This window comes from Phascolarctos cinereus, unplaced genomic scaffold (genome assembly GCF_003287225.1).
Source record: "Phascolarctos cinereus isolate Bilbo 61053 unplaced genomic scaffold, phaCin_HiC Scaffold_2;HRSCAF=192, whole genome shotgun sequence".
Classification (NCBI taxonomy): Eukaryota; Metazoa; Chordata; class Mammalia; order Diprotodontia; family Phascolarctidae; genus Phascolarctos; species Phascolarctos cinereus.
In genome coordinates, this window is record NW_027555625.1 from 240,446,464 (window position 1) to 240,590,642 (window position 144,179).

At 41.0% G+C, this 144,179-nt stretch overlaps 1 long non-coding RNA gene across 1 annotated transcript; it reads left to right on the forward strand.

Annotated features, from left to right (window-relative positions):
- The first annotated feature begins 5,827 nt into the window (after positions 1-5,827).
- LOC110205140 (uncharacterized) lies at positions 5,828-55,072 on the forward strand. The gene is made up of 3 exons (XR_002323512.2): positions 5,828-6,041; positions 31,120-31,210; positions 54,998-55,072. It is a non-coding gene; the product is annotated as an uncharacterized LOC110205140 (long non-coding RNA).
- Positions 55,073-144,179: the final 89,107 nt, after the last annotated feature.

The following is a 144,179-nucleotide window of genomic DNA, read 5'->3' on the forward strand; positions in this document are numbered from 1 at the left end:
CTCATAGGAGGCCAGAAGTGCTCTCGTCTTTCTTAAGGCCCAAAGTATGACCCATGGCTCATTTAGAACAGTAGGATTTAAAGCCACAAGGGACCTTAAAGACCACTTAGTACAAGCCCCTCATTTTACAGATGTGGAAATTGAGTCCCACTGAGGTAGTAAATAAGAGATGGGATTTGAATCCACATTTCTTAACGCCAAATTCCATTTACATGTCTCTGACACTTTATGGTTTACAAAGTACCTTCCTGGCAACAACCACAGGAGATAAGTTGTTAAAAAAAAACAAAACAACCTCTTATCCTGGGGAAATAGAAACTCAGAATGGTTGTCTATAGTTTTACAAAGCTGGTGAACATAGAGCCAGGATAGGAAATCATATCTCCACTCCAGGTTCACTGGTATATGGCACCATATTTCATAAATAGTAAGAGACCACTGAGGCCAACCTCCTTGTTTTATGGATGAAGAGACTGAGACCTAGAAAGGAGAGTGACTTGTCCAGAATCAGACAGGTAGTAATAAGAAAAGCTAGGAATGGAACCCTGGTCTTCTTACTCCCAGGCCTAGAGTTCTCTCCATCATACAAGGCTGCTTCTCAGAATGTTAGAGGTTGTAAGGGACCTGTGGTCCAACTCTTTCATTTTACAGCTGAAACTGGCTAAACTACTTCCATTTCTCGGACAGACAAGTCACTTAGTGGCAGAGTTTTAGAAACCAGATCCCCCACCTTGAAATCTGTTGCTTTTTCCTTGCTACTTTTAGAGGCATCCATGGACCATTGGGAGGGCAGGGGAGAATCACTACCATTCCACACCCACTCTGTGCAGCTCATTCTAAATATATAGGGGTCTCTGTACCTCAGGAGTTTACGATCTAATGGTATAGATAAGATACACAAACCCATAAAACGATCCATGCAATGGAACCATAGACACACATAACTGTTTGCAGTTACATTTCATTAATATACTTATATAATGTTTTAAAATAGCAAAGTACTTTCTATACACTATTTTATTTGATCTTCATGGTGACTCTATGAGGTTAAAAAAAAATCTAGTCATTTGATTTCATCAGTATTTGGAAGTCATGGTGAGGAATTCCTTTTTACCAAGGCAGATAGTAATTCATAAACCTTAAAGAGTTTTTGGAAACACTGAGATGATTTTTCATCTCAGATGACTAGATGATTTTTAGATTTAGATAATTTTTTTCCATGATCACATAGCTTCAGGTCATAGACTAGACTTAACTCAGGTCTTCCTGACTCTCCACCTACTACTCCCTGATTCTTCTCAAGATGTCTAGGGCAGTTATTATTATCTCCATTTTTACAAATGAGGAAACTGAGGCTCAGAGAAGTCAACTGGCTTGTCCAAGGTCACATAACAAATGTCAGGGGCAGTACTCAGGTCTTTTTGAGCTGTGTATTAGAGGGATGGGCAAGAATGATTCTGGCTGGGTTAGTTAATTTGGGAAGGCTCCCTGGAGGAAATGGAATTGGAACAGAAGACTCTTTGAATTTAATTCAACAAGTATCTACTGAGTGCCTAGTCTGTGCAAGGCTATATGTGTGCTAAGTATTATTTCTGAAATCACATCCAAGTCTCTTGACAACAACGTTAGCACCCCTGTTGCTGGTATAATGTCAAATTCAAACTCATTGTTCATGTTCTGAGCTTCAGAGCCAGAGGACAGTAGAGGGGTGGAGAATTGCAAGAAATAACCTAGAATTGTATGGCAAAGAAGTCCGGGGATAAATAGGTACACCCACTTGAGGCCTCCCTTCAGAAAAAACCTGGACATATATATTTGTTCCTTTTTTTTTTTTTAAGCAGAGAGTCAAGATGAAGTGAGGTAAGTGGGCTGGGACCGATGCTTGATACAGACCCTCAGGAGGATGGGTTGAGCAAGGAAACCACAGCTAAAATAGAAGTTGTGGCAACCTTTCTGAAAAGAAAAAAAAAATAATCCTTGTGTGGCTACAGGTTGAACAGACAGGCCTTCTCTGTCTCTCTGAGCTGCCTGGAGGAGGATGCTTGATTTCACAACTGAAGTTCCCTCTAGACTGACTTTCTCAGGCTGGATGGTCAAAGCCCTTAGGGGAGGTTAGGCAGCTCTGGGAGGGCCGTGGAGTCACCAGCTGCAGAGTTTGAGTTACTGTTTTGCATTGGCGACTCCAGGAAGATGAGCTGCCAGCTGATTTGTTTTTCCTTTGAGTGGAGGGGTGCTGTGGGGCATGAGGAGCAGGGGGGGATAAAACTGCTTCTCTGGTAACTTGATAACTCCCGAAGCTATTTTTCTCCATATTTTCTTCTCCTTCGGATCTCCTGCCTCCCCTAAGGTGAACTGCCCGCAGAGTCACAAGCTCAGAGATCAAAGGATTTAATGCTGGGAGTGGCTTTGGAGATCATCTGGCCAAGCGGCCTATGGAGGGTTAGTGACTGGCCCAAATTTACACAGCTAGGAAGAAGCAGCAAAGTCAGGAATCAAACCCAGGTCCTGGGACTCCAAATCCAGGGCCAAGACTTATTTCCATAATGCTACAGAGCCTCTAGTTCCAACTTCTTTACTTTACAGATGAGGAAACTGAGGACCTGAGAAGTTGAATGACTTGCATTCAAACCCAGGTCCTTTGATTTCAAGGCCAGAGTAGTTTTTCATTCCATCAGAGATCCACTAGTCCAGTGCTTTCGTTTTATAAGTGTGAAAGATGAGACCCATTAAGGCAAAGTGACTTACCTCACCTGGTAGGAGTACCCCCTGGCACAACTCTGCTCACTTCTCCTTAGGGGTTCCCTTTCTCCCCTGTCCCTCCCCACGTTGTGATTGTGAGGCTCTGAAAGGGAGCCCTGAGTTGGGCTTTTCTGCATCCGCCTTGGCTGTGGTCTCAAGCCACTCAGCCAATTCCCCTGAGACTGAACAAAGCACAGACTACCCGATCCAGGGGCAGGTGGAGACTGGAGAGGGGCCCTTAGCAGGCAGTAAGGGAGGGGGTTGGGTGCTGTGGAGGGGGTGGAAGGATTTTTTTTTTTGGAGAGGTAGGTAGCTTTTTATAGGTTTTTTTGAAGTGTTAGAAAAGCAGCGTCATTTTCAACCAAAGTGCATGGAGCCTTGCCCTCTCCCTTCTACCCTCCCCCCCACCCCCACATATAGAGGCTTCCTCAAGTGCTGAGCTGCCATTTGTCTGAGGGGAGGGTGCTCAAGGCCCAGATTGCTCCAAGCCTGAGAGTTAAGTGTCCAAGAAATGTGTTCAGGAGAATCCAGCCCCTGGGGAAAGCCAATCCCTCAAGAATGGGCTCTGGCATGTGTGTTTAAGTAAGCCCTTTTGTGCCCAGGCCACGGGCCAAGTCTGAGCCACCTCAAGTGCAGTAGTCAGGTGTGGGGGGAGGGATTATTAAAGAAGGCCCTTGGCAGGACCCAGGGAAAGGCAGGGAAGAAAAGAAAAGAAAGTGGGAGGGAAATATAGAAGAGGAAAGGAGCCAGGGAAAAGAATGGGGTAACACATTCAGCCTGGCATATTCTCCGGGTGGCATTGGAAAAATCACTTCCTCTCTCTGGACCTCAGTTTCCTTACTTGCAAAATGAAGAATTAAAAGAGCAATTAAACTAGAAACAGAAATTTAGAGCTAGAAGGGACCTTAGAGTACACTTGGTCCAAACTCCTTATTTTACAGATGAGGAAACTGAGGCCCAGAGAGGTTAACTTGCCCAAGGTCACACAGCTGGTCAGTAACAGAGGCAGAATTTAAACTCAAGTCCTCTGACTCCAAATCCAGCATTCTTCCTACTATAGCACACTACCAGGTCCCTTTTAGGTCTAACTCGTAATATCAGTCCTGTGGCTCGCCTTATAGAAATTCCCTCCTTTGATTCTAGGATTCCAAGATCCTATGTAATAAGAAGTGACAGGGGGAGACAGAAGTGAGCCAGGGGCCTCAGGGCCATAGACTGCTGTCTTTGCCTTAGATCATCTTGCCCAGGCCTGGATCTCCTCTGAACCACTTTACGGCCATCTTCCCTCCCCACCATGCCAGTCATCTCCACTGACACTCCCCCCCACCCTCCAGTTCCATTTTCTGTCCTCTCCTATTAGAATGTAAGGCCCCTGAGGGCAGGGACCATCTTGCTTGCTTGTGTCTGGATCCTGGGTACTTAGTACAGTGCCTGGCACATAGCATATGATTAATAAATAAATGCTCTGTGTGTTTGTCTGCCTGTTAATCTCCTAGGTGTTGTCATCAGAACAAGGTCTAGAAGGCCTACTTCTTTATTCAAAGACTGGGGGGGGGGTGTGGGTGTGGGTGTGTAAGGTGGATGGGGGAAGAACAGGCAAGTGTAGCTAGGTAGCACAGTGCACAGAGCACTGGGCTTGGAATCAGAAGACTCCCCTTCTGAGTTCAAATCCGGCCCCAGACACTCACTAGCTGTGTGACCCTGGGCAAGTCACTTAACCCTGTTTGCCTCAGTTTTCTCATCTGTAAAATGAACTGGAGGAAGAAATGGCAAAGCACTCCAGGATCTCTGTCAAGAAAACCCCCCATGGGGTCATGAAGAGCCAGACGTGACTGAACAACAATAACAACAATGAAAAGAGAATAAGGGAAGGCTTCCTGGAAGAGGTGGCACTTTAAATTTTAATATTGGAAGGACTCTGGTACGTGAGTCTGCTCTGCCAAATCAGTGGCAATTATTTGCTGAGCGCTCACTGTGCTCAGACCCCATTCTAGGTGCTGGAGTCCTATATGATTTTTCTCTTGCGCTTTAAAATGCTACTGGAAAAATCAATTTAAATGAACAAACATCTAGTAAATAGTCATGGAAGGTCCTCTTTTAGGCTCTGGGCACTGTACTAGACCAAATGCAAAGGTGGTTGGTCCCAGATTGGTAAATCAGGCGTTCCTTTCAGCCCAGAGGGGCAAAAATAGCTTCTTACAGGAAATAGATGCCGCCATTCTCAGGGTTACCCCTAGGGCCATGTACACTTGCGGTCTGAGCCTACAATAGGCACTTGGGACAAACTATCTCAATGAGTGAATCAGGAAGGGTTAAGGCACCCCCCCACACCCCGCCCCAACAGGGGCCCTCAGCAAAGGTGATTGTGACTTGGCTCCACCTTATCACTGCTGCTGATGTTGGAGAAGCTTGCTGTCAGCCTGCTGACCAAAATAGTCCTGGTTGCATCTGGTCTCCAATCTGCAGCACACTCTTAGAAGGACATTAACGGTATCTGGGCTGACATGTAACTGAGATTGTCGGTTCTGGCTGAGATACTTTCTGTCCCCTTCCCCAAATGCCTGCCCATCATTCTCCCCTTCAGCCAAAAGAGTCATGTTCTGTCCTCCCCTGAATACCGAACAGAGTATTGGCAGTAAGTCTCTGAGACAGGCCAACAAGCTTTCGTTAAGAACTTACTGTGTACCAGGCATCGAGCTAAGTGCTTGGGATACAAAACAGCCCCTATCCTCAAGGATCTTACATTTTACATGGGGGAGACAACTTGTAACTTGTAAATAAAAATGTAAATAAAAATGAACAAACAAGATACACACAGGATAAACTGGAGATTATCTCAAATAACCTTCCCTCCCTAATCCAGAATTATTCTTCTCCTTTTTCTTTTACTCTTTCTCTTCCTTCTCCCTTCTAACATTTATACGGGACTTTAAGGTTTACAAAGCACTTTATTCCCAACAACCCTGTGTCATGGGTGTCCTAAGCGTCGTTAAGCACATTAGACATATGAGGAAACGGAAGCTCAGAGAGCTAACATGACTTGCTTGTTGTCACACAGCCGGTATCAGTCCAGAACTCCTGACTCTGGACCTCTTTATAACAAAATCATGCCTTTGGGTTGGAGGTCCAACTTGCCTTCAGCATCCCCAGTGCCTCAATAAACTCTGGCTCTGCCCAGTAGAATCCAGCAAGAATCATGAAGTCTACCCAGCTTGCCATAGACCCTTTTTCTCTTTTTCGCCCTCCCATTTTCTTCAAACAACATTCCAGTCTGGTACTGCAGCCAATCCAAGTTCTATCAGGTAGGTGTGGATAAAATAATTCATAGCATTGGAGGACATCAGAATTGTCAGGGACCTCAGAGATCATGTAGGCCATCACCCTCATTTTGCAAATGCACAGACTGAGGCCCTGAGAAATGAAGTAACTTTCCCAAGTCACAGAGCCAGGACTTGAACCCAGGTCTCTTGTTTCCCAGTCTAAGCTCTTTCTATTCATAATAATGATAGCTAACATTTATCTAGCACCTACTCTCCGTCAGGCACTGTGCTAAATAGTTTACAAATATTATCTCACTTGATCCTCACAACAGCCTTGGGAGGTAGGCGCTATTATTATCCCCATTTTACAGATGGGGAAATTGAGGAAGACAGGGGTGAAATGACTTGCCAAGGGTCATGCAACCAGTATGTTTCTGAGACCGCATTTGAACTCAGGTCTTTCTGAGTCAAGGCCTGGTGGTCTGTCCTCTGCTCTATCTACAGTAAGGTGTAACATCTATGACAACCTGTTTCCTCTCAGTAGATCACTGTCCTCCCAAATAATCAGTGTTCAATACTGATCTGTTGACCGATTTGCATTTTAAATGCAAATTTCCCCTCCCTCAGACAACCAGTTCCTAACCAGGCCTCAAGGTGCATCTGGGTACCATACTTTTAGTCTCAGCTCCACACTGAGTCAGGTATCAGGAGGCCAATTTCCTGTCTGGGGGAGAGTATCTCAGAAGATGAAGGTAGATGGGTAGGGTGGGGATGGGGGGACATATTCCTTGATTTCAGGGGCTGCCTGTGACTATTCAGCGAAGGCCTTGTCCCCTTTGGAGATGACTGGCCAGCTGCTCAGCAGAGCCTGGGTACTTGTCTGCGGTTATTTCAGGAAGGCTGTATCATATTCACTCACCATCCCAAGGAACAGCATTGTAGGACAGAGCTGGGGAACAGAGCAAGGCACAGCTGCATCTGTGCCTTTCCTCGTGATCTCCCCTAACAACATAAACAGTGCCTCACAGAGCCTACCCCATGATCCTGCCAGCCCTGATGGTACATTCTGAGGAATGATTTGTGAGGAGCTCTGGGGTTTTCCCTCCCTAATCTTTTGAAGCTGCTGTTATCGATAGCCTCACCTTAACCCTGAGCATCCTCTTCTTTCCCTCATCAACCTGTCTCAGATCTGCCATCCTAGAAGCAGCCTGGAGACCTGGAATCATAGCCCTGCCCCTCAGTAGCCATGGGATCTGGGGCAATTCTGTTTCATAAAATTCAACAGTCATTTATTAAGTACCAACTATAGTCAAGGCATGGCCAGGCAGTGGAGAAACATAGATGGGTGTGATGCCAGCCCTGGTCTAGAAAGTGACTAGTTAATCGGGGGACAGTGAGTAAGGAAGGAAAAGTACACAAATATGACCTCCATAGACCTCAGTTTGCTCATCTGAGAAATGGGAAGGGGGGGAATCACATAATCTCTTGAGATGCCTTTCAGCTATATTTATGAATCTGTTAATTTAACCCCCTTTTGAAATGTTTACATTTTTGATGGGGCCCACTTAGGATATCAATTTACATGTTTATTTCCTCTTTATTTTTGCCTATTAAAAAAATCCCTTTCATTAGAATGACATCTTACAGCATTGAAACACTTGTGTATTCATATTTTCATCTGATTCTCACAAGAACCAGGGGAAGAAGGCAGGAGGGGTGTTACCTTCATTTTATGCAAGAAGAAACAGCATCAGAGAAGGGAAGGGACTGGCTTAACTGTGCACTTGGCAAGGGGGTGGCAGAGCCAGGACCAGAACCCCAATCTTCTGACATCTTCCTTTGAGGTTTAAAGGAGACTATTTCTGATACCTCAGGTCTAGGTCATCAGTCCGGTGGTTTCTCTCCTCCAACCCTTTCATGATTTTATAAACTCTAATGTCAGACACGCAGAGCAGAATTCAAAGCTTCTGAAGAATCCTAGGTTCCTGGGTATTCGTCCGAGGATGGCAGAGCTCCTCTCCTCCCACCCCTTCATTTTATAGGTGGTGAAAGATGAAGGTCCAAGGGGATTGAGGGATTTGCTCAAGGATTTGTCACTTAAGTATAAAAGCCAGGGTTCAAATCCACATCAACCAGCATTGGAGCAAGAGCTCTGAAACTATTTTTTGTGTTGTGGACCCCTTTGGAAGGATGAGGAATCTCATGGGCTTCTTCTCAGAATAGTGTTTTTAACTAATTGAAGGAAATGTTAAATTTCAATTAGAGGTTAGTGAAAACAAAGATGCCATTTCCCCCCTCATCCAAGCTGATGAATCCCCTTGAAATCTGTCCACTGACCCCCTCGGGAGTCCACAGATCCCAGCTTAAGACCCTCTGCTTTAGATGGCTCAGATTTACTCAGGAGCAGAACTGCTCTTTGTTCCTAAGTTGTCCCCCAACTCCTTTCATTTAACCCCTTTGTGGTAGTGCTGGAGCGGGGTGGGCTCAAGCTCTCCACTCAGTTGGCTGGGGAGCTCTATGGGTGAGTTAGCTTTGGGCTCTAGTGTTGATTTTCTGTGGAGGAGGGGGCAGTTGCCACAGCAACATGATCTCTTTTTCTGTCAGTAAATGCAGCCTCTGGCACTCCACATGGGGAAGTGGTCCTTCTCCTCCTCTTCCTCCTCAGGATCCCCTGCACTGGTCTAGGGCTCCTATGAAGAAGAAATCTGGGGCTTTTCACCCTGTTCCCCCCTCCTAGGAACTTAAATTCTGGCTCTCTTCCTCTAGGTCTGATGGGGCTCTGGGCTTTCACTCCTGCTTGTGAAAACCTCACCATGTGAACGCATTCCTGCCTTATAACTTCACCTTTAATCTGGGCTGGGGCAATGCTATTTTTATTATGTGCGACAAGAGCAGAAGTGGTGGTGGTGGTAGTGGTGGGGGTGCTCAGAGGGTGGGAGAAAGGAATGAGAGGAGAGAAGGGAAAGGAAGGTGTGGGGTGATCAACGCCTGCAGCTGTTGTGATAACCACTCCAAAATCCAGGAGACATTTCCCAGTGGAATGTGATTCTGTTTCCGGGAATAGCCCTCTAAGATAGGGAAAAGACCTGGAGACAAAGTCACTGGGTCCCTACCAACAGCGACTTATTGATTTGGTCTTAGAATGTACTTGGGGGAAGTATCATAGAAAAGATAGTCATTGCTCTGAGCCCCCCACCAGTATAATTACCCGCAAGCTAATCATTTCAGAGTGAGCTTGGTCCACTGATTATCAGAGGCAATGATAACCTTTCCAGATCCAATGCCTAGCACAGAGCCCTGCATAAAGTAGGCAATTAATAAGTGTGTGTTGAATTGAAACGATTAAAACACAGACAACAAATGAGGGGCAGAGAATAAGCAGAGATGTAAATGGAAATGCTGACGATATCAGAAGACATTCACCTCCCCTCCACCTCCCCACCTCTCTCTGTCCTCTCAATGAGAACATCTGTTCAACTTCTCACTGTCACTCAGACAGTGTTTTCTAGGGACAAGAGGTTAACGTAAATCCCTCACTATCAATAGTCTTGGAGATAAGCTTCGTGATGGATGGGTAAGGGGAGGTGGGGGGGGAGGTGTATTTAGACGAAGCCTCAATAGTACAAAATGACTGTAGTTCTGTAATCCCCCACCTGGAGGTTGGGGGGTGGAAATCCCTTGTATCTTTTCTCCTGCATATTTATGTATTTCACACCTCAATCAATCAACAAGTATCTATTATGAGGCAGCTTGGTGGAAAGTAGATAGATTTCTGAAACTGGAGTCAGGAAGATGGAGTTCAAAGTCAGCCTCAGACATCTAATAGCTGTGTGACTTTGGGCAATTTGGTTCATCGCGCCCTGCCTCAGTTTCCTAATCTGTAAAATGGGGATAATAATAGCACCTATCTCTTAGGATTGTTGTGAGAATTAAATATATTAACCTATGTAAAATACTTTTTAAACTTTAAGGTGCTATATAAATACTAGCTATTATTATAATTACTAGCTATTACTTTTTCCTAGGTGCAGTGGATAGAGTGCTGGGCCAGGAGTCAGGAAGACCTAAGTTCAAATCCAGCCTCAGAAACTTACTAGCTGTGTGACCTTGGGCAAGTCACTTAACCCTGTTTGCCTCAGTTTTCTCATCTGTAAAATGAGCTGCAGAAAGAAATGGTAAACCACGTCAGTATCTTTGCCAAGAAAACCCTGAATAGGGTCGCAAAGAGTTGCACATGACAGAACATCAACAAAATGACCGTTGTCAGGATGCCTTTCCTGGTGTCCCCTTCTGCCCCACCCTCTCCAGCTGCTAGGGCCTTCCTCCTGAGATTGCTTTCTATCTCCTTCATTAGAATATAAGCTTATTGAGGTCAATTACTGTTTTTGCCTTTCTTTGTATCCCCAGTGCTTAACACAGTGCCTGGTACATAGAAGGTGCTTAATAAATGCTTGATTCTACTGTGATTGGGCCTTAATTTCCCCATCTGTAAAATATCACATTAATAATAGCCCTACCTGTCTTGTTGTGAGGATCAAATGAGATCGTGAAAGTGCTTTGTAACCACAAAACAATTTATAAAAGTTAGTTATTATTATTATTATTTTCTCTCCTAAAGTCCTGTTCTGATGCATCCTTGGGGGATAGAGATGGTTTTTGGTTCTGGAAGTCTGTGGGATGCAAGCTCAGCCAGGTCCCCCTAAGATGGCAGGGCCTGAAGCTTAGCCTCCTAAGTTGAGAGGCAGCTCACCAGGCTGGATCTTGGGTGAGGAATTTTTCAAGCATAGAGGCTTCATAAGGATCATTAATTTGTAAGGCTCATTAACATCCCCAAAGAGGGGCTGTGATCTTCACTGGTGGGTGAAATACTGATGAAATCACAGACCTCAGAAAAATTGAAATATGTTCTGTTATGTAAGCCTGTGGAACAAACAACTCAGTTGTTTTGAGTGATAAATTGACACAGATAAAATGTGATAATATCAAACCTTTCACAGCCAAACTCCTAGAAAAAAATGTCTACCCTTTTCCCATCCACTTTCTCTTTCTTCCCTCACTTACATTTCAGTCCTTTTCAGTGTGGTTTCTGACCTCTGAAACTGCTCTCTCCAAAGTTAGCAATGACTTTTTAATAGCCGGAGAAGATGGCCTTTTCTCAATCCTCATCCTTTTTGATCTCTCTGCAGTATGTGGCGCTGTTAATTAATCACCTTCTCTCAGATACAGTGTCCAATCCAGGTTTTCATGACGTTGCTCTCCCTCTGTCTTCCTCCTACCTGACTGCTCCTGCTTATTCTCCTTTTCACCATATCCTACCCCCATCCTGACCTCCAGAGGGTGGGTATATTCCCAAGCTCAGTCATGGACTTTCTTCATTTTCCTCCCCCCCCTCCCCCTACCTTATTAGCTTCAGTGGTTTTTTCATCTCCATTCAGATCGTTTCCAAATCTTTTCCCTGAACCCCAATCTCTCATCCTACATCACTAACTGTTTGATGCACATTTTGAACCAGATTTCTTATAAACAGCTCCAACTCAATGTGTCTAAAGCCCAACTCCCTATCTTTCCCTTCTGATCCCCCTAATTGCTGTTGAGGGTACTTCTATGCTTGTAGTCACTCAAGTTCATAACCTTGGAGTCATTCTCATCTTCTCACCCCACATATCCAATCTTTTGTTAGGTTTAGTTGATTCCACCTCGACATCTCTCACCTTCCCCTCCCCATTCTCCCTACTCAGACTAGCCACTCCTCTGGTACAAACCTTCTATGACCTCTTTCCTGGACCATTGCAATAGTTTCTCTGAGCCATAGCCAGTTGTCTTGACTCACATTTTGCCACTGGACTCTGGAGAAGAGAGTGGGGCTGATGACTTTGCACGGCTCTGCCTCACTTAAATCCAAGTCACTCTCAAGTCAAGACTTCACCCTCCCAATGTCTTTGATCCTCTTTGAGAATGAAGGATGAATAACAATGGCCTCTACTCATCCTCCCTGACTCAAGTCTCTCCCTTCTCCAATTCATTCTTCACACCGCTGCCAAATTGATATGCCTAAAGCACTCGTCTAGACCATCACTCTGTTGCTTAGTAAACTCCAGTCTTCTAACCCCTCACACCCTTCCATGTACTCTTCAATCCAATGACATAGCTTCCTTGGTGTTCTAATAAGACACTGCATCTCTCAGCTCTGGCTGTCCCCCATGTCCAGAATGCCCTTCCTCCTGCTCCCTGCTTCCTTCGAGTACCATGTAAAATCTCACGTTATATGGGAAACCTTTCCTGATACTCCTTGATTCTAGTGTCTTTCCTCTGTTGATTATTTCCAATTTATCCTGTATACAGCTTATTTGTACATAGTTGCTGTTTCCCCTATTAGATTGTGAGCTCCTGAGGGCAGTGGCTGTCTTTTTAACCTTTCTTTGTATTCCTAGGGTTTAAAGCAGTGCCTGGCACAGTAATAGGGGCTTAATAAATGTTTATTGACCAACTGGCAGGCTCATCATCCTTTGACGCAGATTGTACTCCTTCCATATGTTAGCAGGCAGTTTCATAATTTGTTGTAGCCAAAAAAATTCATCTCATATGGTCAGCCTCCTGGGGATGAGCCTTGCTGCTTTTGGCTAGGGTGGTCCTCCTCAGATGACAGGCACATAGTCCATCAACAAGCCAGAGCTGTTAGCTTTGCTGTCTTTTAGCATCTGCCAGAGTCTGAGCTCTATTGGTAGAGAGTTAGGGAATTCAGGGTCACCTCTGAGCCATGAGGAGAATAGGAAGAGGACCTTAGTGCAGAGTATCTTTAACTTAAATTTTTAAAAAATCCAAATGATGCCACATTTCTTCAGAATTTTTCTCAAACTGGACTGTTTATAAATAGATGGTTACTAGAGAAGGCCATATGTACTGGGCATTGGGCAATACTGCATCATTTGAGGATTATAGATTTAGAGCTGGAAGGGACCCCAGAGGACATCTACTCAAACCCCCTCATTTTACAGAGAAGGAAACTGAGCCCCAGGGAGATTAAGAGATGTGCTCAAGGTCACGCATTTAGTAGCTTTCAAAGATGGGATATGAACCAAGATCCTTTGACCAGGGACCACCTAGAGGTTCCTTTCTCCCCCATTTTTGGAAGTACCCTTAACTATTTTTGAAACCCCATTTATATACAGTAGTTCCTTTATTTGACTGTGTTCTGTAGTCAAATGTGTGTCTTCTCATGTATCACTAACTTTGAGTGAGTCCAATCATGCTTTGTTATCTTTCTGCCTATAAAAATGTAGTCTCATCTAATCCCCCCACCACCACTTTCACTCTTCCTAATTAAGGGCTGCTGGCATTTATGCTAACATCCAGCACTCCTGTCCTAAAATAGTCAAGGCCATAGACAGGGAAATGCCGAATCCAAACAGACAGAATGAGCCTGTTTGTCCCAGGAGGCACCAAATTAAAATATAAGGAGAGGTCACTGTTTTGGGTTCCTAATCCTTCAAGCTGAATGCCCAAAGCTCTGGGGACTTGGGCTTAAACACTGGAGCCATCTGTGGCCAGCTGCCTTTACTCTTCCCTGAGTTTTACTTCAGGGAGATGAGCAAGTCAGGAAGAATGGGCAGAACCAGGAACCTTGCTGGAGAGCTGCATTTCCCAGGGCTCTGGAAAACAAGGGAGATGGAATCTTTCTAACCAGAGCACAGAAGGTGAGGAAACCAGAATCATCACCCCTTGCTTCAGTGGGGAAAGGGGTCTGTAGTCAGTATGGATAGGGCATGACCTAGCCCTCTGCCAAACTCCTAGTCAAGATTTTTTTGTCACCTCATTAAACGTTAGTAAGCATTTGTTAAAATCATAATCATATCCATTATAACTATATTATTACATATTATTAAACATTTATGCCTGTCATATCTGTGACACAATTTATCTTGGACAAGTAATTTCATTGGGGCGGGGGGGGGGGGTGGCTTCATTTTCCTCGTACCTAAAGTGGAGCCAATGATATTTAGTCTACCTACACCATAGGGTACTGTGAGTGTGGTGCCATGGCCTACAAGGAGCATCTGGTACCCTCTGACTTTACAATTTCCCCCCAGTAAAGCCAGATATCACTGGTGTCTCCTGGATTTAAGTTGCTACCACTTTCCTGTAGGAATTCCAAAACTCCTTTGCCCCTTGATCGCACCACATTGATCCCTTAGGCCAATTGAAGGGAATTACTGTGAAGCTCTCCAATGGGTTTGTCATGGGAATGCAGGTGAGCCCTTCCATATTCTTTCATGAGAGATGCTTGGCTTGCATGTGCAAGATGGAATCTGATTCTGTGTATAAAGGGAAATTTGCAAACTTCAACAGAAGAAAGGATGTAGATGCTGAGTAGCATTTGAGGCCTGGAGACATATCTTTGCATTCATTTAACCTCTACAGAAAGCCATGAATGTAGAGGATCTTGACCCAGAGATGCTGGGACAGTAACAAAGTCACAGTGGACTTCGCTCAAAGGGAGTAAACATTTGAACCTACCCTTTCTCAGAGCCTGAGAGTTTGGCACAATAGATAAAAACAAAACAACTGACATTTATAAAGTGTGGGGAGGGAGAGAATAAGCATTTACATAGCTCCTACTATGTGCTAGGAACTGTACTAAGTGCTTTACAAATATCATCTCATTTTATCTTCACGATAACCTGAGAAGTAGATACTATTATTATTCCTGTTTTACAGTTAAGGAAACTGAGGCAAACAAAGGTTAAGTGATTTGCCCAAGGACACATTGATGCTAAGTGTCTTAGGTCAAATTTGAACTCAGGACTTCCTGATCCCAGGCCCAGAGTTCTACCTATTGCCCCACTAACTGTCTTTTAAAGATCTTTAAGTTTTGCCAAGTATTTTGTAATTGTCATCTTATTTGATCAACACACCAAGCCTGTAAAATAAAGGCTGCAGATATCATTTGCCCCATTTTACAGATGAGGAAACTTAGGCTGAACTTAGTTTTATAGCTAGTAAGTTCCACATCTACTTAGGACCTTGATACTGTGAGTCTTTAGTGAGACTGTATGCTTTTCAACAGAATGTGGGATCCATGCAGGGGGAGGGTAGTTTGATACCCTCTGGGGAGGGGAAAGAGAGTTTTCCAGATGGTTGAAAGACTCAAGTATGGGCCCAGTCTGTGTGTATTTTGTCAAGGTAAGCAAAACTGTTCTATATTTAACATCTTATTAGCCTGAGTGCTTGCAGGGGAATTAAACACTTTTTTTCTGGAAGAATAAAAAAAAGTCAGATAATATCTTTCTTAAATTTTCCCTGGGGAAGGGAGGATAAGCCATAGAGATTGGTCTTATGTCATCCTTCTTGTTTGGGTCATTTGGGTTAGGGGGCCATAATTTAATATAGACAGGGGCTATATAGATCATTACAACAGTAAAGAAAACTCACAAAACGTAAAGTGCTATTTAGACATGACTCATCTTCAGCAGTAGTATAACTAGAGTTAAAGCATAACTTTCTGTTGCCAGCTTTCTACCGAATGGTGTCTCTGGAGGGTGACAGGAGACACAACAGTGAGAAGGAATAAGAAGGAAGACTTTCAGAGCAGAGAAGCGCAGAAATGCCTTTCATTGATTTATCCAGAGGGACAGATCTTTTAGGGATTTTTAATTCTCTTTTTTAATCTCTAATTTTAGCAATTAGAGATCCTCTGGGTGCAAAGACATGAGTGAGTAGGAAGTGACTCTCAACCTGTGGGCTCTGGAGGCCTTTAAAATGAACCAGGCCTCGAGCTCAGCTGAAACTGAGAGAAAGCCCCAAGAGATTGCTTACTTGCTCACTGTCAAGTAAAACCCTCTGCCAGAGAATTCTTTCCCAATTATCCTATTTTCTGTTGCAGTGTGTCTTCAAATACTGCAGAGCCCCTGCCAGGAAACCATCAAATGACTGGCACAGAACAAGGCCTGGGTATGTGTAGCAAGCTCCCAAGCCTTCTTTCTGTCCCTTCCCTTCTTGTACCCCAGGAAATGACCCATGGTGCTGACTAGGGAGGGCAGCCTATCTTTCTAAACCCATTTTTGCTTAAAATAATACAAGCTCTCCCCACAAGGCAAAATATACTATGGCTGGCTGCCAACTTCTAGGATACATTTGCATAACAAATAAGTCTCACCCCTCAATTTTAAGGGGGAGGCAGGAGGCACCAGAACCTGCTGCAGCTGCTTCTGTGGTAATGACTCAAGGACAAAGACTGGAAGCTGACCTGAGTCAGACTCCTCCATGGCAGCTTGCTGTCACCCCACTCCTGCTTCTTTGATCAAGTGGCTAATAGTCCGAACACGGGCCTTTGGAGGCCATCTACAAGGAGAAGATGGTGCTGCCAGCTTGGGGGGATTTCCTTTGCTCTTCCCTCAACAATCCATCCTTCTTGCTTGGTGAAGGCAGTTTTTGGCTTTTGAGATGACCGATGAGTGGTGGCCTGGATCACTGAGTAAGAACTAGTTTAATCCTAGCAAGTTTAAATGCTGATCATCCCACCTCTTCATTCCATCTCACTGCTTCCTGGTTTCAGAGGCTGCCTTCCTGTTCCCTACACAGGAAATTTTGTACGGAGTGTATGGCGTGTTCAGGGAGGACCAGCACCTCTGGTGTGAGGGCCTGCCTAGACCCTTTCAGGGCTGCTCATCCACATTTGATGTCCAACTGTTACCCAACTCTCACCTGGGGGCTCCAAGAAGCTATCGCATACACAGCAGCCACACTCTGATAAAACCATCTTGGTGGAAGAGCTAAGGTTGAGGGTAACCAATAGGCCTCTAGCCCGACACTGAGTTAGGGGGTGTCTACCCCATACATATGAAGACTTTCCGGGAAGAATGGGCAGATGAGAACAATCTGTTCCAATGACAATGAAGGCAGCTGAAGCAGGTGCCGTGGAGCCCTTAGAGCATGGCCAGACATCAAAGATGCCAAGGTCGTCCACTCATCCTGGACCACTGCCAATTGGTTGTCCTGCCTTTTGTCTTGCCACTGGCCTTGGATTACTCTGGAAGAGAGTGAGGCTGACAGTTTTGAGCAGCTCTGTCTTCCTTAAGTTCAATTCACCAGCAAGTCAAGATATCACTCTTGTGAGTATGAGGTAGTAGAACTGGAATCTGATTCGAAATGTTGTTCAAATCTTGTGCCTGCTATATATTAACCATGTTTGTTAATCTCTAGCTGCCTCAGTTTCTTCATCTGTAAAATGAGGTTAATTATAGTTGCAATGCTTATCTCCTACAATGAAACATTTCTTAAATATTTAAGTGCGATATAATTGTGAGTCATTACCAACTCTGCTTTTTTCCCAAAAGCCTGAGGACAATTCCAATTATCTCTAGAGTTATGACATTTTCTCAAAATACTCAGAACAAAATTCACTTTAATTTGAAAAGTTTTAGATCATCGTGCACTGTCAGGTTGGCTGATGCCATTCCATGTCCCAGCAGAGCTTCCCTTCCTCATCAGCACCGATGACTTTCTACTCCCTGCAGTGGCCTACTCTGTTTGAGTTTCAGCCCCAGCCTTAGACCCTCTGTAGTAGTTGTGCCTGGCCTTTCTCAACACAAGGAGAGGTAGGTCATGTTTCCCAGAAAGTACGTGGCTATTTGAGCTGAGGGTGCTCTTTACGGTAAACACAAAGTCTCTTACTGTGACCCAATATACAATTGGGTTAGAGTTTGTGGCTGGCTTTTTTGTTTGATTGTTTTCAATAATGACACTTAGCCAGTGTTGCATGATGGGAAAAGCACGGTCTTAGGGTCAGAAGGTCCAGGTTCAAATCCTGGTTCTGCCACTTGCTAGCTGGTTGACTCTAACCAAGTCACTGGATCCTTTGAGCCTCAGTTTCCTCATCTGTAAATAAGAGATAAAAAACTGCCTGTGCTACCAACCTCACAGGGTTGTAGTGAGTGAGAATCAAATGATATGAGATAAAAAAAAAAGAAAAACATTAAGGGCTATGCAAATGTTCCACTGATTATAACCATAAATTTAAAGAGGATCTGAATATACTATTTGCATGACTGTTAGCCACCTCTCTGGGCCTCAGTTTCCTTATCTATAAAATGAGGGTGCTGGACTGGAAGGGCTTTTAAAGATCTCTTCCATCTATAATCCTAGCACCCTCAGTCCAGGGATCCGCTGTTTTTCCTTCTCAGCAGTAGCACCCACTGTTCTGGATTTCAGTTTAAAATGGCAGTGTTTTACATAGTTATGTGATCTTGGGTGAGTCTCTTCATCCTTCTGGGCCTCAGCTGATCTCTAAGTTAATACATGGACCTCATAGTTTGGTCTTCTTGCTGTTCTTCAGGCGAGGCACTCATCTCAGCTCTGGCTGTCCTCCGTGCCTGGAACGCCTTGCCTTCCCTCATCCAGGCCTCCCAGCTGCCCTGAACCAAAGCCTTTCCCAGCCCGTCTTAATTGCAGCATCTTCCCTCTGCTAATTATGTCCTATTTATCCTGCACACCACTTGTTTGTACGTAGCTGTTTGCTTGTTGTCTCCCCTACTAGACTGTGAACTCCTTGAGGGCTTGGTCTTTCCTTGCCTTGTTTTTCTTTGTGTCCTTAGCTCTTAGCACAGTGCCAGACACATAGCTGGCACTTAATAAATGCTTATTGACTGGCTAACCACTGAACCTGCCCAAAAAGAGCTTGCTTGCACATATCACTGTGTAACTGGTGCACAGAGGGACTCAGAGATTGAGGCCACTGTCAGAAAATGGGGGACAGGGAGAGGAACGACAACAACAATAAGGGATGGCTTCTTTTTCTTCTTCTTCCTCTTCTTCCTCCTCTTCATCATTATCATCATCTTCATCATCATCACCAGCATCATCATCTGCTTCCTCCTCTTCATCATCATCTTCTTATTCCTCTTTTTTATCATCATCATCATCATCATCATCTTCTTCTTCTTCTTCTTCTTCTCCTCCTCCTCTTCCTCCTTCTTCTCTTCCTTCTTCCTTCTTCTTCTCTCTCATGGCTAACTTGGCAAAAAAAATAAAATAAAACTCCCAAGGACTCTGGCCCTGCCCCCAATTTTTACTCTGCCAGCCAAAGCCAGCTGGTAATAATTCTTGGGTTGGGGTGTATCTCCTACCCCCTGTGGAGGAGGACAAAAGCAGGCCCCTCATTAGTGATCCTGGATCAAGTCTTTGTTTCTAAGAATGAGGTCAGAATAAAATGCAAATGAAGGGCTGTGCGAAATCTCTATGGTTAGTCCTGTTGAACCCACCAGAGCTTTTCCTGGTAGGAATGAATGAAGCTCAAATGGAGGCACTGTCCCATCTGTCTTTCCCAGACAGTCTCCCAAGAGAACAGCATCTCTTGGAATCCCACATACACATGGTTGTGCAAACCCACAGCAATCTACTATTGATGCTGTGAACTGAACCAGGCCCATCCTAAACAACTGCTCATCCATACTCAAGGGTCCTGCTTTCCTTCCTTGCTTTCCTTCCTGGCTTAACAGTGAGTCACTGATCAGATAGATACTTATGGCTGGTTCTTGAATAGACTCCCTGACTAGGAGAGAATAGGGGAAAATAGATTCAAATGACACTGGGGAATTTTAGAGCAAATGCCAGACCTAGGGGCCTTCCCTAACGTCAGACATCACAGACCTGGTAATCATAAATAGACAGCAGGTTACATAGGCGGGCTCCCAGATATCTCTTGTTTCTATGTCAGACGCTTGGACATTTGGCCATGAGGAACTAGGTGAGATGTCCAGCATATAAGAAAGCCTTTGTATGGGTCTTTGAGTGCCATAATTCCTGCTGAGAGAGGGGAAAGAGGGAGAGGAAGAGGGGGAAGGAAAAAGAGAATGGAGGAGGGAGTGAGAGGGACAAAGAGAGAGGGAAGGAGAGGGAGAGAGAGAGATGGGGATATGGGGAGGGAGAAAAAGGAAGAGGGAGGGAGAGACAGAGAGAAAGAAGAGGGAGAGAAAGGAGGGAGAGGGATGGAAGGAGAGGGAAAAAGAAGGAAGGAATGAGAGAGAGAGAGAGAGAAAGAGTTTATTTTTTATTCTCAACTAAAAATATAAAGAAAACCATACAAATCACCCCCCTTAATCATCAGTATTTAGCACAAAGCGATGGAGAGTTTAGTTGTCAGTGGAAGGAAATACATTATTGGCTACTGGTTAATGTCTCTGATGACATCTGAGTGTGGAGAGGAGTTAAGGTTTATTATCAATCAGTGCCTGATATAATATACGTATAATATGATGTAACATACAACATAATATACAGCTGTACTCTTTTCTATGACCTTCACAAACACATGTAAATATTTAAGATTCTCTTCCTCTTACTTTTTTTTTCCATTTATAGCATGGTCCTACAAATAAGAGTTGAACTAGGACAGGGATTCCCTGTAGATTATAAAAATTGTTGGTATTTATACAGTGTTTTAAGCTTTTCAAAGTGCTTTATTTCTACCCATTTCATTTGAGCTCCACGACAATTTTGTGAGGTAGGTACTACAAATATTATCATCTCAATTTTACCGATAGAGAAACTGAGGCTTAGAGAGATGAACACAATTAGTGAGTGTCCAAGGCAGTATTAAAACTTGATATTCTGCTGATCCCAGGTCCAGCCCACCTTCCACAGCACTACACAGTTTCCAGATGAAGTTGTGATGATTGCATCAAGCCTGTTTATGACATAAGACCTCCCCAAGGAGGCTCATGGCTACTCAATATAGACTAGATATCTAGTCAATGCTGCAGGGAAAAATCCACACAGGGAAAAAAAAATAAGCGAATGTGTGGCCTAGTAAAAAAATAACTGGATTTGGAGTGAGAGAGGTCCTGAATTTGAGCTCCATTCTTGCCATGAACTAGTGTGACTTTGAGTAAGTCACATAAACTCTCAGGGCCTCAGTTTCCTCATCTGTAAAATAGTCAGGTTGGACAATACAATCTCCAAATTCCCTCTCAGCTATGATCCCAAGGACACAAGTTGCCCAGATTATGGCATGCAATTGCATAGACAATTATCAGAACATTTTTTTTTTGTCTAGGCAATGGGGTTCAGTGACTTGCCCAGGGTCACACAGTTAGTAAGCATTATGTGTCTGAGTCTGCATTTGAACTCAGGTCCTTCTGAATCCAGGGTTGGTGCTCTATCCACTGCGCCACCTAGCTGCCCCCAGAACATTTTTCTTAAATGGCACTGAAGGTGATTAATGAGATCAAATCAAATGAGCTAATGCACAGGAAAGCACTTTTTAAATCATAAGTTGTTATATGATTGCTGACCAGAACTGAATAGGACGAAGAGATTGTTGTGTTTCCTTTTGGAAGCCATCTGATGCCTTTGATGAGGCCTGGCTACCAGATGCTTAAAAAGCCCATTAAAACATCAACACTTCCCTAATCACTCTATACAGCTGAAAATCACGGAACACCATGATCATATAAGAATTGAAATCACAGATGATGGAAAGGGTAATGGAAAGATGCATGGTGGGTGTAAGTAGACTGCAGCATATTACTTATCACACCTTGTGTTAGAAATGCTATAAAAGACATAATTGGGACATAGAAGATTTCAAAAGCAGGTGGGCTGGTCATGCATTGAGAATTAGGGATAATAGATCATTGGAATGCTGCGCTGGTGTCCACAAAGGCTGTCACTGTGATGGTTGGCTCCTCATTGAAGGACATTGAAAGACAAATAGGAATCCCACAAGATGAAAAGACATGAATGTGCCACCATTTACACTAAGGAAGGAAACACATACAGTGACAAGATCATGGCTCTATCCCAGTATAAAAGTTAATTAAGTCTAGCTTCAGAACCTTCTGGCTATTCTTTCTTAGAGTTCCTTCCAGATAAGAGAATTCTGTGATTCCAGCATCCATTTGGCCTTGAACTTCAAGACATTCTAAACCAAACTGACCCCCCTGCTATGTCTAAACACTTCCTTTCTTTTCAAACATATCTTTCATGGTGGATCTCAGCACCAGTAGGTTTGGGGCTGCATCTTCTCTTCTTATAGAATGGCAAAGCTGTGAAAACAGAGCAAAATCAGGACTTTTGTTGGGGTTCACTCCTTGAACTTCAGTTGTATTCAGTGGTCTCTTCCTAATGGGGCCGTATCTGTGGCACCCTCAGTAAACTGTACAGGTAATGAGCCTTCTTTTTGGCTGGATCTCAGTGCCTTATCAATTTCTAGGCTCTCAGGAGGCCATCTCATTACTCTGTGTGTAATACTGAATAAAGTTCCTGGTTTAATCTTTCCTCCCCCACAGAGGTAGGAATCTCCTCCTTAGAAATGCAAGTTGGCCAGAGGTTGAAAAATAATCCAGAAAGGTGAGATATAGGGAGCTTACTTCAAGTATTTGCCACCTTCAATCCAAGCTCTCCCCTCCCCACCTCTGGCCCCCTAATCTATTAAGAAACCAGTCCACTATCTAGAGAGAAGGCATTTATATGTGTTTACTGGTGGACCTAGCCCCCTGGAAGGACTATGGAAGTTTTTTGTGTGACCTTGCTTTTTTTTTTTTTAATGTTTATTTATTTCATTTTTAATTTATGGACTAAAACATTTCCACATAACATAATATATGAAACAAAAGATGATTGCATATGATTGTATGTGAATACAAATCTATTATGTACAACTTGCTCTTCCTTTTAAATATATAATAATTATGTATTTTTTTCTTTTTGTTACCCTGCTCTTACTTGAGTACTTAGAATTTGGGAGGCAGAAGGGCATGTTTTATTTGCCGCAATACTTCCCTGGAAGAATAAAGAAATCAAGACCTTCTGTTCCTGTTTCTAGTAATCAGAGATAAGGGATGATGCTTGTTTTCTTCTTTTAGCCTGGTGCTGGCTGTTCTTGTAGAGGGATCATGTCATGGGGGAAAAAGGAGTGCTGGACTTGAAGTCCAAAACTTTAGGCTTAAAAAGTCCCTTCTTCACCATTTACCAGTTGTGTAATTTTGGGCAAATCTTTCGCCTCTTTAAGCCTCAGTTTCCTTATCTGTAAAATGGGAATGATAATACCTCTACTTGGTCGAGTAAAGATGTGTTTTGTAATCATACAGCCCTCTACGAATGTAAACCGCTCTCCTAAGAGCCTCACAGCAATCCAGTTTAGAGATAATTTATTCTCCAGTTTAGGAGAATAATTCATGATTTGCACTGTTATCATCTTTAAGGTTTGCAAAACAATTTATATGTATTAGCTCACAAGATCCTCAAAACAACCCTATGAGGTAAGTACTACAAGTCCTATTATCCTCATTTTACAGATAAGGAAACTGAGGCCCAGAGAAATGAAATGACTGGCCTCATGATCACATAGTCAAGAGGCTGAGAAACATTTCCTAACCTCTTACCAGGTGCTGCGTACTGTTCACTCTAAACTGCCTCACACACATCTCCCCTTCTCTTGCTCCTGCTCCTCCTCCTTTTGCTCCTCTTTCTTCTCTTCTTCTTCTTCCTCTTCCTCCTCCTATTGGATAGAGAGCCAGGTCTGGAGTCAGGTCAGGAAGACCTAAGTTCAAATCCAGCCTCAGACACTTACTAGCCATATAACCCAGGGCAAATCACTTAACTCTGTTTGGCTCAGTTTCCTTATCTGTAAAATAAACTAGAGAAAGAGATGGCAAAACACTCCAGTATCTCTGCCAAGAAAACCCCAAATGGGGACGTAGAGTCAGACAGGACAGAAACAACTCAACAACAACATCTACTATGAGAGGAAGTTGGGTGGCTCAGTAGAGAGTGCTGGTCCCAGAGTCAGGAAGACCTGACTGAAGAAGGAAATGACAAATCATTCCAGTATCTTTGCCAAGAAAACCCTAATGGACAGTGTGGTCCATGGGGTCAAGAAGAGTCAGACACAACTGAATGACTGAACATCTACTGTATGTTGGGCACCGTACTAGAAACTAAAGCAATATGGATCTTCAAGGATCAAGGAGCTTACATTCCAATGGGAGACAATGTGCCATAGAGCTATATACAAAGCACATGCTGAACAGATACCAAGGTAATGAGGAGGAGTGGAGGTACTAATGGCTGGAGGAACCAGGTAGCACTTGGGCTGTAGGAAACCAGGAATTCCACAAGGTTGAGGAGAAATGAAAAGGGAGAGCATTTGAAGTGCGGGATGGAGAGAGTACGACAACACGGAGATGAGAGATGGAATGGGTGTTAAGTAATGGTAAGAAGGCCACTTTGGCCACCGTTAGAATGGGTGAAGGGGAGCAATCTATAATAATGCTAGGAAAGAAGGCTAAGCCAGGTTGTGAAAAACTTCAGATGCCCATTAGAGTTCCTATTGGATCTGAGAGGCAATAAGGGTGGTCAAAACCCTTCATCACCCAGCCCCCTTTGACCTTCACAATCTTCTCACACCTTACTCCCCATCGAGTACTCTTCTATCTGGTGTTGTTCCATGTACAAGACATTCCTTGTTGTTCCATGTACGAGACATTCCACCTCTCAGCTCTGGGCATTTTCACTGGCTGTCCCCCATAATCAGAATGGTCTCCTTCCTCAGCCCCTTCCCTTAGCTTCCCCGGTTTCCTTCAATTCCCTGCTAAAATCCCACCTTCTACAATATTTTCTTGATTTCCTTTAATGCTAGCGTAATTCTCTCTGTTGATTCTATCTGTTTGTCTGTCCATCTGTCTGCCCATCCATCCCATCCATCCCATCCATCTGTCCATCCATCTGTCCATCCATTCTATCTATCTATCTATCTATCTATCTATCTATCTATCTATCTATCTATCTATCTATCTATCTATCTATCTATCTGTCTGTCTGTCTGTCTATCTATCCATCTATTCATCTAGCACTGTCTGGCTCTGTCATTTAACCTATCTGTTTGTATACAGCTGTTGGCATGTTATCTCTCCTATGAGACCGTGACCTCCTTGATAGCAGGGACTGATTTGTTGTTGATGTTGGCACTGACACATAGTGGCACTTGATAAATGTTTATTGACTGACTCGTGCTTTAGGAAAGTTACTTGGGCAGCTGTGTGGAGGCTGGATTAGAATCAAGTGGAGGCTATAGTCAGGGAAATCAATTCTGAAGCTATAGTAAGAGGTGATGAGAGGCTAAGCTAGGGTGGTGAAAAGAAAGAAGGGTACGGATTCAAGAGATGCTGTAGAGGTTGAAAAAACCAGATTTGGCAACTCAGTGGATATGTGAGGTAAGTGAAAGTAGGGGCCAAGGATGGTACTGATGTTGCGAAATAGGGTGACTGGAAGGATGGGGGTGCCCTCAACAGAAATAGGGAAGTCCAGAAAAGGGTAGACCACAAAGCCAGTATGTCAGAGGCAGGACGTGCACTTAGGTTACCTATGCCAGACTGTCTCTTCTCACTTCACAGATGAGAAAATGTGTTCAGAAAGTGACTAAAGAGGGGGTGAATGGCAGAGATTTGAACCTAAGTCCTTGACTCTAAACCTAGCATGCTACCACTATGCCATTTCTTTTCTGCTTGGTTTGTTTGTTCACAGACAGTCAGAGTTTAATGACCTGTCCAGAGTCACACAGCTAGTAAGTGTCCGAGGCTGGATTTCAGCTCAGGTCCTCCTGACTTCAGGGCCTGCACTGTATCCTCTGAGCCACCTAGCTGCCACTATACCATTTCTAAGAACCCTTCTACTTTTGAATCTCCTGTTTCTGTGACCATCACCAATAATGATAATAATAACCATTATTTATGCACTGAAGTGTTACGGGGCTCAAATGAGATAATAGATTCAATAACAATAGTTAGCATTTATAGGGCACTTACTTACCATGCACCGGGCCCTGTGCTAAGCACTTTACAACCATTATCTCATATTATCCTTGAAAGAAGAGATTAGAGGCTATTATTATGCCCATTTTACAGATGAGGAAACTGAGGCAAATAGAAGTTGAATGATTTGCCCAGCTAATATGTGTCTGAGGACAGATTTGAACTTAACATCTTTCAGATTTCAAGCCAGGCTCTCTATCCACTGTACCACCTAGTTCCTTTAACAAAGCAGTTTGCAAATCTTAAAGTGCTATGTAAATGCTAATTATTGTTGTTAGTTTACATTTATCTGGACTCCTGGTGATGCTGCACTCCTGTCTATTCAGGTCAAGGTCATCAGGGATGTGCTGGTACACATTTAATAGCTCTCTGGTGAGGGGAGAGGGGGGAAAAATATGCACACTTTTAAACTTAATCTGGGGTCAGCTAGGTGGTGCAGTGGATAGAGTGCTTTACCTCAAGTCGGAAAGACCTGAGTTCACATCTGGCCTCAGACACTTACTAGCTGTGTGACCCTGGGCAAGTCACTTCACCCTGTTTGCCTCAGTTCCTCATCTGTAAAATGAGCTGGAGGAGGAAATGGCAAACCACTCCAGTATTTTTGCCGAGAAAACTCCAAATGGGGTCACGAAGAGTCAGATATGACTGAAACAACACAACAACAAAACTTAATCTCTATTATTAGCTCTTTCTTAAGTCTACGCAATTAACAAAACAATAAGCCAAGCCTTGATTTGTGGATATTGTTGATTTCTGAAGGGCAAACACTCACACTGAAACTTTCACGATGAGCTCTCACAGGCCAGTTAGAACTGGCTTCAGAACTCCCCTGTTTATACACCATTTTTAGGTCTGTGTTGAATCAGGATTCTAAGATTATTTATTTTGTTGTTGTGCCCCCAGAGCTTGGCATTACTATAAAGGTCTATGGGTAGTCTAGATACCACAACCGTGAGTGAAAATGAGAAACCTTGCTGTCTATAGGCAGAACAATGAAAGGCACTTTCTCCACTTGCTATAATCAATTTTCCTGTTAATAGGTTACTTTTCCCCTCTCCAAGATATTCTAAACCACAGCTTGGTCGCTGAGCCCCAGTAACTCAAATTTGTAAATACGTTCATTAATCTCCCAACTTTGTATACCTTCATTCATCTCCTAACTTTGTACTGCTCTCATTTGGTTTTTTTTTTTTTTGTCTTCTCAAAAGATTATAAAAGTATTCAGCCTTTGGCAGTTCAAAGAAGAGCCTCTTTATGGAATGGGGACAGTCTCCTCTTTGAATTTTTTTTTCCTTTATGGCTGAAAAAAATAAAGAAATGTGTTGATTAAGTAAGAATTCACAAGTATTAGGTTAGTCCTTTGACTAGCACTCTCATTGTATTTTCCCAGAAATCTAGAGATAGGTGGGACAGATTATTATTTTCACCATATGACTCTCACCCCCATTTTAATTAAAGATGAAATAACAAATGAAGCAGCTAGGTGGCACAGTGGTTAGAGCACCAGCCCTGGAATCCAGAAGACCTGAGTTCAAATCAGATCTCAGACCAGACACTTGACACTTATTAGCTGTGTGACTCTGGGCAAGTCACTTAATGCTAATTGCCTCGCAAAGAAAAAAAAAGATGAACTAGTAGAGACTTAGAGAGATTAAGTAAATTTGCTCATGGTTGATAGCTACTAAGGATTAGAGGCTACGTTTGAACTCAGATGTACTCCTGATTTTGTATTATAGGAACAGAAATCTAGAAGTAGAAGGAAACTCAGATACTGTCTAATCCAACACCCTGGCTTTATAGATGTGGAAAATGAGGCCCAAGATGGTTAAAGTGACTTGCCCAAGGTTACCCAACCCCCACACTCAAATTTGAGGATCAATTTTTTTTTCTGTTTGTTTGTTTTTGCACACAGTGATAAGAAAGGCTTATCCAAGTGGATAAAAAGCAGTTCTTCAAGTTGGGGGAAAGCCTGAATTCAGCTCCTGACACCTACTTGCTGTGTGACCACCGTCACATTTTGTTCATTCGTTTTCAGTCATGTCTGACTCTTTGTGAACCCATTTGAGATTTTCTTGGCAAAGACACTGGAGAGGTTTGCCATTTCCTTCTTCAGTTCATTTTACAGATGAGGAAACAGAGGCAAACAGGGTAAAGTGACTTACCCAGGGTCACACAACTAGTAAGTGTCTGCGGCCAGATTTGAACTCAAGAAGATGAGTCTTCCTGATTCTAGTCCCAGCTCTCTATCCGCTGTGCCACCTACCTGCCCTTAACCTCAAAGCATCCCAAGCAACTTCCTAAGATGCAGTTATTACAATTACGTAAGTGAAGACAACTTTCAAAGGGAACATAACTCACACCAAAAAAATTGGACAATATTGTTACTAATTTATGAAGTGTACACCTGCCCTTCCTTTTAACATCGGGGAAAACTAGCCAAGTGTGTCTTTCAAGCTGTTTCATTTAATTGTGTTCAGGGCTGGACACTGTGAGAGTTCAAATGAGGGTATGACGGGAGTTTGTGGTGACAGGCTGAAACAAAGTTTTTGATTACTTTTTTTAAGAAAAGGAAACCGGTTTATAGAGGCAAAGACTTGTCCAATGTCATTGAGCAAGCTAGTCTGCATTAGAAGCCAGCTTACCTCGACTCACAGTCCAGTGCTCGTTCTCCCACATAGCATTGTTTCCTTTAAAAAGGAAAAAAAAAAGATCATTTCAGCAGGTGTAAGCCACAAGCCACAGGCCTCCTGCTTCCTCCGCTCTTTTCCTGCTGCGGCTGTGGGAGCCCTCCATGGGCTCGGCCACATTTGTGACACTTCCTTTCCCTGGTGGGGATTGTCTTGACGAGGGAATGAAGTAAGCCCCACAGTTTTAATAAAGGCTCCCACTTCCTTTAACCAAAGGGGAAAAAAGCTGCCCCTCCTCCACCAGCTGCTATATATAGATCCCATTTCAGTCTCTGATCTGGGGGACCCTGCTTGTCCCAGTGTTCTCAGGCCTGTGCTGCTAATTGGATTTGAACTTGGCTCAGCAATGACTAAGATCAGGTGTAGACAGTGGGGAAGGACGAGGGGAAGGAGCCCCTGCCTTCTGCCCATTGTTTTGTAAAAGCAAAGAGTCCAGACAAGCACCAATGCATTAAAAAGCTGAGTTAAGTCTGAGTCCCGGACAGGGCAGGCAGCTTCTCAAGTGGGGTGGGGATAGAGAGGGGACTGGCCTGGGGCTCAGGAGACAGGCATACAGACTCACTGTACTCTGCCCCTCACCAGCTCTGTGTCACTTGGAGCTCAGAGTTGAAGGGAATCCCAGAAGTCTTCTAGACAACATCAGTTAATCAACAATTGTGTTTATTAAGCAAGCACCTACTTTGTGCTAGGCACTGTTGTCCTTGTTTGTCCTTTATTCCCTTTTTTTCTTTTTTTAAAAAAATTTTATTAATTTATTTTGATTTATCAATAATCACTTCCATGTGCTTTTGAGTTGAAAATTTTTCTCCCCTTCCTACCCCCACCCTCCCCAAGATGGTGCACAATCTGATATATATGTTTTACATTTACATTCCTATTAAACATATTTTCACATTCGTGAAGTTGTAAGTACAAATTAAAACCAATAGGAGGAACCATCAGAAAGATGAAACAAAACTCAACAGAAGGTAAAAATAAGTGATAGTGACTCGACTTCCACAGTTCTTTCTTTGGATGTGGACAGCATTTTTCATCCCGAGGCCTCTGGAGATGTCTTAGATCCTCATAATGCTGAGAAAGGTTCAGTTGAACAATCTTAGACATTGCATAACGTGGCTGTTACTGTGTACAATGTTCTCCTGGTTCTGCTCACTTTACTCAGCATCAGACCATATAAGTCTTTCCAGGTTTTTCTGAGGTCAGCCTGTTCATCATTTCTTATAGCACAATAGTATTCCATTACATTCATAAACCACAACTAGCTCGGCCGTTCCCCAATTGATGGGCATCCTCTCAATTTCCAATTCTTTGCCACCACAAAAAGAGCTGCTATGAATATTTTTGTACTTGTGGGTCCTTTGCCATTTGTTTGATCTCTTTGGGATGTAGCCCTAGAAGCGTTGTTGCTGGATCAAAGGGTATGCACATTTTTGTAGCCCTTTGGGCATAGTTCCAAATTGTTATCCAAAATGGTTGGATCATTTCGTTTGTCCTTTATTCTCAAAGAAGACTGATGACATCAGGAAGGTGATGTCTTGATTTGCAAGTGAATTGGATGTAAGTGAGGGAGGACTATGGGAAATCACCAGCCTCACTCTGTCCTCCAGAGCCTTCTGGGTACAGGGGCCAGACATAGATTAGGATGACTGGAGAAAGCACAGGATGATGCAGGAGAGTAGGCCTTTTTTAGCTAAGGTCTTTCCCAGGCCTAGGTATGGGGGATACAAGTACACATCTCTGACAGGTGGCCATCCAGGCTGCTCCTGAAGACCTCCAGGGAAGCAGAAAGCCCACTTAGTCCCAAGACAGACTAGTTATTTTACTTTTGAATAGTTCTAATTGTTAGAAAGTTTGTCCTTACCAAATCTGTGAAGGGTGGGGGTAATCGTGCTGGAGTGCATGTTCTGGGTAGGTGGCTAGAGGAGTGCTGTGAGGGTCAAATGAGATAATGAGCATGGAAAGCACTTTGAAAAGGATAAGGCACTGAAAAAATGAGTGGGATTCTTATTAGTCTCAAGTCCCTTTTCTCACAATTGTGGAAAGAACACTGAACTTGGAATCCAAAGACCAGGTTCTATACTTCCTACCTATGGTGACCCTAGGCAAACTTTCCTAGTCTGAGTCTCTATTTTTTTTTATCTGTAAAATGGGGATAGTGATACCTCTACAATGATGGAAGGGGAGGGATTTCTACATACTATAAAATGCAATATTATGAGTCATCATTGCTGTTATTTTACCTTCCCCAAGATAGGAGGTTTAATGCTCTAAGAAAATAAGGCATATTATAAGGAGGATTTCAAAAACATTAGGGGAAATTAAATTTTTTTAAAAAAAATTAACCATCCTGTTTTTTTATTATCAGCTCTTTAATCTCCCCAGGACAGTGAATCAAAGGAAGATGAGGTCTGAAGTTTCTCACTGCCTTCTCCCTTAACAAATATAGCCCAGGTGCATGGAGCTATGGAAGCACTCTGTGTATCTGAAGACTCAGGTTTGCCCGATTAGCAGATCTCCCTGCCTCTGGGATGGCTGACCTGGTAAAAGTTCTAACTGCAATGGCAGATCCCACTTTAGAATTTGTGGGCAGTAGCTGATGGTATGTGCTATTTTTTTTCTCCCCCCCAGGATAAGCAGCCATGGAGAAAGCACCTGGAGGAGAAATAAAGGGATGGGTCCAGCAGATCAAAACCTTATCAGTCTTTCTTCGTGGAAAGCAGTAAGAATTGGAACATGGGGGAAGAGAAGAAACTAATGACATGGGATATAGCTGTCTTTGCTTTGTCTAGGAGAGTAGAAGTGTTTCCAAGATGCCTTTTCAACCAGCAAGGGCCATGCCTTTGGCCACTTGGATTTCATAGGCTTCAGTCTCTCATGTGCCCAGCTCATTTGTCAATCATACTGAGCAACTCTGAGGAGACATACAGTGAGTTGGTGCCAGAGATGGAGGCTGGTACTGTTCGAAGAAAAGTAGGTCTGGCATCAGGAGACATTGGTTCACGTCCTGGCTCAGCCACTAATTCGCCATGACAGTAATTTTTTTCTGGGTTTCATTTTTCAGATCAGAGAGTTGGCCTACCTAACTGAAGTACCTCCAAAGGCCCTCCCAGCTCTGACATTGTAACTTCTAAGGTCCCTTCCAGCTCTGGCATTCTATAGTCTAAGGATCCTTCCAGCTCTGATATTTTCTATTTCTATGACTTACATAAAGAGAAAGAAGCCAGTTGCTTGGTGGGCTCCAGGATAAGATTCTAGGTATATTATTGTCAGGGTAGCTAGATGGTGCAGTGGATAGAGCGCTAGCCCCAGAGGCAGGAAGACCTGAATTCAAATTTAGCCTTAGACAGTTAGTAACTGTGTGACCCTGGACAAGTCACTTTATCTGTTTACCTCAGTTCCTCATCTGTAAAATGAGCTGGAGAAGGAAATGACAAACCACTCCAGTATCTTTGCTAAGAAAACAGCAAATGGGGTCACTAAGAGCCAGACGTGACTGAACAACAACAACCTGTATTATTACAATGTTAGTTCCTTCAGTCTGATGTATATTATTTGTCACTAATGCGACCTATATAACACCATCTTCTTTTTTATGTAATACATTTTAAATGATATTTTTGCTTTTATATGGAGTTCACTTACTAATATGTTCCTCCCTACTCCTTTAACCATGAAACCAACCCTTTATTAAAGAACAATCCCTAGGCATTTAAAGAGCATGCATTTGATTCACCAAGTACCCTCATTTCTTCTTTCTTCCCTGACCCCAAGTATGAATTCTTTAAAGTTCACTGTCTCCACATATTTGTTTCCCAGGCAACACGGCAATCTTAATTAAGCTACCCCAGAAAATGCCCAGGATACCTGGCAAAGGGCCAGAGGGCTCTGGTCACTGCTGACCTTTCCCTCTGGCTTTCAGGAAGTTTGAGGTCACAAGGCCTCTGTTTTTCCCCTGAGGCAATTGGAGCGAAGTGCTTGTCCAGAGTCACACAGTTAATGAGTGTTATCTGTCTGAGGCTGGATTTGAACTCAAATCCTCCTGACTCCAGGGCTGGCACTCTATCCACTGCACCCCCTAGCTGTCCCACAAAGCCTCTTTTCTGTCTTTGAGAGCACCCAACCACCACCTTAAACACAAAGAAATTCAGGCAGATGGCTTCTTTAGATCCTCAAATTCTCCTGACTCCAACAATTTCAAAAGCTGTTTTAAAAATTTAAAGGAAAGAATTCCTAACAGTTGGAGCTGTTCTAAAGTGGAATGGGTTGCTTCCTGAGGTGGTGAATTCCTCATCATTGGAGATCTTCAGGCTGAGGCTGCATGGCTAATTGTGAGGTATATTGTATAGGGAATTGTTGTTCAGGTCGAAGAGGGCCAGATGGCTTCTGCAGTCCCAAGGACAAGATTCAGGAAGTGGGTGTCTTTAGTGCTTGATTTACTTCCCTGCATTTACATGTGATAATGAGCTTTCTACACATACGACCAAGTTCAAGGTTGAAATATTTTGGGTTTTTTTTTCTTCCCCTAAAAAGGCAGCATAGATGGTATCGTCAAACAGGTATTAAATTTGGCATCAGGAGACCAAGGTTTGAGTTCTGACTAAAAGGCTTAACTGCTTGTATGACCTTGGACAAGTCACTTAATCTCTGTGTCAAGTTTTTCTTAAGGATTATAACATTTATATCAAGAGGCAGTGTTGTATAGCACTGGACAAGGAGTCAAGATGACCTGGGTTTAAATTCCAGCTTTACTATGTGACATCAACAAGTTACTTTACCACTACATGCTTCAGGCAACTCTCTAGGAGAAAAAGCTGTCCACTTGTTGCCTCTGCTTCCTCTCCTTTCATTCACTTCTCTGCTCTTTACAATCTGGCTTCCAATCTCATCTCTCAACTGAAACCACCCTCTCCACAGTTACCAATAGTTTCTTCATTGCCACACCTCTCCAAGTTACGACTGATGTCTTTCTTTGTTGCCAAATCGGATGTTCTTTTCATAGTCCTCATCCTTCTCTATGTGCCATTTGCCACTGTTCTTCTAACTATCTCTTCCTTGTTACTTTCTCCTCATTAGGATTTCTCCATTGGTTCTTCACTGTTTTTTATTAGTTCTACTCCTACCTGCCTGACCACTCTTTCTAAGTCTCCTCTGCTGTATCACCACCATCATGTCCACAACTGTGGCTATGTCTGCCCCCTGCTCTTCTCTTTACACTCTCTTTACACTTTACACATCAGCTTGACTGACTGCTAGATACATAGACATCCATCCCTAGTCCCTCTTCTGAGCTCCAATCCCACATCACCAACAACCTATTGGACATTCTGAACCAGATCTTCTGTAGCATTTTAGACCTGACTCATCTAAAACAGAACTCATCATCTCTCCCCACCCCTCCTTCACACCTCTTTGTTCCTGGTAACCACCGGTACCCCCATTCTTCCAGCCACTTGGCAACCTCATCATCCTTGACTCCTTACTCTCACTCACCCCATTTAGCCAATCACTTGCCATCTCTGGTCATTTCTGCTTCTACAACTTCTTTTTGGAGTGTTTCCTTCTCTCCATTCACAGTTATCACTTTAGTTCAAGCCCTTACCACTTCTCAGCTGGATTATTACACTAACCTACCAATCAATCCCCCACTTCAAGTTTTCCCTCATTCTCATTCTTCAAATAATTAACAAATGATTTTCCTAAACTTCGTTTCTGATCAATCACTCCTCTCCTCAATAAACTCCAGTAAAAAAGCTAGTTTGACTGATTGTAGACTATATAAGGGGGAGTTGTGTGTAATAAAGCTGGAAAGGTAGACAGGGAACAGATTGTGAAGGGCTTTAAATTCCAAACAGAGGAGATTATATTTGATCCCAGAAGTAATAGGGAGCTACTAGAGTTTATATTTTGTGTATATTTGTATGTGTGCAAGTTGTCTTTCCCATAGAACATATGTACCTTGAGAACAGTGCCTTCTGCATTTTTGTCTTAGTATCCTTAGCACCTAGTGCAGAAGTTGGCACATAGTAGGCAATTAAAAATGCTGATTGATTGATTGAGCTGACCTGGGAGTCAGAAAGACCTGGGTTGAAGTCCAGCCTGCAACAGCTACTGGTTGTATGACCCTGGACAAGTCACTTACCTTTTCCATTCCCCAGGCTAGTAAGCCTACAAGTTGCAGGAGAATTGCTGATGTGTATTAGTTAAGGAAGTTTCTTCATCAGAAGTTCCTTCACCAGAAGTTCTCAAAATGAGGTTGGTGAAGCCCGGGTCAAAGCCTCTGTGTACCTCAGGTAGTTTCTAGGAGAAAAAGCTGCCCTTATTCCTTGCCTCTGCTTCTTCCCTCTTCTTTCACTCACTTCTCAGCTCTTTACAGTCTGGTTTCCAATCTTGGCACTCAGCTGAAACCGCCCTCTTCATAGTTACCGATGATGTCTTCATTGCCACATATCTCTCCAAGTTACTATGAATATCTTTCTTCATTGCCAAATCTTGTGTTCTTTTCTCAGTCTTCATTCTTCTTGCAGTATTTGACACCGACCTTCTCCTTTCAGGGGGTCTTGAAGGTCAAAATTCTTTTCATAATAAAAATGGCTTCAATGTCTAATACAGTAAATATTGATAGATATAATACCCCCACCCCCAAACCAAAAGTTCTTGAGGGAGGCCCTCAATAATTCTTAAGAATATAAAGGGGTCCTGAGACCCAAAAGTTTAAGAACTGCTGGCCTACACCAATCAAATCATAGGTCCAGACCTGACCCCCTCTTCCACTCCCTCCATTACTCATATTTTCCCCTGTAGTCCCCTACAAACTGTCTATATCTCTTCTCTCCTGCCTGATTCATATCAATTCTTCTGCTTTTCACATTACATCTGATGATTTGGTTCAGTTTCCTTTTCCTTCCTCTTTCTCTTTTTTCATTAAAACAAATGTGTTAATTAATTGCAGGAGGTGCCTTTCCAAGAAATTCACTAACCCAAGGTCAGTGTTTGTGGTAACATTAGAAAGCTCCATTTTCTTTGCATCTAGGTCTGAGGATCTCTTAGCTGGTGTTAGGGCTACCCCTTTCCCATAGGTTTGTCTTGAAAAATCAGTCACAGAATTTCAAAGTTGGAAGGGACTTTGGCAGAACCCCAATCAGTCAATCAACCAACAGGCATTTATTAAGCACCTACTATATCCCAGTCACTGTTCTAAGCACCACAGATACAAGTTCAAGGAAGGAACACTACAGCCTCTTAAGGTAGCTCATTCTGCTTGTGGACAGTTCTTTTTTAATTGAATGTTATTTTCAGGTATGAATTCTCTCCCTCCCATCTCTCCTCTTCTTCTGCTATGCTCCCCACCCCACCTCCCTTTATGAAAGGAAGAAACACACCCATTACAAACCTGCATAATCGAGCAAAACAAATTCTTGTGTTAGCTATAATAGACAATTCTAATGGTTAGAGGTTTTCCTGACCTCCCATCTAAATTTGTCTCTGTTTCTAACACCCACGGTACTTAGCTCTGCTTGTGGCCAAGCAGAGCCAATCCTTCTATAGCACAGGCCTTTAAATACTACTAAATTATGATCTTAATGACCCCTGCAGTGGGACTCCAGTAATTCTCTCTTAGGGACTCTCTGGCCATTTCTGAATAGAAAAAATCAGGTAATCATAGGATTTAAAGCTAGAAGAAGGGGGTGGGGCAGAGAAGGGAATAAACATTTCTATAGCACCTACTATGCTAAGTGCTTTTAACAAACATCTCATTTGATCCTCACAGCAACTCTGAGAGGTAGGTGCTATGATTATCCCCATTTTATAGTTGAGGAAACTGAGGCAGACAGAGGTTATGTAACTTTTCTAGGGTCACACAGCTAAAGCCAAATTTGAACTCAGGTCTTTCTGATTTCAGGTCCAGTGCTGAATCCACTGGGCCACCTAGCTGCCTTGAGGGAAACATATAAATACATATACATATATACATATATGTGTGTGTATACATACATACACACACATATATACATATACACACATACATATATACATACATACACACACATATATACATATACACACATACATATATACATACATACACACATATATATAGCATATATATAAAGCAAATAAATACAAATATAACAAGTAATTAAACACAAGGATTTTGAGCTGGGACTGATGGTAGAGATGAACTAGTCCAACACCGTTATTTTGCAAATGAGGAAACTGAGTCCTAGAGAGGTTAAAGCTTACCCAAGGTCACATAGCTAAGCAAATACCAGAGCCAGGATTTGAAGCTAGTCCTTCTAATATCAATGCCAACACTCCTTCTGCTACCTTTCATCTCTTTCTGAATGACTATAGATGTACCTGGGCATGTCCCAGCCTGTGGCCCCCTGGAACACAATACACAATCACTCCAAGCATATTTTCCTTCTGTGGGCTGCTGGCAGTCTGACGCTGACAGTGAATAAACAAACCTGTCCCCAGGGACAACCTCCAGCTACTCTGTGTATTTGCCAAAGGAACAGTCAATACAACTCCTCTCCCCTCAAATTAAATAGCAATGGAGCTACTTAGCTGATGTCAGTTAAACGGTTACATCTCACTTTGGGGAAGTGCTTGCTGTGGTTTTCATTGAAGCTGGTGCTGATTGGACTATTTCTCATGCTCTGATGCATCTCAAGTTTTGAAGGAGGTCCTTCCCAAAATCCAGCTTTGGAGGAAGGTCAGGGTCAGCAGTGTAGGAGTGGGTGTAAATAGGAGGAGAAAGTGGTGGTGGTGGAGGAAGAGGAGGAAGATGATGAGAAGGAGGTGGGGAAGATGAAAAGGAGGAGGAAAGAGAAGAGGAGGGGGAAGAGGCAGAGGAAGATGAGGAGGAGGAAGAAAAGACAGTTTCCTTTACTTCTGTAGGGCTTTGACAGTTAAGGTACTTCTCTTGAGGTGGGAGAGGGAGAAAATTCTAATCTTATTGTTTTTGTTTTATTTTATTCTCAATTTATGGAATAAAACAAATATTTCCATACTATAGCACAATAAAAAAAAGAGGATTGTACATGAAACTGCAAATCTACTATGCACAACTTGCTCTTCTTATTCCTTTTTTTGCTATTTGTTTTTTAAATGACTTTAAAGGTAACTAACCATACAAAATATGGCTGGAGAAGCACTGGGATGAAAGAGCTCTGAAAACCTTAAAGCCCTATAGAAATGTGAAAGGTTTTCCTCATTATTGTTATAGTCTAATATTTTATTCTATGGTGTTCTGCTAGAAATAGTAGAACGGTAGTAGGATGGTTCTTTTATGTTTAATGTTTGGTGGATAAAATGAACCCTCTTTGTAACTGAATAAAAGTGTTGGAATGTCAACTCACCTTTTATACTCTAAGTGAAGGCATTATATAGCAACAATTCTGGTAGCAGACAGAATGATTTGTATCTCATTCTATTTCCATATCCCCTCTTTGATTTCTTCTGCTATGTCTCTATATTTTGAAAGCTTTTCATTCCATATAGTTTGGAGGCTATGAATATTATTATTGTTATTAAATAAATCATTCTCCTTATCTCATGCAATGGAATTCAGATAGAAATGGTCCCAGGACAAATCATTGTCCTGCAGCTAGGTAGTATAGGAGATAGAGTGCTGGACTTGGAGTCAGGAAGATCTGAGTTTAAATCCTGCTTCAGATACTTACTAGCTATGTAACCTCGGACAAGTCACTCAGCCTCTCCTAGCCTCAATGCCCTTATCTGTAAAGTGGGGATGATAATAGTACCTACCTCATAGGGTTGTATGAGGTATTCAGGGAGGACAGATACCTCTGGTGTAAAGGCTGCTCAACTACTTTTGGTGTAAACCTGCCACCCAACTCTCACTTAGGGCTCCAAGAACCTGTAGCATGCACAGCAGCCACAGCCTAGTAAAATCCTTTCTTGACAGATGGGCTAAACCGGGTTGAGGGTAACACCAAAGGGCCTCAAACCCATCGGTGAGTTAGGGGGATGTTTATACCAAGCACACTATAACTTCCCCCTGCAGAATGGGTGGATGAGAATAACTTGTTCCAAAGGCCATGAAGGCAGCTGAAGCAGGCTCTGAGGAGTGCTTAGAGCTTCATCAGACATTGGAGATGCCAAGATCATCCACTGCATCCTGAGCCAGGACCAGTTATCTTGACTTATGTCTTTCCACTGGACTCAGATGACTCTGGAAAAGAGAGTGAGGATAATGACTTTGAGCAACACTGCCTCACTTAAATCCAATCCATGCAGGAGAGTAACTATGTATGTGTAACTATACCTATATTAGCTATTATTCTTTTATATTAATATTCTGTAAAAATTCGGTTCCTATGCTTTTGATTTCTGCAGCTAGACTCTTCTATTTTGAAAGCTTTTTGTTGCATGTACTTTGGAGATTATGAGTATTAGGCATGATCCCATCTATTAAAATTATTGTTCTAAATTTTTAGGGATAAATGTTATTTCTGGGCGATGGTGGGCAGCAGTTGTGTCTGTGATAATGGTCTGGTTTTGTTGAAGTTTGCTGAATTTCCAAGGATATTTTGAGTTCAGTATTTGTAGTTCATAGATTTGTCCATCTGTTAGTTTATGGTGATCATTATTATAGAAAGATTGTACTTCTCATCCTATTTGATGGAGCTGAGATAGAAATAGTCACAGGACAAGTCACTATCCTACTCTCATCCTTTGTTTTATGGATAGTTGCACAGGAGGATAAAAGAATTGATTTTTTTAGTTGGATACAAATATTAGGATGTAAGCTCATCTTAGGTTCACTGAAAGCAACCTGAGTACAACTCCTATAGCAGACAAAATGATAGGGGTGATCTAATGACGGTCATGATGATTTCCTGACTCACAGGGTTATTGTGAGGAAAGCAATTTCTTCCCCTTAGACTATAAACTCTATAAGGGCAGGGGGCTGTAACTGCTTGAAAATTAAGGCATAGTGCTCTGCACATAGTAGGCACTTTATAAATAGTTAATTCCCAAATTTCCAAAGAAATGATTAGTTGAAGAACTGCTGTGAAAATTTGGGGAAGAAGGGAGCATTGTGGGTTGTGGGAGGAGGGTTGGAGAAGGTAGAATAGAGCTGAGCCTTGAAGGATGAATAGTTTTTGGCAGACAGAAATTAGGGGGAAGGACGTTGCAAGAGAAATACGATTTCATACAAACACAATGATTTTAATGTAATCATTGACCTATTTAGAATGATGCATTCTTCACAGAGAGTGGACATTGTCTGATGGAGTACACGGGAAAGGCTGAATCTTCAACGCAGGACTTAATACAGTAGCACTGTAATTATCAGGAAATTAATTCCCCAGGATATTTTGGTAACTTCTCTTTCCACCCCCAACCACACTCCTTTAAAAGACTTCATTATAAATAAAATAGGGAGAATACAGGCAGTTCATTCCAAGCACTTCTACCGCTTCCCAAGGAGGGCCAATTGACATGTTCTTCTCCTAAGTCCTTTTTGTTCCTTCATCTCTATTTTCTCATCTGTAAAATGGGGATAATTCCTGCCCTACTGACCTCATAGAGTTAAATGCTGGAGATACAACTACAAATACACAGTAGGCATTTACTAAATGCTTGTTGAATTGAACTATTAATGCAATACAATCATGCATTATACTCATCTTGATGTAGCAGCTGGGGCGGGGGTAGAAGAGTGGAAGCTGGATTTGTGACTTCGCTGGCATGGGAGACTCTTTCTGCCTGTGTACGTTAGCACCCTTTCCTCAGTTGCCTGAGCTACTAAGAGGTTAAGGGACTGGCCCAGGATCACACAATCAGGATATGTCAGGGGTAAGATTTGAATCTGAGGCCTTCTTGACTTTGAGGACAGCACTCTAGCTATTAAACCGGAGCCATCAACCAAGCATTTGGCCTACAACACTCCCAAGTACAGTTTGAACCAGATTAAAATGTGATTGGAAAATATTTAACAAAATAAATAAAAATACAATAAAACACAGATAACATCACATTTTAAAACTAAGTTAACATGCCACCCTCAGGGATCCTTACATATGGATGAGTGGTCCTCATCTCCATTTGAGTTTGACACCACTGCATTAAACACCACTGCTTCTCTGGGAAGCCTAGATCAGTAGAAATACAGCAGACATATTTCCAGAATGTGGGTAACACTGTATGAGTAAGGAGAGACCTGAACAGTGTCCAAGGGATGATGGATGGCAGAAGGTGGGATTCATAGGATCATGAGGTTTAAAGCTGGAAAAGACCACAGAGATCATCTTCATTTTACAAGGAGGGCACCAAGGCCTGGAGGAGTTCAATGAATTAGGGTAGCATGGGGTGATGGTTGGAGTGCTGGACTTGAAGTGTGGAAGACCTAGCTTCATCTTCTACCTGTAACATTTCTTAGCTATCAGGTCATTTAACCACTTTAAACCTTAGTTTATTTTTCTGTAAAACAAGTAAAATAGTAAGTGTAATACTAAGCCCACAGGGATGTGGGAAGGTTCAAATGAAATAACAAGTATTGAGGTGAAATTGACCTCCTTGTAACTTCTACCTATTGATCTTCTGTACTCTGGAGTCATCCAAAGTAAATATCTTCACTCTTCCCAATGACAGCCTTGGAAGACAACAATCTTGTCCCATAGTCTTCTTCTGCCTCCTAAATCCTGGCTCACTCTCATGCTAATACTATATTACATGTAGCGAATATTATACATTTTTCTCTCCCTTGGATGGGACTATGGCTAGGTGGGAACATGGCAACAGGAAGAAGGAAGTCTTCCAGGTGAACTAGAAAAGGGGACTTAGATAAGCAAAAAAAAATAATAGCTGACATCTCTTTAGCAATATACAAAGCATTTGATCCTCTCATCAACCCTGTGAGTTGATGAGGCAGGCAGTGCAGCTATTATTAGCCCCATTTTATGAGAAGTTGAGACTCAGTATCCAAGGTCACATAGTAAAAGTCAGAGCAGGATTTGAACCCAGGTCTTCTGATTTCAGAGCAAATGGACTTTCAGTCATACCACAGCCATGTCATGAGATAAAATAAAGAGATAGAATCTTGGATCGAGTGAGGAAATTCAATAGAGCTGAGTCCTAGCCAAAAAAAAAAAAGAGCATTGGTAGAAAGCCGAGGCATAGCCTGGGGACAAGAGAGCAGGGTGAAATTAAATCTGAGATGACATGTGTAAGCAAATAGCACTGCCAGCAACACCTGCCTGATGGTTGGGACACTGAATTCCTGGGTTGCCTGTTCAAACAGTTTCTCATTTGAGCTTTTTGTCTCCAGGAGACAGGTGAAAGGGATGGACATCTCAATGAGGGGCATGTACTTGGCTGCTGTAGGGATCAGCTAAGACTCGGAGGCCATGTCATGTGCTCTGGTCTCTGGCTTGGACGGGGTTAAACATAGAATCTTATTGCAGAGGTTGGAAGGGACATCAATGGTTATCTGGTCCAAACCCTATATAGACCTTCAAAGTTAGTAAATGTCATAATGGAGTTTGTCTCCCTGGCCATCAGTTTCCTCAGCTGTAAAATGGGGATCAAACGAGATAATGTTTGTAAAGTGTCTTGCAAACTACTACCGATATGTCAACTGATGTGATTTCTTGTACAAGCCTCCTTTTCAAGTCCTACCTAGAGCCTGTCTTTTCTCTGTAATATCCATGGCAAGTACTCTTCTGTCCTTCCTATCTTCTTTCAATGTATAGTTTAGGATCCATTTCCTGATCCTTTTCTCAATTCCCCAATTGTAAATTCGCTTTCTCTCTTGAAATTATTTTATAACTACTTAGCTGTGTGCATGTCATTTCCCTCTGGGCAGGGTCTGTTACTATTGTTTTTTCCCTTGTGTGCCCATCACCTACAGTAATGCCTTGTACATAGTGTTTAATAAATATGTGTGGAATTGAGCGTGAAGACCTCTTGAACTCACTACCCCAGAGGGAGCCTCTTCCATTTTGGACAGTTCTTATTATGAGGAAATTCATCCCACTGAACTAAACTCTGCTTCCTTTTCTATAGAATCATACCGCCACAGAGTTAGAGGTGGACAGGACCTTAGAGACCATGTAGTCTCTGGGAGTCAGAGAGACCTGAGTTCAAATCTAGCCTCAGGTACTCATTAGCTGTGTGACCCTGGGCAAGTCACTTAACCTTGTTTGCCTCAGTTTCCTCATCTGCAAAATGAGCTGGAGAAGGAAATGGCAAACCACTCCAGTATCTTTGCCAAGGAAACCCCAAAGGGAGTCATGAAGAATTGGAAAACAACTGAAATGACTGAACTACAAAAGTCAAACACCTTCATTTTACAGATGAGGAAATGGCAGCTCAGAGACATTAAGTGATTTGCCCAGGATCCCAAAACCAATTAATGTCAGAAACAGGATTTGAATCAATCTCTCTCTGATTGAGTCCAGCACTTTATCCACTTGCTATACTTACTGCCTCTCTAATTCTGCCTTTTGAAGCCAAACAGAACAAGTCTCATCCCCTTTTCCCCATAAGGTCTCCAAATGCTCAAAGATAAAACTATCACACTTTTTCTAATGCTTTTTTTCTCTTCTAGGGGCTAAACAGGCTCAATTTCTTGAAGCGATTCTCATTGTGGGGAGGAGTTTGAGGGAGGGGATCCTCCTCTGGATTTGACTCAGTCTATCAGCATTCCTCCTTACATGTCATTGCACAGTATTCTAGGTACATTCTGCTCATGGTGGAGCACAATGGGAGCATTAGCTCCCTCATTCTTATTGCTGTCTATTTACTATGACTACCCAAGGTGGTGTCACATTATTTTGTGCTATCTTGTTATGCGTTAAATCAATGTTGAACTCAAAGTCCATCCACTCAGACCCCTGAAAAGTCCTTTGATTAGGTGGATTCCACCCAAAATTTTCTGTCTTTGTATTAAGTTCCCTTTGATGCCAAAGTCATGTAGCTTTTTGATATGGGCCAAAGCAGGCAGTGACCACTTTGGGATGGATGGGAATGCAGAACAAACAGGTCACACAGTACATATCTATGAGTTTTGACTATGATTGCATCATGCTGTTAAGGAGAACCTCCTTTAGTTTGAATCAAGTTAGAGTTGGGACAATCATGAATTCATACAAGAATAGTTCATCGTGTCACGCTAACAGCTGTTGCTTGACAGCTCCCTTTGAAGAGCTGCCAAGTTTGTCCAAGTTTTATGTTGACGAGGTTGTTTCCTACTTACTCAAGTGATCCGTTTGGGGAGGGAGTGTTAAGAAAATTTCTGAAAGCTTCCAAACCAAATTGTAAATTTTCATATGAAGGATGAAAATGGAGGAAGTGATGTGGTATTGTTGGAAGAACATTAGACTTGAGAGGCAAAAGATTCTTCTCATAGCTTTGTCCTTTACTCAATGTGTGACTTTTAAGCAAGGCACTTTTTCCTCTCTGAGCCTCAGAGTCTTTCTCAAAATAATGTCTGAATTCCCTTCCACCTTTGACCTTGGGTATTTTTGTGACTCAGTGATCTTGAAGAGTCCTTCTAGGTTCAATCTTCTTACACATCATTCCCCTACATGTTCTCTTTGATCCAGAGATGCTGGACTCCTGGCTGGTCCACAAACAAGACACCCTATCTCTTGGCTCTGGGCATTTTCTCTGGCTGTTTTCCATGCCTGGAAACACTCTCCCTCCTTTGTTCCAACTACTGACCTTCCTGGCTTCATTTATGTCCCAACTAAAATTGCATCTTTTACAAGAAGCCTTTCCAAAGCCCTCTTAATCCCATGCCTTCCTTCTGTTAATTATTTCCTATTTATCCTGTATATAGCTAGTTTGTACATACTGGTTTACATGTTGTCTCCTCCATTAGACTGAGTTCCTTGAGAACAGGGACTGTCTTTTGCCTCTTTCTGTATCCCCAGTGCTTGGCACATTGCCAAGACTCGGCCATTACTGATTTATTTTTATAATTAATTTATTTTTAGTTTTCAATATTGACTTCCATAACAGTTTAAGTTTTAAATTTTCTCCCCTTCCACTCCTCTTCTCCCCACCCCCAAGATGCAGCGAATCTGATATAGGCTCTAATTATACATTTATATTAAGCATATTTTCCCATTAGTCATGATGTAAAGAACAATTAGAAGTAATGGGAGGACCCATGAAAATAAAGCAATAAAACAAAACAACAAAGGAAAAGGAGAGCAAATAGTATGCTTCCATCTGCATTAAGACTCTATAGTTCTTTCTTAGGATGTGGATAGCATTTTCCATCGTGAGTCTTTTGGAGTTGTCTTAGAGTCTTGCAGTGCTGTGAAGAGCCAAATCTATCAAAGTCAGTCATCACACAATGTGGCTGTTACTGTGTACAATATTCTCCTGGTTCTGCTCACTTCACTCAGCATCGGTTCATGTAAGTCTTTCCAGTTTTTTTTTGAAGTCTGCCTGCTCATCATTTCTTGTACCACAATAGTATTCCATTATACTCATGCACCACAACTTGTTCAACCATTCCCCAGCTGATTGTCATCTCCTCAATTTCCAATTCTTTGCCACCCACAAAAAGAGCTGCTATAAATATTTTTGTGTATGTGGGTCCTTTTCCCATTTTTATGATCTCTTTGGGATACAGACCTAGAGGTGCTATTGCCAGGTCAAAAAGTATACACATTTTTATAGCCCTTTGGACATAGTTCCAAATTGCTCTCCAAAATGGTTGGATCATTTCACAACTCCACCAACAATGCATTAGTGTTCCAATTTTTCCACATCTCCAACATTTATCATTGTCTTGTTTTGTGGTGTTGGCAATCTGATAGGTGTGATGTGGTACCTCAGAATCGTTTTATTTGCATTTCTCCAATCAATAGTGATTTAGAATATTTTTTCATATGACTATAAATAGCTTTAGTCTCTTCCTTTGAAAACTGCCTGTTCATATCCTTTGACCATTTATCAATTGGGGAATGACATATACTTGGTACTGGCTAAGAAATAGAGTGGTAGATCAGTGGAATAGGTTAGGTATGCAAGACGTAACAGTCAATGACTATACTAATCTATTATTTGATAAATCCAAAGACTCTAGCTCCTGGGATAAGAAATCACTATTTAACAAAAACTGCTGGGCAAAATGGAAAAAAGTATGGCAGAAACTGGGCGTAGACCAACATCTGACACCCTATGCCAAGATAGAGTCAAAATGGGTACAGGATTTAGTTATAAGGACTGATACTATAAGCGAACTAGAAGAGCAAGGACTATTTTACCTTTCAGATCTATGGATAAAGGAAGAATTTATGACCAAACAAGAGATAGAGAACATTATGAAATACAAAATGGATAATTTTGATTACATTAAATTGGAAAGACTTTATAGAAACAAAGCCAGCACATCCAAGATTAGGAGGGAAGCAGAAAACTGGGAAAGAATTTTTACAACAAGTGTCTCTAATAAAGGCCTCATTTCTAAAATATATGGAGAACTGAGTCAAATTCAGAAGCAAGTCTTACTATCTCCAATAACAGAGACGGAAATTAGAAGACTAATAAGATTCACATAAACTAACACTCAGGGTGGTTGGGATGATCAAAGTTTAAGGAATTTAAAGTGCTTTGTAAATCTTAAAGCACTGTAAGGTTGCTTGTTATGAAACAACAACCATGATGATGATAATTCTTTGATCCTATGATTTAGTTTGGGATAGTTCATCTCAATCTCTCCTCCATCTATTTTTCTACAATTGGAGCTACATCACTCAAAACTTCTACTGATAGGAACTTCGATTAAAAAAACCCCTAAGTTTTCTAGAGTCCCTACTGATTTAATTTAGATAACCTTTAATGTCTGCCAACTATACACAGTCTAGCGGTAAAATATATCTGCTGAAGAAAAGACTGTCTGGAGGCTCTGACGATGGAAACCTCAGAGAAAAAACTATCAGAGCATGGCAGGACAGCTGTGAGTTGATTATTTTTCTCCTGCTCTCCAATGATAATGACCAGACCCTAATAAATCTACTTGCTGACAGACGAGCCGTCTGTATGGGAGTAATGGAAACTATCCTTGTATCCTCAAGGGTGACTTTAGAATATTCTCAGAAAGGTTGAGTAAAAGGGTCCAAGTAAGAAAAGGATTAGATTGTTGGGGCCTGGCCCTGGATGGCAAAACTAGAACCAGGAGGACAAATGGATAAGAGGAGAAATTTCTTAACCATTATTAGAGGAGCTACCTCAAAGTGAAATGGGCAGCCCTGGGGAGGAGAGTGGTTGCCTGTCATCAGGAGTCTTCAAGCAGAGGCCAAATTGATTACTTGTCAAGATGTTGCTTCATGAGTGGGTTAAACTATCTGATCTCTTCCCACTCTAAGAGTCTATGATTCTGGGTCTAGGAAGAATCTCACTGTAGCTTTCAAATAGAGCTAGAGCTGGAAGGGCCTGTGAACACAGAATAGAGAGGACTATCTATTCCAACCTTCTGAATTTTTATAAGTGGAAACTCAGGCAGAGAGGTGTGAAGTGACTTATCCAAGGTCAGTTAGCTAGTCCGTGGCTCAGACAAAATTAGATCTCCAGACTCCCAGCCCAGAACTCTTTTGGTCTAACTAGAGAAAATTATTGAAAAATGGACCCGCATGAAAAAGGGGAGAGAGGCAGTCAAAGGATCTTCCATCTGCCTTCCTCTTGTCACTCTCCCTTTCTTTGCCCTCTCCCCATCTGTTGGAAGCTTTGATTTTGGAATCTGTGTGTGCTCCAGGTAGATAGGAATGTCTGTTTCTCATTGACCTTCTCCCACAATCTCCCCCTGTTCTCCTTCCTCTGATCTCCTGGCCATCCCCACAGATTGATAGCTGTCCCAGCTGATCTGGCAGCCTCCAATTGCCTTTCTTTGTTTCGACTGTAGCTTTGCCCTTTATTTCGCTCTTCCCTGGGCAGGTGGTGTTTGCTCTATCTGCTCAGCTGTTCCAGAATGGTAACAAAGCTGGTGGTTGGGTCGTTATTTATCTTCTCTACCTGGACTCATTTCATGAATGGAGAGGAGGCCTGGGCAGGACCCTATGTCTAGCCTCTGTCATCCCCCATAATTGGTGCTTTGGGCAGCTAAGTTACCAGAGTGGGCCCTAGAGTCAATGTTCCCATTACCATTCCAAGATTTGAACAGAGAATTTAAATCTCAATCTCTCCCTCTCTCCATCATCTGTCTTTCTATCATTTATCTATCCATCATCTCTCTGTTCTTCTATCTATTTCTGTCTATCTACCATCTACCTATTATCATCTCTCTCTCTGTCTCTCTCTGTCTCTGTCTTTCTCCACTCTCTCTCTCCTGCTCTCTGTATGTCTACCTCAATCTCCTTTCTGTTTCTCTCTGTTTCTTGCTGGCTCTGTCTCTCTGTGTCTGTCTGTCTTTCTGTCTGTTTCTTTCTTTTTCTCTATCATCTGTCTTTCTATCATCCATTTATTCATTGTATCTCTGTTCTTCTATATCTATCTGTCTGTCTGTGTCTGTCTGTCTCTACCTCTCTCTATGTCTCTATCTCAATCTCTTTCCTCTCATTTTTCTCTCTCTCTTGCTGTCTCTGTCTCTCTATCTTTGTCTCTCTGTCTCTCTGTCTCTGGTTCACTGTCTCTCTTTCCCCTTTCCCCTCCCCCATGCTGCCCAAGAAAAAGGGACTTAGCCCAGTTAGTGGTACCTCACTCTGTTCCCTCCTCAGACTACATGAAGTCCAGTATATAAAATCTCATTGAACAGCCAACCTAGTGGCACCCATTCCCCTCATCACACACATACACACACATATGGCATACTAGGTTTGGTTGAGGAACATAAAAGAAGCTGTTATACTGGAACACTGAGTAGGAAATATGCCAGACTCACTCCCCACCCCCCACCCCAGCTCCTCCTCCCCACCATCTGCAACCCTTTGGCATCCGGTTGGGGACTTCATAGTGACATAGCATTTTCTGTGGAGTCATCGGTAGGAGAGGGATTTTGGGAGGCTATCCCTCCTGCCCCCTTGAGGCAGAATGAGAATCAAGGACTCCTAGAATATCAGAGCTGGAAGGACTATAGAACAACAATTCATATTTATATAGCGCTTAAGATTCACCAGATGTTTTCTACACAACAAACTCACGAGGCAAAGGACAGATTGTCAGAGCTAGAAGAAACTTTAGAGCATTGCATATTAGAGATAAAATAGCTAGCATTATGCACAGAACTTTCAAGTTTGCAAAACACTTTTCATATATCTCATTTGGTGCTAGTGTTATCCTCATTTTACAGATGAGTTAAGTGACTTACTCAGGGTCACAATCTGAGCCAAGCTTTGAACTCAGGTCTTCCTGACTCCAGCTCCAATACTCTATCCCCTGGGCCTCCTAGCTGCCTCTGAAATGCCTGAGATGAAAGACATCTTAGAACATACAAGGTTGATACTAAGAGGGAGTCTAGGACAGGGAACATTAGAACTGGAAGAGATCTTAGGGATTGTCTACTCCATGGGTGCTTAACCTTTTTTGTGATATGCACCCCTTTTGGAAGTCTGAGAAAGCTTATGCATCCTTTCCAAGAATAGTGTTTTGAAATAATTAAAGGAAATGCTAAATTTCTGCTTGAAGTTAGTGGAAAGGAAGATGTAATTTTTTTCTCATCCAAGTTTACAGATCCCCAAAATATATTCATGGACCATAGATCAAAAACTCCTTCATTTTACAAATGGAAAAACTGAGACTCAAAGGGAGAAACTGACTTGTTCTCTAGAAAGGAAGAATAGCAATCAGTAATGACTAAACAGCTTAAGATAAGCCCATGGCATTAAGGCTTAATAAATGATTCCATTTATTTACCATGCATTTGATAAGTGCCTACAACGGGTGGGTTCTACATTAAGGCATTGTGTAGGGAATGAAGAGTATAGAAAAATATCTCTACCCTCAAGAAGACCAGTTGGGAAGACAAGCTATATAACCCTGTAGAGATCTCTCATGTTACTTTGTATTGTTTGACGCCAGACAAGTCACAGAGACAATAGAAAGACTGGGGAAGGAGAGACCTCACGTCAGGCCAGGGTAGTCAGAGAAAACTTTCTGAAGAGGTCTTGAAGAGCAAGTAGGATTAGGATAGGCCAAGAGAAGGAGGAAGGACATTTCACACAGGAGGAATGGTGCTGGCAAAGGCAGCAAATACCAGCCCTAATTGCAGTTTTTCAGTCGTTCTGCCTCTTCCTCTCACTTCCAATTCCAAGGGGACCTTTTAATCCCTCATTTGGAGAGCCTTGTGGCCAGGCTTCTCTGCCAGGCATCACAGCTGACATACAGCATGCCCTTCCGATGCAAGGCTCAATTTAGGCCCTGAGTGTAAATACTGCACAGGGCTATGCCAGAGGTCTCCACACCCCCCCTGCATCCCCCTTGTAAAGACTCTGGTATGTCAAAATCTGTCAAACAATTTCTCCTGCCAGGTTTTTACAAGAATCCTACTTGATGCCAATTGCCAAATACCCTCTTAAAACAATACTCGATGAGGTATTACATATACTCTGTGCTGGCAGTATTGTCTGCATACCATATATAGACAAAACCTTGGGAAATCCCAAACCAGGCTCAGCATGAGGAGGATGCAGAATGCAGTATATGGGGCCCGGCACTAGAAAGCTCTGGGGATCTCTCTTCATATCATACTACAGTGGCTCTAAAATTGGCCTTTACCAAGAGAGGATCCGGAGAGGGAAAGGAGTGAATGGATTTGGGGCTTCCTGGGAGCTGGGTGACCTCATTCTAGGACACTTCCAAAGGCACTAGAAAATGGTGAGCAACACCTCCCCCCCCCCCCAATAGCAGTGTCTGATTGAAAACCAAGCAGAGGCAGGGGACTACCAAATAAGGACCTTAGTGCTTTGCTGGATACAATCAAATAGTGGAGTAGGATTATGATATGCACTTCTGGTTGGAATTTTGTTTTCCTCTGTGGAAATCTTTTACAGCTGTTTTGGGCAGGTTATTTAAATTTACACCAAAGTAGATGACTCGGTGGTTCTCAAGAAAGGGGAGGGTACTATGGCGTGTCTGACATACCAGTCAATGTCTTTGAACTATATTGTGCTGGAAGAAATATTCCGTACTTGGAGTTAGAAGGCCTGAGTCTGAGTCCCAGTGTCAATACTTATTAGCCATATTGTTTAGTCACTTTCAGTCGCGTCTGAGTCTTTGCAACCCCATCTGGGGTTTTCTTAGCAGAGATGCAGGAGTGGCTTGCCATTTCTTTCTCCAGCTGACTTTACAGATGAGGAAACTGAGGCAAGCAGGGTTAAGTGACTTGCCCAGGGTCACACAGCTAGTAAGTGTCAGCGGTCAAATTTGGACCCAGTTCTTCCTGACTCCAGAGCCAGAACGCTATCCACTGCGCCACCAACTCTGTGCAAATCATTAACCTCTCTGAGCCTCAGTTTCTTAATCTGTCAAAATGTATGCTACTTCCTGTACATCATAAGACTATTGTGAGGAAAGGGTTTCCTAAACTTTAAAATGCTATAAAATGTGAGACTGTACATGGAATATTCAACCAGGAACTTTCAGAAATCAGCCTGGAGAAAAGCACTCAGAATTCTGAACGGGGCCAGGAAGACAAGATGAATCATTCTCCATCTGGAACAACCAGTCCACACTTAAAAAAGTGTGATGAGAATATCTGTTCTTGCCATACTTCCAGCACCTCCTGAGCACCTCTGGTCATCCATCCCCCATCCCTTTGTGCTGCCCAGCAGCAAGGAGGCCCCCCAGGCACTTCCCCAAGTTGCCTAAGACACACCAGAAGCCAGCATGTAATAGAGTCAATAGAGAACAGCCAGATCATTTTCAGCCTCTAGAGGCAAGCTGGTGGAGGGGAAGGAGGGCCGGGCAATGAGTCAAGAGACACGGATTCAAATCCAGCCTGGGTCATTTTGCTACCTGTATGCTCTTGGGTAAGTTTATGGCCTCAGTCTCCTGTTTTAGATGATGGTCCTTATGATTTGCCTTACTGGCAGCTAGGTGGTGCAGTGGATAGCATGCCAGGGCTGGAGACAGAAAGATTCACCTTCCTGAGTTCAAATCTGGACACTTAGTTGTGTGACCTTGTGCAAGTCACTTAACCCTATTGGCCTCAGTTTTCTCATCTGTAAAATGAGCTGGAGAAGGAAATGGCAAACCACGCCAGTATCTCCGCCAAGAAAACTCCAAATGAGGTCACAAAGAGTCAGACATGACTGAAAACAAAAACAACTCAGCTGAGCTTACCTTATAGGATTGTTGCAAGGAAAATGTTACATAAATATGGGCAAGCCTTAGGATCATGAGATTCAGCATAGGATGGGGACTTTTGAGTTCATATCTAGTTCAACCCTCTCCAGGCTCTATTACTATTATTTCTGTTTAGAAAGGAGTCTAAAGGGCTTGTAATCCCTGATATTGGGGAGGCTTAAGATTTCACAGGGGTAAAAAGGTAATAAATAAGACACGAATTGGACATGAAGGCTGCAGGTCACACAGCTAGTAAGTGTCAGGGGTAGGATTCAAACTCAGGTCCTCCTGACTCTAGATCCAGCATCTCTCATTGCCCAAGGCCACAAAGTCAGTAGCAGGGCCCAGCGTCAACTCAGGTCATCTGGCTGGAATCTGCTAAATCACACTGTCTGACTGAGGTATTAGAACCCTCTGGACTCTTGTGTTTTAATGTGAATTCTTTCAAAGTTTGTTGAAACAGTGACTGTTATGAGCAGGAGACACTATGCGAGGTGTCTATGGGGAGATACAAAGTTTAAGTAGGATACAACTCCCACCCTTGAGGAAGTTCCAGTTTAGGAGGGGTGTAAGATGCAGTGAGCTGCAATACATCCTATTACGAGATAAGTAAAACAAGGAGGTACAAAGCAGAGTACTGTGTGAATTTAAAGGGAAGGCTATTAACACCAAGCAGAGGTATCGGGGGAGGCTTCCCAAAGGAGGTGGTGTTTGAGTTGGCCCTTAAGAAATAGGTAGGCATTTCAAAGGTAAAGAGGGAGATTGGTCTGCCAAAGTGAGCAACCCAGGATATTTAAGAGGAACACAAAATATAGAGGAAGAAGCCCTATTCTGGGAGTTTTATCCTCCCAATAAAAGTATTTTTGACAGGCACTATATTTAAACCACAGCGAGGAGATTCGTTTTCACAGATAAGAGATAAGAGAAGTCAGTAAACTCCTTTAAAAAAAAAACTGCTACTGTCTGTAATATCCCTTTGGTACCTAGCAAGTGCATTTGGTGGGAATGGGGATTGAGGTGACTTCCTGGGACCTCCTGTGGGGACAGGTAGCAAAATGGCCAAGTCTGGACTTGAATACATGTCTCTTGACTCATCACCCAGCCCTCTTTCCCGTCCACCATCCTGTCTCTAGAGGCTGAAAAGGCTCCATATTTTCTCTATTGACTCTATTGACAGCTAAAATAAGTTTCCTCTAAGGGAACTGGGTGCCACTCCCAATCATGGGGCGGTGGGAAAGAGTATAATCTTTGTGGGGAAAGGCAAGCTCTGACGTTGTGGGCTCCTGCACTGCTGATAATAAGCCTGTTATTTGGGAGAAAAGAGGAGGATGTCCATTTGCCCTATTATTGTTTCAGGAGGTTTCCATAGGAGTATGGACCTATACCCCTGGCTACAACCTCGGTTCTGACTTGGTTTCTACCTAGAGATGTGTTTAATGGTATCATAGGAACCCACTGTCAACTTTTATGATGAGTAGCTCTGTAATCCCCCAGTCCCCAGGTTTGACCTCCATCTTCACCCCTACCCCCTATTCCCACTGACTTTGCAGAGAATTTGTCTTTGCTCACATTGAGTTGCAGGAGGGGCCAAGGATTACTCCCTGGCCCAGCTGTTTAGAAAGAGGGCTCTAGAAATAAAGGTCTCCACAGATCCCTATGTGCAGAATAGGATACCCAGGAGAGGATGGTGTAATGGATAGAACACTGACCCTAGAGGCAGAAAAATCTGAGTTCAAATCCTAACTCAGATTCTTTCTAGCTTTGGGACCCTTGGTAAGTCACATGACCTCTCTGTGCCTCAGTTTCCTCATCTATGAGCAATGAGCCTCTGCCATCCCTTTCAGATTTTAACCAGATTTATGGCATGGGAGAAAGTGGGTTATTCCCTTATTTGGAAAACCAAAGCTTCTCATCTTGAAAATAATGTTTCCCTGCTTGCTACCTTGAGCTATCATTCCATATTTCTCATTCTTTTCACTCCCAAATTTCTAAAATAATTTGCAAACACTCACTAGCCCTACTTTCTCATGAACTACTCTCTTTTTACTCCCTGCCACTGGGTTTCAGTCACAGAATCACCAAATGTCAGAGCTAGAAGGAGCCAAGGTTCATTTCTAGGCCTTTGTCTGGACAGAGCAAATGAGAACCGTATTCTCCCATGTTCATCCCTTTTAAGTCCTGAGTGTCTAGAGACTGACACAGCCATTTCTGTTTCTGCCTCCTGCTCCTAGCTGAAATGCTCTCTCCTAATGACAATTCATCACTGTTTTGTGCAAAGAAATCCTCACCTTGCCCAGGAAACTGACTATGGAGGAAACTGGTATGAAGATGCTTAAAGCTTTTCATAGAAGAGGTTAGGATGAGGCTTGGAAGACTGATGATAGACATTTGACAAGATATCTTGTCCCAAGAGATAAAAGGTCAAAAGATACAAAGAGGCAGTTATCAAAGGAAGAAATTCAAGTTATCAATATGAAATGAAAGAATTAAGAATGAAAAAATGCTCCAAATCATAAATTAGAGAAATGCACATGAAACAACTCTGAAGTTTTACCTCACACTCACCATATTTATGGAGATGATGAAAAAAGGAAAATGACAGTTGTTGGAGGGACTGTGGGAAAACAGACACAGTAAGGCAGTCAGTGCATCTATGAATTGTTCCAGTTATTCTGGAAAGTAATTTGGAACTATGCCCAGAAAGTCACTAAACTGTACATACTTGAATGCAATAATACCACTATTAAACCTATACTCTTTAGAGATAAAAAAAAGAGAGAAAGGCCCTATATGTACAAAACTATCTATAGAAGCTCTTTGTTATAGTGAAGAACTGGAAATTAAGGGAGCACTCATTAATTGGGGACTAACTGAATAAATTAGGGTATTTAAAGATAATGAAATATTGTTATGTTTTAAGAAGTGGTGAAATGATCAGTTTCAGAGGAACCTGGAAAAATTTCTATGAACAGTTGTAGAATGAAGTGAGAACCCAAAGAACAATTTATACAATAATATTTTAAAAGAAAAGCAGCTTTGAAAGAATTGAGAATTCTGATTAATGTAATAGCCAAACATGATTTCAGAGGACAGATGATGAAGCATGGATACAACCTCCTGAGAGAGATTACGGACTCAGATAAAGAACGAAATATGCATTTATTAGATATAGTTGTAGACATTTGTTTTGCATAACTGGATATTTGTTACATGGGTTTCCTTTTTCTTTTTTCTCTTTCAGGTTGGAGGAGGGAGTTGAGAGACAAGGAAGTGTTGAAGTTGTCGCCAATAATAAAAACAGTAACAATATCTAGCATTTATAAAGAGTTGGGGTTTTTTTAGGCAATTGGGGTTAAGTGACTTACCCAGGGTCACACAGCTAGTAAGTGTCAAGTGTTTTGTCTGAGACCAATTTGAACTCAGGTCCTCCTGACTTCAGGACTGGTGCTCTATCTACTGAGCCACCTAGCTGCCCCCATTTATAAAGAGTTTTAAAGTTTGCAAAGAACCTCACATATGTCATCTCACTTGATCATCACAACAACCCTGTTGTGCTGTTATTATTACCCCCATTTTCCAGATGAGGAAACTGAAGCTGAGAGAGGTTAAATGACTTGTTCAAGGCCACACATCTAGTGTCTGAGGCAAGATTTGAACTTAGGTCCTCCTGTCTCTAAGTCCAACATACTATCCACTATGTCATCAAATTAAAAAAAAAAACACAGAAGAGAACAGAAGGGGGACCAAGAGGAAACAGAGAAGCAGAACTACTCAGAAAATTACGTGTAAGTTTTATTACATACTTAAAAGGGAAAGCAAACTGTACTTAAGAGAAATTCACAGTTTCATGTACAATCCTATTTTTCCATTCTACTTTTAATGTAGAAATGCTAATTTTATTTGATGTTTGTTAAATTCAGAATAAAATAAATAAAATTCTAAGACAAGAAAAAAAAAGACTTCTTGGACAGCAGCCAAATGTGTGCAGTTCAGCAGGAGGGGTCCTTTGATGAGAATTTAGGCTGTTTCTGTAGTGATGTTTAAATATTGGTGGCCCTTCAGGAGTGTTTGAGCCCTTTAAGACTTCCCGATCCTCAAATCCTTTCAAAGGCAAAAATCAGGGGAAACCCAAAACTGTCTTGATTTTTCAATAAGAGAGATTAATAGTTTAAAGTTATTTCTCAGGGTATGTTGAGTAATAAAGCCCTGTCACTGTGTTAGGTATTATGCAAATAACTCTTTCTATTTTCTTGCAGTTGACAGTGTAGTATAGCAGAAAGACTCGGATTTGAATCCCAGCTCCAGGGCTTACCAAAGATGTGACTGTGGGCAAGTCATATGACTGGTCCCGGCCTCAATGTTCTGTTGTATAAAATGGGGACAATGAACAAATGATACCTACCAGAGGTTGTGAGAAAAGCATTTTGTAAACCTTATAACACTATAGCATTATTGTTTATTTACCTATTTATTGAGTGAGGGAGTTATTTATTAAGCACCTACAGTGTGCAGAATACCATTAAGTTCTGGAGAAGATAAAGAGTTTAGGTAAGACACAGCTTTTGTGGCCTGCCCCGCCTCCCCTCATAGAGCTTATGGTCCAGTAGGAGCATACTCACAAACATGGATAACTATTTTAAGGGAAAGCTTATGTTTTGTGAGATACTACCATTCAACAAGCAGACACTTGTTCCATTAGGAATAACATTTCCTTTGATGCCTGAGACTCCAAAAATCAGTCCTGATAGCATGCAGCTGAGACTTTCAATTTCCCCTTAGGACATCATGTAGGACTACAGAATAGATTAACAACTAAAGTGCCCAAAACCATGGATTTGTCTTATTCTCCCTAATTTGCAGCTGGAAATTTGGAGAGTAGTTATTGAGATTCCCCCCTGCCCCAATTTATTGTTCCAATGAAATGATCTTGCTGATTCTGTGGTGGTGTTTGCCTAAATTTCTGTTTAGCATGCCATGCTAATATGTGGATAGGCAGAATGGCAGGATAGGCAGGATTTTTTTTTTTTGGTGAAGCAGTTGGGGTTAAGTGACTTGCCCAGGGTCACACAGCTAGTAAATATCAAGTATCTGAGGTAGGATTTGAGCTCAGGTCCTCCTGACTCCAGAGCCAGTACTTTATCTACTGTACCACCTAGCTACCCCCCAAAATGGATATTTTTAAACTAAGCTGCTGGCTTTTATCAGAAGCTGTACACATACATACACACATACATATATATATGTATATATATATATATATATATATATGTATATATATACATATATATGTATGTGTGTATTTGCACACACACATATAATATATGTGTATATAAATATATACACATGCACACATATACAAAATATACTGTTTACACACATGTTTATATACATTTATGTGCATTACATGCATACATTTCCCCCTTCAACACTTTTAACTAACTTTTAGTATCAGAGATACAGGATCTGAAGGAAGAGAGAGACATATAGGAGGTAAAGAGGGGCCAGCTTGATGCCTCAGGTAAGAATAGGTAAGGCCTAGTCCTCTACTTAATTAGACACCCTTCCAAAAACAAATTGGAAAAAGCCTCGGGTTAATAAAGAGAGCTATTGTTTTCACTCAGTTTAATCTGGTGGGTTTCTCATCTCTCATGTTCAGAGAACAGCTGAGCAAAATTTTCTCTTGGGGCAAGGCCAGGGGTTTGGAGATGCCTTAGTATGCAGCCTGGATATGGTAGGCTAGAGGAAGTACATTCTAAGACATCATGAAATTTCCACCTTTCAAGCCCTGACATGTAATAAGGATTTGATCCTCATGTGTAAAGGAGGTAGGGTAGAAGATGCCTTACCTGATAGGTAGAAGGGTACTCCCAGGACTGTTGTGAGGATAACATGTGGTATTCTAAACATGAAGTGCTTTGGAAACTTAGGTGGCACATTGGATAGAGTGTTGGATCTGGAGTCAGGTCAGGAAGACCTGAGTTCAAATCCAACCTCAGACACTTACTAGCTGGGTGACCCTGGACAAGCCACTTAACACTATTTGCCTCAGTTTCCTCATCTGTAAAATGAGCTAGAGAAGGAAATGGAAAACCATTTCAGTATCTTTGCCAAGAAAAACCTCAAATTGGGTCACAAAGAGTCAGACATTATTGAAATGACTGAACAACAACAAAACTTAAAATCCCTAAATAATATTGTTAATGAAATGTAGTGGGAAAAGCACTGGACTTAGAGAAAAAAAAATGTTTGTCCTCTTCCCCAAGGCCTCAGGGTTAAGTGACTTGCCCAGGGCCACAAAGATAGCTAGCAAGTGTCTGAGGTAATATTTGAACTGAGGTCCTACTGACTCCAGGGCTAGTACTCTATCCACTGCACCACCTAGCTGCCCCCTATAGTACTTACTAGCTATATAGCTGGGGTGTTTTGAAGCTCAAATCAGATGATGGATGGTGATGATTCCACACCCTGAGCCTTCTACTGCATTTTTTGCTGAACTCAAGCAATGTCAATAGCAAAATGCTAGTAAATGTTTAACGATCAGGCTCTCTGGAATTTTTTTTAAATTTTATTTAAGCAATTGGGGTTAAGTGACTTGCCCAGGGTCACACAGCTAGTAAGTGTCAAGTGTTTGGTCTGAGGATGGATTTGAACTCAGGTCCTCCCGACTTCAGGGCTGGTGCTCTATCCACTGCACCACCTAGCTGCCCCTTGGACATCTTCTAAAAAAATATTTGCACACTCACTTTAATTTCAGTCTGCATTATTAGTATTTTCCACTTTCTAAAATCTAGACAATCTACAAAACAATAAATTAGGGCGTTGCCTACTTCTAAGGTATAAATGGTCACACTGAAAATTTAACAATAGGCTCCCTTTCACTGTCTCCTGCAATCTTGAGGTTCATGTCTTCTGGCAAGTCAGAGTGTGTGTGACGCAGTCTCCTGTTAATAGGCCTCTCAGTGAAGTTGTAGCTGTAGGGAGTACCTTCCTCAGAGAATCCAGGACTAGAGGTAAAGAACACTTGACCTGTCAAAGTTAGGATGTATTGCTGAGGCTAGAGATGTTCATCTCCAGATCATGGTTTGGTCACCTGTGTTTGGGAAGGAAATACAAAGCAGGGGCAGCAGCCAGGTTTTGAGATCCAGTCTCAGGCTCATTTAGACAAGCATATGCTGTCACTCCAATGTGTGAGCAGTCTCTATAGTTGCTAAATAGAGAGGGAAGAAAAATCTATTGCCCTTCATACTCCCATGCCCCAGGAAGCTCAAGGGAAGGCTCTCAGGGTCCCAAGCCACACGTTCAGAAGAGACTGAGAAAAGAAGTGGTTTCTCTCTTTAAAGTCCACCGAGTGGAGGATCTCCCTGATGGGCAGCCAATTCTCTTCAACAACTTCTTTGTCACGGAAAGAGGGAATGGAGATGGGGACCAGATAGTCTCTAGCTAGCTGCCTTTTTTAATAAAAGGTTTTATTGATACTTTTTTTTTATGATAGTTATTTACAGATTACCTCTCCTCCATGAGCAGCATCTTGTAACAAATAAAAGAATGAAGCAAAACTAATAAAACAGGGGCCTCTTCCAAAAGTACACGCCTTTCACACCTGTGGGACCTTCTTTACCTTTCTACATAATGCAGCCAAAGAGGGAATTTGTTTTGATTTTCTTTCCTCTTTTCAGGTAGCTATATCTATGTGTGTGCACGCATGTGTGCATGTATGTAGAGGCACACACACACACACACACACATATATATGTGTATATATAAATATATATACAAACACATGTGTCTCATTCCATACTCTAAATCTATCACCTCTCTGTCAGAAGGTAGATGGCTGATACATTTCATCACCGGTCTTTTGGTATCTTATGTGGTCATTTTATTGATCATAGGTTTTATATAGCTTCCAAAGTTGTTTGTTTTTAGAGTTTTCTTATTGTCATAGAATTTTTTCTCTTAGCTCTGCTCATTTCATTCTTCATCTGCTTACACATGTTTTCAGAACTGTTCATTTTTATATCATCTATGTTATAGCGTAAATTGTTTTTCTGATTCTGCTTATACCACTCTATGCCAATCCACATAAATCTTTTCACGTCTCTGAAATCATCTATTTCTTATTTCTTACAGCTCATTCCATGTGCACTTCATCACATTCATGAACAGTCACTTATTCAAGGCATTCCTTGATTGATAGGTATGTCTTTTGTTTCCAGTTTTTGCCACCACAAAAAGAGAAGCTGTAAACATGCTTTGTACATATAAGAACTTTTCCTTTCTTTGATCTCTTTTGTCATGAAGGGAAGAGATGGACTTGGGGATCAATCAGATGCTTCTGGCTGTGAGTGATCTTTCCCAAGGGGCCCACTGAAAAAGGCCAGGATATAAGGCTTTCCCCACACTGCATGGCAAAGACCTTATTCCATGGGATTCCTTTTCCCTCTTCATTGTGGTGGTTATTTTGTACCAATTACTACAGGGATGTCAAACTCAAATAGAAACAAATCCCTGCTCTGCATATTGACTTAGAAAACCACAAATTAGCATTGTCTTAACATTGTATTATTATTAAATATTTCCCAATTACATTTAATCTGGTTCAGTCAGCCCTGGGGAGTTTTGAGGCTGGCCTGTACTTTGACACCTCTGATTTACACTTTTACATGTTTGGGAGATGGGAGGGAGGAAAGCGTGCTTCAGCAGAGGCTTGGAGCAGCTGATCTCTGAAATCCATTCCAACTCTGAGATTCTACAAATCTAGTTCATTCGGTGCTCAGCCAGGGAGGTGACCATGCTATGCAAAACACTAGAATATTCAGCCTAGAGGAGAGAAGATTTAAGAGAGGACACGACAACTGTCTTCAGTCATTAGAAAGATTGTCAGGTGGAAGAGGACTTGTTCTTGGAAGAGCTAGAAAGAACAGAAGAAAGATGCAAAGAGACATTTTTAGGCTTGATATAAGAAAAACCTTCCTAACTATCAGAACCATCTAAAAGAATGGGATGCCGCAGGCAGGAATGATCTCCTCCCCAATGGCCAGACATATCTACATCTGGGGGGGTTAGAGGTTTGGATTGCTTGACCTGGGAGGAAGTTTCTTCTCCCTCAGAGAGTTTTGTGATTATCTGCCAAGTCTTTGTGAAGAACATATGAGAGATCAGCAAGTCTCTTTTTAATTTTTATTTTAAAATAAAATTTTATTTTCAAATCATGGAACAAAACAAGCATTTCCATAACATAGTACAATAAAAAAAAGATGATTGCACATGAAACTGAAAATCTACCATGTATAACTTGCTATTCCCTCCAAATATATAACAAAGTTCTCATGTACATTTTTTCTTTTTTTTTCTTCCCTTCCCCCTGCCCCTCCCCCCTGAGATGGCTACCATAAGATACAAATTATCTATCTATCTATCTATCTATCTATCTATCTATCTATCTATCTATCTACCTATCAATATATATATGTATGTGTATATATATATATACACACACATATGCACACACATTTATTCTATATATTCTTCTATTTGTCAGTTCTTTCTCTGGATGCAGATAGTGTCTTTCTTCATATGTCATTAATTTTAAATTTGTATATAATAGTCCAAATGACTTAGCCACTCTAAGTCATTCTTATTGTTACTGTATACAACGTTCTCTTGGTTCTGCTTACTTTGCTCTTCATCATTTCCTGCAAGTCTTTCCATGCCTCTCTAAGATCATTGAGCTCATTTCTTATAGCAGAGCAGTATTCTACCACCATCATATGCCACAGCTTGTTCAGCCATTCTCCAAATTGATGGGTATCCCTGCAATTTCCAGTTCTTTGCCACCACAGAGAGCTGCTATAAACAATCAGCAACTCTCTCAAAGAATTCCTCCATTTCATTTCAGTTCTCTTCTAGAGGGGAACTCTGAGGCCTGACTATTTTCCTCCTAAAGATGCCCTGCATCGGAGAATTAACCCTTCAGATGTCTCAAAATTGGCAGCTTCTTATAAAATACACCCAACGGGATTTTTCAGTGCAATTGACATAGTTTGTTAGCAGGAAATAGGTTCACCTGTTTTCTCTGTAATCCTATGACACAATGGAATTGGAAAAGAGGAAAGACAGACAAGGCTGGGACTTCTCTTTGCTTTGAGGGCTTTGTTTTGGTGAACTAATCACTTTCCTAGGTGGCCAAGATTGCTCCTCACTGAAGGTGACCTAGCATCAAACCACCTGAATGAAAAGTCTTAATTTTTTTTAATTTCGGGAAGATGAAAGGGAAGATTTGCTTTGTGTTCCAGCCCAGTGAATCACTTGTGTCACTATACAGACACACACCCACACACCCACACACACCCCATGTGGGTGTAGATATGTATATGTATGCATATATGTGTACATATTGCGAGTTTATATGCATATATGTATGTATGTGTATCTACGCACATATATGCATATGCATTTTTTATTACAAAGAAGACTTGATAGAGACACATGTACACATATGCGTATCAAGCCCTCCTTTTTATAAATTAGCGATAGGAGGGGGGGGGGGGGGTGAGGCACAGAGAAGGTGGACAACTTTCTTAAGGTCACAAGGCTAACAAATAGCAGAATGGAGCTGAGAACACCTAATGTTCCCTCTCTCTCTGAACAGAAGTTTCCATCAGGCTTTGCTGGGAGAGTTAAGCTGACTCATGTGAGACTGGCTTTCAGTGTCTGCCATGACCTCTTCAATATACCCATGGCTCTCATGACCACTCAGGCTTACACTACAGGCCTGTGTCTTTGGTTTCTCCTCCTTCTAAAGGCATCACTGAGACCCAATTGAGCAGCTCCAGTGGGCAGAAGGAGCCCTATGATACTGTGTGGTTTTGCTTCCTTTATCTGTCTCTAACACCCTCCCCACCCCCACATCCATCATACCTGGGGAGTGGAGTTGTAAGTGTTATAGGAAACTGAGCAGCTGCTACATTATCACGCCAGTGGACTGGGGAGTCAGAAGACCTACGTGGAGAATACTGCTCCTCCCATTTATTAACTGTGGGGCTTCGAGCCAATCACTTCAACTTTCTGAGCTTCATTCAGTTCCCCATCTGCAAAATGGGAACAGTACTTGCTCAAACTTGCTGTGAGGAAGGCATTTTGTTCATCTTAAAGTGCTATAGAGATTAATAGAAATTTTGCATCCAGCTCTCAAAAAGAGTTGTTTTCCCCCCTCTTGAAGGATATCATTTTAGGCTGAAAAGTGTTTTGAGATCGTCTAGTCCCAGGTCCTTCTGTTTATTAAGGATGGCCGGACCCCTGGGGACAGGGAAGGGCAGCAGGTTTCTCAGGTTCCCTGGGCAGGGGAGTAGCAGCATCGTTTAGAGCCTCTGTCTCCTAACCCCAGGGCTCTTCCCATGGCAATGTTTTCCATTGTTAATTGAGGAGCTCTCAAGACAAAGACAGACTCCTACTACCACCAGGTCAAGCAAGCCACCCAGATGGAAAGTGATCTATCTTTGTGATCCGAGGAAATCAATAACCACAGCAATTTACATTTCTATAGTGCATTATGGTTTACACAGCATTTTCTCCCCATAAAAGCCAATGTATACAGTACATTGGAATGCTATACCCATTCTATAGATGAGGAAACTGAGGCTCAGAAAGCCACAGTCTCACAACTATAATGTGGAGGAGCGCCAATCTCAAATCCAGGTCTTCTAATTCTAAATCCAGGGGCTCTTTCCACTACCATAGAGTTTATCCAGTAATGATCGCAGGATTATAGATCATACATATAGAGCCGGTTAGGTCTTCTAATTGACTAAACATAAAAGAAGTGGTCTACTGTTGACCCAATAGGCATTTCTCTGTCCTAATTCTGGCTTCAGAGCCCGGGCTCTATCCATCCTTGTTGATAAGCTTTTATCAGGCTGTGTTCTTAATGGGCCCTGCAGGGCACAGGCTGTTAGGATTAACAAACACTTGGCCATTACTTAGGAAATACTCTCTTCTTGTCAATCAGCTACCAGTGGAGGGTGAAGATAATGTTGTACTGGGTGATGGACTTGTCTCTAGAGTGACACCAGAGAGGAGATGGGGAGCCCTAAGGAGGAAAAGTGGAAAATTTCTTTTGGAAACTCATGTCAATACTTAGATTAGATTGGCCTAGCAAAAAACTTAAGCAGTCAGTTGGGTCAGGGATTAGCCACTTGGAGGACTGAATAATTCAAGTTTTGTCTGGAGCAGCCAACTTTATACTACAGTGGTTTGGAATTTCTTTCTTTGGGATACCCCCGAGCTCAGTCAGGGGCTTGAATTGATCATGGGGGTTTTTTCTGGGAAGACTGATGAAATGTAGGGACTGCAGAGGAGAGACACTAACATAAACAAGGCTTGAGCAATGCTGACCCATCTGGGGTAATGCAGCTGTTGAAAAATTTCATCTACTTGTCAGACAGTTCCTCTACTCCGTGTAATTTCTGACCCAATATGAGGGAGGAAGCAAGATGGAAAATGGGGGATAATAATGATAATGACTTAAATTTCTTAAGCCCTTTAAGTGTTACAATGCATTTTCCCTTATAAGTTAGATTGTGCTAGTATTGTGCCCATTTTACAGATGAGGAAATTGAGACCCAGAGAAGGGTCTCACAGTGTCATATAGCTAGCAGCACAGGATAACCTTTTCACTTCCACATCTAGCATATTAAGTCTAATCTGATCACTGTTATCATGCCCCCTAAGTTGGTACTATCTAGTCCAGTGGGAAGTACAATGACTGGTTTGTCAGTGATGAATGTTGGGACTCTGAGCTGAAAACTCAGGCAGAAGCAGTCCACATTCTAGGAAGGGCATTTGTGAGCTGGGGAGCATCCAGAGGACAATGACGAGGCTGGTGAAGAAGACTTGAAGTAATCCATACAAGGATCAGTCAAGAGAGTTAGGGTTGGTCACCTGGGGAAGTCCAGATTTAGAAAGGAGGACATGATAGCTGTCTTTAGGTATTTGAAGAACTCTTATGTGGAAGAGAGATTAGGCCACAGAGGACAGACCTAGGAACACTGGGTAGAAAATGCAAAGAAAGAGATTTTAGTAGGTAAGTGTGAAGAAAAACCGTAACAATTAAAACTATCTGGTCAAAAGCAAGGTGGGCTTCCTTGGGAGGTGTTGAGCTCCTCACCTTTGTTAACTGGGGGCAGTCAAGAAGATCTGAGTTCAAATCCAGCCTCAGACTCTAGCTATCTGATGTTGGGCAGTCATTTTATCTCTGTCTGCCTCAGTTTCCTCAACTGTAAAATGGGGTTAGTAATAACACCTACTTCTCAGAGTTGTTGTGAAAATTAAATGAAATAATATTTGTAAAGCACTTAGCATGATGCCTGGCACATAGTAGGTGCTTAATAAATGCTGAGTTTTTTTTTTTCCTTCCTGAGGCCCATTCTTCAAGGCTGTGGTAAAGGAAATTCATGATTCTTTTAGCAGAAAAAGAGTCTCTGCCCTCAAGGAGCTAGCATTCTTTTCCCCCCCCTAAATACATATTTTATTTATTTTGTCATTTCCCAATTATATGTAAAAATTTTTAACATTCATTTTTTAAAAATTTGAGTTCCAAATTCTCTCCCTCTCACCCTTTCCTCTCCCACCACTTAAGAAGGAAAGTAATATGATTTTGATTATACATATGAAGTCATATAAAGCATGTTTTCATATAAGCCATGTTGCGAAAGGAAATGTATAAACCACCTCCCCCGAAAAACAGTTTTTAATAAGTATGAGGAGCTTACATTCTTTTTTATAATAATATTTCCCCCCTAATTACATTTAAAAGCAATTTTTCACATTGTTTTTCTTTTTAAGTTTTGAGTTTCAAATTCTATTTCTCTCTCCTTCCTCTCCTTCCTTTCTGAGATAGTAAGCAATCTAATATAGATTATACATGTGCAAGCATGTAGAACATTTACATATTAGTAATTTTGTACAACAAAACTCAAAGAAAGAAAGAAAGGAAAGAATGAAGAAACAAAAGGAGGAAGAAAGGAAGGAAGAAAAGAAAAAAAGAAAAAGAAAAAAGAAAGAAAAAGAAAGGAAGGAAGGTGAAAAATAGTATGCTTTGGTCTGTACCCAGACTATCAGTTCTTTCTTTGGAGGCAGATAGCATTTTCCATCATGAGTCTTTTGGGATTGTCTTGGATCATTGCTTTGCTGAGAAGAGCTAAGTCATTCACGATTGTTCATTGTACAGTGTTGCTGTTACTCTGTACAATGTTCTCCTGGTTCTGCTCACTTCACCCAGCATCAGTCCATACAAGTCTTTCCAGGTTTTTCTGAAGTCTACCTGCTCGTCATTTCTTACAGCATAATAGTATTCCATTACAATCATATATCACGACTTTTTCAGTCATTCTCTAGTTGATGGGCATCCTCTCAATTCTTAGCCACCACAGAAAGAGCTAGGGACTTACAGTCTAATGGATGTAGACAGCACATAGAAGGCAGCTGAGAAGTTGGGGGTTTGGAGGATAGGGTAGAGTCAGGGATGGGGAGTGGAGATGCAGATGGGGGAAGCACCTGTGCTGGGCTGATGAGAAAGAAGTCCAGAGGATCAGGTGCAGTGACTGTCAGACGCATTCTGAAACTGCAAAAGTGAAATAGGTTGCCTTAGTAGGCAGAGGATTCCCACCTTCCCCTTATCTTGAAGTGGCCCGATGAGCACCTGGTAAGGATTTAGGAATGCGTATTTTTGTTCAGGACAAGTTTTGGAGTAGATGGAGGCTCCTTGTGTCTCTGAGAGTCTGACCTCTAAAGTCTCTTCCAGTTCTAAATCCTATGATCTATTCAACACACATTGTTTTTTTCACTGAATACATTTATGAAGTGTCTACCAAGTGCAGGGATCTCAGTGTTTGGCACTGGGGGGAGATGCAAAGTTCAACTAAGACTCAGCCCCGGCCTTCATGAAGCTCATAGTCAAGGAAGGGGACAAGACACAAATAGAGACAACTATAATACATAGTATTACGCCTGAAGTCCACTACAGGGATGCAAAACAAACCTCCCACGTTTCTATAACTAGCCCCTGAGGGCTTGTTACCTCAGACAGTGACCCCACCACTGGTACAGGAAAGTTTCTTCCCAGTCAGGTGCCCTGGCTACCACCGTAGTTATGGTCAAGAACAAATGAGTGGGGGGTAGGTAAGTGGCACAGTGGATAGAGCACCAGCCCTGGAGCCAGGAGGACCTGAGTTCAAATCCAGCCTCAGACACTTAATCTTTGCTAGCTGTGTGATCTTGGGCAAGTCACTTAACCCCATTGCTTAGCCAAAAAAAAAGAACAAATGAGCGAAGAATGACTCAACTTAGCTCCTTTCAGTAAGGCTCCCTTTAAGCAAACTCTCACCTTAAAATTGCTAGCATTTGTCCAGGAAATGGTCAAACCACCCAGGAGTTCATGCAACTGGAGATATGCCAAGTACAGCATGTCCAAGAACTGCAAGGCTCTTACCTATAGGCCAGTCTGGAGTCACTTCCTTCAGTTTTGGGGCAATATTGGCCCTGTGCAAAGCTTCAGCCCAGGCCCGAAGGTGGAAATCAGATGTACTACTGGTGGGGAAATGCAATGAAGAATGCAGAGGAGAGCCAAGCTGAACGATTTGCTATGTGCCTTTTCTGGCAATGCCAACCCCTACACTTCGATGGAGGTTCCTCAAACTTGGCTTCTAAAAAAATGGTTGAATTGAATTGATTCAGCCCAGGAAAGGGGAACAATTAGCTCCGGTCTGAAGAACAGCTGAAAGGATATCAGGAGTCCAATTCAAGTCACCAGTAGGATTTAAGTAGTGAGAAGCATGGCAGTTATACTATTGGGCCTGGAGGTTTTAATTTAGCAATCTGGTCCTCCAACCAACTACGGAAGAGCAAGATGAGGAATGTTCCCATGGGGTGCTGTGATCGACATAGAATAACAGTTGTTTGGGCCAGGCTAAAGGAGGGTAGAAGTGAGGAAGGGCCAACAGGGAGAATTTGTACTGGGAAAAGAGCTAGGGCTCCAATCTGGCCTTCTCATCTCACCCTAATAGGGACTAGAGTAACAAAGGCTTTTTAGAGGAAAATGGTGGCAAATGTCAAGGTCTAAGACAAGCTGAGAGGGAAAATTGAATACTGGGGACATTGGTTGTAGCATCACACAAACAGTGAAACTGCACAAGAGGAGAGTCAATGTGATGTAGTGGCAAGTGAGTTGGGTTCCATGTGGTACAATAGAAAGCTCTGGAGTAAAGGATCTCAGATTTAGAGCTTGAAGGGCCCTTAGCGGTCGACCATCAAGTCCAATTCTATCATTACACAGATGAGGAAGTTCAGGAAAGTTTTCCTGACTCAACCAAAGACATCAGAAATAAAAGATGGCCGAGCTAAGATTTGAACGCATGTCCTGCAACTCCAAATAACCTTTTCCAACAGATCTATACAATCTTTATTATGAATTCTTATGAAGGTTTGAATCCAAGTCACTTTCCCTTTTGGAATCTCAGTATAAAGTATTACAAAGTAAAATATTTATAATTATTATATTTTATTGTTATTTTAAAATTAAATAGAGTTTAAAATGTCCTTAGTACCGTCTTCACAGGATTATTGAGAAGGTCAAATGAGATCATGTATATCAGGTGTTTTGTGAGCTTTAAAGGGCTATATAATTCTCTGTTTTTATTAGTTAGAGGTTCAGAATCTATTGCCAGCATTTATATAGCACTTACCATGTGCTAGACAGTGTGCTAAGTACTTCACAATTATTATCTCATTTGATCCCCATAACAACCCTGTGAGGAAGATGCCATTATTATCTCCATTTTACAGATGAGGAGACCAAGGCAAGGAGTGGTTAAGTGACTTGCCCAGGGTCACATAGCTAGTAAGTATCTGAGGCTGGATTTTAACTCAGGATTTCCTCACTCCAGACCCAGTATCTTATCCACTGTACCATCTAGCTGCCACACACACACACACACACACACACACACACACACACATAGACAGGCACACATCTACATACACCTGTATATATTTATATGTATAATATATATGCATATTTTTTATATGGAGAAATGAACTTGGAGCCCACTAAAATGGGTGTAGGGTCCAGTTTCAAGCTCAGAACTAATTTTGCTGGAGGAAAGGGGGAAAAAAAGGAAGAATCTTTAAAGTGGAAAGTCATTTCCACAGAATGTAAGTTTATTTTATTCTGAAACAGGCTTTTAAGATTTCATCTTCCAAGTGTCAATTCCTTGATTCTTACTGAGATTCTGTGTAGGACCCAGGTGTATAAGCTTTTACCACACAGCAGCGCAGTATTTCTTTAGCAGAAACCAGAATTTGAACCTGGATTAATTATTGGAACTGGCTCAGCCTCCTGCCAGCCCCCATAAGCTTTCTTTAATAAATAATAGATCACTGTCCAACATCATTAAGAATTCAACTTCATTTGACAACCTGTCTGTAACAGAACTTTCCTAAGCCTTTGGTAGAGTTAACTCTAAATAGCCTTTTTTGGGGGGAGGAGGGAGGGAGGAGTGGTGGGGAGAGCCTATTCCCACTCCTGGACACAAAACTGAAAGTATTTCTGAAGGAATTTCGTGAGAAAGACATAGAAGGATTTTCCAAAGCCTTGAACTCTGCTCTGGAAGCCACGCCATATTTTATGGACACTCTTCTCTTAAAGGAGAATGTCTCTATTCTAGTCCTCCTTGCCTGTGTTGTGTGCTCTAAATGGGAAGGGCAAGTAGCTGGCACTCCAGTCAGACCACATGGAGAGTTTTATATTCCATTCAGGGCACCTGGGGGCTTTAGCTTACTGTACAGGTCATAGAATCAAAGAATTAGAAGGGTACTTAGAGGTCACCTATTCTGACTCATACCTGTAACAAGAAGGTCCTCTATACTGGTGGCACAACACATAGTGTGCTGGGCTTGGAATCAGGATAAGACAGAGTTCAAACCCAGCCTCAGACACTTACTAAGTTATATGACCATGGGTAAGTCATTTAACCTCTATCTACCTCAATTTCTTCATCTATAAATTAGAGGTAGTAAAAATTTGTTGTTAGTCATGTCTGACTGTGATACCATTCGGGGTTTTCTTGGTAAAGATATGGAGTGGTTTGCTGTTTCCCTCTCCAGCTCATTTTGCAGATGAAAAAACTAGGCAAACAAGGTTCAGCGACTTGCCCAGGATCACACAGCTAGTAAGTATCTGAGGTCAAATTTGAACTCAGGAAAATAAGTCTTCCTACTCTGGGCCTGGCACTCTATCCACTCTGCTACCCAGTACCCTATAATAAAAAGTATCTGCCTCCCAGAGTTGTCAGGATAAAAATGAGATAATATTTGTAACGTTCCTGGCTCGTTGTAGGCACTTGACAAGTATTTTTTCCTCCTTAATAAATATTCGCTTCCCTTCCCTGCACTGACTACGGTTTCTACTTGAAGACCTTCAGAGATGGGGAAGTCACTCCCTTTGGAAGCAGACTGATTAACTTTCATACAGATCTAATTATTGGGAAATTTCCCTTTGAATCAGGCCTGAATCTGCTTCTCTATAACCTCCACTCACTGCTCATAGTTCTGTCCTCTTAACTAAGCAAAACAAGCCTAATCTCTCTTCTGCATGACAGCTTTTCAGATATTTTGAAGACAGAGAATAGGTCCCTCCCAAGTCTTCTTCTCCAGGCTAAATATCCTCATTTCTTTCAGTTAATCTCTGATCCTTCTAATTGCTGTGTCTCCCTGTCTCCAAATCACTCAATATTTACTTTGTATACGTTTTGCACACATTCACATGTGTACATGTAATCTCCGTGAAGAATGTAATCTCCTGGAGGACAGGACCTGTTTCATTTTTGCCTTTTTTGTCCTCCATGCCTAGCCCTAGAACATAGTAAGTGCTTAATAAATGCTTATTGACTGATTGATTATGACATGGTTTCTATATTTCTCTCCATCATGATGCCTTGCCTGCATTGTAAGTCAATGGGAAGGGAAATTAGGCAGAAATGATTGGTTTATCATGGGAGGAGGCTGGGGCTCTGGTCAGATCACATCTAGAGTCTTGTATTCAGTTCAGGGCACTTCATTTTAGGAAGGACATTACAAACTTGTCAATGGTGTCTCTAAAATGGGGTGCTTACAACTAAATATTTATATTACTGGTCCCTGCAGCTGCATCTTCCTTTCTCAGGTTGCCTTAAAATGTATTCTATATGCTCTTTGAGGGCAGAAACTGTTTCCTCTTTCTCTCTCTCTCTCTCTCTCTCTCTCTCTCTCTCTCTCTCTCTCTCTCTCTCTCTCTCTCTCTCTCTCTCTCTCTCTCTCTCTCTCTCTCTCTCATCCTCAGCACTTAGCCTGGAATGTGGTAAGTACTTAATAAATGCTTCTTGCCTTGACTCCCAGCAGAATTCAGTGGAGACGGTCACTTCTACTGGTCTGGATACTATGTTTCTATTAATCCAGTCTAAAATGATGTCATTTTTTTTGGTTGCCAAGACACATGACTAATTCACAGAGTTTTCAGTCAATTCAGCAAGAAGCACCTACTATGTGCCAAGCAGTGCTAAGCACTGAGGATACCAAGAAAGGCAAAAAAGCAGTGTCTGCCCTCAAGGGGTTTACTGTCTACAATGGAGGAGAGAACTATGTACAAATTATATGCAGGATAAATTGGAGAAAATCTCAGAGGAAAAGCATTAAAAGTTAAGAAGGGCAAGAAAAGACTTCTACAGAAGGTGCGACTTTTGCTGAGACTTGAAGAAAGCCAGGGAGGCCAGGAGGTAGAGATGAGGCAGGAGAGAACTCCAGGCCTGAAGAACAGCTAGCACAACTCCTTGGAGGTGGGACATGGAGTATCTTGTGGAGGAGACGGGGAGAGGAAACAAAGGGGCCAGTGAGTGCATGGAGGGGAGTGAAGTCGAAGTCCAGCTTGAAGGCAGAGGAGTGGAGGGAGGGAAGGCTGGCTCCCCAGACTCCTGGGTCCCTCTCCCCTTGGGGCCTCTGCTCTAAAGATGTATCTGTATCTGTATCTGTATACAGATTACCTCTGCCTGAAACCTCTTCTCTGACCCAAAAGCCATTATTTGAAATAAGAATCCCAGTTTTATAAGCCTTGCAAGCTGGGGGAATTTATATCTCAGAGGTAATGCCCTCTACAATTTCTCCAGTGTCCTAAACACTCCAAACAGGGCCTCAGCGATTTTCTTCGAGGCCGCCTGGCTGGAGCTGCTTTCAGAGTGTGAATTGAAGAGTTAAGCTCCTGGGTCCTGTACTATCCCTCGCAAAGGGCACCCAACAGCTTAGTTTACAGACAAGTCTGAGTCACTCTATCCATTTCTAGCCCTGGCAATAATTAGCTTGTTATTGAAGGGAAGTTTCCCTTCCCCCTCCCCAGTGCTAGAGGTGCTAATGGCAGGTTGAGGTGAATAATCACTCTATCAACAAGTATTCATGAAGCACCAACAAATAGGAGGAAGCAAAAGGTGCCAGGAATCGCTTCCCAAATCCTAATCCCCCAAGGAAGCTTAATTCTCTACAGGCAACAGGGCTGACCTCTTCGCTGGCCTGCATTAGCTGTCTCTTTTATCAATTTCTGAGCCCGTTTTGCAGATATCTACAACCTAAGGGAGGTTCAGGAAAGCTTTTCTTTCAGTAGTATTGCTACAGAACTGGCCGTGCCATACCAAGATGCCCCAGGTGAGCCTGTGTCAAGGGATACAGCTGCTGGAGGCTTAGGCAGCTGTGTGTATACCTCCCCCCTCTCCACTTACACCTCCTCAGTTCCTGCCTAACACTTCTACAGGTCCCTGAGCCCCTCGTTCCCAACTTGGGTCTTGCTTCTTTTCTGCCTCTTCCTCTCTAGCCTTGATTTGTTTAATCTCTTCTGAGATGGACCTCATATGCTGTTCACTGGAGCAACTATTCTCGGTTTAATTTAGCATTTATTCTTAGCCTTCAGTTCTTTTGTTCTATTTCCCTCCCAATGAGAGCTTCAGCCTCTTGTCTTCACTGTCTATCCCAGGGGTGGGGAACCTCTGACCTAGAGGGCCACATGTGGCCTCGAGGCTGCAGATTCCCCACCCCTGCTCTATCCCTTTCTCTCCTGACTCTCATCTCCTTCTGGTCCCAAGGTATCCACAACCACATGACATCAGATCACAGATTCAGAGCCAAAGGGACCACAAGCATTGTCAAGTGCAACCTACTCATTTAGTTTATTTTGCCTTTTTAATGTTACCTTTTTATTTTAAAGACTGGATCTCCCTATCTTGCCACAGAAGTGCAGGGGTTACTCATACATTCAAATCCATTACTGATTAGAATGGAGTTCCCTTCGCCTTCCTTAGGCAACATGGTGTACCTTCTCTCCCCTCACTGCTCACCCCACTCCCAGCTTATTATTTTGATGTTGAACTTAGTGTGGACACCCAATCAGCATAGCTTACTGCAGCTTAGGATTTAAACGCTCAAGAGAACCACCAGACTCAGCCTCTTCTTAGCTTCAATTATAGGCATATACTATCATGCTCCACTGAACTCTCTCATTTTATAAAAGGGGAAACTGAGGCTCAAAAAAGTTAAGCGACTTGCCCAAGGAAACATAGCTAGTGTTTGAAACAGGATTGGAACCCCCCTCTTAATTCAATTTCAGTGCTTCAGTCTGCCTCCTGTCTGGTTTCTATCAACTTTTGGCCCAGTGTCAAATTAGTGTCCAGAAAATCCATACTTCTGTCACCAGGAATGAGGCCACATGTGGTCCACAGTACCTAGAAGTACTATGACAAGTCATGGAACCAGGGAGAAGACCACTGCCTGCCAAATGCCTCCCTTCCTCAGCAGAAGAAAAGGGAAGGGATGGGGAAAGGAGGACAAGGGTAAGGAGAGAGTGGAGAGGACGGAGATGAGTTACTGTGCAGATCACCCAGATGCTAGGACTTTCATCTTGTTCTCTTTCTTTGTATACTGTACAGCTCTTTAAAGTGTGTGCATGTTGTTTGCCCAACTACTTGGGAACATTTTTGAGAGCAAGGACTGTGTTTCTTATTTTTCTCAGAATTCCTCCATAGCACCCAAAACAATGTGCATAAAAATTCTACTTCAACAAATTCGGATTCCTCAAGTGTGTATGTGTGTGTGTGTTTTTTTTGGGGGGGGCAGGATGAGTATATATTGTTGAGATAAGATATATTTCTCAAACTCATAAGGTTTGCACTCTAGCATGAAAGGACAGCTAGGTGGTACAGTGAATATAGTGCCAGGCCTGTAGTCAGGAAGACTCTTCTTCAAGAGTGTAAATCTGGTCTCAGACAATTATTAGCTGTGTGACCCTGGGCAAGTCACTTAACCCTGTTTGCTTCAGTACAATGAGCTGGAGAAGGAGATGGTGAACTACTCCAATATCTTTGACAAGAAAACCCCAAAAGGGGTCATGAAGAGTCAGACACAACTGAAAAATGACTGAACAACATAAGGATATGACACATGCATGGAACTTGGATCCATGAATAGAATATTAAGAAGGTTCAAAGTCTTATGAGAGGTTGGGGGTAGTGGCAAAAATGTCGGTACTTACTGGGAAGATCAGGGAACACTATTTGACATAGGCTTTAAAGAATGAGTTGGACTTGAAAAGGAGGAGGGGAAAGGAATATCCATAGACATAGGAAGCCATGGAAGTCAAAACATGGAGATGCTGAAATCTAAGCCTAAATGGGGAATGACGAATAGCTTTGTTTGGCTGGATTATGGAGCATGTGGCCAGGGGAAGTAAGTATTAGATAAAGCCCATTGAATTCCTACCAATTCTTTAAATCCTGTCTGACAGAATTCCAAAATCTCATAGTTCCAAAAGGATTTGGAGGCTATCTATTCTAACCAGTTGCTGGATATCTATACCTATAGAGATGCCTCTGCAATGTACTTATAAATCCCTGTCCATCCTTGTCTTAATGACCTCCAGTAAGGGGAAACCCCATGATCCCTTAAGGCAGAGCATTTCACTTTTGAATAGCTCTCAGTATCAGGAACTTTTTATTTGTATCAAACGTAAATCTATCTCTCTTCATGTATCACACATGACTTCTAGTTCTTCTATGTGAGTCCCAGCAGCCCAACTATAAATCCTATTCTTCACAGGTCTTCAAATATTTGAAGGAAATTGTCATGGTCCCTAATTCTTCTCTTCTCCAGGCTAATCCCCAGTTTTTTTAGTTAATCCTCTGACCATTTTACTATCCTGGCTGCAATCTTCTTCATCGATTCCAATGTCACCTCCTCCATGAAGCTGTTCTCAATCTCACTGCTTGGTTGAGTTCCCCACTTGGATTTTACATAGTACTTTGTTAGGTGCCTTTCTAGTGAAATCAGCAGAGAATATTGTATATTATAGTGTATGTATGTATGTGTGTGTATACATGTATATATACATATATGTGTGTATGTGTGTGTATGTATATATTGGTATCTTATCTCTCTCCATTCCCATTAGATTGTAAACCGCATGCAGAAAGGATTCTTCAAAATTTACGTCTTCCCCAGTCACTAGCATAATGCTCTGTATACTGCAAATGCTTAATACATGTTTGATGAATGAATGAATGAATGAATGAATGAATGAATGAATGAATGAGGTCTATTCTTTTTCACTAGATGATGTGATGGCTTGGCAGCTGTGGTTTTACCATGTGGAAGGTGACCATAATCCCCTTTAGGCAGATATGTTGGACTTTAGATGGCAGAAAACAAATTGGCCTGTGGTGGGAGAGGGAGGAAGGGGCTTCATTCTGAAGTTTCCTCTTTGCTCCCATGATCTATCCCAAGTTTGCCCATTTAACTCCCTCCCTGCAGACACATCTGTAAAATTTCTGTGGTCCATTATGAGCTTCACCAGTTGCGTTTCCTTTTTGCTTATCACTCATGCTGCTGACAGAGGCCCCTCAACAATCCTGACCTCCAAACTGATTTGAACTTTAACCAACATGAAGCCAGATGCAGAAGCCAAGCAGTCTTGGGTCTGCTTTATGTAAGGTTTTTTTTGCTGTTTTTCCAAGACTGGAAACTCCAAGATAAAGGAAAGTGTCCTAGAGGTTGACCTTCAGTGGGACCCTAGCCAGCCTGGGCTATGTGTAGCCCAGCTACGTGTGGCTATGACTATCAGTTAACGAGCTGGATTGATGACACACAGACCAAAATTTAACTTGGCAAAAGAGTGTTCTTCCAATTTAATCCCATTGTTGGGGGAAGGGGAATAAGTCATTGTTCCAATGAGTCCATTTGTGGACTCCTTGTTTGGAAGAATAGCTCTCATTTGAAGTTTTACAAAGCACTTCCCAGCAACAGTTCAAAATAGGGCGCTGTAATCATTATCCCCAGGCAGCTAGGTGTACACACAGACCTGTGGTCAGGAAGATGAGTCTTCAGATCTGGCCATAGACTCTTACTAGCCATGTGACCCTGGCCAAATCCCTTAACCTTGTTTTCCTCAGTTTCCTCATCTGTAAAATGACCTGCAGAAGGAAATGGCAAACCACTCCAGTATCTTTGCCAAGGAAAACTCCAAATGGGGTCACGGAGAGTTGGACATGACTGAAATCAATGGATAACAACAACAATCATTATCCCCATTTTACAGGCATAATACCTCCTCTGGGGCTATTACCCCAATATGCTCTTGCACTCATATTTGGGGTGCCTAGAAGGATGGTTACTATTTTATTTAGAGATAACTCTGGGACTCTGTACATCTAATAGTGTTGCTCAGGAACCTCCCCATGAACGATCATAGATTTATTTAGTTTTTAGAAAAAGTATTTACTGAGAAGGCATAATAAGAACAGTAGGTAGAAAACATTCCCCCCAAACTTGGGACACAGTGTTTTACAAATACACATAGTATTCATGGGGAGAGTGGGCACAAACTTCAAGTGCAATCACAGTGAGGCACGTAGACAGAACATATGTGGCAAACAGCTAACTCATTACTCCTGCACTAAAAGTCCTTTAGGAATTCTCTTATGTATTCTCTGTGGGATGGGCCATTCACCCAGGCTCCTGAGTTCCATGCCTTCATAAAGTCTGTAGTTGGTACTCTTCTCTAGACCATGGGAGGCCATATTTCCTGACCTGAGGTGATTATCTTTTTTGCGTCCTTTGCAGGCTTTTCCACTTCTGTCAGTCATCACTGCTTGAGGAGATGATGTTACCACCTCTAGAAGACACCACTACTGTTGCTGTTCAGCACCAGATACCAACAAGATTTGTGATGGTCAAATGCAATGGCCTTTTCTCAATCCTAATCCTTCTTGACCTCTCTGGGACCTTTGACACTTTTAATTACTTTCCTGGATCTTCTCTCCTCTCTGGGTTTTCATGACACTGCTCACTCCTAGCTCTCCTCCTACCTATCTGACTGCCTTCCTTAGCCTGTTTTGTTGGGATCTTCATCTATGTCATGCCCATTAAAAGTGAGTGTCCACCAAGATTCTGCCCTGGGTCCTCTTCTCTTCTCTTCTCCCTTTATGTTATCCCAATTAGTGATCTCATCGGCTTCCATGAATTTAATTGTAAATGATTCTCAGATCTTTTTATCTAGCCTAACCTCTCTGCTGAGCACTAGCCTTCCCTCTCCGATTGCCTTTTGAACATCTTGAACTGGATGTTTAAAGACAGCTCAAATTTAACATGTCCAAAACCAAAATAATTATCTTTCCCCTTATTCATAACTTTCCCGTTACCATTGAGAACATCCCCATCCTCCCAGTTATCAAGTCTCACAACCTAGATGTCATCCTTGACTTCTCTCTTGCACTCACTGCACTTATCCATCTGTTGCCAAATCTGAACTTCAAAGCATCTCTTGTGTGCATCCTTTTATCCACATCCACACAGCCGGCCCCCTCGTATAGATCCTCATCACCTTAGGGATGAACTGTTACAATAGCCTTCTGTTTGGTATCCCAGCCTCAAGCCTCTGCCACTCCAATCTATCCTTTATTTAGCTGCCAAAGTAATTATCCTTAAAGGGCAGGTCAATACGACCTGGCCCTGTGGTACCATTAGAGGGGGTTCTGTAAATAGATGAGAATGGAGGGGGTTATATCTTTTTAAAGACAAATAAGTGATGTATTGGAAAAATCGCTGAATCTGGCCTAACTCTGGAATTTATAGTGTGGCACTGGAAAGAAAGGAGGAAACAAGCCTTTATTAAGCACCTACTAAATGCCATGCTTTATATGCTCAGTGCTTTACAAATATTATCTCATTTCATCCTTACAACAACCCTGGGAGATGGGTGCTATTATAATCCCCATTTTACAGTTGAATAAATTGAGGCAGACCAAGGCTAAGTGACTTGCTCAGGGTCACACAGCTATTGAGTATCTGAGGCTAGATTTGAATTCAGATCCTCTTGACTCAATCTGGCCTCAGATATTTATTAGCTGTGTGACCCTGGGCAAGTCACCAGTTGCCTCAGTTCCTCATCTGTAAAATGAGCTGGAGAAGGAAATGGCAAACCACTCCTGTATCTTTTCCAAGAAAACCCCGAATGGAGTCACAGAGAGTCAGACATGACTGAAACAACTGAACAACAACTTCTTTCCTCCAGACCCACTGCTATATCTTCTGTGCCACCTAGTTGTCTCTAATGGGGCAAGTCCCTTGGCCTTTCTGTACCCCTACCTCCCCCTCTGTGAAATGATAGGCTTGATTAGGTAATATGTGGTTGTTAGCAAGTAGATCTAGAAGAGACCTTAGAGGTCATCTAGTACAGCTTCCAAATTTTACAGATTAGGAAACTGAGACCCATGGAATAGACATGTGTTACCCAACATCACACAGCTAGCAAGTAGTAGAGCTGGGATTTAGTCAGTCAGTCAATAAACATTTATTAAGCACCTACTGTGTGCCAGGCACTGTGCTAAGTGCTCATTTAAACCTAGAGAGGCAGGTTAGTGCAGTGGGAAAAAGGATATATTTGTATTTACCAACTTAGCTCTACCACTTAAACTCTCTGGGCCTCACTTTCCTCACTCTAAAATTAAGGAGTTAGACTCCATGACCTCCAAGGTCACTAGTGACTCTCAGTCTCTCATCCCATGATCTCTAATCCTATGATCCTCATGATTCTGATTTCAAAGTCAGTGCTCTGCCTAGTTCCTTCCAACCCTGATATTCTGTGATTCTGTGGTACATGTGACACATCCTCCCCAAACGGAGGGGTGGGGTGGGCTAGGCAGAGAGATGTGGCCTGTGTTTACCTTGCACCATATGTCCTGGAGGTTTCCCAGGGATGGCTCTGTGATTGTCAGATTGTAAAGAAATATTCCATAAATTTGCACATGGTTCTTTGGCTGAGGAAGTACATAAAAATGTACTCTTGTGATGTGGCCTCTGATACTTTTATATGGGAGAACAGATTCATATTAAAAGATTCAAATTTCAGCCTTGAAAGCTGGTGGGTGTGGGACATATGAACTGACAGTAGATGCCTCAGAGCTCTGTCCTTTCTTCCTGGACTGTTTTAGATGTTGTAGTGACCACTCAGCTGTCTCAACAAATTTTATTTTTAAAATTATGTCTGTTTAGTTTTAAATACTTTTTTCACACGAGAGTTGTTGTTCAGTCGTATCTGATCCCATTTGGGGTTTTATTGGCAAAGTTACTGGAATGGTTTGCCATTTCCTTCTCTAGCTCATTTTACAGGTAAAGAAACTGAGGCAAACAGGGTTAAGTGACTTGCCCAGGGTCACACAGCTAGTAAGTGTCTGAAGCCCCCTTTGACCTCAGGAAGATGAGTTTTCCTGACCCCAGGCCCAGCACTCTATGCACTACGTCCCCTAGCTGTCCTTTTTCAAAGATACGTTCTAAATTGATCCTTTGACATGGAACTCAGTGCCTGGTGAAACAGCCATTTCTTAACAAAATAAGAAATATCTCTTGATATTGAGCTAAAACATTTCTCTCCTTACCCTGGCAGCATTTATCTGTCTAAGCATTATACTATTCTTGTTGTCTATCACTATTTTCTGGGGTCTCTCAGGCTATGCTAATATCATGGATAGAAACCCTTATCATCAGCAAAGCAGGTGGTTAGCCTACATAGTGTGACCTAGGTGGGCTACCTCTGAAACCTCATTCTACCCCTTCCCCAAACATCTCCTCCAATGGCCTGTTGCTGGTCCCTGAAATTCTATGACGCACAGACTTCTTTGTGTTAAGCATTGTCCAAGCCCAGGCTCCTCCTTTACAAAGCAAGTGACTCTGGGAGAAGAACACACTATGGAGAAGACACACCATGTCCTTTATTCCAGGAACTCATCTCATCATATTGTTCAGTCATGTTCGACTCTTCCTGACCCTTTTAGAGTTTTCTTGGCAAAGATAATAGTTCACCATTTTCTTCTCCAGCTAATTTTACAGATGAGGAAACTGAGGCAAACAGGGTTAAGTGACTTGCTCAGGATCCCACACATCTAGTTAATTGTTTGAGGCCAGATTTGAACTTGGATCTTCCTGACTCCAGGTCCGGCACTCTATCCCTTGTGACACCTAGCTAGCCATACTAAGAACAACAGAGTAAATTACATAGAAGCTAATGGCTCAATATAGGGATAGAAGACACGGCTCATGATTTTCATTGGTATTGTATAAGTAGGCTTCCTAAACTTTTTCCACTTGCGACCCCTTTTCTCCCAAGAAATTTTTACGTGACCCCAGGTATATAGGTATATAAAATATAAAATATAAAATTTACTGATAATAAATCATGAAGAAATTTATTTTAAAACAACTTACCATTTATTAAAGATGAAAGCAAATTTGCATACTAATGAGATGGATATGGTTGTTTATTTTTACATAAATAATTAAATCTTGGTAGAATATTTGATACTGAAGGACATAGAGCACCTTAAACGTTTTTCAGAGTTGATTAATATTTTGATTTTATAATTGTTAATGCTGAGATCGCTGATTTGCATAAATACATAGTACAAAATGTCAGAAGTATGTTTAGGGACATTTCAGAAATTGGTGAAAATTCTGTCCTAACACCAAATCAAAATCTGTTTAACATTTTTTTGAAAAGGCAATTGGGGTTAAATGACTTGCTCAGGGTCACACAACTAGTAAGTGTCAAGTGTTTGGTCTGAGGCCTGGATTTGAACTCAAGTCCTCCTGACTTTAGGGCTGGTGCTCTATCCACTATGCCACCTAGCTGCCCTGATTTAACAATTTTTTAAACTCAAGTTTTAAACCTGTGTTGCTTGATAACTCGGCAAATTCTTCTTGAACTTTTAATGGCAGATGACTGACATTTTTTATTTCAATGAACCCAACTTAGTTTTTTAGAATCAAAATTTGAAGGGAAGTATTTCTGAAACTGTGTCTCCAGGTGCTTCAGATAATCAATTATAACTCTTACAATTATGTCTTTGGGAAGGTTATTTTCAGTTATAAAATCATCTGTAGCTATAAACATTTCTAAAAAAAAACATTTTCCATCCTATTCTTCCATATGTTAACTTTTTTAGTAAAACTTTCAATTTTATCTTTTAACATAAATGTTACAATTTTTTCCTTGAAGCAACATGTTTAATCATTGAGTTTTTAAAAAATATCTGACAAACAATACAGTCTTGAAAGTCATAAGTCATTATGAAAAAAATAGCAAAATCAGATTTCTGCTCAGTCAAAAATACAACAATTTCATCTTTCAATTTCAATAATCTGTTTAAATTTTGCCCTCTAGAGAGCCACCTTACCTCTGCATGGAGTAATAAGCTCAGAATCCATGTCTTTCCAAAGGTTTGAAAACAAACAATTGTTAAGGGTGCAGCTTTTAATGAAGTTAGTGATTTTAATAGTATCGTGACGCACATCTAACTCTGGTGATATTTTTTTGGCTACAGGGAACCTCTTGATGGATCATGCAGTGATTAAAAGTGATATATTCATTGCCACCAGCTTTAACTTTTGCTACAAATACAACATGCTTGCCCATCATTGCTCCAGCTCTGTCTGTATAGACTCCAATGCAATTTTTCCACTGTAACCTTCATTTGTGAAAAATTCATCAACTTTAAGATGTATGTCTTCCCCTCTTACGTGCCCTTCCAAAGAGTGACAAAACAATAATTCCTCATGTATGCTTCCTTCATAAACATGTCTTACATAAAGTAACAACTGTGCCATGTTAGAAATATGAGTTGTTTCATGTAACTGAATTGCAAATTTTGGACTGCTCTTAAGCCTGGTAATGAGCTGCTGGAATTGGTAATTACTAATTTCAGAAATTCCTTTGGAAACAGTATCATTCGATAAAGAAATTTTATGAATTTCATCCCCATACTTTTTCCCATGAATTATTTCTGACATTTTAATAGCAGTAGGTAACACAAGATCTCCTATTACATAGGGCTTTTTAGTTTTTGCAATTAAACAAGAAGTTTTGTAAGATACAAATCAATACTTTTCATTGACAGTAACAAATTTCTCAAAAAATTGTTTTTCTTTATTTGAAGATTTTAAAAGTCATTCAAAATATGCCTTTGGTTTACTGCAGTACTCTACATGCTTGGTATTAAAGTGCCATTTTAGTTTGGCTGGTTTCATGCTCTCTGCAGTCAAAACTTTGTTGCAATTTAAGCAAAGAGGTTTTTCCACACCACCATCATTATTAGAAGTAAATCTATGCTGCAAAAATGATTCGACATATTTTCTTTTTCTTGTCAATTTAGGTGTACTACAACCTGGTTGTGAATATTCAGCTGCATTGTCATCAGTATTTTTACCTTTTCTGCCTAAGTTTAGCCACTTATCCATAAACGAAAAATATTTTTGTTCTAAAATATAAATATATATTGCTAATAATTTATCAAATAAATACTAGCTTTACTTTATGAAATTACATTTGTTTGTGCTTAATTTAAAAAATTGATGTTCACACTTCCATACACATACAGTGGTGATGGTGGAGTAATATTATTAAAGGGTTTCTGTCTTTACTTGACACAATTAAACACTTATGTTTCTGTAAAAGAAGGAAATAGCAGTAATTTAAAAAATCAAACATTTTCGCACAATACAATCCAAAGATAAACTAATTTGATACTTACGTGCTGAGGAATGATGGTAGGAAAAAGATTAAAAGTCTTTATTTTTTGTAATTAAACTATTATGCTTCTATAAGAGCAGAAAACTTTGTATGCACAGTAAAAACACTGCAATTCATAACATACAATAGTCTTGAATCTGAGCCAAGGTGTTTCGGGCAGCATGCCTTGACGTTGTGTGGCATGACGGCATGCACAGTGCAAAGTGTGAAGTGTGAATGCTGTGTGTTCAGAACCGAGGCTGCAGTAAGTCCCAAGATGCAACACAGGCTAGAAAAACCTTGGATTTGTTACGCGTTTGATTTCGAATTAATTTTTGGTTGTTGCGCATTCAGACACCTTTTAGTGCTGCCAAATTTTTTGCGACCTCCACGTTCAGTTATGTGACCCCATATGGGGTTGTGACTCCCTCCATCACCGCAAAGAGGGGTAGGAGAGGAAATCTTTGCAAACTTAGAGTCTTAAAGAATTGTCTGAGCACTGAGAGGTTCTTTCATTTGCCCACCATGATCCAGCCAGTATGTGTCAAAGGCAGGACTCAAACCTAGGCCTTCCTGACTTTGAGTCCAGTTCTCCATCTACTCTATAGCTCAATAAATGGAAGTTTTCTTAATATTAGAGCTGTCTAATAATGAGGCAGGTGCCTGGAAAAGTAGAGAGCTGACTGTCATTGAAAAGCTTCAAGTGGACTTTGACTGGCTCCTTGTCAATATCAGACAGTATTTATGCTCAGGTCCCTTTAAGATCTAGGAGTTAATGGTTCTGTCTCTGTGATTTATGATCCCAGTTCTGTCTGGTGAAGCCCCACAGAGTCAGTTAATTCCTCTTTAACTTCAAATTTATGAAGACATTGATCTTGTGCCCCCACGGCTTCTCTTCTCTGTGATGAGTTGGTCTTCATGAAGAGGCTGAACTAAAGAAACTCTTCAGTTTGCTTGGGCCGTAGCATTCGGTCTTATCTTACATTAGTGTTTTGAGGAAGTGAAGAAGGGGAAGAGAAAGGGGTGAGGGAGGTGGAGAAGGAAGTAGGAGGAAGATTTGGTTGCGGGAGGAAGGCAAAGAAGGACAAAGAAAGAGAAAAAAAAAAAGGAGTGCATATGGTGTGGCCCCGGGAGCCCACCCCTCAGGCTTCCATGCCCTAGGGTGCCCACTCCTTGTATTATATCCTATTTTTATTTTTAAAAATTTTTATTCATTATGACCTTAAATACAAAAAGACAAAAAAAGAGATCATTTTCAAGTACACAGCATAACACAAAAAGAGGATTTAATGTAAAACCATGAATTTCCATTTCAGTTTACCTTTTTTTAACTATGTAATAAATACTGTTAATCATTTTCAAAGTTATCCTGCTTTTTTGTGCTTCCTTCTAAATTTTTTTTGGTACTTTCCTATGCACTTTTTATCTTTTTTTTTCCCTCCCTCACCACCATATTTTACAAACAAAGTTGAGGGGCAGCTAGGTAGCAGCAAATAGAGCACCGGCCCTGGAGTCAGGAGGACCTGAGTTTCAAATCTGGCCTCAGACACATAACACTTACTAGCTGTGTGACCCTGGGCAAGTCACTTAACTCCAATTGCCTTGCCAAAAAAAAAATAAGGTTGGAAGTTATTTTAGGGGCTTAAATTCTCAGTTCCCTTCTCATCTGTGGCATTTCATGCCATGATAAAGGATAAATAGAAATAAATGAGAGAGGGAAGTCACCAGAATTATGTGGGGTTAGGAAAGGCCTCTTGAACCAATGAGATTTTAGTTGGGACTTGAAGGAAGTCAGGAGGTAGAGATGAGAGGGAGAGCATTCCAGGCCTGGAGGACAGTCATTAAAAATTCTTGGAGCTAAGAGATGGAGGTGAGGAGGGCCCGGACCACAGTAATGCAGTGTCAGAGATGCTGCAGAGATGGATGTTAACAGGTCTTGGCAGCAGATTGGATATGGGCAGTGAGAGACGGTGAGGAGGCAAGGAGGACAGCTAAGTTTGTGAAATCTGAGTGCCTGGGAGGATGCAGATGAGGAAACCGAAGCCCAAGTAACAGTCCCAATCATAGAATCTCACAATTGTAAGGGCCCTCAGAGGCCTTTTATTCCAACCCCAACCTGAACAAGGATCCTCTCAACATCTTCTCTGACAAGTGGTTCATCCACCCTTGGCTTGAAGGCCCAGATTGAGGGTCCTTTTAAGATAACCCATTCTCCTTTAGGATTTGAGCCCAACTGGTTCTGATTGATATCTGGCCACTGGACCCAGATGGCTCTGGAGGAGGAAATGAGGCTGTTGACCTTGCACAGCCCTCCCTCACTCAAATCAAAGTCAATTGCAAGTCATGTTATTGTCTCTCTGATGTCCTGGTCCTCTTTGAGAATGAAGGAGAAACCACATAATACACAATATTCTATCTACAGCATGATACCATAGGGTAAGCCCAGGTAAAAGTAAGTCTCAATATCTTCCCTGTATAACTTAAGACCCATAAGGATGTGGAGCAGTTGAGGGGAATGGTTTCAGTTTCCTACAGAGGATATTTGTTCTTCTTAGCTTCTGAGCCTCAAAGCCCAGAGGTCCTCCCTAAGCTTGAGTTTCCATGAGGGTTGGTAGGGGAAGGTAGATCCTTGGAGAGGGTAAGGAAATGGAGTGGAGAGAAGGGATGAACCATACCCTCTTCTAGATGGTCAACTGAAGCCCACTCTCTGGAGTTCCTGAGGAACTAAGTGCGTTGTTTTTTCCAGCAATTGCTGTAGTTGAAAGAAGCAGATCTGCTTCCATGGAGCAGTCTGGACCTGTCTCTAGAGTTCCTATGGCTCTTTAGGACCTTCCATGTCCACCAGGAATAAGATCCCCAGAAAAACAACTCCTACCCAAAGTAGCCTTGCCTTTGTAACTACAGGTTTCTGACCTTGAAGCACTCTGTCTCTGTAGGCATATGATCAGTGGAAGTATTTCCATTTCCCTGGAAGAGCCTGGCCTCTATCTGTAGGGGTCTGGGAACTTGAATTAGATTGCACTCTTGTCTTTTGCTGCCACCATTCTCCCCACATCTTTAACTATTCTCTGGAAGGAGGGTATGGAATGGGAGCTCCCCTAACCTTTTTTGCCCAAGGAGAAAATGTTTTCTTGTTATATGTTTATATTTATTTCATGATATGTCTACATACACATATCATGAAACGTATGTCTACATGTCATGAAACAAATAACTCAATGGCCTGAATGATCAGGGAGGATAAAGGAAGAATTGTGGATGGTTCTGCCATCTAGAAACTGACAGAACTTTGTAAAACTGATTGGTTTGTTTGGAAAGATGAAAATGGTAATGGAATACTATTGTGCTATAAGAAATGATGAACAGGCTGACTTCAGAAAAACCTGGAAAGACTTATATGGTCTGATGCTGAGTGAAGTGAGCAGAACCAAGAGGACTTTTTACACAATAACAGCCATGTTATGCAATGATTAAGATTGTTAAACTGAACCCTTCTCAGCATTACAAGGATCTAAGACATCTCCAGAGGCCTCAGGATGGAAAATGCTGTCCACATCCAAAGAAAGAACTATGGAAGTTGAATCGCTATCACTTATTTTTACCTTCTGTTGAGTTTTGTTTCATCTTTCTGATGGTTCCTCCTATTGGTTTTAATTTTTACTTACTACTTCACTAATGTGAAAATATGTTTAATGGGTATATAAATGTAAAGCCTATATCAGATTGTGTGCCATCTTGGGGAGGGTGGGGGGGGGAGGAAGGGGGAGAAAAATTTTCAACTCAAAAGCATATGGAAGTGATTGTTGGTAAATCAAAATAAATTAATAAAATTTTTTTAAAAATTAAAAAAAAAAGAAAGATGAAAATGTCCTTGGGTGAAGGATGGGACCCAGAAGTTCTTGAACCCAAAGAAATAAGTTTCCCAAATAGGGAGTCTCTATTTCCCAGCTATTTAATCAATGTGTCTAACTCAAGTATTTTTAGTAAGCCGAAGTTCAATGAATATCTCTTAAGACATTCTTTCCAGCTAGCATTATTCCAAGGCCCTATGAATCATTTCCCATGTAGCATCCATGGTTATTCACTGCTGTCACCATGGTGAGGACCTGCTTTCTGGGTTACTCCAGTCCCTGAGTTTAAGAGACTAAAGGATGTAATGCTGTTTCTGTGGCCCTTGCCAAGTCTTATAAGCTCATCATTATGAAATATGAGAAGAGAACACTCTCTCCCAGAGCTGCACAGATATTTGCCAATATTCACAAAGCATGGCAGCCACAAAAGTTAACATGACCCCAAATTGGGCATGTAAACTTGTCATCTGAAAGGGGGTACAGAGAAGTAGGGGCTGCTACCTGAGACGTTTTTTCTCATGGACTAAATGTAGTGTTAGGTGGTGGGATCCTAATGATGGTATCAGAAAGAGGGGAAAATCCTTTGAAATCTAAATACCCTTTGAGTTTTTCCAATGTCCGCTATTTCAGAAGCCTTCCTAACAGGAGGTAATGGGGAAAAGGTACAATTTCTTAGATCTCTCTCTCTCTCTCTCTCTCTCTCTCTCTCTCTCTCTCTCTTTCTCTCTCTCTCTCTCTCTCTCTCTCTCTCTCTCTCTCTCTCTCTCTTCTCTCTCTCTCTCTCTCTCTCTCTCTTTCTCTCTCTCTGTCTTCTTTCTTTAAAGACCTCTTTCATATTAAAAAAAAAAAAAGGAGTACAATGGCCCAATTGGATATAGGCAATTCAATTCAAAACTATGTGAATTTAAATTTTAAAAGACAAATTGGCTATTCAATGACTTCCATACAAATGAGTAAGATATAAGTTCATAGAACATCAGAGTTGAAAGGAGCCTTAGAGGTCATCTAATTCAATTAACTTCTACCCAAAGTAGGAATGTCCACAATGCCTCTAACAAAGTCATCCTGCCTCCACTAGATGACCTTCAGGGGTGGGGAACTCACGACCTTTTGAGGCAGCCCATTCCATTTTTGGACAAATCTAATGGTTAGGGGACACTTCCTTATATTAAGCCCCAAATTGCCTTTTTTTTTTACCTCCTCCCCATTGACTCTCCAACGATCAGTCAGTTATCACTCTTCTACACACTGGCTTTCAGAGAATTTGCAGGTATTTGTGCCTCCAGGTTAAAGATGCTCTGTTTCTTTACTTGATCCTGTAGGTCATGGTCTTGAGTCTGCTTAGCATTCCAATCATCTTCCTCTGTAGCCAGCTTCTAAAATGTCACCTGGGATGGATAGAACAAAACATTCTCTGATGTATTGTGGGTGGATGACAGTAAATCTATTAATATCCTAGTTCTACCTACTATTCTCCAATTGACAAGCCCAAGTACACCAGCTTTTTTGGCTGCCATATCCCACTGCTGACTCCTATTGAGCCTAAAGCCTGCTACCCAATCAAACAATCATGTTATTTGTCCTTTGTTCTTGAAGAGGGCCATGACATCAGGAAGGTGATGCCATGACTTGCAAGTGAGTTGGATTTGAGTGGGGAGGGCTGTGCAAAGTCACCAGCCTCACTTTCTCCTCCAGAGTCATTTGAGTCCAGTGGCAAGATAGAGATTAGGACCACTGGAGAAGGCTCTGTTTCAGTGGGAGACCTTAGCCTTTTCAAGCTAAGAACTTTCCAAGTTCTCATTTAGATTGAGGCAAGGCCATTCAGTGATTAAGGCTAGGTAAGAAATGAGCCATAATCTTAGAGTTAGGAGGGAGGGTTCTCCAGCCTAGTCTTTAATCAGTTCATGAGTCCTTCCTGTAGTATTTCAAACAGAATAAGTGATCATCCAATGATTCTAGACAAAGAACCTCTTACACAAGGAAATGGCCTATTTCATCGAGGATGGGGAAGAATAACTCTATCAACCCCCCCATACATACACCCAATAAATTGTGTAGCAGAAGTAATTGTGGGAACGCTTGATTGATTTGGTGGGTTTCCCAGCACACTTGGGACACTACACTAGGATGCCCACTTTGCAGAGAGAACCTAGCGAGCTCCTCTGATTGGTTCCTGGTAATTTGAGGTATTTCTTGATTAATGGTTGACTGAGACCCAGGAAGAGAGGCTCTTGTCAGAAACCCCTCCCCCTTGGTATTCTGTAGGACATCTGAGAAGAAATGGCCCTACCTCACCCTGTAATCTTATCAAGTGGACCAGACCACAATAATTAGGAATTTCCATGAGCACACCTACTGCAATGGGGTAAATTCTTTTCAGAGTTAAAAAAAAAAAGGCTTTCCTTATTTATTAAGACTTACAAATCTTAAACAAGGCAAGCCCTTCAAGACCTTAGTGGCATTTAAAGCCCTCCACATGGTCTGTAACCTACCTTTTCAACTTTAGTTCAAGGTCATCCTCCTCTAAGCAGTCTTCATTCTCTCTGAACCCACCATTCCCTCTCCTGTCTCTGTGCATTTGGATTAAAGAATGTGTCTGCTGGAGGTGTAGTATCTCCATGGGGACTGCCCAGCATTAGGACACTTTCCAGCTGGCTTCAGTTCTAGCATGGCCTGCATTGGACTGATTTGTGGATTTGAGGAGATACTGAAGCAGCATGGGGTTCAAAGGAGAAAGGGAGGAAAAAAAAACAATAGCAGCTGGTGTGGCATAGATAGCCATGCCTGTCATGTGACAGTCAGGAAGAATTCCTTGGACTTGAGGCATTTGGGTGGCACCTTTCTGCAGTGCTGGACTTTTGAGGAGAGAGAAGTACACAAATTAGATTTGTGGCAGGGGTTCCCAAACCAGAAAGAGCATCGGCTTGAAAGTCAAATCCCACCTTTGGGGCTTACTACCTGAGTGACCTTTGTTTAGTTATTTCACTTTTCTTGGTCTCAGTTTTCTCATCTGTGAAATGATTAGATGGTTCTGAGGCCCTTTGCAGCTATGGTCCTCTGGATCTGGGAGCTTTGGGACAGTAGAAGCAGGGATCCTATAGTCAGCTTTGCCTATGTACCTGGGACAAACTAAATCACTCCACTCTCCTGCAAGGCCCTGTAATCCCAATGTGGACTGCATGTGTCCTACTCTTGCTACACTGGGATTTGGGAGATTACATAGAGGAGATGGAATGGACCTTAGAGAACATCTAATTCAACCCTTCTCCTGCAGATAGGGAAACTGAGGCCCAAATTCCCTCTTTCCTCGAGGGCAGGGACTGAATCATTTTAAAATTTGTATCCCCAGTGCCTTGTGCAGTGTCTCAGTATATTTTTGTTGAGTTGAACCCTCCCTCAGAAAGTAGCATCTTTGACCATCTCTAATTATGTTCCTTAGATTCTTTCAGGTCATCAGTGTTCTTTCTGTATGGCTGAAAGAACAGGATTATATCTCCTTCTGAGGCTGGTTAAGGTAAAACTGTTGCCAATCCCATTTATCTACCTAAAAACCAGTGAGTGTGTTTTCCAGCAGAGATTAGCCTTTGCTGCTCATTCAGCGTGAAAACATTGGTGGACAGAGGTTAAATTCCAACAAAGGGAAAGCGTGTATAGGAATTACACACACACACAAAGTGTGTATAGGAATTAAAAAAAAAACAGCCTTCTTCTTGGTCGTAACCTTAGTGATATTTTTATTTTTTTAATGAGAATATTTTTGTTTTAAATAAAATAAAATGGCTATGTCAAAGCAGCCACCAAGCCTTGTTAATTCTATTCCCTCTCTTCCAGATTTGTTGCAAGGAAAGCACTTTGTAAATCATAAGGTGCAATAGAAAGATATCTCTTGCATCTGTCTCCTTTTCTTCATTCCCACTGTTTTCACATCCTAGCTCAAGGTCCCCATCCCCTCTTGCCTAAACTATTATAAAAGTCTCCTAATTGTTTTCCTTGCCTTAATTCTCCCCACTATCTAATCTTAACACAGATGCTAAAGTTATTATTCTACTGTGCAAGTCATTTCCCAGCTTGAAAACTTTCAATGGCTCCCTATTGCCTATGGAATAAAATAAAAACCTTTTGATCTGGCATTCAAGGCCCTGCACCATTTGGATCCAACTTAACTTTCCAGCCTACTAGCTCCCATTTATGTAGCATTTAGTTGGTTTTTTTTTTTAATGACAGCACTTTGCCCCCTCCTTAATCATATATGACAATGAGCATAGGAGGTCCTAGGTTCAAACCCCAGCTTTGTCACATACTACTTGTGAGACCCCGGGTAAATAGCTTTCCACCTGTGGGCCTCAGTTTCTTCATTCATGAAATGAGATAATTGTATGAGATGATTGCCTAACATTCTTTCCAAATTTCACATGGTGATCTCATGATCCTTTTGGATCTTTCCTAACACTTACCATATGATGACTTCTATGATAATTGTTTGTGTACATGTCTTATCCCATACCCCTGGTTTAGTAGAATGAGAACAACACTTAGAGTTAAAAGATCTAGTTTTGAATTCAAAAAAGCAGCTGAGACCAACTGTGCAATCTTGGACCAGTCATGTTGCTTTGTGTACTTCAGTCTCCTAATCTGAATAGGTAAGCTCTAGGGACCCTCTAGCCCTGCCATACCTAGACTGTGAACTCCTTAAGGGCAGAGACTAGCAATCATTTTTAATCTCTGCCCACCTAACACCCAACATAGTAGCACATAGCACCTTGAATTTAGAACTGGAAGTGACCTTGAAACTCTTCTAGACCAACTCCCTCATTTTAAAGATAAGGACCATATAAGTTGAGTGACTTGACCAGGGTCATAAAGATAATAAAAGGCAGAGCTAGGATTTGAATAGCCTTTGGATCCGCTGGTCTTTCCACCTGTTATGTTGACTCTCCACAAAGTGCTTTTCTCTCAACAACTTTTGATGTCAGTAGTATAAGTGTTATAATTCCCTAAGTGTCATAATTCCCTTTTTACATGTGAGGAAACTGAGGCTTCAGAGATGAAGTGACTCCAGTCCGGTCACATTAGATTGTAAGCTCCTTAAGGGCAGGAATTGTCTTTTGCTTCTTTTTGAGTCACCAGCACTTAGCACAGTGCCTGACACGTAGTGGGTGCTTAATAAATGTGTATGGATTGATTGATTAAGTGACAGAACTGGGATTTGAACTCAGGCCTTGTCTGAACTTCAAGTTCAGTGCGATTTCTGCTTCCAGATGGGAACTGTTGAATTGAATTCATTTACTTTGGCTTCCAGATGTGTTTGGAAGGTCAGATGAGAACTGAGAGATATTACCTATTAAACTTCAACTCAGATATAAAAATGTTTTTAATCACTGAAAGATAAGCTTATTAAGGGATAGAGCGAATACAGCATTTTTTCAGCATGCTACCCAGCTCTGTGTCCTGAGAACAGGGTGTTTTGTCTGTTCAAATTCCTCTTGGAATAACTTTGTAAAAACCTTGGTCTGCATCTATTGGATGTTTCTTATTTGGTCGTCTTTGTTGCTGGTGGTCAGTTGTGTCTAACTCTTCATGACCCCATGGACCGTACTGTCCATACTGGTTTTCTTGGCAAAGACACTGGAGTGGTTTGCCATTCTTTTCTTCAGTTAGTCTGCTTTAGGGAGCCTCAGTTAAAAACTTTTCCATGACAAACTTTTAGTAAGGTTTTTGAGGCTCTGAGCAAAGATGTGTTTAAACATATATGCATGTCATCTCCCTCAAGAGAAAATAAGCTCCTTTAGGGCAGGAACTATTTCATATGATGCCTGGTGTACAACAGGTGTTTAATAAATGTTTGTTGATTTACTTTGACTATTGACATTATCTTGAGATATAGTGGAAAGAACACTGACCAGGCAGTCAGGAGACTGCTCTGCCATAAACTGGGCACTAAATTACTTTCTTTGTAAAATGAGGGGCATGGATTAGATATCCTTTTTTTTTAAAAAGTGTATTAAGTATTTAACAAACAAAAAAATTGTATATTTCCAAGTACGTAGTGGAACAGAAAAAGAAGATTTTTATGTGTTATGTGTCTGATATACTGTTCAGTCATTTCAGTCTGACTCTTCATGACCCCTTTTGGGGTTTTCTTGGCAAAGATCGTGGAGTAGTTTGCCATTTCCTTCCCCAGCTCATTTTATAAGGAAACTGAGGCAAACAGTGAAGTGACTAGCTAGTAAGTGTCTGAGATCAGATCTGAACTCAGGAACATCAGTCTTCCTGGCTCCCCATGCTCTAGCCATTGCACCACTGTGTTATATACAGCTCACTTTCATAAAAAAAGTATATTATAATTTCAGCATAGTACTTTCAAAGCTGTCCAACTTGTCTGTTTCTCTCTGAACTTCCTTCTGTTCTCTTAAATAATGCTTTGGTGATCCTCTTTCTTTCTTTTCTTCTTTTTTTATGATACTATCACTAGCTATCTCTTCCCCTCCCCTTTCCCTGAATTCTCCCCTTGCCCTCAAATAGGGAAAGACATACTCCTTATAACAAATAAGCGTAGTCAAAGGAACAGATCTACACATTTGCCATGGGGCTAGATTGCCTGTAGTGTCCTTGCCAGCTCTGATAGTCTGTGATTTTCCCATGTCTAGAGTTTAGTAAAATCCTCAACTGTCACAATAGGAGTCCTTAGTTCTTAGACTGCTTTCTCTAGGAAGAAAAGCCTAGTATTTTCATCTCATCCACCCTCTTAACTCACATGTTATCTGAATATCAAATTTAGTAAGAGCAATTTGGATGTCCATAATGGCCTATGTGCAGCCCAAATAGATCTTTCATATCTATTTCCCTGTCTGAATGGAGAAGCTGCACTTTACTACAGAAAACAGAATCAAGTCCTTAAGGTTGGCTAGAGAACAGAACCCATCTAGCCTCGCCAGAAGACCTTGGGCAGGGAATCAGGAGCCCTGGGTTTTAGCTCTGGCTCTGGTGACTGTGTGACCTTAGGCAAACTACTTTCTCTCTTTTCACCCCAGTTTCCTCTTCTATAAAACAAGGAAGTTGGGCTAGACGATCTTGAAGGTGCCTTACAATTTTTAATATTCCATGTTCTATGGCCCCTTCCAGCTCTAACTTTCTATGTTCTAAGATTCCTTCCAGTTCTAATATTCAAGGTTATCAGCATTTGGCCTGTTTCCCTTATCTTAATAAACGCTGCAAACAAGACATACTTGATAGTTAATATTTTTACACAAGTATGTTAAGAAAAATGGAAAAATATGCACTGTTCACAAAATTAGATCCTTTTTTTTCTGCAAGGAAGTCAGGGGGTTAACTGACTTGCCCAGGGTCACACAGCTAATGGATATCATATGTCTGAGACCAGATTTAAACTCAGTTCCTCCTGACTTCAGGATGATGCTCTATCCACTGCACCACCTTGCTGCCCTATTTAGATCCTTTCAAAAGTTAGGTGTGCAACTTAGTGTGCCAAATGTCAGGCAAATTATGCTACTGAAGGTATCTTCTGTGAGAGGTGGCCTGTCCTAGGAGATGGAGAGTTGGCCTCAGAAATAAGAAGACTTTAGTTCAACTTTCTCTAATAGATGTTGACTGTGTAATCCTGGGCAAAATGCTTAATCTCTCAGTGGCCCAGCCCAACTTTCCCAGATGAAGGAACAGCTGCTCTATATTGGTAGAAGGATTTCCTCACTAGGAGCTCCTATAGCACAGGGCTCCTTAAGCTTTTGCCACTGGCTACCCCTTTCTGAGTTTCCACGGCATTTGTTGGCTACTGAGGGCATGCTCAGGACAAAGTGCACGTGCTTTGTGTTCAGATCCAAGGCGGGCAAGCTACCAGAAACACCTTGGATTCATTATGCATTTGATTTTTAATTAATTTTTGGTCATTGCACATTCAGAAACCTTTTACTATTGCCAAATTTTTCACGATCCCATATAGGGTTATAACCTACAATTCAAGAAGCACCACCTATAGCGTATGAAATTATAGGTGTAGGAAGATAAAAGAGATATAAGTAACAGAATTTTCAACAGAATAATAGCTACCATATATAATACTGCTTATACAGCACTTAAATATAGATTATTCCATTTGTGATTCACAGCCAGGTGACTCAGTGGCTAGAGTATTGGACTCCAGTAAAGGAGACCTGAATTCAAATCCAGCATCACATACTTACTGTCAGTGGAACTCTAAGCAAAGCACTTAACCTCTGTTTACTTCAATTTCCTCACCTGTAAAATGGAAAAAATGATAGCACCTGCCTTCCAGGCTGTTGTGAGAATCAAAATGAGACAATATTTGTAAGTCACTTAACATGTTGCCTGGAACATAGCAGGTGCTTAATAAATGTTTTCTGCTTGTGCTGCAGGTATGTTATACTATTTTACTTGGGTTTTTTTTTTGTTGTTGTTGTTTGTACTAAGTTCTTGAAGAGGACCAATCACGTTGGGAGGGTGATGTCTTGACTTGCAAGTGAACTGGATTTAAGTGAGCCAGAGTGGTAGGTTAACTGGTGTGAGAGGTTAAGTGACTTACTAGCAAGTGTCAAAGTCAGGAGTCAAACCCAAGTCTTCCTGACCCAAAGTCAATACCCTGTGTTTCCTCCCATAGAAAATCCTTTCAGTAACATTGTTTGCTTGATAGATGGTATATGAAGTTGCCCAGGCAGCTAGATGGGATAGTGCTGGACTCAGAGGCAGGAAGTCCTGGGTGCAAATTCTGCCTCAGATACTTACTGGCTGTGTGATCTTCACCCAAGTTCTCTGAGCTCAGTTTTTTCATCTGTTAAAAAGGGGAGAATGATAGCAATTACCTCCCAGGGCAATTGTTCTGGTGAAGATCAAATGAGATAATATATGTAAAGCAATGATGTCAAACCTTAAAGTGATATGTAAATGTTAGCTATTATTATGCCTAATAAAAAAGGCTTTGCTTTGGTGAACAGACTATTTATCTTTTCCATTGTTTCTGACAGCTAATTAAATTCCCAATTTAAGCAGGTGGCCCATGAGCATCATAACTGCTGGCTCAGAGGGAGCTGAAATTTACTGTCTAGTTTGTAATTCACCAACAACAGAAGCTGGTATGTCTAATATGTGGGGATAAATCTTCAAACAGCAGCTCAAAGTCCTGGTCAGGGATGTCACAGAGGAGATTTTTTTGCTCAGATATGGTTTGGACTGACCATTTTGTTTATATCTATTTGCATGTTGTCTCACTCCCCCATTAGACTGTAAGCTCCTGGAGGGCAAGGATTGTCTTTTACCTCTTTTTGTATCCCCAGCACTTTAGCATAGCGCCTGGCACATAGTAGGCACTTAATAAATGCTTACTGAATTAAAAAAAAATTAATTGACCTCTGAAGTTCTTTCCTCCATGGATTCTATGATTCTTTGATTGGGGATACAAGTTATAAACACAGGATCTCTGAGCTGGCAGAGACATCAGAGGTCACCCAATTCAACCTCCTACCCAGTAAATCTGGCATGGGGGGGAGGGAAACATGTTACCGAAACTCAAAAATAGAAACGTTTGCCCAGCATATCTTAGAAGCTCATGTCCCAGTGGATACGTGAGCGGTTGCTGGGGCTCAGGCTCTGCCCTGGGTTTGTCCTCTGACATACTTCTCCGTTTCATGGTCCTTGCCTAAGACTTCAGATGAACTGCAGCTGGGCTCCTTCATCTTCCAAGAATATCAGTCCCACTTCTGCTCCTCTTGCCCAAGAGGAAGTGGCCACCTTCTTCTGTGGCTATTTAGTCACTTGGTTGTGGGCAGATGACCTAAGAGAGATTGTCAAGTCTGGGCTGTTACAACCTGTAGGAAGGAAGGAACCCCACCTGACCCCACAGGGATGTGAAAATCCACCCCAATGAGCTGGGGCTGCTCTTGCTGAAAGAAATAGCATAAGAGGTCAAGGTCAACCAGGGTATTTGGTGATAGAAATCCACAAATTGGGCCTTAAAATGCTTGGGGAACTTTTTTTTTTTTGACACCCTACAAGTCTGACTTTAGCAATTTCCTTGTTGAAATCAGACCTTACTACAAAACATCAGATGGGAGATGGCCTTGCTTCCCGAAAACATTGAACACATTTGTATTTTCTTTAGAGGGACAAAAGCCACAAGGATAGGATAGTTGATGCAATGCTCCAAACTCTTGGTATCTACCTCCCAAGTCAAGCTGGTTTCCTTGATTCCCATATTGGTACCAGGATGCCTGGGTAGGTTCTAACCTCAGCTCTGCAACAGTGGAAACCCAAATGAGTCACTTCCATTCTTTGGACCTCCTTTTCTCCCCCTCAGTTGTAATAACCCTGAATGCCACGTATAGTTATCTAAACTTGTATGAGCCCACAATCTCTTGTTCATGAGATGACATTTTCCACTGACTCTCCCAAAGGACCTGTCAGAATGGAAGCACATGATGTTGGGGTCATACAAAATAACATTTACTCAAAATAGAAATAGCAAGATTAATAATAAGAAGATGAAAAAAAGAAAATTAAAAATAGGAAAATAATAAACAATAGACATGTTTACCACTTCATTTGGTATCCCTCAAAAAAAATTAAAAGCAACTGTCCTCTTCACTTCCTGCACTGAAAGACTTTAAGTCTAGTCTAGGGGACCAGGAATTGTTCTGTACAAGTTGAACTCAGTCAAAAGGCTGCACCCAAGGACCTAGAGGGCCACCTGTGACCTCAAGGCTGCAGGTTCCCCATCCCTGGTCTAGCCCATCACTGCCAAGTGGTGAATCCTCATGACACAATCAAAGGAACAGCAGAAAGCGTATTAGCCTTCTTTGCCCACTTGCTCAAAGTGTTCTATTTTCATGCCTTGGGCACTACTGCCTGTCTCTCCCCCGGGAACATTGAGATCCAGATTCTGCAGTCATTCCTCCCATCATGAAAGACAGGAAGAAGCCCCAAAGGGTGATGTTGAACGTGGAGCATGGCACAAGCAGGGGCCCCTCAGGCGCCCAGCTCCAGCTCAGAGGAGACAAGACAGATAAGGGGCAGTCAGGCTCCCTGGCTGTTTGTTCCCTCGTTTCCTTCTTTTTCGGAATGTGTCACCTCAGCTCTGGCCAAATCCCTTCCTTCCAGTTTTGGCTTGAACCTTCCTTTCTTTTGTCTCTCAAAAGACCTCTGCCTATCCTTTCACTGGTCACATGTAATCATTCCCCACCTCTTTGTCATGAGTCCACAGTGTGGTAACATCATCACCCTGTTACACTCTGCAAAGGCATGTGGGGGATAAAGTCCCCCTCCCATGCAAAAAGAAGGAGTTAAATCAGGTAATACCAGAGACCCCTAATCAAGGTTTTTTGTTTATGCTGGAATGCTTCTCTTCTAGCCATCCATCCATGTATTTCACTTTCTTCAAGATTCAGTTTAAGTGGCTTTCCCTGACCAACCTTAGTTTAATTAAATAAACATTTACTAAGTACCTATTACGTTGAGAGCACTGTGTCAGGCACTGAGAAATATACACAACTTGGATAAGACATACCTACTCTTGTGGAGCTTGTGGGGGATATAACACAAGTCAAGTCAACAAACATTTATTAACCTTTGGACAAGACATATACAATACAAACAAGATATATACAGAATAAATAGGAGGGATTATATGTATGTACATATACATACATATATACATACATATATAAACACAGGCTATATAAGATACAGGACAAATAAGAGGGATTTTATATGTGTGTACATATATGTGTACATGGTACATAAGATATGTACAGGACAAATAAGAGGGATTTTGTAATTATGTGCGCATACACATACACAGAGATGTACATATACACACAGGATATATAAGATATATACAGAATAAATTTCAGAGGGAAGAGACTAATTTTAAGGGGGATTGGGAAAAGCTTCTTGTAGAAGGTGGGATTGTAGCTGAGCCTTGAAGGAAGCACAGAAGAGGAGGGAGGGAATTTCAGGCATGGGGCACAGCCAATGGAAATGCAGTGAGTAGGGAAATTGAATATCTTTTTTAAGGAAAAGCAAGGAGGCCTATGTCTACTGGATCATAGAGTATGGGGAGGGAAATAAGGTGTAAGAGTACTGAAATGGTAGGAAGGGTTTAGGTTATGAAGGGAATTAAAGGCCAGAGGATTTTGTATTTTATCCTAGAGGTACTGATGAATAGTAAAATAAAGTCAGCTAGGTGGGGCAGTGGATAGCGTGCCAAACTTAGGATAAAGAAGACTTGAGTTCAAATTTAGCTTCAGATGATTACTGGGTACGTGACCCTGGGCACATTGCTAAATCTTTTTTCAGCCTCAGTTTCCTCATCTGTAAAATGGGGATAATGCTAGCACCTGCTCACAAGGTTGTTATGAGGACTGAGTGAGATAACATATGTAAAGTGCACACTTTAAAATGCTAGCTATTATTATTATTATTATTATTATTATTATTATTATTATTATTTATTAGTGCGTGAGCACTGGATTCAAATCCTCACTCTGCTACCTACTAAGGGTGACCTTGGGCAAATCACTTATCTTCTCAAGGCCTCTGTTTTCTCATCTATAAAATGTTGGACTAGATGGCCTTTTAAGGTGTCTTCCAGCTCTAAATACATCATTCTAGGACCCATTAGTAGATTAGGGAAAGAAAAATTGCTGTGTGCATGATTCAAAGGGAAAATTGTTATCACATGGAAAGATCTAGGGAAGTTTTCTGGGGGACCTGAGCTTCCAAGGTGGAGCACAAGGAGACAAGCCCAGGTATAGAGCTGGGGAACGGTGGGGGCTGCAATAGTCCCCAATTCATAGAATTATAGATTTTTAGCTAGAAGGGACCTTAGAGACAGCTCTGTGGCACAGGGGATAGTGTGCTGGGCATGGAATCAGGAAGACCTGAGTTCAAATCCGGCCTCAGATACTTACTGCTATGTGACCCTGGGCAAGTCACTTAACCCTTATTTGCCTCAGTTTCCTCATCTGTAATATGGCAAACTGCTCCGGTATTCTTGCCAAGAAAACCCCAAAAGGAGTCACAAAAGTTAGGATGTGACTAAAAATAACTAAAGAACAATAGTTCAACCTCCTAATTTTAAAAATGAGGAAACTTAGGTCTACAGAAGATCGTCGATTTAAAATTAGAAAGGACTAGAGATATTATCTAATCCAACTCTTAATTTTGTAGATAGGAAGCTAAGGATCAGAGATGTTAAGTGACTTATCCCAGGTCACACAGAGAGTCAAGTGTGATTGAGGGATTGAGAGGGTGCTCTGATCCCAAATGGAGTGATTTCCACAGTTTACCCAACCAGTAAGAAGGGGATCTGGGACTTGTGCACAGCTCCTCGGGCTCCAACTTTATCACTCCTTCTCTCACCCTCCTTTGGGGGATGGTGACTAGTCTGATTCTTGCCAGAGGCTTAACTTCTCTCCTATGTGTCTCTAATAGAGGCCAAGGGGGCTGCTGCAGCATAAGAGCTGACAGACTTCTCAGATGATGAGCAGGTAGATACGAGACTGAACTTGCAATCTTCAGCTTCACCTTTCCCCTTTCTGTCCCTGGAGAAGGAAGTACGCGAGCTTACATTTTTGCAATGTCAGCTTTCTAGCCAGACAGTGTAGCCTACCATCAGTAAGCCTGTACTGTTCCCTGAGAATAATCCCCACTGGTACTTTGGTTGGGAAGATAAAGAGAGGAGTTGTCAGGGAGGTCCTACCCTGGAAATGATGTCCCACCAGGCTATAATCCCCAGACACAACCTTTTTCCAATCCATCCCTAAATTGAAATGAATGAGGTTTGATAGAAGGAACCACAAAAGAATTTACCAACCCACAACCTGATGCAACAGGAAAAGGTAGGGTATACTAAGAGAAGGTTTGAGTAAAACGTGAGAAAACACATGTTGAAATATATGAGCTCAACAAAGTGTGGACCTCAAACACCCACCTAGACTACAACTAAAATGGTCATCTCTATTTGGTCTTTATGTGCCTGCATGAATTCTACTGGATACAAAAACATTCGTTTGACCTTATTCCTGGGGCTGCACGCCTGGAAGGAGCTTGTTTCTGAAAAGATAATCTTTATGGACTCCACAATAAAATTTTAGCATTTCATCTGTAACTTATGGCCTAGAACGTCATCTCTGAGTCTATAAGAACCAGGCTTAATCTTAAAGGTTTCTCTAAGGAATTTCTCTTGGGCTCATACTCCTTACCCAGGGTTTCTCCCAGGAACACCAGAATTTTGCTTCTGTCTAGATTTCCCCCAAAAAGGAAGAAAAAGACACAGCTCCCAGCCAAGCACTCGGGTTAACAATCTATGGGTTATAGAACAGACTTTGTTTAACTCAATAGAAATAAACAAAATAAAACACAACAGAAAACACAGACTACAAAAGACTCACACCCAAGACTATAAACCTGCAAGAGATCTCCTCTTTCTCTGTGGAGCTTCTACACTTCCCAGGAACCTATAAAATCCTCCTGACTTACAGTGCTCTCCCAGGGTTGTGAACCCCATTGCAAGGAGAAAGCACTTGGAGAGGCAACTTCTCTTTTTCTCCACTGAATCTATCCTTCCTAGGGGCCTAAACATTTGCCTGTAGACTTAGAATTCTGTCTGGGTTGAAGATCTCCCCCCACTCACCTCTCAAAAGAGAAAAGCAACCCAAAGACCCCAGCTTCTGGGATAAAAACCCACTCTTTGAAAAAAAAATCTGCTGGGAAAACTGGAACAGAGTAGGGCAGAAACTAGGCATAGACCAAAATCTCACACCATATACCAAAATAAAGTCAAAATGGGTTCATGATTTAGATGTAAAGGCTGATACTGTAAGCCAACTGGGAGAGCAAGGAATAGTTTACCTGTCACATTTACGGAGAACAGAAGAATTCATGACCAAACGGGATATAGAGAACATTATCAATAGCAAAATGGATAACTTTGATTACATTAAATCGAAAAGTTTTTGCACAAACAAAGCCAATGCAACCAAGATTAGAAGGAAGGTAAAAAATTGGGAAAAAAAATTTTAACAACCAGGCTCTCTGATAAGGGCCTCATTTCTAAAATATATAGAGAATTAAGTCAAATTTATAAGAATACAAGTCAACTCTGAGGTACCACATCACACCTATCAGATTGGCCAACATGACAAAACAGGAAAATGATAAATGTTGGAGAAGATGTGGGAAAATTGGAACACTAATGCATTGTTGGTGGATTTGCAAAATGATCCAACCATTTTGGAGAGCAATTTGGAACTATGCCCAAAAGGCTATAAAAATGTGCATGCCATTTGACCCAGCAATAGCACTTCTAGGGCTATATCCCAGAGAGATCATACAACTGGGAAAAGGACCTACAAAAATGTTTATAGCAGCTCTTTTTGTGGTGGCAAAGAATTGGAAATTGAGAGGATGCCCATCAATTGGGGAATGGCTGAACAACTTGTGGTATATGAATATAATGGAATATTATTGTGCTATAAGAGATGATGAACATGCTGACTTCAGAAAAACCTGGAAAGACTTGTATGGTCTGATGCTGAGTAAAGTGAGCAGAACCAGGAGAACGTTGTACACAGTAACAGCCACGTTGTGCGATGACTAACATTGATAAACTTAACCCTTCCCAGCAATACAAGGATCTAAGACATCTCCAAAGGCCTCATGATGGAAAATGCTATCCACATCCAAAGAAAGAAATATGGAGTTTGAATGCAGATTGAAGTATACTATTTGCTATTTTTTTTTCCTGTTGTGTTTTGTTTCCTCTTTCTGGTGGTTCCTTCTATTGGCTCTAATTCTTACCTACAACATCACTGATGTGAAAATATGCTTAATAGGAATGTATATGTACAGCCTATATCAGATTGCTCATGGTCTTGGGGAGGGAGGTGAGGAAGGAAGGGGAGAAAAATTTAAAACTCAAAAGCTTATGAAAGTGATTGTTGATAATTCAAAATAATTAAAATTTTTTTAAAAGAGAGAGAGCAAGACTCAGAGTTGCTGAATAGTAAAGCAGCCCTTTCTTCTGGGGAAATCTATCTTCCCAGAGATCTATATTTTCTTCCAGATGTATAGTATTATCCTGATTGGGTACTCTGCAGAGGGGAAGCAAGTTGGGATTGCTAGGGAGATGACCACCTCTCCCAGGACCTGCCCAGTACACATAACTCACAATACTAGAAAAGGAGAGGGTCCATGTTTGCCTCCAAAAATCATCGCTCTAGCCCTTGTCATTCCATAGCATCAGTTCCTCCCTGATCTCAGAATGCTTCCACTTGCTCTAGGAAATTGGCATTCTTTTCCTCTCTAGGAGATTTGACCATGGAACTCCTCTATTTGTCCAGGAACCCCTCTGTATCTATGCCTCTGTTGCTTTACTGCTGTTGGTTCTTATTCCTTCAGTTTAGAGCTCATTGGAGGAACTCCATACTGCTTCATTGTGGCCTCCAAGTCCCACCATCTCTGTGTGCTTCCTCTTTTCCTGAGGATCCATGGTTTTTTGTTGTTGTTGTTGTTGTTTTTGTAGCTGGGTCATAGCTTTACAAGATTTCTTTCTTTCTTTTTTTAAAAATCAAATAGCCAATGGTTTATCTATTTTATTGTTTTTTTTTTTTAATAGAACCAGCTCCTAAATGGTTTTCTTATTTTCAGTTTTATTAATCTCTTCTTGGATTTTTAGGATTTCAAATTTGGTGTTTAATTGGGGAACTTTAATTTGTTCTTTTTTTAGTTTTTTTTTTAAACTGTATGCATGTATCTCTCTACTTCAGGTGTGTTTCTTGTCAACAACATAGAGTAGGATTCTCATTTTTAATCCACTCTGCTATCTGCTTCTGTTTTATGCACGAATTCATCCCATTCACATTCACAGTTATGATTACTAAATGTGTATTTCCCTCCATACTACTTTTTATTCTTCTCTCTCTCTCCCTTCCTCCTTCCTTTTCTGTTTCTCTCTCTCTCTCTCTCTCTCTCTCTCTCTCTCTCTCTCTCTCTCTCTCTCTCTCTCTCTCTCTCTTTCTCTCTCTCTCTTTCTCCTCAAAAAACTCTCTCTCTCTACTCTCTCTACTGCTTCTGACCACTGACTCCCCCAATACACCCTTCTATCAGCACTGTCCCTTTCTTATCCCCCTCTCCTTCTACTTCTCGATAGGGTAAGTTGGATTTCTATAGCCGTCTGAGTGTATATTATTCCCTCTTTCAGCTGATTCTGAAGAGAATAAGGTTCAAGCATTGTTTGCCACTCCATTCTCCATTTTCCCCTCAGCTATAAAAATTCATTTGCATTTCTTTTATGTGAGATAATTTAGCCCATTCTACCTCTCCCTTCTCCTAGTGCTTCCCTCTTTCTCACCCTTTGATTTGTTTATTTTGGACTTCATCCTATAATAGTCAACTCACACTTGTGCTCTCTGTTTGTGTATTCTCCTTCTAATTGCTCTAATAATAATAAAGTTCCTAGGAGTTACACATATCATTTTCCCACATAGTAATGTAAACAGTTTAACTCCATTGAGTCACTTATGATTATTTTTTCATGTTTACCTTTTTATGCTTCTCTTGAGTCTTAGAAAATCAAATTTTCTATTCAAGTCTGATTTTTTTCATCAGGAGTGTTTGAAAATCTTCCATTTTATTAAACATACATTTTTCTCCTGAAGAATTATACTCAGTTTTTATGGGTAGGTGACCCTTGATTGTAATCTTAGCTCCTTTGCCCTTCGGGATACTATAGTCCTGGCCCTCTGATCCTTTAATGTAAAAGCTGCTAAATCTTGTGTTATCCTGACTGTGGTTCCATGATATTTGAATCCTTTCATTCTGACTTCTTGCAGTATTTTCTCCTTGCCCTGGGAACTCTAGAATTTGGCTTTAATGTTCTTAGGAGTTTTGATTTGGGGATCTTTTTCAGGAGATGATTGATTGATTCTTTCAATATCTATTTTACCTTCTGGTTCTAGGATATCAGAGCAGTTTTCCTTAATAATTTCTTGTAATATGATGTCTAGTCTCTTTATTTGATCATGGCTTTCAGGTAGTCCAATAATTCTTAAATTATCTTTCCTTGATCCATTTTTCAGGTCAGTTGTTTTTCCAGTGAGATATTTCACATTTTCTTCTATTCTTCCAATCTTTCGGTTTTATTCTATTGTTTATTGATGTCTCATGGAGTCATTAACTTCCACATGCCCAATTCTAATTTTTCTTCAGTGAGCTTTCATACCTACTTTTTCATTTGGGTAATTCTACTCTCCCCCTCCCCCCCGTTTATTTATTTATTTTTAGTTTTCAACATTCACTTCCACAAGATTTTGAGCCCCAAATTTTCTCCCTATCTCTCCCCTCCCCTCACCCCATGATGGTATGCATTCTGGTTTCCCCCAATCTGCTCTCCCTGCTATCACCTCCTTATCTCCTTCCCCTTCCATTTTCCTGTAGGGTAAGATAGATTTCTATACCCCACTGACTGTGTATCTTATTTCCCAATTGCATGTGAAAACAATTTTTAACATTTGTTTTAAAAACTTTGAGTTCCAACTTCTCTCCCCTTTTCCCTCCCCCCCCCACATTGAGAAGGCAAGTAATTAGATAAAGGTTATACATGTGTAGTCATGCAAAATACTTCCATAATAGTCACATTGTGAAAGACTAACTACATTTCCCTCCATCCTATCCTGCCCTCCATTTATTCTATTATCTCCCTTGTCCCCGTCCTTCCTCAAAAGTGTTTGCTTCTGATTACCCCCTCCCCCAGTCTGCCTTCCCTTCTATCACCCCTCCATCTCTTATCCCCTTACTTTCTACTCTCCTGTAGGGTGAGATAGATTTCGATACCCAGGCAATTCTACTTTTTAAGGAGCTGTTTTCTTCAGTGAATTTTTGTACATTTTCTCCCATTTTTGTGCTTCCGTTACCAAGCTGATGACTTTTTTTGTGTGTGATTCTCTTGCATCACTCTCATTTCTTTTTTCAATTTTCCCTCTACTTTTCTTAATTGGTTTTAAAAACCCTTTTTGATCTCTTTCAGTAAATATTTTTTTGGGCCTGAGACCAACTCACTTTTTTCTTTAAAGCTTTGCATGTAACTGTCTTGACATTGCTGTCCTCCTCTGAGTTTGTGTTTTGCTATTCCCTGTCGCCATAGTACTTTTCTATAGTCAGGTTCCCTTTTTGTTGCTTATGCATGTTCCCAGCCTATTTCTTGATTTTTAACTTTATGTTAAAGTTGCACTCAGCTCTTGGGGTGGAGGGAACACTGTCTGAAGCTTAGGATTTTTGCTCTTTTTTTTTTCAGAGGTAGTTCTGGGGTCCTGTAGGTTTTCAGTGCTTCCAAGATGGTAAGATCTAAGCCACCCGGCCTGTCCTCTGGTCTGTGAGTAACTACAAGTACTTTTTTCTGCCCTAGAACTGTGACCAGGGTCCCTGCTTCCCCATGGCTAGGAGGGCTAGTGTGCCAGTGTTCCTCCTTGCCCTGAAATTGCAACCTGGATCTGTGTATGGGCAATCCAACAGCCAGTGCCATCAAAGGGTCCCCTGTAATCTCCTTCTGGCTAGTTGTGCAGCCCCCTTACCATCTGTGGGCTGAGAGCCCTGGAAGTCACCACGGAAGATTCAGCTGCCCCCAAGACCCCCACTGGCTGCCCTGTGTAGGGGCCCAGGGCCTCACTCCTGACTTGCTGGGCATGTATGTGTGCTGAACTGTGCTGCCCTCTTCACCCAGTGAGACAGGCCTTTCCTGCTGACCTTCTAAGTTGTCTTGGGTTGGAATAGTCTTTTCATTGATTTTGCTGCTCCAGAATTTGTTTTGAGGCATTATTTTAAACTTGTTTGGAGGGAAATTTTAGAGAGGTTGGGTGAGTCCCTGCTTTACCCCCGCTATCTTGGCTCCACCTACTTCGGAATATTCTCTAGGGAAATGGGCCTGCTTCTTCTGTGTAACTCCTCTCCTTTCAGTATTTCCCTCAGCTCTGGCTCTCTACATAACTCTCCACCTTTGGACTACCTTTTAAAAGCCAAATTAATCAGTCAAACAACAAGCATTTACTAAGTGTCTATTGTCATTCTGGGCATTGTGTGAGGCCTGGGAATAGAAATATATCAAAATAAAACAGTTATTGCCCTCAAGGAACAGAAATTCAAATCCAGGTGTATAGCTCAGGTATAAACGACTAGTCATGGCTTCATCAGGCATCTGAAATATGGTGTCAGTTAGCATGGTTAACAAGAGCTCTAGCAAGGCGGAACAGTGGATAGAACACTTGGCCTGAAGTTAGGAAGACTTGATTTCAAACAGCCTCAGACACTTATTAGCTGGGCAAGTCACTTAACCCCGTTTGCCTCAGTTTCCTCATCTGCAAAATGACCTGGAAAAGGAAGTGTTAAACCACTGCAGTATCTTTGCAAAGGAAACCCCAAATGGAGTCACAAAGACTCAAGAATGACTGAAACAACTGAACAACAACAATGACCTTGATGGGGAGACATTTTTGATGCCAGAACAAAGACCTTACTCTTTAACCTTGTTGATAAGGACCTAACTTTGGCCAGCCTCCTCTTGAGCATACCTTCTAAAACACCATTCATTTATCTTCTCCTTTGATATTTATTGAACCTGTATTTTCATCCTTGGATGTCACGTAGCACTTTGTCTTAAACCTCCCTAATCTACTTATCATGCAAATATTGTTTATTATTATTGTTTGTGCTCCCCTGAGTCCTACTCCAATGCCTCATTGTGATGCAGAAGGGAAGCTGAGTTCTCCAAGGCTGTGTCAACACAGCTGAGTTCTCCAAGGCTATGTCAACACGGCTATGTCTGTCAAATTGTTCCAGATTGTAAAGGCTATGAGAATGGATCCAGTGATGGTCTGGTATCTCAAATTCTGAGAGGTCTGTTGCCAGGTTGGCTGTGAGATAATAGATTTTTTTGGTTAAAGTGAGTCTTAAAGACCATCTACTAAATTGTAGAGGGACTACTGTAAGGATTGGTGGAGGAAACAACCACACTAATGAAATCACAGATCCTCCAGGGCTGGGATAATCCTTGTGTAATGCTTTTGGTCATATTCACCTTCCCTCAGAAGTTGAGAGGAGACTCCAAGATGTTTGGTGAATGGTATAGTTTGCTATTTCAAGACAATACTCCAATATCCCAGTAGATGAATCCAAGATTTCATCAATGTCAGTATTCCCTTCAATGATTTGACCCATGTCAAATCAACTGCATTTAATACAATAAGCATTTATTAGCTGTCTACTATTTGCCAGTCACAATGGTAGGCATTAGTAATACAAAGGCAAAAATGAAACACTTCCCCCCCCACACACACACTCAAAGAGCTTACATTCTACAGGGGATATATTGTATGAAAGATCATTGAATTAGAGTTAGAAGGGAGTTTAGAGTCTATCTCCCTCATCCGAACAGATAAGGAAACTGAAGCACAGACAAATTAAGTAATTAGCCCAGGGTAAAGCAAATGGATAAGTGAAAATATTTCCAAAGTGATTTGGTGGCAGAGAGAGCTCTAACAACCTAGAGACTGATGAAAATTCTTGTGTAGAAGATAGTATCTGAGCTTAACCTTGAAACCAACATTTTCACACTAGTTATTTCACATTACACATTTATGGTAAAGGTTTGAGAATTCTTAGAGGGTTTTCTCTTAACATTGAATTTGAGGTTATTTTCAAGCAGATAAAAATTAGCCCCTAAAGCCTTGCAAGGGGTTAAACTCTTGGAAGAAAGCTGATTTGCATTCATTTCACTGATTATAGTAGTTTCACATTTTAGTTTTAACATCAATGGGCTGCAACTGCCATTCAAATGATATGGAAATTACTACCTTATGCTGAACATTTTCCTGAAGCATCCAAAGGGGAAAGGATCACCAAATGGCTGCAGCTTACAGGAAAAATACAATCTAACAACACCTGCTAGGCTTATTGTTTTATTTGTAACTTGAAAAAAGGCTGTGGACTTCCTGTCCACAGTTTCTAGTTGAAGCATTCCCTAATGATCTCTAACATACAAATTGCTTTGTGGAATAACCAGATTTTTCACTTAGTTTCTTTCTATTGTCTTCTCTCCAAAAATGTCTAGGATGCTTCTAATTTCAGTGGCATAGGAGGGCTATATTTGGAATTACCAACTCCAACGATGGAAATACATTTTTGAGGCCAACTGATCTGTTGGTCTTAAAGAAGGCCAGATTCATAGAGTTATAGGACATCAGAGATGGAAGGGCCTGGGATCCATGAACTTGGTTTAAAAAAATTTTTTTGATAACTATATTTGGTTTCTTTGTAATCCTATGTATTTCATTTTATGTATTTAAAACATTATTCTGAGGAGTGGTTCAGATGCTTCACTAGAACTCTATTTGTCTACTGGCTACTTCTCTGCTGCCTACAAAAGCTCCCATGCATCTTCTATCCTCAAAAACAAAACAAAAACAAAAACAAAAACACACGCAAAAAAACAAATAACCAACTAGCCCTCATTTGATCCATCCATCTCTGCTAGCTTTTATACTATATTGCTCCCTCCTTTAGTGGCTGTGTTCCTTAAGAAGCCTGTCTAAAATTGGTGCCTTAGGAACAGCTAGGTGGCACAGTGATAGAGCACCGGCCCTGAAGTCAGGAGGACCTCATTTCAAATCTGGTCTCAGGTGACCAACACTTGACACTTAATAGCTGTGTGACCCCATTGCCTAAAATAAATAAATAAAATAAAATAAAATTGGTGCCTTCTCTTCCTTTCCTCTCACTCTCTTTTAAACTCTCTACATTCTGGCTTCTGATCTCATCACTCAGCTGAAACTGCTGTCTCCAAAGTTACCAATAACTCCTTAAGAGCCAGATCTAATAGCCTTTTCTTGATCTTCATCCTTCTCCACCTTTTTAGAGCTTTTAACACCATCGTACCTTCTTCTTTGTTTTCTTTTTTATGAGCACCTTCTTCTTTATTCTCTCTTCTCTCCATATTTTTGTGACATTGCCCCCTCTTTGTTCTCCTCCTACCTTCCTGACCATTCCTCAAAATCCTTTGCTGAATATTCATTCCGGTCATGCACCCTACCCAGAGATGTTCCCCAAAGCTGTGTCTTGGGCACTTTTCTCTTTGCCTTCTACACTATTTTTGCTTGGAGATCTCAATAGCATCCATGGATTCAATGATCATTTCTATTTAGATGACTCTCAGATCTATTGATCCAGCCCTAATTTCAGTTGACCTCCGGTTTCACATCTCTATTTGATGATTAAATATCTTGAACGGGATGTCCTATAGACACTTAAAACTCAACATATTAAAAAACTGGACTTAATCTGTTTCCCTTCAAACTCTCTCCTCTTCTTAACATCCCCATTACCTGTTAAGGACAGTACAATCTTCTCAGACACCCACACTCCAAATCTAGGTGTCAGCCTTGACTCCTCACTTTCTGTGACACCCTCCCCCATCCAATCTGTTGTTAAATTCTTCAATTTTACTTTGCAACATCTCTCATGTGTGTTATCCTCTCTGACACTGCCACTATCCTGGTGCAGGACATTATTCACCCTTAGATTATTGCAATAGCTTGCTGGTTACTCTCCCTGTCCCAAGCCTCTACCCATTCTAATCCATCCTCAGTTTAGCTGTCAAAGTAATCTTTCTAAAGTGCAAGTCTGACCATGGCACCTGCATATTCAATAGACTCTAGTGACTCCCTGTTACCTTCAGGATCAAATATAAAATCCTTTGTTTGGCTTTTAAAAGCCTTAATATAACCTGATGCCTTCCTGCCTTTCCAATTTTCTTATACCTCATTTCCTTCCGTATACCCTAATACCCAATGACTCTGGATGCTTTGCTGTTCCTTGAACAAAACAGTCTATCTCTCAACTCTGTATATTTACACTGGTTCTTCCCCATGCCTGAAAATCTCTCCCTTCTCATCTCTATTGCCTGTCTTCCTTTCAGTCTTAGTTAAAAATCTGCTTTCCACCAGAAGCCTTTCCTGATCCTCCTTAACCTTAGTACCTTCCCTCTGAGATCCCCTCTGATTTATTCTATGTATGTATGTACATACATGTGTAGGTACAAACTACACATACAGATATATAGATAGGTATGTATACACATATATACATCTATCTATATCTATATGTACATACACAGAATAAATTGGAGATAATCTCAGAGGGAACATATTAAGGTACATATCTATCTTTCGTCTGTCTATCTATCTATCTATCTATCTATCTATCTATCTATCTATCTATCTATCTATCTTTAGCTCTTACATAGTTATTTGCATATTGCCTCCCTCATTAGACTGAGTTTCTTAAGAGCAGGGGCAATCTTTTGCCTTTCTTGTAACCCTAGCACTTAGCATAGCTTGGTACTTACTTGGTGCTTAATAAATGCTTATTGACTTGACCTGACCAGACTACCAATGTGTCCCTGACACAACCCCGAAAGAGTAAGAATCTCTGATGCAGTCTATGCTTATTTATATATGCCTGATTTTTCCTCAATCTTTAGAGAAGACTACTCAGGCTAAGGAATCAGTCCTAGACTTGGAGTCAGGAGAATTTGGATTCTAGTCCAGGTGCTGTATTTAATTAATCAGTGAATCAACAAGCACTTATTAAGTGTCTACTATATGTCTGGCAATGCGCTAGGCACTGGGGATACAAATTCAAATAAAGAAAAAATCCCTAGTCTCACGGAGTTTATATTCTACCAGGGTAGACAAGAAGTCTATATATAAGTATAAATACGTACACATACATACATACACACATACAGTAAATACAAAGTAGTCAAATATAAAGTAGTGGGGAGTGGGGGAGAGAAAGCAATAGTTGGGATCAGGAAAGACTTCACCAAAAAGCTGGTGCTTAAGTTATGTCTTGAGGAGAGTGGAAAATTCAATGAGGTGGAGGTGGGGGAATGAATTGGAGGTGTGGGGGATGTGACAGACAGGAGACAAGAGTGGGAATGTTTTGCATGAGGGACAGAGAAAAGGACAATTTGGCTGGATTATAGAGGATAGGAAGGAGTCATGAATGAGGCTAGAAAGATAAATTGGAGCCAAGTAGTGAAGGACTTTCAAAATGCAAGATGGGGGAGGGATGGTTAGATAGTCACTGACCTTAAAAAGATTATAGAGATTTTAGTGACCTGTAAGCTCAAAATTAGTCAACATACAATAAACCTAATGTGACTTTGGGCTATGTTAATAGAGAAGTAACCTCCAGGGATAGGGATATGTCAATACCATTTTGTCCTACCCTAGTCAAATGACATATGAAGTATTTTTTTCCTATATAGGTCTGGCCAATGTGTTTTAGCGGTTCATTGATAAGCTGGTGATCTTCCAGAGGAGGGCAACCAGAGTGGTGATGGGCCTCGAGTTGAGGGAATTAGAGATGTTCAGCCTCAAAAAAGGAAGGCTGAGGGGGAACTTATTATCTGTTTTTGAGAAGGCCTCCAAGTGGAAGAAGGATTAGATTTATTTCGTAAGGCCCCAGAGGGCAGAACTCAGCAAAATGGATGGAAGTTTCCAAAAGGCAAATTTAGACTTGATATTCAAGAAAAACCTTCTAACAATTGCAATTATCCAAAGTGCAGCCCATTTTTACTGTGTTGCCCTGGGCGGTACTGGGTTCCTCCTCACTGAAGGTCTTCAAGCAAATGCTAGATAAATCTGTGTTAGGCTTAGTGCAGTGAGGAGGCTTTTTCAGACAGGGGTTGAATGATGGCGCCTGTGGTCCCTTCCAACTCAAACATTCTGTGATTTTGTGAAGACTGGGCTTCACATTCAGGCTCAGACTCTTATTAGCTGTGTGATCCTGGTCAAGTCACTTAAGTTCTCTGAATCCTCAACTACCTTACCTGTAAAATGGGGGTACTAAGAGCAAGGGGTGTGGTGCAAACATTTATGAAGCACCTACTATGTGCTGAAACAGGGTGCTAGGAATTTGCTGCTGTTCAGTCAATTCAATTGGGTCAGACTCTTGTTTTTTTTAACTTTTTTTTAATTTTAGACTTAAATACACAATAAGAAAAGAAAAAGAAACATAAACTTAAATATTAAAACTTAAATGCAAAATAAGAAAAGAAAAAAATGTCATGTGCATAGCAGAATGTAAGAGAGGATTCAAAATATATAGCAATAAATTTCCATTTCAAGAAAGCCTATGTAATAAATATTACACATCGTGTTGAGAGCTGTCCATCTTTTCTTTGCTTCCTTGTAAGTTTTCTTTTGTTCTCTGCTGTGCACTTTTTACTTTGTTCTTTTTTTCCATGTTAGACTCTCTTTGTGACCCCATTTGGGGTTTTCTTAATAAAGATACTGGAGTAGTTTTGCCATTTCCTTCTCCAGCTCATTTTACAGATGAGGAAACTGAGGCAAATAGGGTTAAGTGACTTGCCCAGGGTCACGTAGCTAGTGTCTGAGGTCACATTTGAACTTCTCAGGAAGATGACTTCAGGCCCAGCACTCTATCTACCACGCCACCTAGCTGTGTGCTGGAGTTACAAAGACAAAATTCAAAATTTCTAGCCATGGTCCTAACTCATACTCGAAGAAAACACAAAATAAAACTAAATGAACAAATTCTTTCTCTGACTCCTCTAAATAAGTTGCTCAGTGTTCCCTGCCACAGTCATGGTCATGATCATGGTCTTTCTCAGTGTCTGCTGGCCCTCATTCTGAGGCCCCTCCCTACCCTCCACCCCCATGCCCAAAGCAGGCCCTCCCTGGGCCTAGATGAGGGGTGGGGAACCTGTGGCCTCGAGGCCACATATGGCCCTCTAGGTCCTCAAGTGTGGCTCTTTGACTGAATCCAAACTTCACAGAACAAATCGCCTTAATATTTTATTATTAAAATAGGTCCACACTCAAGAACCCTGTTTGTGAACTCTGCTCTTATCTCATCAGTTGCCTATTGGACATCTCAAACTGGATATTCACAGCCGTATGAAACTCAGAATGTGAAACTTAACTTATTATTTTTTCCTCCAAACCCTCCCCTCTTCCTATACATTCCCTAATACTGTGAAGGGCCCCACCATCCTCCCAGTTACCCTGTCTCACAATGTAGGCATCATCTTTGATTCCTCAATAATACTTATCCCAGATATCCAAGCATTTGCCAGGCCCTATTGTTTTTACCTTCACATCTCTCTTACATAACCCCTTCTCTCCTCTGACACTGCCATAACCCTGGTACAGGTCCGCATGACTTCTGTCATGATGGGTAAGTCAAGTAATCTGAGTCTCAGTTTCTTATATAGAGAGGGATAGTGAGAGAGAGAGAGAGAGAGGAGAGAGAGAGAGAGAGAGAGAGAGAGAGAGAGAGAGGAGGGAGGGAGACAAAGAGAGAGAGAGACATACACACAGAGACACAGAGAGACAGAGGCAGAGAGAGAAACAGAAAGACAGAGACTGAGAGGGAAGGAGAGAGACAGAAAGAGAGACAGAGAGACAGAGATGGAGACAGAGACAGAGGCAAAGAGAGAAACAGAGAGATAGAGAGAGAATGAGGGAGACAGAGAGACAGAGAGGGAGAGAGACAAAGAGAGAGACACAGAGAGAGAGAGACAGAGGCAGAAAGAGAAACAGAAAGGCAGAGACAGAGAAACAGAGAGAGATAGACAGAGAGAGGGAGAGAGACAGAGACAGAGAGAGAAACAGAAAGACAGAGACAGAGAGGGAAGGAGAGAGACAGAGAGACAGAGACGGAGACAGAGACAGAGACAGAGGCAAAGAGAGAAACAGAGAGGTAGAGAGAGAGTGAGGGAGACAGAGAGACAGAGACAGAGAGAGACAGACAGAAAGAGAGAGAGAAACCAAGACAGAGACAGAGAGAGGGAGACAGAGAGAGAGAGAGAGAGAGAGAGAGAGAGAGAGAGAGAGAGAAACTCAAGGAGTTTACAATCCAATGGGAAAGACAATCCATAAAAGTGATCTGGAAAGTGGGAATGGAGGAGAGACAAAGGGTTCCCATGTTGCGGCAAGGTAAAAAAAAAAAGTCTGGAGAACTGAGTGGGGCCTGAAGAGAAATGAACATGGGTGTCTTGGACAGTTCCTTAAATTGTGGTTCAGGGAGAAACTCATCAATCTCGGGAGGGGTCTTCGGGGGTAGAGGCTTCCCTGGGGTGAGAAGGCTGCTGGGGTGAAGGTGGAAAATTCTGGAGAGTTAGGAGTTTCTTCATCTGTAAAATGAGGGCCTTGGACTAAATGACTTCTGAGGTTTCTCAGAATTTTTTAATTCCATGAACCCACCATCCCATTCAGCATTGAAAGCAAAATCTCTAGGCCTGATTTTTCAGCCTGAACTCAAATAGCCTTCCTGTCTTGGGAATGGGAAGATGTTTGCATTTCCCTCACCCTCAAAAAGCACATAACAGGTTCCTTTTTTATAAAACCTGTGCAGAAAATTCGACCCTCATAGATCTGGTTTTGTCCAAGTTTCTGGGAAAGTCACTGATTTTGCATATGAAAAGAGTTTGAACATCTTATTCATGGCTTTGGGGGCATGAATGGGGAACGGGCAAGGAGTGTGGCCATCTGCCTCCAGGCTCGTGCATCTGACTTTTGTTTTCCTGCCAAGAAGAGACAGCAGAGGGGTGTTCTTTCTGATGTACACCACTGTAAGAGATAAAACTATGCTGCCCCTTTTAATCCAGGAGCAGCTAGGTGGTGTGGCAGATAGAGCCTGGGCCTGGAGTCAGCAAGGCCCAAGTAAAATGCAACCTCAGACGCTTACTGGGCAAGTCACTTAATCTCTCTTTGCCTCAGTTTTCTCATCTATAAAATGAAGATAAAAGCATCTACCTCCCAGGGTTGTTGTGAGGATCAAATGAGATAATTGTAAAGCACTTACCATGGTGCCTGACACGTAGTAAGAGCTTTATAAATGTTAGCTATTATTGAGTGCACCCAGGCTGCCTGTCATCTTTGAGTAAGTAATCTCAGTTTCCGGGTAATCTCTAACTGAAGGGCCCTCATCGGGACCAAGACTTTCAGGGAAAAAAAGAATCTCGATGTGGAGAAACAGAGGTCCAATGTCCCTTCTGGCTTCCTGCTTCACCTTTTCTTAAGGCTTGTCTAGGCCAGTGGTGTCAAAATAAAATTAGAAACAGAAGCCACTAAACCATACATAAAGAACCCAGCTGGTGGAGGCAGCATATTGACTTAGTTTTAAAATGTGAAATTGGCTGTGTTTTATTGTATTTTAATTTTATTTTGTTAGCTCCCCATTACATTTTCATCTGGTTCTGTACACTGGGGGAGTGTTGTTGACCTCTGGTTGTGGGTTTGACCCCTCTGATTTAGGCTACCTCCCATCTAATCACCTTATTTTGCAGATAAGGAAACTGAGGCCCATTTTGTGTCAGAGCCAGGGCCACTCTGAGGGCAGCACAAACTGTGATTACTTAGGGGGCAGGCATTCCAGTGTGGATGGCTGCAGAGTTACGGCAGAGTGTAAAATGGGAAACACATGGAAGTGTTGCATGTGGAGATGTGGGCTGCTGTTCTAGACGTGATTGTTGGTAAATCACATCTCTTCTTTGAAACTCATTTTCCATTTTTGTAAAATGGAGGCATTGGACTAGATTGTTCCTGAGGCCTCTTCGTAAAGCCTGGAGGTAGCGAGAATCATTTGCTACACTCCCCTCATTTGACAGAAGAAGAAAGTGAGGCTGGGAAAATTGAAGGGGACTTTCCTTTTCTTGTGAGGCAATCAGGGTTAAGTGACTTGTCCAGGATCACACAGCTAGCAAGTGTCTGAGGCTAGATTTGAACTCAGGTCCTCCTGACTCCAAGGCCAGAGCTCTACCCACTGGGCCACTGCCCCTGAAGGGGACTTTTTAAGTTCACACAGATAATGAGTAACAGAGCTAGGGTTCAAATTTATACCTCTGAATCTACACCTCACTATAGTACTGTCAGCTCTAGCCTGTTGCTACAAATCTGTCTTGGATTTTTTTGGGGGTGTGGAGGGCAGAAGATATGGTATAGTAGGAGTGATGTAATGGAGCCAGTCCAAAGGTTCAGGAGAGCCAATTGTTAAATTTTCAGTGTGAGTATGTACACCTCCTAAATCAGCAAGCGACAAATCAGGGCTCAATTTGTCTAGATGTAAGAAAGTGATGAAGACAATGTGAATGATGCATATTAATTTAATTAAAATTTATATTATATTATATTATTATTACTTTATTAAATTTAATTACATTTAAATTAAATGAATTGAATATGCATATGTATATTAAACTTTAAAGAATGCCCTGCTTTGGGAGAGCTGATTGTTAAACCAGCACATCCCTGTGAAGAGACCTGGATCTGGAGGAAAAAACAAACAAATCCAAAGCTTGTTTTTTGATTCTAGCTCTTTTACTTGGGTGACCTTGGGTAATTTCACTTTCCTTTTCTGGGCCCCAGTTTTTCCATCTGCAAAATGAGGATGGTCACTCACATGACCTCTAAGTTCTCTTCTAGCTCTGATTCCTATGAGTTCTGAACTAACCATACGGCCCATTGTCATGGCAATACACGACCACAGTAACTTCTGTATCACCTTTCTTTGTAGCTACAGCCTGAAAACTTGCTCTGGAAACCCTGACCAGAAGTATTTCAGCTGTGTTGGCAGCTGAGATGGAAGAACCCCAGGACAGAAGGAATAACCCTAACTGAGGGAATCCATGTTTTTATTCTTCTAGTTTGAATAAAGAGCTGCATTTGTCAAGACTCATAGGACATCTTGCTTGATTTTAGATTCTAAACGGTGTTGACTGTGAGGCCTGGGGACATCTCCACTGTCCATTCACTTTCCAGTATGTCACAGTGTAACAGGACTTTCGAAGGATTATTTTTATCCCTTGCTCATGGGGGGAAACCTGGCATTCAAGGCCCTTCCTGGCACCACCCTGACCCTTCCAGCCATATCATATACTCTAAGCTCCAGCCAAGCTGGGCTACTTGCCATCTCTGGTGTGTGGACAAGCTTCTCCACCACCTCTGTGTCATGGCTTCCACTGTTCCCTATGCCTGGAATAGTCTTCTCTGCCTTTCCTTATTGAATTCTTACCCATCCTCTAAGTCCAGCCCCCTTGATTCCCCCAGCGAGTACAGACCTTCCCTTCCAGACTGACCTTCCCTCTGAGAACTCACATTTTGTCCCTTCGTTTGGTACCTTCCTGATGTATGATGTGGCACTGTATTTCATATTACAGTGCTCTAGGCTTCTGTCTTATGCCTCCATGACAATGTGTGTAAACTCCCTCAGGCATTCACACATCAGGACCTCAGTTTCTTAAGAGTATGAGACTAGATTTCTAAAAACGACATATCCAGCGTCTCATCTGACTTTAAGTCTTATCTATGATCCTGTGATCTGAGGATTGCAAATTATCAATAGGACATCACTCTGCCCCCTTCCCACCCTAATGCCTAGCACAATGTACTACACAAAGTAAGGGTTTAATAAATATATGTTATTGCTACTAATATGAGTTTTTTAAATCTACCAGTGCTCTTGACTGAGAACTCAGGAGAGTGTCTGTTCATTTCTAAATCAGAGGAGAATAACTATGTGACGTGTTGGAAAAGTCCCCAGTCTGTCCAGAGAAAGGAAACAGCCCAGCTCAGGAGTTCAGGGCCAGATTCTAATCTAAGATAAACACAAGTCATTGTTGTTAGTTGTAGTTCTCTCTCCCACAGAGTGCAGGCTGGGGTGACATCAAGCCCAGGAGAGATGTCTTGCAAAAGTTCTTTCTTTCTTTCTTTCTTTCTTTCTTTCTTTCTTTCTTTCTTTCTTTCTTTCTTTCTTTCTTTCTTTCTTCTTCTTTCTTTCTTTCTTTCTTCTTTCTTTCTTCTTTCTTTCTTTCTTTCTTTCTTTCTTTCCTCCCTTCCTCTTCCTTCCTTCCTTCCTTCCTTCCTTCCTTCCTTCCTTCCTTCCTTCCTTCCTTCCTTCCTCTTCCTTTCTCTCCTCTCTTTCTTTTTCTTTCTTTCTTTCTTTCTTCTTTCTTCTTTCTTTCTTCTTTCTTCTTTCTTCTTTCTTTCTTTCTTTCTTTTCTTCTTTTCTTTCTTTCTTTCTTTCTTTCTTTCTTTCTTCTTTCCTTCTCTCTCTCTCTTTCTCTCTCTCTCTCTCTCTCTCTCTCTCTCTCTCTCTCTCTCACACACACACACACACACACACACACACACACACACACACACACACACACACACAGAGAACCACCAGGTCTGGGAGCTTTCAGCCCTTTCCTTAACAGAGAACCCAATGGGTTGTTGTTTTTTTTTTCTTCTGACCCTATGTAACTATGAACAGCATGGGATGTGCCCGTGAATTGCATGAGCTGGGTCAATGTGGAGTTGGGACAGGAGAAGCAAGTTGATGATTCTCACTGCTGCAAAGCTATGGTGGACCTAAGCCTAAAATTAATATAGCCTTTAAAAGCACATTGGCACTGCTGCTTGTTGGGACCCTTGGAAATCTCTGCATAAGCAACTCAAACCTAATAGGCAATGGTGGGTTAGAAAATAGGGCCACATGTACTGCATAAACTCTAAAGGTGTCAAATTATGAAACCTTCTAAGGAGAAGGGACCTTAGAAATTATGCAATTCAAACCCTTAACTTTTTACAGGAGAGGAAACTGAATCTCAGAGAGGGAAAGAAACTTAACCAAAGTATGAGAATTCAGAAAGTATTTTGGTTATAGAATGACAGACTTTAAAAACTGGGCAGGCTTCAATTTCCTTATCTGTAAAACAGGGTTATATAATGGTACCTTGAAGAGTTGCTGTGAGGAGAACGCTCTGTGAACTTTGAGGCACCATATAATTCGAGTTACTATTATTTATCATAGTTCTTCCTCTGACACTACCAGCAATGTGACCATGAGCAAGCCCCTTCCTTTCCCCGGACCTCAGTTTCCTTCTTTACAAAACAAGTGCATTAAACTACACAAGGCCAAGGTTGCTTACAGTTCTAAGAGGTGATTCCTTAGTTTGTAATGTTATGGTAAGAGAGATTATCTTTTACTTCCACTGTGTATTTTTATATCACTTTTCAAAACCCTTTCACCTACATTAGCTAGTGTTGTAAGAAGATTAGGGCAAGTACCATTAACCCCATGTGAGGAGGTCTGTGAGATTCAGGTAATAGCAATGATACTAGTTGACATTTGTAGTACACTTTACAAAGCTTTGCAAAACACTTTACAGACACTAGCTCATTAGATCCTTACTAGAACCCTTAGAGGTAGGTACAGCAGGTATTATTATCCCCATTTTATAGACGGAGAAACTGAGATCCAGAGAAGAAAACCTACTTGCCCATGACTATATCACCAGTAAGTTTCAGAGGTAAGATTCAAATCCAGAACTCCTGACTCTGAAGGCAAGGATTCTTTTGATTCCAACAGATGCTTCAATTATATGACCTGCTTGCTGTAAGTTACATGGTAGTGGTAAAACCTGGACTACAACCCGTCTCCTGCCTCTCAGTCCATCAGAGTCTGACTTATAGTCTGGAAACTTTCAGAGATCTTGTATTGAGTCAAGTTTCTATTTGGAAAATATGGGGCCAGGGCACTAGGTGGTGCAGTGGATAGAACACCAGTCCTGGAGTCAGGAGGACCTGAGTTCAAATCTGGCCTCAGATACTAGCTGTGTGACTCTGGGCAAGTCACTCTACCCTGATTGCCTCCAAAAAGCAAAATAAAATGTGAGGTCCAACTGTTGATTAAAATACTGACTGCATATCTATTTATAGGTAGCGTGGCATAGTGAAAAGAGCAACAGATTTTATAATTAGGGGGCTGGATTCAAATTCTGATTTTGGAATCTTCTACTGGCAAGACTTTGAGCCTATAATTTTTCTGGGCTTCAGTTTTCTTATTTGTAAATTGAGGATGGGAAACTAGATCACAGAATAATAGATATAGAGCTAGAAGGGGCCTCAGATACAGTCCACTTTACAGATGAGGAAACTGAGGCACAAAGAAGTTAAGTGATTCATCTAGTGTCACACGGAGAATATTAAAGGTGGGATCTGAGCCCAGGTCATGTTTCTTTCCAGCTTTAAACTCTATGACCCAGTTCATGGATTCTAATCCTCTAATTTTACAGATTGGGAAACAAGTTCAGAGCAGTTAATCTACTTGTCTAAAGTCACACAGTTAGGAAGTGTCATAGCCGAGTCTCAAACCCAAGTTTTCTAGACCTAAATCCAGTGTGCTTTCCAATATGCTCAAACGCATACTATCAAAACATTACTGAAAAATGAGTACAGCTCAAAGTTAAAGCTAAAATATTTAGTCAAAAGAGAAAAAAGGAAACTACACTATATGTTAGCCATATTAATCAATATTGTTTAAGACTATTTAAAATAGCCAGACAGTATAAGGTTGGAGTATTGCTATGGTGTAAAAAATGGTGAGTTGGTGGACTTAGAAAAACATGGAAAGACTTGGGCCTATGAAGGAAGATGTTACAGAGGACAAATAAGTATACTATAGTCTTACATAGAGGTATATGAATGTGTATGTCTATAGATGAGTATGATTATAGGTATCTAAGTATGTGTGTATGCATGCATGTGCTTATATGTGTATATGTTCATGTGTATATATACATGTATGTGTATGTCTGCATGTGTATATCTATCTATCTATATCTATATCTATCTATCTATCTATCTATCTATCTATCTATCTATCTATCTATCTATCTATCTAAATCTATCTATGTATCTGTCTATTTATTTCCATGCTTAATTTTAGCCTTCTTCGGGGAGGAGCAGGGAGGAAGGGGGAAAAAAAGAACAAAATAAAAAATGCACAGCAGAGAACAAAAGAAAATTTACAAGGAAACAAAGAAAAGATGGATAACTCTGAACGCAATGTGTAGTATTTATTACATAAGGCTTTCTTGAAATGGAAATTTATTGCTGTATATTTTGAATCCTTTCTTACATTTTGCTGTACATGGCTGTGCTTTTTTCTTTTCTTATTTTGTATTTAATTTTTAGTATTTAAGCTTATGATATGATTCTTTTTCTTTTCTTATTGTTTTTTAAGTTTAAAATAAATTAATAAAAAAAGGGAAAAATGAGTACAGCTTAAATATTCATTGATGGGAAAGTCTACCTGAAGGATAAGCTTTTTAGGCTTCCTGATGAGGCCCCTTAAGTCCATTCATTCATAAATCACTTCTGCATTGGTCTTCTTACCTCAAGTTTCTCCCCAATCCAATCCATCTACCACACAGCTGCTGAAAGGCCCTTCCTAAAGTGCGAGTCTGAGTACTGCACTCCCCTACTCAACAGACGCCAGTGACTCCATATTACCCCCAGGGTCCATTAGAAACTGTAAATGCCAAACACTCCCGTCCCCGCTATTGTTCCAGGATTCTGACACATCACTTTCTTCCATGCACTGTACCAGTCATCACACTTCACCCTTGCTCTTCTCTGAGAATCCGTGGGCTTCTTCAGCTGCTTTCCCTCTGTTCTCAGCTGTTAGGGCCGTTTAGCATGGTGCCTGGGAAGCTGTAATCTTTAAAAATTCTCCTGACTCATTCAAATGAGCACCTGTTACATGCTGGGCATTGAGAATTCAAAGACAAAACCAGGAACAGCCCTTGCTGTCAAAGACCTTATATTTTACACCCAGCATTTGTTTGAAGGTGCCCAGTGATGGAGAAGCCATGACCTTCTCAAACAGTCCATCCCACTGGTGGATAGTTTTAAGTGTTAGGAAGTTGTTTCTGGACATTAAGCTAAGCCTATCTCTGTGCAAACTCAGCTGTTACTCCTAGCTCTTTCTTCTGGTGCCCAGCCAGGCAAGCCTCATCCCTTTCCCACATGACAGCTCTTCAAATCCTTTCTTTGCAGAAAGGGCTCTAGAATTTCTGTTTTCAACAGGACCATCTTTCCTGGATCATAGTTTCACATCTACACAGGCTTCTATAGCTCTGGCACACATACACAATGCACATATGTGTGTATCTACATGTGCACATATAATTCAAATACATGTATACAGATACACATACTCATATACCTAGACATATATATTTATATGTAGATACACATACTCATGTACGTGTACATATACACATACCCACACACCCATACATATATAATACACAAATGTTTTTACACATACACATGTATAGATATATTAAAATACATTCACACATATATACACATACACAATATATTTACATGTAATGTACATATGCACGCTCATACACATATACACTTACACATGTGTATCCATGCACATATCCATATCCATGTTGTTGTTGTTCAGCCATTTCAGTCATGTCTGACTTTTGGTGACCTCATTTGGGGTTTTCTTGGCAATGATACTGGGGTGGTTTGCCATTTTTCTCCAGTTCATTTTACAGATGAGGAAACTGAGGTAACATATCCATATCCATACTCATAATACACATATATATATAGTATACATTTACATGTATAATTACATATATACTTACACCTACACATATACATATACACATACATATTTATTATTGACTTAGAGGACTCTTCTTTCCCTAAAATAGGCCAGTTCCCATTTCTCTAATTTATTTTTTTTGGGGGGAGGCAGTGTGTGGAGGGGGGCTTTGTTCAGAAACACAGAATGGCCCAATGGAAAGCATATTGGCATCTTGGTAGCAGAATCCCTGCATCAAAGTCCTAACTCTGACACCTCTTAGTTGTGTAATCCTGGGCAAGTCACTTACCCTGAGTGAACCTTAGTTCCTTCATCTGCAAAAGAGAGATAATGGGATAATGACAATCTATACTACCTACCTCATAGGTTTGTAATACAGAATAATTTGTAAATAAGTCAATTAACAAGTGGCAGCTAGGTGGTGCAGTGGTTAGAGTGTAGGGACTAAAGTTAAGAAAACTCAGGCTTGGAATCAGGAAGACAAGTCTTCCTGAGTTCAAATCCAGCCTCAGACACTTACTGGCCATGTGACCCTGGGCAAGTTACTTAACCCTGCTTGCCTCAGTTTCCTCATCTGTAAGATGAGCTGGAGAAGGAAATGGTAAACCACTCCAGTATCTTTGCCAAGAAAACCCCAAATGTTTGTTGAATTGTTGCTGTCCAGTCATGAAGAGATAGACACACCTGAATAACAAACATTTTTCTCAATACCTACAATGTACAAGATACCGGGCTGGGATTTCAAGACAAAAAAAATGAGTCACTGCTGCCCTTAAGGAGCTTATTAAGTTTAATGATGGATGTGTGTGTGTGCACACATGCACACACACGCATAGAAATACAACGTACTATGTACACAAAAAACAAAGTACTGTGAGAAATTTTGGGAAGAGAAGCTTTGAGAATGTCATTTAACCCTTCTGAGCTTTATTTTATTTCTTTCATCTATAAACTAAGGGACTTCACCTACTTGGCCCCATGCATAGCTCTATGAGTCTGAGTCTATGATCGTTTTGATGGGGGTCGGGGGTGGGGAAGGGAATGTCAGGAAGTCTCAATAGAGGAAGCAGCATCTGACCTGGGTCTTACAGGAAGGGAAGGACTTCAGCAGAAGGGTCCTATATAAATGGAAGTCATTCTAGAGGGTGAATTTTAGTGATCGAAAAAAAATTTAATTTTCAAAAGTGAGCTATTCTTTTAATTAGAGGGGGAGGTTGTCCATGGTAATTCCAGTCATCTCTCCTTTGGTTCCTTCCCTCAGCCAGTTTTCTTCCAGATCCTGCTGGACCAAGATGTAACAGGGCAAGAGGAGGAGGACACAGACGACAAAAATCGATGCATTTCCAGAGTTCCTGGCATGTGCTTTATCGACCATGGAATGCTGAGGGATGCATGGTCAATGTCATGGTTCCTGAAAGTCTAAACTCAAGACCTTGATGCCAGCCTATAGACAGGGAGAAGCTTCCAACAACCAAGAAAAGAACAGGAGACACTGGAAAGAAAAAGCAATACTATCCATCAACGGTAAATCATAACATTAGTAGGCAGAGCCTTCCTTGTAAGAGACTAATATTTAGATTGTAAGACAATACAGAAGAATGCTTTTATTTATACAGAGGCCTTGGTTCATTACTCACAGTTCTTGTGAAAATGAGAGTATGCATAGCAAAGTGCTTTGAAAAGCATAAAGTGTTAAAGTGTTTAGTATTATTATAATTGTTGCCAATAACAATAATGGACACATATAATGTTTTACAGTTACAAAGTAACTAACCAAAGTGACCTGTAGGCAGACTGGTGGAGTAGAGAGAGCACTGGATAGGCACCCTATGTTCAAATCCTGCCTCAGATGTTTACCAGCTGCATGACCCTGGACAAGTCACTGAACCTCTGCATGCCTTAGTTTCCTCATCTATAAAATAGGGATAATAATAACACCAGGGTTGTTATGAGGATAAAAGTAGAGTGCTTTGCAAACTCTAAGGAGCAACGTAGATGATTGCTTTTGTATTATTAGCTCATTTGATATTCTATTATCATTATTATGGGATTGAATCTTCCTTGTAGGCGGCAGCCTTCTTTACCCTCCTGTTTCCTCAGTGACTAGCATAAGACATTGCATACAGCAGGTACTTAATAACTATTTGTTGTTTCTTTGAAACATTTTCTTAATTCCAAAAACATATCATTTTCCTGCTCTGTTAATCTTTGTCATTTGTTACGTGTCCTTGAATTCTGTGTGTTCACTGGTGGCATCTATAACTCTTTGTTATATGAAAACGTTCATATTATAAAACCCACTAACATAATAAAACAGAGAAGGCGGTTGAAGACTGTGGATGCTAGACTCTTAATGTAGATGGACTGTTAGCAAATTAAAAACAAAATATTACACTTTCTCCCTTCTGCCAAGTCAAGGGTAGCCTGATGTGTGTCTGTGTGTGTGCCCATGTGTGCGATGGGGGCATTACACTGGATTCAGGAATCAGGAGACTTTGGCTCTTGCTAATTCCTGGTTATGCTGCAACAAGGATGTGTGTGAGAGATTGCTGGCTCTGGATTCAAGTTGGAGTGCTGGTCCTGAAACTTATTCAATAACAGGACCATAGTACTTGAATCTGAAAGAGCCCTAAGACATTGCTTACTAACTGTGTGATCCTAGCAAGTAGCCAAACCCTCTAAACCTCATTTTCCTCATCTATAAAATGGGAATAATAATGGCTGTCTTGTAGGGTTGCCACACCAAATGAGTTTTTATATCTACGTTTATGTCTATACCTATGTATATATGTCTACACACACACACACACACACACACACACACACACACACACAAGTATATATCTTTAGGGCAGTTAGGTGGTACAGTGGATAGAGAGTCAGACCTGAAGTCAGGAAGACCTATCAGGTTGGATTAGTTGACCGACCTCTACTGACCCCATCTTCCTGAGTTCAAATTTGACCTCAGACAGTTACTAGCTGTGTGATCCTGGGCAAGTCACTTAACCTTCTTTGTCTTTGTTCCTCATCTGAAAGATGAGCTGGAGAAGGAAATAGCAAACCACTATAGTATCTCTGCCAAAAAAATCCCAAGTGGGGTCACGAAGAGTTAGACATGACTGAAACAACTGAACAAACAAGGAATAGAATATCTTGGGGAGACTTGAAGGTCACCAGGTCACCAGCCTCCTTGTAAGCCTCCAAAGGACAAGGCTCATCAACCCTTTCTGATCATTTGGCTACTAGATTTATAACTTACATTAGCATAGATTATCAGGCTGTGTTTCATGGAAGACTAGTATCTCAGAAGGACAATGTCATATCTAATGGGCACAGGATCGTAGGTTTAGTTCTGAAAGAGACCTTAGAGGTCAACCAACTGATTCAGCCTGATAATTTTACAGATGAGGAAACTGACAACAAGAAAACCCCTAAATGAGGGCACAAAGTGTTGGACACAACTGAAACAACTGAGCAACATAATATATACATACGTACATCTATCTATCTACACACACATATATCTTGGCAAATGGCAAAAGTACCATATAAATCTTTTCCCACATAGCGTTATGAGGATTAAATGAAATAATAGCTATGAAGCTATTTGTAATAGAATGAATGGGTATCTATGTAATGGGTATACATACATACCTATATATATATATATACACACACACACACATACATATATAATGTATGTATGCTTTAAAATTATGTTTTAATGAAAAATCATAGGTTTTTCTAAATAACTGATACTAATTAAAGCAAAATATATTTTAAGGTGCTAATGAAAAATGGAAGGTTGTCCAGTGCCTTTCCTAACTGAAATAATGATTGACATGGTCATGATTCTTTGGGGTTAATTTCCAAGAGGGTCTTTGGAGTACTAAAATCTTTTGTTCTGGAGGATGGATAATTAGATTTTTATCTTGCAGTGATGTTCATTATTCCTTAAAATAAATAAATTAATCAAAGGGTAGGGGGAAGGTGCTGCTCTTGTCTCTTTTCTTTTTTAATGTCTATTAGATCCATTCACAGTGCATTGGTTTAAACACTGGACTCAGCACAGAACTGGTTACAAATCCCCACTTCAGAGACTGAAGGCACTCTGGGGCAAGTCACTTGATCTCTCTGAGTCTCAGTTTCTTCATCTGTAAAATAAATTTACCTACAAGGGTAGACTTACTTAGATTTACCCACAATCTTACCCATCTACCCATAAGATTATTGTGAGTCTCTAATGAAATTTAATATGAAGTGCTTTACAAACCGGAAAGCACTGTATCAATATCATTATTTTTTATTATTGTCCATCCAACAGCCTATGATCAACTGGATAATAAACATTCTTCATCCACTTGTCTTTTCCTGTGTGGATAATTAAGATAAACTCTCTCTAGTGATTACAGAGCTCATGTAGGAGGTTCTGTAGTATTCCAGGGCCTGATATAAGTACTTCAGTGCCGTCATCATTAGATTTTGCCTCTGTGTGTGTGTGTGTGTGTGTGTGTGTGTGTGTGTGTGTGTGTGTGGTCTGTGTCTGTGTCTGTGTGAATATGTGTCTTTAGACCAGCCATATAGCAATGAGTTCTGTCACGGGCCTACACCTCTGTAACAGGTGAAAAAGAAATAGCTGCAGCAAGACATCCAAAAAACAGAACCTGAATACACAAAGAGCATAATTACAGTAAACAGAGAACAACCAGGAAGCTTATTTATGGAATGCTCTCAGCCTCAAATCTCAGAGAAGATGAAAGGAGCATTTAGAATTAAGTCTTTAAACTTATCCCTATGAAATTTGCAAAATAATAATAAAAAAAAACCAACAGCAGAAAATGAACAAAAAATTTATTAAGGAGTATCCTTCTATAAAACAGCTTAATAAACCCAAACAAATCTCAGGGTAAGTAACTGCTTCCTCTGGGGCTGGGCTTCAAGAAGCAGCAGTAAGCTGTGTTGTCCTGTATCTGCAAAGGGAACTGGATATGTTGAGGTAACAAGATGCTGCTTTCAGCAAACCAAAAATGTGGTTTATTCTCTGTTTCACAACAATTCAGTTCTCTTTGAATCTTTCTGTCTCTGTTTCTCTCTGTGTTTCTCTGCCTCTTTTGATGTCTTTTTCTATTTCTCTGTCTCTGGATTGGAGCCTTGTTAGCCTTAAGATTTTAAAAGAATCTTGAAGAACAAATTCTGGTGAGATGGAATTCGATTTAAGTAAAAAAAAAACCCTCCTATTACATGTAAAGCATTGTAAATGTTTACACCTCCTATAACTCTCTTAGGGTACCAAATTCTGGTGAGATGGAATTCAATTTAAGTTAAAAAAAACTCCTATTACATGTAAAGCATTGTAAATGTTTACACCTCCTATAACTCTCTCAGGGTACCAAATTCTGGTGAGATGGAATTCAATTTAAGTTAAAAAAACCACCTCCTATTACATGTAAAGCATTGTAAATGTTTACACCTATAACTCTCTTAGGGTACCGAGAGGGATCCAAAGCATGGTCAGTCCCTGTTCTCAAGGAACTTCTAATCTAAAAGGGCTGAGATGGCAGATACATAAATAAACGTGATGTGAAGTAGAATATAACCGCAAAGAAAGGATGTTTATTCTGGGAAAATTTGAGGAGGGTGGAAAGGACACTAAATTGAAAATAAGGCAGGAGAATGAGGTCTTAGTTTCAATTTGACCACTATCTTGTTTGGGCAAGTTACTTCCTCTTCTTTGGGCCTCATTTTCCTTCTCTGTAAAATGAAGGGATCAGACTGGATAATTTCTTTAAGATCTTTTCTAGGTCCAAAATCCTTTGGTTTTATAAAATGTTTGGTCTTTTAGATCAAATGCAATGCAATGTAAACTCCAAATGGGGTCACAAAGAGTCGGGCATGACTGAAATGACTGAACAACAAATTCTAAATGCATTGTATTAGAGTTAAGACCCTAATGTTTTTCTGCTGAAGATTATTGCTCTAGTGCTCTAAGAAAGTCTCTGGGACTCAGTTTCCACAGCTACAAAATGAGATGGTCAGACTCAGATGGTTCTCTCCAGTCCTTGAGCAATAAGATGCAAATTCATGGTAACCTAAGTTAAAATGTTATCCCGGTTGCTGAGATCTGGACTCTCCTTTCTGCCTTACCCACTTGGCTGTTCTCGGATGCTTAAGAAACTCTCGGCCTCAGAAGAGGACCACATACCACATTCCTGAGGCTGTCCATTAGCATCCAGACCACCAGTGCTGCAAATGGGAAATAATGTCAAAGCTAGTCACGGCTGCCCTTCCTAGGCCTCTCATCTCACGCTCTTCCTCTCCCCAGTTTCTCTCTCACATAAGCCTGGCCTGCCCTCTGTTGAATGGAGGGCCACAAAATTGAGAACAGCCACTAGAGGGCACATATTTCCATCAGTTTGGTCCTCCTTGGTCCTGTAAGAAAACAAAGTGAGTTCATTTGCCCCTCTCTACTGCATTAATGGTGTAACATTGCATATCTTAGCCAGGTGTGTTTCATTCCTTATTAGACTAGAGGGCAAGGACCTTGTCCTAAATAAATTTCTTATCTCTGGAACACCTAGCAGAGTGCTCTCTTTGTAATAACAATGGAGCTAGCATTTATGTAGTGAGTTACTTTACATCTACTGTCTCGTTTGGTATGCATACAATAGATGCTTGAATGAAGGAATGAATCACAGAATTTTAGAAAACAGAAGAGGCAAATAAGGCTTGGAAAAATGAAGTGATCTTTCAGAGATCATGCAGCTAGTTACAGGGAATGTGAAACCAGGTTCCCTGATTCCCAGGAGTTCTTTCAAGGCAAATTCAAGTTAAGCCTCCTATCAATGTAGATAAAAGCACCCTATCCATGGCATAGCCAAAGGGCTGCTTATAAATCCTCCTGCTCTCCTCAGAGCAGGTTTATAAGGAACAAGTTGAACAAATCTATGATAGTGGGTCACAAATGGTCTTCAGTGGCTCAAAGAAACCACATACCGAATTTGCTTTGAGGAAGCATCTAAGCTTGAATATACTTCATAAGAGAGTAGGAATCTGAATTTAGAAGAATGGAAATTGAGAAGTGCAATGAGAGGGCTACAGTGGGGGAACCAATTTGGGAAGTATGAAGGCTTCTCCAAAAGCTGTATTTTCGCTTCTTTGGAGGGACAGTGTGATAAGATATGCGTAACGCTGAACTGGAAGGCAAAAGACCTGTGTTCTACCACATATTAGGTGATCTTTGCACAAGGCACTTTCCATCTAAGACTGTTTCCTCATCTATAGGATGGAACTAATAATCCTTGCCCTGCCTGCATTACAGTGTTTAAGAGGATCAAATGAAATAACGGAGAGTTTTGTAATCATAAAACATCACTGAAATATTAGTTGTTGTGTTTATTATTTAGAGGGATGAGCTGAGACTCCTACTGACAATAGCCAGGAGAGCAGAGGGTCCAAGATTTCACTCTAGAAACAAGAAGTGAAACCAATGACTCCAAATTTCATTTGCCTCTATCTGCAATGTTGTGTCATCAGGTATACCATTAGTAAGCCTTACTAAGCCATTCCTAAACAATCTCTCCAGTTCCTTAAGATTCTCATTCTAATGTGGAAATACATTTTACATAATTGCATATCTATAACCTACATCAGATTGCTTGCTATCTTGGGGAGTGGAGAGGGAAGGGAGGGATGGAGAAAAATCTGGAATTTACAATCTTATAAAAATGAATGCTGAAAATTGTCTTTACATGTAATTGGAAAAAATAAAATACTATTTACATAAAAAAGATCATTTCTCATTCATTCATCCAACAACCATTTATTTGCAAAGCCCTTTGCTAGGCAATGGGGGATATAATCTAAGCATATGCAATCTAATGGGGGGAATGGCATGTACATAAATTACTATTATGGAAGGGAGAGTATAGATGTACAAAAATGAGGCCCAGGAAATTTGGAATCAAGAAGCCCTATGTTCAAAACTTGCCTCTGACACTTAATAACTGTTTGATCATGGCAGGGGTGGGGGATCCTGTGGCCTCGAGGCCACAGGTGGCCCTCTACATCCTCAAGTGCGGCCCTTTGGCTGAGTCCAAGTTTTAGGGATTTGTACTGTGAAGTTTGGCTTCAGTCAAAGGGCCCCACTTGAGGACCTAGAGGGCCACATGTGGCCTCAAGGCCGCAGGTTTCCCATCCCTGATGGGCAAGTCATTTAAACTTGTTTGAGGCTTGTTTGTTAAAGGAGAGGATGGTGTCTGTAGCACCACTTCACTCACAGAGTTGAGATGAGGCTCGAATGAGAGAATGTATGTAAAGCACTTTGCAAATTTTAGAGCTTTAATCAATGCCAGCTGCAAGCTATTGTTATTTCTATGAAAAATTTAAGGAGGGAAAGACCATTCCCCTGGCTCCAGGCCTAAGGTGGCCTGGCTCTCTTCCAAACAGACCAGCATAGCAGTCCAAGCGAAAGGGCCAGCAACATTTAGCAACCCATCTTTTCCATCCCAGGATACCAACACTGGGTGTGGGGACAAGGGAAAATGATAATAGAGCCACAAAATCCTGCTTACTATAATTTCCTGCAATTTGAGAATACTTAGATTTTAACACCTGCCCTGGGAAATTTTTGCAACCTCGCTTCATTTTGCTATCAAAACATAGTAATTTATTAGAGCTCAACACCAGCCAACCAGTTATTTGAACATCACGTGTTTTAATGCGAATCAGCCTCTTCAATCTGCACTACATCTTAAGGGTTCTCTATAATTAGGGCATTTCAAGGCAGCATATTGTGACATTGTACAGCCCTTTTTTTTTTAACCCTTTGCCACTCTTGTGCCAGACACCACATATGGGAGAACAGGCCATTACATCCAGTTTGTAATTTGAGAGCTAATTTGAGAGCCCCAAGCAAAGACTTCAGAAAAGATGATCTCTTTTAAGTTTCCAAATACATGAGCTCTCTCGATAGAGAGGGCTTAGCACTGTTTATGTCCATTTCTCTGTCTCTGTGTCTCTTTCTCTGATTCTGGCTGTCTGTCTCTGTCTCATTTTGCTTAGGGAATGAGTATTTGGCAGCTCTGTGGTCCTGTGGGACACTAGGCTTAGAATTAAAATCTAGATCAGAACCCTGGTTCTGACTCTTGCTGTCTAATCTAGAACAAAATTACAGAATTTGAAAATTGGAAGGGACTTAGTGGCCGTGCAGTCCAACTTAACAGGAAAGGAATTCCCACTATACCATGCCTGACAGATGGTCATTCAATTTCCACTTGGAGAAGGAACCTGCCACTGCTCAAGACAGCCCATTCCACTTTTGGACAGCTCTCACTGGTCAGAATTCCTTCCTGACATCAGGCCTAAACTGTCTTCTTTGCAACTTCCATTAATAGCTCCTGGTTCTGTGCACTGGGTCAAAACAGAACAAATCCAATGCCTTCTTTACATGATAGTCTTTCAGACAAAAACCTGGAGACAGCCATTGTATCTTCTTACAGTAATCTCTTCTCCAGGATAAATATATCAGTTTCCTTCAGCTAGTCCTGATATGACCAGGCCTCAAGGCCCATCATTAGCCTGGTTGCCCTCCTCTGGATATTGTCCAGCTTATCGATATCCCTAAAACCGTGGTGCCCAGAACTGAACACAACACTCCAGATGAGTTCTGATGAGGGCAACATGCAGTGGGACTATGCCCTCCCTATTCTTGGAGGTGATACACTCCCTCCATGTGGTATAATAACACCACGTAGCCCTGCTGACACATATTGAACATATAACAGCAGCTGTCTAACCATGTAACCCCAACTTGTATTGGTGAAGTTGATTTTTTGTATCCAAATGTAAATCTTTGCATTTATCTCTACTGAATTTTATCCTGTTCTCTTAAGATCTTTTAGGATGCTGATTTTATCATCCATTACATTAACTATCCTTTACAGTATTGTAACATCTACAAATCCAATAAGCGTGCTATCTGTGCCTTTATCCAAGTCAGTGATAAAAATGTTAAAGAGCATACTTCACTGTTCTATACCTTGGTTTCCTCATCTGTAAAATGGGGATAAGCATACCTGCCTTATCTACCTCCCAGAGTTTTTAGTAAGGATCAAATAGGATACCACAAAGTATTTTGTAAACCATACAGATATAAATTATTATTAAATTATTCTCATTGGGAATGGCTAAATAAATTGTAACAAGTGAATGGAATGGAATAAATCACTGTTACAAGAAATTACAAATATGAAGAATTCAGAGAATCAAGGGAGATCTTATATAAACTAAGGCAGAACCAGAAAAGAAATGAACACAATGATTACAATAAATATCAAAACAACTCATTTTCTTTCATTCTCAAACCTCCCCCCTTTCAGGCTCACAACTTCAGCATCATATTCAACTCTTCACTCTCACTCACCTCATATGGACATTCTTTGGTCAAGTCTTGTCATTTTTACCTTCATAACACCACTTGTATATGTGCCCTCCCTTCTCTCTGCTTATGTAGCCTACCACCCTAGTACAGGCTCTCATCTCCTCTCATCTGGACTACTGCAATAGCCTTCTAATTGGTTCCCTTGCCTTACCTTTCTTCATTGCAATCCGTTTTCCACTCAGCTGCCAAAGTGAATTTCCTAAGTGCAACCTGACCACACCATTAGCTTACTCAATAAACTCTGGTAGCTGCAAAGTCAGCCGGCATTCAGATCCCTTTACAACCTGGCCCCTTCCTACTTTTCCAGTCTTTACTCCACTCCATGCATTCAATGACCCAACTATGCTGGGCTACTTTCTGTTCATCATACATGACATTCCATCTCCCAATTTCATGTCTATGCTTTCATGGCTCCCATGATTGGAATGCTCTCCCTCCTACCCTCTTCCTCTTAGCTTTTCTGACTTCCCTCAAGTCTCAGCTCAATTTTTACCTCCTGCAGGAGGGTTTTCCTTTCTGTATCTGCCTCATCCCACTAGCCTTTCTCTGAGATTACTTTCCATCTACTCTATCGATATCTTGTATGCACCTATTTATTTACATGCTGTCTCTTCCATTAGAATGTAAGCTTCCTGAGGGCAGGGACAGTGTAATTGTCTTTCTTTTTTCCCCAGTACTCAGCACAGTGCCTGACACATAATAATATGTGCTCTTTTGATTGGAAGAACAAAACTGAATATTGCACAATTATGATAATCAAACTTGACTTCAGAGAAAAGACATGGAAATGTATCTCCCTTCCATCTTTAAAGAGGTGAGAGACTACTGGTGCGAGAGGATGTGTTATTATTTCTCTGCAAATGACTCCTATATCTATATATCAAGTCCCAGTGTCTGTCCTAAGCACCAGTACATCACCAGCAGCCTATTAGCATTTCAAACTGGGTGTACTATAGTTGTTTCAAACTCTATATGTCTAAAACTGAACCCCACCCCAAAACCCCACTCTCCTTTTTCCAAACCTCCGAATTGCTGTCTTAGTAACTATCATCTTTCCAGCCACCTAGGTTTACAATTTCGATGTCATCTTGAATTCCTCATTCTCACTCATTCCATATAGTCAGTCAGCTGCCAAATCTTAGCCTTTCTATTTCCACACCATCTCTTGCATCTGCCTCCTTCTCTCAACTCACCCAGCCACCACCTTAGCTCAGGTCCTCATCACTTCTTGTTTAAGTATTGCAATAGACTCCTAATTTATCTCCCTGCTTCAAGTCTTTTCCCCACTCAAACTCATCATCCACCCAGTTGCCAAAGTTATTACATAAAGCACCAATCTAACTACATCATCATCCTTCTCAATAAATTCCAGTTATTCCATATTACCTCTAGGATCAAGCACAAATTCCTCGATTTGGCTTTAAAGCTTTTTACATGCTAGTCGGACAGTCCCATCTTATTGTTATATTATTATCTTACTTTTCTAGCCTTATTACCTATTATTCTCCTCTACGAATTCTGTGGCCCAGCCAAACTGGTGTTACTGTTCTGAACACGTGGCTTTTGCCTCTATTCTTTTTCCACTGGCCAGCCACCATACCTGGAATTTACTCCCTCCTCACCTCTGCCTCTTGTAATTCCTGGTTATCTACAACCCAGCTCATATGCCAACTTCTGTAAGAAGTCTTTCCTGGACCTCCTCAGCTCCTAGTATTGCCCTCTCCAAAGTTATCTTGTATCTGCTTGGTATGCAGTGTGTGTGTGTGTGTGTGTGTGTGTGTGTGTGTGTGTGTGTATGTATATGTGTGTATATATATATATATATATATAATAAATATATATATAAATATATATATATATAATCTCTCTATATATATCTCTCTCTATATATATATCTCTCTCTCTATATATATATCTGTATATAAAAGTATATATTGTCTGACCCCCCCTACCTTTAGAATGTAAACTGCTTGAGGGCAGGCACCATTTCACTTGTGTCTTTATATCCCCTATACCTAAGTACAGTGCCTGGTATAGGGGTGGGGAACTTGCAGCCTTGAGGCCACATGTGGCCCCCTAGGTCCTCAAGTGTGCTATCGAGGTTGAAGGTTCCCCACCCCTGGCCAAGCACAAAGTGATTGATTGGTGTATTGTTTGTTTTTGTTGCATCACCATTTTTTTCCTCTTTCTTTTCAACTCTGTTACAAAGGATCATTAGCTGGGTAGCAGAAGGAGGACTAAAATGTTTGGATGGGAAGGTAATATAAAAACAAAAGACATTAATACAATAAGATATAAATTAATTGAAATTCAGATATGCAAAGTTGATATTATCTTTAGACTTTATTCTTTAGGGACACTCATAAAAGTCAGAGGACAGCCAGCCAGAAATTGGCTCAGTTTCTAGGCACTGGACCAGCATCTTGCGGAATATGAATTCTAATCATGTTGGTTATCTTGATTGACAACCAGTGAAGACTTTCTTTTTCCTAAAAACAACCACCTGCAGAACTCTCCTTTTCCTATGTATTCCTCAACTTAAACAGGTGCTGAAAGAGAAAAGGAAATTGAGTAAGCTTTGAATGGAGTTCTTGTCTAGTTGGCTGGTGGCACTGTATAGACACATTCCTTCAGTGCTTTGTGGCAATTACACAATTTGGATTTGAAAGATAAATGTTTATACATTTGAATCAGATTTAGAAAGTGCCATGCTGTGAATTGTGCCACTTAAAAACATTGCTCATTATCTACTCTGATCATGTTGCTTTTGCTTATTTCTTAAGGAATTTAAATCACCCATCAAACTAAAAGAAATGCAGCCTGGTCTAAAAGCATAGTTTAGAAGTCTCTCTTTGTAAAGATATAATGCAGACACCTCTGGCATGTCCTACAAAGCTTAAACAGCTCCACAAACAAGCCAGATAATAAGCTGTCTCTGCTGCTTGAGGACCAGCCTGGATGAGTGCAAAGGGGCTGTCTGTCAGAGGGCCAGCTAGAAGGCGATAAAGGCTACAGTGGAGAAAATGCTGAATTTGGAGCGAGAGCACCTGACTTCAAAAGCCCAGCTCTGTCACTTATGATGTGTGTTTCTTCATCTGTAGCTTTCTCAGTTTCTTCATCTATAAAATGAAGGCATTAGACCAGGTGATTTCTAAGGTCTCTGATGGCTCTAAATTTATGGTCCTATGATTGTCTACTAAAATGTGAAAGAAGCATGAGATTTAGAGCCTAGAGGGACCTTAGAGATAAACCAGTCCAACCTCATGTTATAGATGAGGAAATTGAGGCCCAGACACATTAAATGACTCTGTCACAGAGGTATAGGAAATAGCAGAGCAAGGGCATAAGCTCAGGGCTGCTGGGTGATACAACAGATAGAGTCCTGGGCTAAGAGGTGGGAAGATCTGAGTTTGTAAACTGTCTTGGATACTAGTTGACAGGGGTTGTAAAATGAGTCAATGGAGGAATGACTCCTTGAAGTAACGAAGCAATGTATATGAGGTGACGTGGTGTGATGGAAAAAAAATTGCATTGGGAGTCAGAATTGGAATTCAGGTCTTCTGATTCAGGTATGTGCTAGCTATGTGACCACAGACAAGTAATTTTAGCAATCTAAGAAGACCCAATTTCCCAATCTGTAAAATGGACATAATAATACAATCCTGTGAGGTAGGTAATATGAAGAAAGTGCTTTGTAAATCTCGAAGTACTTTAAGATGTAAGTCATCATAAATATAGGCAAACACTGAAGCTTAAGTAATTATACTGCACACTCTCAGTATAGATTCCTTTTCCTGTGCTGCTAAAATTCCAAAAAGTGATCTTCCAGTGTAATGTTGGCAATTATCAAGAGGCAATTTTGGCCTTTTAGCAAATCTCTTAATTGACTCAACTTGATACATGAAAGTTGCATGTTAGTGATAAAGAACAGAGTGCACATCAGGTGAACAGTGACCATACCTCTCCCTGGATCACACCACCAAAAACTTGTAGACCCCCAGAACTAGCTCTGAAAATAGCAGCATGAAAAAGCCTTCACACCCCTAGGTGAGTAGAGTCCAACTTTAACATAAAGTTCAGTCAAAAAATAGTCTGGGAAAATAGACTAACAAAAAAAAAAACCAAAACAAAACTTGATCACAAAAAGTTACTATAGTGTCAGGGAAGACTTAAAACATAAACTCAGAAGAAAACAATAGTATGAAAACAACTATAGTCAAAGCTTCAAAGAAAAATGTTAATTGGACCCAAGCCCAACAAGAATTCCTGGAAGTGTTAAAGAAAGAGAGCTAGAAGAGCTAGAAGGAAAATTGGGGGGGGGGAATGAGAGCGATGCAAGAAAATATGAAAATAGAACTAACAGCTTGGTAAAAGAGGCACAAAAAACTGAAGAAAATAACACCTTAAAAAACCCCCAGAATTGGCCTAGAAGTAAAGAGTCATAAACATTCACTAAAGAGAAATTCTTAAAAAGCAGACTAAGCCAAATAGAAAAGGAGGTACAAAGCTTCAGTGATGAAAATAACTTTTTCAAAAGCAGAATTGGCCAAGTAGAAGAAGAAGTACAAAAGTTCACTGAAAAAAATAATTCCTTAAAAATTTGAATTGGGCAAGTGGAAGCTAATGACTCAGTGAGACATCTAGAAACAATAAAACAAAGTCGAAAGAACGAAAAAAATAGAAGAAAATGTGTAGAGGACTGGCTTTGGGGAGTTGGAGGGCTTAGGCCAGCCCGGGTCTTACCTGCAGTTTGTACTAAGCCTGACAGCTGTGAAACTCAGGATATCAGCTTCACCACTCCCCTGTTCCGTCTCTTGAGAACAGGATGCAGGAAGGGAGGAAACGGATGGGGTACAGGACAGGACGCAGGAAAGAATGTAACAGACAAGGTGCAAGGAAGTAAGGAAATCACTTAATTAGAGTTGTACTTTTCATGAATAATAATGTTACTATTGCTTGATCCAGTACTATATAAGCCTGAGCCCTCAGATCAATAAACAGAATTTTTTCTTCACTGCTTTCACCTCACTTTCTCTCTCCACACTCTGCTGGCATCAGACCACAGCCGGGGACGCAGGCGCTCCCGGCAAAAATGTGAAATATTTCATCAGAAAACAACTGACCTGGGAAATAGATTGAGTAGAGATAATTTAAGTATTATCAGACTACCTAAAAACCATGATAAAAAAGCACCTAGACATCATATTTCAATAAATTATCAAGGAAAACTGCCATAATATCTTAGATCCAGAGGGTAAAATAGAAATTAAAAGAATCCATCAATCACCTCCTATAAGAGATCCCCAAATGAAAACTCCCAGGAATATTATAGCCAAATTCCAGGGTTCCCAGGTAAAGGAGAAAATATTGCAAGCAGCCAGAAAGAAACAATTCAAATATTGCAGAGTCATAGTCAGGATCACACAAGATTTAGCAGCTTCCAGGAGTAAAGATCATGGGATGATATTTTGGAAGACAAAGAAGCTAAGATTACAACCAAGAATAACTTACCCAGAAAAGCTTTGTATAATTTTTCAGGGGAAAATATGGATATTTAATAAAATAGAAGACTTTGAAGCATTCTTGATAAAAGACCATAGCTGACTAGAAAATCTGACATTCAAACACAAGACTCAAGAGCAACGTAAAAAAGTAAATATGAAAGAGTAATCATATGGGACTTATTAAAGTCAAACTGTTTACTTTCCTATACGGGAAGATGATACATGTAACTCCTAAGAATTTTTCTTTATTAGGGCAGTTAGAAGGAGTCTATATAGTCAGAGGACATGAATGTAAGTAGAATATGTTGGGATGATCTCAGAAAAGAAAAAGAGTGAGAAAGAGGAATGGATTGGGAGAACGGAGAAGGAAGGGGTTAAATGGGGCATATTTCATCACATAAAAAAGGCACACAAGGAAGAACTTTTATGGTGGAAGGGGAAATGGAGGGTGGAAGGCAATGCTTTAACCTTACTCTCATTGGAATTGGTTCAAAAAGGGAAGAATATAGATACACACTCAGTTGAGTATAGGAATCTATCTTACCCAATAGGAAAATAGGAGGTGAAGAGGATAAGAGATATGGGGCAGTGGGAGAGGAATGATAAAAGGGAAGGCTGATTAAAGGAGGCAGTGGTCAGAAGCAAAACTGACTTTTGAAGAGGGACAGGATAAAAAAAATAGAGAGAAGGATAAACAGAAGACAATAGAATTGAGGGAGGTATACAGTTAGTCATCATAACTGTGAATGCAAATGGGATGAACTCATTCATAAAATAGAAGTGGATAGCAGAATGGATTAGAAACCAAAATGCAACAATATGTTGCACTTGAAACAGAGACACAGAGTTAAAATAAAGGGCTGGAGCATAATTTATTATGATTCAGCTGAAGTAAAAAGGGCAATGGTAGCAATTGTAATCTCAAACAAACAAAAGCAGAAAAGAGATAAGCAGAAAAACTGCATTTTGCTAAAAGATACCATGGACAATGAAATAATATCAAAAATTTTCATTTTTCTGATAAAGGCCTCATGTCTTAAATATATAGAAAACTGAGTAAAATTTATAAAAATTAGAGCCACTTCTCAACTGATAAATGGTCAAAGGGTATGAACAGGCAATTTTCAGAAGAAGAAATTAAAGCTATCTATAGTCATATCAAAATGCTCTATGTATTGCTTACAGATATTCAAATTTAAAAAATTCTGAAAAACCACTTTACATCTATCAGAAATGAATAAATGCTGGAAGGGATGAGGGAAAATAGATAAACTAATGAACTATTGGTGGAGTTTGTGAACTGCTCCAACCATTCTGGAGAATAACTGAGAATTATGTCCAAAGGGCTATAAAACTGTGCATACATTGTGACCCAGCAATACCACTACTAGGTCTGTACTCCAAAGAGATCAAAGAAAAAGGAAAGGAACTCTATGTACAAAAATACTTACAGCAGTTCTTTTTGTGCTGGCAAAGAATTGGAAACAGAGGGAATGCTCATCAATTGGGGAATGGCTGAACAAGTTGTGACATATGATTGTGATAGAGTACTACTGTGCTTTAAGAAATGATGAGGAGAGTGGTTTCAGGGAAAAAAAACATGTCAAGACCTATATGAACTGATGCAAAGTGAATTGAATGAATTGTGCATGGTAACAGCAACATTGTAATGATGATCAACTTTGGAAGACTTGGCTGGTGTGATCAATACAATAACCCAAGTAAATTCCAAAGGACTCAATGAAAAAATGCTATCCAGAGAGAGAACTGATGAAGTCTCAATGCAAATTTAAGTATAATTTTCTCACTTTACTCTTTTGGGATATGGATAATATGGAAATATGTTTTGCATGATTTCACATATATAATTGATATAATTTTGCTTATCTTCTTAGTAGGTGGGAGAGGGTTAGAGAATCTGGAACTCAAAATTTTAAAAAGTTAAAATTACATAAATCATATATAAAATTATATATGTGTATATGTATGTTGGATGTATACATGTGTGCATATACATACACAATACACACATATATGTGTGTGTATCTTAGTGAGCCCAGTCTATTTTATAGGTAGGATTTTATCTTCCCCAGTCTTAATTCAGTTCATAAGCCAAGGTCAGAACATTTCCAGTCAAATTCCAATTCTTTGCTAGTAGGGATTTTAACAAAATAGAATGGGAAAATTCTCAGGATACTGAGCCATTAGACAGAGTTTACAAGAGGAATGAGATCACTGATCCTCCTTCCAACTCTATAAATGTCAAACTGATAGCTATTCTTTGGAGTTAAGTATTCATTAGTTGAGATGTGGCTATAGCATCCATGTTCTCCCTATCAAATTCAGCAAACATAATTTGATAAAGGATCTGAGGGGCTTATGGGAACAGTTTAACAGAATCTTTGAAATTTGGATTGTTGATTGAGACAAATCAAGGCAATCTAGTCTTTATAGAAAGAGGGAGGGTAGATACAATGATGTATTTATTTTTTAAAATGTATTTATACCTTTTGTTTTTATATAACCTTCATTTCTTAGTTTATCTCTCTCTGTCCCTCAACCTAGAGAGCATCCCCCATAACAAAAACAGAAAAAAAAGTTCAGCAAAACTCACCAAAACATAAACCACGTTCTACCATATATTCAGGGTTCTATACCAATAGTCCCTTATCTCTGAAAAAAAGAGAGGGAGGCATAGTCTCACATCTCTTCTTCAGGACTGCATTTAGTCATTAAAATTATGTAACATTTAGTTTCCTTCCTTCCTTCCTTCCTTCCTTCCTTCCTTCCTTCCTTCCTTCCTTCCTTCCTTCCTTCCTTCCTTCCTTCCTTTTTTCTTTCTTTCTTTCTTTCTTTCTTTCTTTCTTTCTTTTTTTTTCTTTTCTTTCTTTCTTTCTTTCTTTCTTTCTTCTTACAACGTTGTAGTTACTGTATATACTGTTTTCTGGTTCTGCTTACTTAATTTGGCATCAGTTCATATAAATCTTCCATTGCTTCCTTGAATACTTCATTCTCATGATTTCTTATAGCACAATGATATTCCATATATGTTTGTTTAGCTATACCCCAATCAATGGGCATCTACTTTGATCCTAGTTCTATGTTACTCCAAAAAGTGAGGTCGAGTCTTTTACTGTAAACAGAATCTCTCTATTTTTGACCTCCTTGGGATAAGCAATTTATTTCTAATGTCTGGTTAGTAAACAAACCGACTTCACCACCCTGAAAACCCATTTCTATGAGGCCTGTTAGGAATACTGCTCATTAATATTGGAAGCACTTTGTAGTTGAAGTATCTCTTTTCCACTGCTCTAGTTTTCAGTCATGAAAAACAGAATGGTTTTTGTTGTCTGGCCAGCTTCCACTCCTTCATAGTAGATGCTGTCCTTTTCTTTTTCTCTATGCCCTCTCTGTTAATTCATGCTTCACTCAATTAAACTCTGAAGTCCCTCAAAATTGAAATGACAGGAATGGTGTCTCTGCCAGTTTTTGGAGTTTAAATAAAAAACTTTGCTCATTTCAATCGTACTCAGGATGATAATGTGATACTTGCTGGTCTCTACCATTGTTAGACAATAGGAATGTGGTGATCTCACCAGTACTCTGGTGGTGGTGGTAGTGAGTTTGCATTGTAAACTCTCATCCAGGTCAGTGCTAATTATGAACTATCATATTTAAATCTAATATAATTTAAAAACCTTACCTTTCCTAACATAATATTTCAGGTAAAATACCTCTCTCATAAGAAATTTATTATTTAGGTGATTTGTCTTAAGGATGTGCACTTTCAGACTTACTGTAAACCTACTACTCTCCTCCTATTTCTTGGTAAAACTCCTTGAAAAACCTGTTTGCCTATGCATACTCTTTGACCCAGAAATACCATTACTAGGTCTTTATCCAAAAAGGAGCAAAGGAAAAGGGAAAGGATCTATTTGTATAAAAACATTTATAGCAGCTTTTTGTGGTGGCGAAGAATTGGAGATTGAAGATCCGATGTCTATCATTTGGGAAATGGCTGAACAAGTTGTGGTATATGATTGTGATGAAATACTATTATGATACAAGAAATGATGAGAAGGATGCTCCCAGAAAAACCTGGAAAGACTTACATGAACAGATGCAAAGTGAAGTGAACAGAATCAGGAAAACATTGTTCACGGTAATAGCAATTTTGTATGATGATCAACTGTGAATGACTTAGCTACTCTGATCAAGCCTATAATCCAAGACCATAATCCAAAGGACCCATCATGAAAAATGCTATCCACCTGCAGAGAGAGAACTAACCAACTCTGAATGCAGGCTGAAGCATACTTTTTTAAAAAAAATAACTTTCTATGTTTTTATTATTTTATTTTGTTTTTGTCTTCTTTTGCAACATGGCTAACATGGAAATATATTTTGCATGAGCTCATATGTATGATTGTCAAAATTTTTTGACATGTAATTGGTAAATGTTTAGTGAAATAAGAATAATTTCAAAAAAATAGGTTGAAGTATAATTTTCTCATTTTATTTTTCTTGTTTTTTATTTTTCTTTTCTAATATGGCTAATAAGGAAACACATTTTACATTCATAGGTATAATCTATTGTTTGCCTTCTTAAGAGGTGGGGAAGGGGCAGTAGGGAGGGAAAGAGTTTGGAACTCAAAATTTTAAAAAATAAATGTTAAATTTTAAAATTTAAAATTGTCTTTACATGTAATTGGGGGAAAATAAAATACTAAAGAAAAATGTTAAAAATTTAATTTGGAAATATTTAATGCAACAAAAATGTATTTTTAAAAAGCTGTTCACACTCTGTGCTTCCACCACTACTCTGCAGTCTGGCCTTGGACCTCAGCATTTGACTGAAACTGCTCTTTCCAAAGTTACCAATGATCTCTTAGGTGCTGACTCTAATGACCTCAATACTCATCCTTCTTGGCTTCTTTGTAGCATGTGACACTGCTGATCATCTGGATTCTTTCTCTTCTCTGGGTTTTCAGAATCCTGCTCTCACCAGGTTCTTC